The sequence below is a fragment of the Rhinolophus sinicus genome, linkage group LG15, assembly GCF_036562045.2.
Source record: "Rhinolophus sinicus isolate RSC01 linkage group LG15, ASM3656204v1, whole genome shotgun sequence".
Taxonomy (NCBI): Eukaryota; Metazoa; Chordata; class Mammalia; order Chiroptera; family Rhinolophidae; genus Rhinolophus; species Rhinolophus sinicus.
In genome coordinates, this window is record NC_133764.1 from 44108255 (window position 1) to 44251067 (window position 142813).

Sequence of the window (142813 nt, forward strand, 5' to 3'; positions counted from 1 at the left end):
GCTCTTAGACTTTTGGGGGAAATGGGAATAACCATCCAACATTCTGATGGTGCTTTGCAATTTACAAAGCATTTTCACAAAAGACACATTATCTGCATTATGTGGATGAAAAGTCCACCCCAAGGGCAGCCATAATAACTACAATTGTATCTTATCTCCAAAGACCTCAAGACAGACTCCTAGGCCTATCCCAACTACCATTCATTGACTTGGTAAGCATCAGACACCCTGTTAGATGCTTTGCATAAAATGTCATTGATATATCATAATGAGAGAAATGTGATGAATACGACTACTAACGAGGGAAGGACAGAAAGATTGAATTATTTTATCCCAAAGACACAGAAAGGAAGTGGGGTTGCTGGGATTGGGAACCAGATCATTTGAATCCAGTGCCCGTGCTTCTAACCACAGCGTTCACCTGCTTGTTATAATCCCATTAATTTCAGATGAGGCAGCTTGTCTCAGAGGTCAAGTGAATTGTTTTAAGTCCCAGCTGGTGAAGAGGCAGAGCTGGGACTGGAACCCAGGTCTCTTGTGCCAGCTGCTGCTAGGTGCCCTGGGATCACAGACTGATTCAATGGATAAGCCATTGGGCAAGAGAGCAAATGTTTGAAGGTCCCCCTCCCCCACTGACATAAAGGTGAGAGGGGGTTGAGGACAGACCCCATCTTCTATCTCATACCCTCCCCCCGAAAGATGTTTGGCCTATCCCCAAAGCCTTGGTGAGTCAGGCCCGGAGTGATGGGTGTGGTGCCACCCTGAATTTCCTTCCTTTGCCTGAGGCTGTGCCAAAGGAGCCTCTACCCAGATAGCCGCTCAGTGTAGTTAAGTGGGGGACTGAGGTGGTAGTGGGAAGCCCTGGGGTCAGCCTTGTCCTAGCTCTCTTGGTGCCAGTTGGGGGAGGCCCAACATTTGGGTGAGGGCGGGGAGGGGTCCAACAAGGAACTCCTTAACAGGAAAGAGTGCGGAGGGCAGCCTGGGATTTGCTCCATTGTTGGTGAGTTGTAAGACCGTGAAGAACATTCACTTCAGTAAGCTTCCATTTCCACCTCTAGGATGTGAGGAAATAAGATCAGGGTTGAAAGAATAATGACAAATGATACTTTAAACTTGCACAGCACACTTTACAGTTTATAAACCACTGTCACAAACCTCAGCTCATCTGATCCTCAGAACAGTCAAGAGGTGACAAGGTGGCTATCACTAATTATCTATCCCTAGTTTACAGACAGAAAACTGTGGCTCGGAATTTAGGTGACACGCGTAGTTTGCCCTACCTCTAAGTGACTGGGACAAGAGCCCTGCCACCCCTGGAAGCCTAATGATGTGCCCTGGGAGGAGGATCGCTGTCAAAAGCGGGCGGGCCTTGAACGCTCTTCTGGTAGCGGGCGTGGAGTCGCTGACGCCGGGCAGCGGCTAGGGGGCGCTCAGCCCCACCAAGAGTGTCTTGGCGTTAGGACCCAGGAGAAGCCTGATGGCCGCCCGGGGGAAAAACCTGCTGGATTTGCCCAGCCGGCCGTACCACCTACCGGGTCCACCTGTCTGTCTTTACACACTGCAGCCAATCGATGACTTCCACATCCTTATACGCCATCACTCCACGCCCGCGTATCTCCTAGGCCGTCCCGTCGAGCTCCGGGTTGCAGTCGTCCTCGGAGTTGCCTGATCGGAAAATCTCGAGGGCAAGACATTAACCGCCTGACAGCTGGCTACCCTGGTCACCATGGACACATCCAAGGGCCCACGGCGGGTCTCCTTTCATTGGAAGTAGTTCCTGGGTTCTGAGGAGTTTCCCCCTCGGCGGCCCTGAGCTGGCAGTTCTGGCGGTGGCTTCTGGGCCCTGCTGAACGGCGGTCGCATGAAGCTCCTATGAGGCCCCTGTCGCCGGTCGGCGATGTCCGTCTGGATTTGTCGCCGCTGCTGCCGCTGCCGGCTGTGAGCGGGTCTCCGGTCGGGTCGTCCGGGCGTCTCATGGCCGCTAGCAGCTCCCTGGTGCCCGACCGGCTGCGTCTGCCGCTCTGCTTCCTCGGCGTCTTTGTCTGCTATTTCTACTATGGCATCCTACAGGAAAAGATGTGAGCGGATCCCCGGGGTCCGAACGCAGACCTTTCCCTCCCATCCCGCCCCTCACCCCAGTCTGTGGCAGCGTTCGCAGTTCTTACGCCGCTGGCCCCGGTGTTTCCTCTTCCCTCCCAGCACCCCGACATTTTTGCAGCGCGGCTGAGCCTCCCCAGATTTCCAAAACACGAAAGTTGGTCTCAGGATTTAGGGGGACCTAGTGATTTTTCTTCCATCAATTGCTTTTTCCCTGTAGGTTCTAAGGTTCTGGGTTTTACAGGCTGAGACTTATGCCCCCGTGACCTGTACCGATTCCTCTTTGGAACTGCCAGATGCAGACAGCTGGCGCGTTCGCCCTTGGCCTTGCTGCTGTAGTTCAAATCCCTTCTGCTGCCTAGGGTACCTCGTTTCACCATCTAATTGTCTGCGTTTCTTCTAGCTCCATCCTTTACGGATATTCTTGTCCTAGGTAGGCTATGGGATTAGCAGACTGGGATACCCAGTTTCTAAATCCAATAAAATCGACCCCTTTTATAAATGAGCCCAACATCTAGAGAGGAAAGATAACTTCAAAGCTTCCAGTGGCTCTGGACATACTAGATGACACTGAGGGAAATATGCTAATTTCTCCTCTTTCTTTTTCATGCATTTCATTCTCAGAACAAGAGGAAAGTATGGAGAAGGAGCCAAACAGGAGACGTTCACTTTTGCCTTAACTTTGGTCTTCATCCAGTGTGTGATCAATGCTGTGTTTGCCAAGATCTGTGAGTACCTAAACAGTAATCTGTTATGTGGCCCCTCCCCTTGGTACCCTGGGCATCAGGCAGTGATCCAGCCTTAAGGTCTAACTCTCAAGACCCCCACCCCTTTAGCGCTTATACAGCCTCTCTGTTTAGTCTGTACAACTCATGGCTTTAGAACAGGGTAAAACTGTATTTCCTTAAATTAGACCAATTTTTTTTTTTTTAACTGGGTAATATTGAGGAACAGTGTGTTTTTCCAGGACCCATCAGCTCCAAGTCAAGTCGTTGTCCTTCAGTTGTGGAGGGCGCAGCTCACTGGCCCATGTGGGAATCGAACCGGCAACCCTGTTGTTAAGAGCTCGCATTCTAACCAACTGAGCCATCCAGCCGCCCCAAATTAGACCAACTTTTGAATGAGAAATGTGCAGAGTGGGTCTTCTATATTCCAGATCCCCATTGAGAATGCTTAATTTTTTTTCTTTCCCCCTTAGATTTTCCTTTATGTGTCAGTGTCAAGCATGTTTTGAGTTTTCTCTCTGTTTCCTGGAGGGCTAGCAGCAGGACTGGTCCCTTGAACTGAATAAGTCCCCCATCCCTGCCCTGCATGTGGTCTTGTGTTAGGTTTAGATGGGATTAGAGAGTTGAAAAATCTACAAATTTCCCAGTCTAAGAGGACCAGAAACAACTCATGTTTCTCATTTTATTTGATAGACAAGTTCCTTTCACGTGGCTTCAATTTTTGCTCCATCTTAGGCCCACCAGGTTTCTCTTATGTTTTGTTTTTGTTTTTGTTTTTTTGTCTTCTCTCAGTAATCCAGTTTTTTGACACTGCCAGGGTGGATCGTACTCGGAGCTGGCTCTATGCTGCCTGTTCTATTTCCTATCTGGGTGCCATGGTCTCCAGCAACTCAGCACTACAGTTTGTCAACTACCCAACTCAGGTGAAATCTCAGGGTGGGATGAGGGTGGGTTCAGAAGTTGTTTAAAAAGGCCTAAGGATTCTTCCCTCAGGTCTGTGACTTAAATAAAAAGGGAATGTGTTTGAGAAATTCAGAGTGAGAAGAACCATAGGTCTGAAGCTAAGCAGTGGTGGGTTGACCACGATAGGGCTGCTTTCTGAGGCTGCGGCCTCTAGTGCAGGCCCCACACGTACTCATCTTAACACAGCATCTAGCATGGTACCTGGCCTATCACAGATGCTCAGAAATTATTTGCCGAATTTAATTTCAGGTCCTTGGTAAATCCTGCAAGCCAATCCCAGGTAAGCAGAAGAAGATGGTCTCCCATCTTCCATCCTCACTCTTCCTGTAGTAAGCCCCTCTCCTTCTCTGCTAGAGCTCTGTGTCCCTCCAGGCTTTGACATAGCTATCTCCAGGGACTTCCCTCCATCCATTCCCCCAGCCATCTTGTCATCTGTATCATTTCCTGTGGTGTTGGTGTGTATAAGCTGGGAGCTAAAGGCTGACCTAGTCTGCTTTATGGGCTCAGTCATTTTGGTGTCCCATGTGTTTACATTGTCATTAGACACTCTAAGTCCCATTTGGATTGTCAGTTTCTTTCTCTCAACTTTTTACTCTTCCCCACTGTCCCCACCTTTGGCCTATTCCTTCCTGGACCTTTCACTGTGGTTCTCTAGCTTTTCCCTACCTCATACTCTCTGTTCAACTCTGATGCTCAGTCGTCTCTATCGAGGTGCCAGCCTTGCATCCTCCTCTTATCCTTATAGGCCTTCCTTCTCAGACATTCTTTTCTCTCATGAATCTTTTCTTGGCTCCTAGGAGGAGAGTGTTGGGTTCATCAGTGCCTGTGGGTGCCTGACTTTTCCACTCTGTTTCTTCCCTGTAGTCATGCTCCTTGGAGTGACCCTCTTGAAGAAGAAGTATCCAATGGCCAAGTACCTGTGTGTGTTGCTAATTGTGGCTGGAGTGGCCCTTTTCATGTACAAACCCAAGAAAGTAGTTGGGATGGAAGAACACACAGTTGGCTATGGAGAGCTACTCCTGGTACGTGATCCTGGTGGGCAAGGCAGCCTTGTCCAGTAATCTTAACCAAGGAACAACCCTACCCACGCAGGCAAGAGGCCAGTGATATATCTGGAGGGAGGTTGTGGTGCTCCACGCCCCCCATTTCTGGTCTTTGTCTCTTGTAACATGGCCCTGGCTCTGTTAAGACTGTAGTGGGAAGCCTGAAATATTTAACTATAGCTCAGCTCTCCTGAGGAAAGAGTGAGTGAAGCCTGTTTCTAAATTCTGATGTGAGGTCACAGACACCTGAGAGCAAAGAGTGTGGTTTTCTGAGAAACCTAGAAGCCAGAGTCAAAAATACTGCTATAGTAGCTATTGTTTACTAGGTATTTAGGCACTATCCCTAGTGCTTTCTGTGCTGATTGGTTTTTACAACAACCTCATAACATAGATAGTAGTATCTCCATTTTCAGATGAAGAAACTGAAACAAAGGGAGGTTAAGTCACTTGCCCATGGTCACATGGCTGTTAAGTGGCAGAGTTAGGCGCTGACTTTGCCTAGGATTCTCATCGAGGAGCGTGAGCATAGAATCCAGTTTCTGGAGCACTTTCCTCCAAGCCAGGAGGCTAGCGTGCTGGGAGGACATTTCTTTTCTCCAGTTTCAATGGAAGAATGTGTGGCTCACCACAACCTGTTCTGGGCTTCCCGGCCCTGTGTTAGGAAGTGGGAGGCTTCTTGCCCTGTTCTGATTATATTACAAGTATGTGGCTCAAAGAGCCTGTCGTTCTAATGCCTGGGGGGAGGAGGGAGTTTGCATGGTCTCTCCCCATCCTCCCTGCCCTGGCAGCATTTTGTTCTGAGGACTCTGTCTTACGGCAGTGGCTTTCTGAGGCATCTCACAAAGGTGAGAGTCCTCTGTCCTGGGTTAGGGAGGGGCACTGTTGGCCTTCTCACTGCAGGCTGCACCCTTTCTTTCCAGTTACTATCTCTGACCCTGGATGGACTGACGGGCGTTTCCCAGGACCACATGCGGGCTCATTACCAAACAGGTTCCAACCACATGATGTTGAACATTAACCTTTGGTCGACCTTGCTGCTGGGAGCTGGTAAGGAGCAGTTCTGCTGTTCTTTCCATGTATCACCGGAGGGCAGACTGCCCTCATCCGGGTGATTCCTAGCTCAGATGCCAGTTGCTAACTTTGCCCCGGCCAACGGCCTACTTCGGCTCTAAGATGCCTTTATGTCCAAGCCCCTGAGAATCTTCTTGGAGAAACCTTCACCGTCAGGCTCTGCGTGCTTCTCGTTCCTGGCACAATCAAGAGTAGACTGTGCCAGGTATCATGGGAGGACACAGACGTGGAACACAGGGGTACCTTGGGAACTCACCCTCTTCTGAGGGAGGTGAGACATTGATGTGTGGCGTATACTGAATATAGTTTGAAAGTGAATGCATTTGCTTTTAGATAGTGCTTCCTAACCGTTTCCAAACCTGGGCACAGATAGGAAGTATTTTTTGTGTAACGCACTGGAGTTAATGGAAGAGGCTGCCGATGGCCGGAGTGACCAGTGCTTGGGCTGCCGTGAGCTACGGATGTGAGCATCAGTATCTCCACAGCCTCTGAGAATCTCTGCTTTTAATCACTTGTGGCGGAAGGAACTAATTAACTTCCAAGTCTTTCTTGGGAGAGTCTTTCTTTCATCTTTTGATGTTTCTTCCTAGGAATCCTGTTCACCGGGGAGCTCTGGGAGTTCTTGAGCTTTGCTGAAAGGTACCCTGCCATCATCTATAATATCCTGCTCTTTGGCCTGACCAGTGCCCTGGGTCAGGTGAGTGCCTTGACGGGGGATGGTTTGGCTTCCCCAAGAGAGACTGGCCTGGCTGGGAGAAGAGGGGTGGCAAGGTTAGCCCTGGGGTCCTGTTACGGACTATAGACCTTGCGGCACAGACCCAAGAACCAGCCTGACCCTGCCTTTCCTTGTGTCTCTAGACCTTCATCTTCATGACAGTTGTGTATTTCGGTCCCCTGACCTGCTCTATCATCACCACAACTCGAAAGTTCTTCACCATTTTGGCCTCTGTGATCCTCTTCGCCAACCCCATCAGCTCCATGCAGTGGGTGGGCACTGTGCTTGTGTTCTTGGGTAAGTTCCATCAAGGACAGGCATCTCTGGGCTACAAAGAGCTTTATTTTTTTCCCCCCTAACATTTGCTTGTATATTTATGGAATTTATTTAGTTATTTTAGAGAAAATTTAAAAAACGTATTTTAAAAGTATAGTTAGTGTACAATAGCGTATTTGTTTCAGGTGTACAACGTAGTGATTCAGCATTCTTACACCTAATGATGTGGTCACCACAATAAGTCTAGTAACCATCTGTCACCATGCCAAGTTGTTACTGTATTATTGACTATATTCCCTGTGCTGTTCACTACATCTCAGTGGCTTATTTATTTTATAATTGGAAGTTTGTACCTCTTATTCCCCTTCACCATTTTCATCTATCCCCCTACCTGTCCTCTCTCCCCTCTACCAGCTGTCAGTTTATTCTCTGGTTCTGTGAGTTTGTTTTTGTTTTATTTTGTTTGTTTTGTTTTATTTTGTTTTTTAGATTCTACGTATCAGTGAAATCATACAGTATTTGTCTTTCTCTGTCTGACCTATTTCCCTTAGCATAATACCCTCTAAGTCCATCCATGTTGTTGGAAATGGCAAGATTTCATTCTTTTTCATTACTGAGTAATACTCCATTGTGTACACCCACACACCCACATCCACCCACCACATACCACATCTTTATTCACCTACCGATGGACACATAGGTTGCTTCCATATCTTTGCTTTTGTAAATAATCTTGCAGTGAACATAGGGGTGCATATATCTTTTTGAATTAGTGTTTTCATTTTCTTTGGATAAATACCCAGAAGTGAAATTGCTGGGTTATGAGGAAACTTTTAAAGACAAGGAAGCGTCATCTCTAATCCAGCCTTCCTAAGGGGCATCTCATTTTAGTGATGTCCTTCCAGTGACGCAGGTCTCCCCAGACACTGAGCAGGGTAAAACAATGATGCTTATATCCCATTCGTGCTGCTCTGGGTGCCCTGACTGTACTAGCTTAGCACTTGCGACTCTCAAGTTTCAGTCTTGCTGTATATGTAATTACCAGTATCTTGGTGACTTTTTTTATTTGATGCCATTCTCTTTTCTCTGAGGAAGTTTTATAAAACCATGTTTGGGAACTGGTTTTATTTAAAGCCCCAATTTTAGAGAACCAAGAGGCTGACCTTCCCCCCCACCCCCAAATCATTGATAGGTTTCATTTCTCCCCCTAAAGCTATGCCCATTTTCTCCCTTTCCATGTAGGTCTCGGTCTTGATGCCAAGTTTGGGAAAGGAGCCAAGAAGACATCCCACTAGGAAGAAAGAAACTACCTCTACTCCAAGAATATTTAAGTTATTATCTCGTATAGCGACATCTCTTGGGAAAATGAATTCAGTAGGGGTAAAGGACTGGGTTCCAGTCTGTTCCTGTTTCGTTTTTTAAAAGGAAGTAAAATCACATATTCTAAAAAAAAGTACTTGGATTTTTAACAAGACAGAGTTGGCAGTTTCTGTTCTTGATGACCTGGAGCACAGCCTAACACATACAGAGAGAAGGAGAGGGAAGTGACAGAGCTTGATGCTCAAGCCCAAGCTGCTTCCTCTCGGGTGTGGTTAACCTGTGGCTGAGTGGCTCGTTCCTTCAAGAGCCTAAGCATTATAGGGAGGAACTTGAATAGATTGAATAGTTGTGTTTGCGGCCTCTGTTGCCACAGGTGAGGATCTAAATATGCCAGGACAGGTGGAGGTGTTAGAGCCATAGAATGTAAAAATCACTCTCTCATAAAGCCCTGGTGGGCAGTATTTCTAAAAAACTACAGATATATTCTGTCAACAAACTTCTCTTGAGGTTGGGGTAAAATGACCCCAGAGCCTGTGTTTTCACATTTCCTCATTGCCTCTCCTTCAGCCAAAGCTCAAGCAAAAGCGGAGACCCGATGTGTATGTCATGAACAGCTTTGGAAGGCCTGACTCCCTCTCCATCTCTGTGTCTATTCTCAATCCACCTGGTCCCCTTCTGGGGAGGCTGGATTAATCCTTCCTATTCCTCTGCCCCTTTTTCCTGCTAAAGCATTGCGGTCCTCTGCCATCCTGGCTGTGCCAAGGTGTCACCATGGCAGCTTCTGCCTGTTGAAAGGGATGCTGGCAGAAGACATGGTGGCTGAGTCTGGCTCAAAGCTGCTGTCAAGTTTTCTGGGTGGCAATGGGGGGACAAGGCGGAGCATGGAGCAGAGCCACCTGCCCACTGCTGCCTTCGGAGTTGGAAATCGCAATTCTCCAGAGAGCACACTTGACACATGAAAGTGTATTTCCACCAGCTGCAACTTTCACTCCATCTGTTCAGCAGCCCCGGCCCCTCAGCGCTCCAGATGGGTGCCCAGCCTCCTTCCTGAGCCTCTGCCTTGCCACCCCCCGCCCAGCCTTTCAAGCTCAGCTTCGCTCGCACTCGTCTCCCTCTCTAGGGGCCCAGATGTCGCTGCAGCTCTGCCTCTAAAGGCCCCCTCTCATTTGAAACTCCTCCTTGAGAGAAGAGGTTTTATGTACATCTGGCTGAACTTCCTTTCTCCACCCTTTTCCCCAGTCTGTTTTTTTCATCCTGAAGTTTGCATCAATTAGCTCCTTCCCCATTGGACTGATAGTTCTTCCAAACTCTGTTCTGTAGATCGGTCAGATGGTTAGAGCATGTTACCAGGGCTGGGGGCCTACAAGCAATCCCCATCTGGGCCTGTTTTAATAAGAGCCATTTTCTCAGCTATCAGGCCAATCCCCTCCCTCTAACCCCTGCCTTTCCCAACTAGCAGTCTCAGACGTGCCTAATACTAGTCACTAAGAGCAAGACTGAATTTTCAACAGCTCAGCGTGGCTTTCAGGTCATAGTAGAGCAAGCGTGTCATACCAGTGGTATGCTGGGAGCCCAGGTCTGATACATTCATTCAGTCCTCTCTCCATTCACCTGACACTTCCTTCTGTGTGCCACTTAGTGCAAATATGCTGGGAGGTCAAAGTTGAGCAGGACTGGTCCTTACCCTCTAGGGGATTCATAGTCTAATAGGGAGACGGATAACCAAATCATTGCATCTCAGACATGCAGGCATAGCAACAAAGGAAGGTGTCTGGGCAAGGTGAGGCTTGAGCTGGAGAGAGTGTGGGAAGATGAAAGGAGGAGGAAGTGGAGCTTTGGCTCCGCTGCCAAGTGAAGAACGGGGTTTTAAACTGCCTGGCTTCTCCCCATGCTCCTGCCTCCAATCAGAGGAAACTCAGGGGCAGACGACTGGCTCTGCAGTGAGACATCTTTCAGCTGAATTGGAAGATAATTGAAAATGTTGTGTAGCTGCCAGTTTGTCCGGGGCGGCATCCTAACCTATAGGGTCACAGGAACTGAGAGCACCAGGTTAGATGAAAGTAACACTGTTAGGTTATAATAGAGCTGATAAATGTGAAATACCAGGCAAGTTCCAACAAAAGTATTGTTGATCCCTAACCCTGGGCGGCCTAATGCCTTGGGTTTCTCAAGATCAAAAGGACTTTCATGTGCAGTTAATTCTCAGCTATGTGTGGAAGGGAGGGAACGAGCGCATATTTCCCCAAACACTGTTTTTAGTTCAGGGTGTATTGTACTTACGTCTATTTTGGTCGAATCATCAGGTCCACCTCCTTAGCTGTTTGTGCTCAGGCTCGTGGTAAAGCGATTTTTCCATGTCCCGTACAGCTCTTACCCTGGGGTAAGAGAAGTGACCCACAAATGTAATTTGGGGTCAAAGCATGGGGAAGTTATTCTGGAATTAAACATTAGAAGAAAGAAAAAGTATCCATTATTTTTCTAAGGACATAAAGGAGCAGGAATTAAACACTCGCTGTGGCTAATCTTTAAGATATTAGGAATGGATGATACGTATTCTCAAGGCCCTGTGATGCCCTTGTGAAGAGGACTGAGCAAGCGTCTGCACCTTTTAGAAATGAAAAAAACGGAAGGTTGGGTGACCTGTGGGAGGTCCCTGGGTATATCCGTGACAGATTAGCTGGAATTTGAGGTTCCCCGCGTTCTAGCTGCCTTTTGGACTCGGGTCCTCTGAGGGAGAGAAGCAAAGCTCCTCAGGGGGCCCATTGCCTGTGCCATCTGGCCCCACTTGTCAGTGGAACAGTTTGCACATTTTATGAGGGGTGCCGGTCACTTCCGCGGATGCCCTGGCAGAGAAATTGCCCTGGGTCTCTGCGGGATCATTCAGCCCTTCCCACTGAGAACACACCAGCTGTCTTTAGGAGCAGCAATCTCACGTATTCATCGAACTCCTCCTTTCCCAAAGCTATTTAATCCATGACATTACAACACTCCTTACAACACTCCTGGGGAGATCTTGGGCCAGAAACAAGTCTCCCCATATTTGGAATAGGGAGGCTGAAACCCAGCAAAATGCAGCAGCTGAAGGTCACACTGCTCTGGGAGGGCACAACCCCAAAGCGAGTCTCCACTTACCACATGTCAGGTCAGTGCGCTAAGCCAGCGGTTCCCAGCTGTTTGGATTTCCTGGTCCAGTAGAATTTGCAAATAATACGAAGGGTTAACATAGGTATGCTGGCTTTTTTTCCTTTTTTCCCAAGTAAGGACATTTTAAAATCTAATATCACTGTTATGGCTTATAAAAGGCCATTTTAACTCTAAAAATTTTAGAAGCTGTCCTTTTCAGAATAAAGGACACTTCTTCCAAGGAAATTATAGTTGGAAATCATGCCACCATATAGATAATGAGATAACTAATTTTTAATTGCAGAAAACGTCCAACATAAAACATCCTATGTTAACACATGGTTGGGTGTATCATGATTGTTTGTTTGCTACAACTTGGTCAGTTTGGGGGCTGTTTTCCACAATGCGATCCACAGGAGCCGGAATGTCCCATACGCATGCTGACAAGATGGAAAGAACCTGCAATGGAGTTTTCCGTTTAAAACAGTCCAAGAACGTGAAAACAACATCCCCCTGACTTGGACCACTTCTGCCTTCCCTCTGTAGGGCCAGAGCAGGCTGTCAGGATTGGGGGGTTTTCCAGTAAGGGCTGCAGGAGGGAGACTCAGCACCCCTGTTCCAAGATCTACTCCCAGAATGTCCAGACCCTGGTTTTGATCACCCAGCTCAGAGTGTCCAGAATTGATTTTGGAAAGTTTTCACCTTCTGGTGAAAGCCAATTCTGATAGGCACAGTTCTCAGACTGGGAACCAGTGGGGCTACGCCTGTCCTGGCAAGAAGGGTGGGAAGGGATCCAAGAGGGTCTTGGAATGAAGGGTGATTTCAGTCAGCACCTTCAGCTGAGGCGCAAGTCCACGAGGGCTGGTGTGTTTTCTATCTGAATATGCCTGACTCCTTGTTAGTTCTGGGAGAGGTGGAAGAGGAAAGATGTTCAAAGCATTATCAAGGGGAGGGACAGAGTGTTTCCTGCCCACTGTGTCTTGTCATGGTATGTGGTGGGCAGAGATAGCAGAAGCACCGTGTTTCAGCTGAGGTTCTGACACGACACCGTTTTTTCCTACCCAGGATCTGGAACTGCCACATTCAGACCACATCCCTAGAAGGAATGTGTCACTCCTACATGAAGGCTGGGGACTCCCTGACATTTGATGTAAAAGTGGGTGTGCGTATGTATGTATGTATGTATGTATGTGTAATGCCCCAAATGCTCACACATATGTCAAGCTGATAGATTGATTTTTCTGTAAAAAAAGAGTCCACAGCTCTCTTCAGATTTTCAGAGGGGTCCACATACAGAATCCACCATACTCATGGGGCTCATTTAATTAAAAGTGATTTTTCCAAATAGAGTTGTATAACAGAGCACCACAGCAAAATATGAAAAAGCATCACCTCCAGCTCTGCTTAGGTGTAAGGTGGGGTTGAGGTTGCGGAACACCCAAGGGAGACTAACCCACGCCATTTCATTTCTGCTTGTCTCCCAGGCCTCCACACACTATCCAAGACTGTCAGATTTAGCAAATAAAAATATAGGATTCCCAGCTAAATTAGAATTTCAGATAAACAACACAGAATTTTTAGACATGCCTTATACTAAAAATTATTCATGTAATATGTGAGATATACCAAACAATCACGTGTTGTTTATCTGAAATTCAAATGTAGCCAGCGTTCTGTGTTTATCTGTCCATACTGTTTGTGGCATTAGTCATTGTCACACATGTTCTCATGGGCCGCTCTTTTCCTAGGAAAAGGAAAGCCCTCTCAGATACATCGCTACTTGCAATTCTGCGCATAGGGCTTGCAGGTGTTTTTCTGCAGGGCCAAACATTTTATAATTTATTTCCCTCTTGGCCTAAGGCAGGCGCAAGCCCAGACTTAGTCAGCAGGGGGCACCATTTTCTTAAAATAGATCCCCAGTGGAGTTTCAGGGGCCTCAGAAAGGGGAAGAGGAGCATTGAATTGAATTCTATTTGTTGCTTCTTTTATCTGGAGCTCATTTCTCCCCACCCATCACCCTGCCAGACTCATCTCTGTGAAACAAGAATCTGATCCTGTCACTTCATTCCTTAAATCACTTCCAAGGTTCCCTGGGTACCTTTGTAATTCAGCATCAAAAGTGCTTCGGGATCCTACTGGAGTCTGTTTTCCCTACTCAACTGCTGCTGCTTGCACCCTATGTGATCCCACCCACCTCACACTTCCTGCACCCCCATTCACTATGAACGATTAGCAGTTTCCTTGTACACTATTACTGTCAGCACTTTGTGCCCACAGTTTCCTCTACTTGGAATCCCCTTTTCTGCCTGGTGCTTCCAGCAACTCCATTCAACACATCTCACAAGTACGTATTGAGACCAATGGTGTACCAGGCTCTGTGCTGGTCCCTGGAGACACTGTGGAGAAGGTGGCCGGCTACGGTCCTTCCCTTACGCATCTTGTGATGGGGAGATGGGAAAAAAAATAAGGAATCAAGTCAATGAGGTACTTGGACTTAGTTCAAGGGTTAACTCATCTGACTTCCTGGAGCAGAGTTAACGGCCTGGGTCCTCTGGTGGCTTTTCATTTTAAGGGCCCCAAATTCCAACACCTGCACAATCATCGCAGGGCACGTGGATGAATAAAGTGAGTCAGTTGAAGTTAATAGGGAAGAGGGCGGGGTGGAGAGATGGGATGTGTGGCCTGTGACAAACTGAGAGTGTGTGTCCCATCTAAAGGGGACAGTGACTTTTCACCTCCTTCCAATTGTTGCCAGATCTGTTATTTAAAAAAAAAAAGATAGAAATATTGATTTTTACGTGAACTGTCCCGATTTTTAAAAATTCGTTGCCAGCTGCACTAAACAGGCCTACATGTCAAATTTGGCCTATGGCCACCAGCCTGCCTCCTATTAAATGCAACACTATCACTGTCTTGCATCTGATTAGTATTTTTACATATCTGTGTGTATATATATATTTTCTCCCCCAAGACTGTGTCCTTGTGTCTTTAGCACATAGTGACTGGTACATGATAGGTGCCAGTTAAACATCAGTAAGTGAAGGGAGGGAGGAATGAGACAAACTGGGAACAATAATTTATTGGTGGAAGTTCTTATTACTATTGCTTTGGGGGTGGGACAGATGGAACAAGAAAGCCTGAAACAATTTATTTCTGAGCGTTTGTGTGTGTGTGTGTGTGTGTGTGTGTGTGTGTGTGTGCACATGAGTGTGAGTTCCCATGTGAGCAGGTGTGACAGCTGGAAAATGTGTCTAAGAACCACCAGCTCCTTTCTTGGTGGGCTCCCAAGCCATCCCTCCCCATTCTTGGCAGATGAGAGGGAGGAGAAGAACGCAGAGTTCATGGTGGACTCCTGGCTTCCTTCCAGGACCTGTAGTCGCTGGCAAAGAGATCAGAAAGAGCTTATATAGGCTTTTGGCACCAAACTGATACATCCTCAGGGGAAGGTGTCTGGCAGCTGCTGCCACCCACCGCCTACCCGCAAGAGTGCCCACTGCATAGCAAGCAGTTGTGGGGGTCAAAGTAAAATGCTTTCTCTTCTCACTTGTCCAAAGTGAGATCATCAAAATGACTATTCACCCTGCACTGAGGATCAAAACTCCCAAGTTAAAGAGGATGGGGAGGGGTGGCTTAGACTGCCCCTCATAGCCCCCCAGAGACAGAGCAGGACCTTGACCCCTGGAGCAGTCTGCTGACCTCTGCTAATGGGACGCTGTCCCTTTTATCAAGAGAGGACGCTGCCTTGTGTTCACACGGAGCATCCCATGTGCATTCTTGCTGCCCAACGAATAAGGACATATCTTTGGAAAACAGACATCTGAGGCTTAGGAAGAATATTTTGTCTAATTTTTAGGAGAGGTAACTAGATCATTTAGGAATCAGAGGCCTGAAATCTCTTGTGAGGCCTGGAAAATACAGTTTTTTGAATCGGAGAGGGTAGAGGGTATCGGGCAGCCTGAAGTACACTGGAGTCACTCGGTAAGATGGACTATGGAAATTTCTATCCCATGATTCTCTCGCTGCTGAGAGGTATCTTGAAAGCCAAAGCTACCTCCAGCCTCCACGGTGCGTCTTGCTTCCTATCAGGGCTTGGCCAGCCAGAAGCTTTGAAGCAAGGCTTTCCAGGAAGCAATCTCTCCTACAGGCAGTGCTGACTCAACCCAGAATCCAAGCTCTAAGCTTGGTCCCTGTCCCAGAGTCGCCAGCAGAGCCAGAGGTACAGAGGGGGTTGTGATGCTGGGCTGTGAGTGCACTCCTGGGAAGGAGGAATGGGCGGTAGGGTAGGGGTGCACAGACAGTGGGGCATGGACCCTGAATTGTTTAGACTTTTGCTGAAGGAAAGGGGAGGGAGACGCAATAGTGCCCTGAATCCTCCAGTCCCAGCACCCTTGGACAAAATCTATTTTCCCAAATTCCCAGAGGAGGGATGGTGGGAAATTCAGTACCTTGAATCTGGAGTGAGAACATTCTTTGGTATATTCCCTGGCTCTCATTTCTAATCTGTTGCGTGGGGGTGACTGACCATCACTCTGGGGCCTCCACCTGACTCTCCAACACCCTCTTTCCCCAAATTACCCCACTTGGATTGAAGGGAATTCGTGCTCCCTCTCTCCTCTTCACTTTCTCCACAAACTGATTCCTTCTATCTCTGCTGCTGCTTCCTGCTTCCCTCCTGCCGGCCTTTCCTTCCTTGGAGGCTTTGCTGGCATTTTCCTCTCTTCACATTTTCCTCCCTCCAGTTCTGATGGTGAATCCTTTCCCTGGCACCGGCCCTCTACTTGCTCGCCAGCCCTGCTGGGTTACTCTCCTCATTTCTGTCGCTTCTGTCCAATTATTTCTTTGGCCAGGCTCATTGGGAGTCCTCCTTTGGCCACCCTGCCTCCTTCCTTCCTGCTGCTAGCAATGCTGCTATCCACGATTCATATGTATTTGGGGATGGGAGTGAAAGCTGGTTTAAATAAACTGTGAGATGTTTGGCAATCCATTCTGTGTTCTGCTCTGAGGGCCCCAGCAGAGTTAAGAGAATCTTAGGGAAGAGGAACACCATTTCATAGACCATTAAGGGCAGGAGGAGCTAGTTTTAATGAATGTGGGATCAAAAGCTTTTTAGAGTCAGCCAGTCCTTAAAAACAAGGGCCCAGTGATGGGAAGGAATGGAAGCTCTTGCCATAGGGGGAAAGAAACAAAGCTGTGACTCAAAGGCATCACGTAGATGCTTCCTGACGCATCCACGTTCCTGACTTTAATGTCTTTGGTTTGGGAATTAACTTTGAGACTTTTCCAACGCAGATTAAAATAGAGCTTATAAATTCCATCAGAGGCACTTTCCGATAAGGTGGCCTTTTAAGGGCAGACTAGGCTTCCAGCAGAGGGTGTGAGTCAAGGAGCCTCTTGAGCGAGTGTGCAGAGTTCTCACAGGCTGCTGACCAGCCTGCTGACCAGCCTGTGGCCAAACAGTGGCTGCAGGAAGAAGAAGTTACTGGAGGCTTCTGTGCCTAAACTACAGCAACCAAGTTCCTGGAAGGAATGTTTATTTCACTCATTCATCCATGTATTCATCACACAAGCATTTCTCTGAATACTTATTATGTTCTAGGAATGCTGCTTGGTGCTGGAAACACGATAGAGGAAAAGAACAAGCAAATCCTTGCCCCCAAGGAGCTTACCATCTAGTGAGGGACACAGAGGGAAGCAGGCAACCAAGATACAGGGGATAGTGCAGTGGAAGGAGAAATACGGGGAGACATAGATCAGGGTTAGGGGACACGCACGGCTTCCTGAAGGAACAGATGGGTCCACCTGAAGAATCAGTAGAGAATTAACCTGGGGAAAGTGGGGGTGGGGGCAGGGGAAGGTATGGAGAAGACGGTTCTGGGAAGAGGTAACAGCATGCACAAAAAGAAAGAACTTGATTTCCTCAGGGAACTGACAGTAGTTCTGTGTAGGACTGGAAACCATATTGCTAAGCGGAATGGGGAAGGTAAGAGAGCCCCTAGAGACAAAGGCATGAAAGAGCCTTTCACCCCTCGTTAAAGAGTGTGGACCTCCCCTTGAGGTCCATAGAGAGCCATTGAAAGATTGTGTGCAAAGAAATAACTTGAGCAGACTAGCATTTTAGAAAGCTGACTCTGGCTGCAGAGCAGAATGAACTGAAAGGGGGAAGACCAGAGGTTGGGAGGCAAGTGAGGAGGCCTCTGTGATCCAGGGAAGAACTGGGGAAGTGTTAGGAAAAATGGAAGGAAGTAGGCAAAACTGGGAGCTAGCTATGAGACAGAATTGTCTGAACGTGGTGTTGAATTAGAAATGGGCTTGAGGAATCAGGAATAATTCCCAGTTCTCAGGCTGGAGCTACTTGGCGAGACAGAGAACACTGGAGGAGAAGCAAGTTTTAGATCTGCTGACTATTAGTGCCAATGGGATGTCCAGCCAAAGATATCAGGTTGGTAGTTGGGTATATAAGTCTAGAGCTCCAGAGAAGGACGTGGCTCAAGGTAGATTTGGAATAGTCTTTAGCAGATGGACGGCAGTGGAGCCATGACAGTCCATGGGCAATCTCAAGGCAAGTGAGGACAGCGTGAAGAGGACAGGAACTGAAAAGAAGTCAAGGAAAGCCGATATCCATAGGATGGCCGAAGGAAGCAGCCAAAGAGGCAGAAGGAAAACCAGGAGCAACGGTCTTCAGCTGTTGGCCTCCAGCTTTTGTTTTCCCCTTCTCCTGCCAAGAGCGCGCAGACCTTCCTTTGGGGAATTCACTCCTCGGCCCTGTTCTCAATCCTGTGGTCTGGAATCTCGGGGAGAGATGCTGGCTGGCTCTGCCTCACCCTCCTGACCCACCTCCCACAGCCTCCCACTTACTCTCTGTACTCCAGCCGCACTAATTTTCCATGAGTTTCTCAAACACTCCACGCTCTCTGGCCTTAGGATCTTTATCTCTCTGGACTGCTTTCCTTCCTCATCCCCCTTCTCCACACTCTTTGTCTGCTAACCTTCCATTCAGGCTTCCAACCTCTGCTCAAGCCTTCTCTGACATTCCAGACAAGACCAGGGCTTTCTGTTATTCATCCATCCATCCATCCATCCATCCAATACTAAACACCTTCTGTCCATGTGTCAGCACTGTGCTTTGTGCTGAATGCTGGGACATTATGGAGAGCAAAACAACAGGCCCGTATGGAGCTGTCAGTTGAGAAGGGGAGACTGATAGTGAACAAGTAAATACTCAAAACAATTAAAAATTGTTGTTAGTGCTTAAAGGAAGTGAGCAGAGTACCATGATAGACAATAACAGAAGGTGGCTGGTCAGAGAATCTGAAAGAAGAGGCAGAACCAGCCATGTGAAGAGCTAGGGGGAAAGTGTTCCAGGCAGAGGGAACAGCAAATACAAAGTCCTGTGGAGGAAAAGAGATTGATGGGTTTTATCAGCTCTAGAAATTGATAAGATGGCTAGCACAGCTAAACTGAAGATGGAAGAAAGTGACATGAGACGTGGTTGAATATGAGACGCTTGTAGGCAGTGGTACGAAGTTTGGATTTTATTCTTGGTACAGTGAGAAGCCATTCAAACATCTTAAGTAGGGGCAGCATGATGTGACTTAAGTTTTAATTAGATTGCTCTGGGTGCTGAGTGAAGATGGAATTGAGGGCCAAGCAAAGAATTAGGAAGACTAATTAGGACCCTCTCATTATGGTTCTGGCAAAAGAGGATAGTGGCTAAAACTTGAATGGGACTGGGGAGCGGGAGAAAGTGGGTGGATTCAAAGGACACTTTGAAACCAGAACTTAACAGGAATTCCTGAGAGATTAGATGTGAGGTATCAGGGGAAAAGAGGAGGCGAGGATGATGCTTAATTTCTGGAGAATGAGTAGAAAGAGAACCAGGTTGACCTGGCTTGATCTCCGCCAGCCCCCTTTGGCGCCTGCCTTGGAACCCCCGTGGCAAACCTTCAGAAGCCCAGAGCTTGAAAATCAAGTACCTTTTGAAAACCAGTGGGTAGAAGAATATGGTTCCTTCCAGGCTTGAATTTTATTTTTTATTCAAAACTGAAAGCTCTCTGTGAATGGGGACAATATTTCTATTTCTTTTTATTTCTCCTATAGTTACCTTGGTAGAGCTCTGTACCCAGGGAGCATTCAGTAAGTGCTAGTTGACTGTTCACTTTGGCACAGACCTTCTGTAATTGAATTTTAGATTAAATTCCCTTTTTCAAATAGGATTCTAATGTAGAGTAAACTTTCAATTGAAATCAATTCACCTTGATAAAGTAGAACCATGACAAAGGTAATTTAAAATTGTAAAATCCAAAGTGATTTCTAGTATTTGAGTTGAGGCAGAGAAAAAAATGTGTTTATGCTAAACTAATTATCTACATTTAGGTAAGTGTTATTTTAGGGCAAATGCCAACAGGTGGTGGATCAATCCCACTCAGAATAGAACCAAAAATATCACTGAAAATAATTCATAACAGTAACTATAATCTATATTAGTAATATGTTCTTTCCTTCTTTCTTTTTTAGAGATTTTATTGGGGAGGGGGAACAGGACTTTATTGGGGAACAGTGTGTACTTCTGGACTTTTTCCAAGTCAAGTTGTTGTCCTTTCAATCTTAGTTGCGGAGGGCGCAGTTCAGCTCCAGGTCCAGTTGCTGTTGTTAGTTGCAGGGGGCGCAGCCCACCACCCCTTTCGGGAGTCAAACTGGCAACCTTGTGGTTGAGAGCCTGCGCTCCAATCAACTGAGCCATCTGGCACTGGCCCATGTGGAAATTGAACCAGCAGCCTTCAGCGTTAGGAGCACAGAGCTCCAACTGCCTGAGCCACTGGGCCGGCCCCAGTAATGTATTCTTTATTGAAAACAAATATTAATCCTCTAAAACTTACTCTGAAGCAATGACTTCAGGCAACTTTGAGACCTGTTATAAAGATGAATGAATGGAGATGGAGCAGTGTTGTCAGTCCATCTTTTGTCAAGACAAAAATCAAAGAAAAGCCAGACTCAAACTTACCACTTCCTCTCCTCTTTTTCCCACTGTTGCTTCTTCGCTGGCCACTGCACTCTTCAGATATCATGTTTCCTAGCCATTTTTCCAGGTTGAAAACTCAAAACTTCAATATCTATAAGCACATTGATTAAATCCTCAGATACCCACACCATTCCAAACCTTTTGTTTTCAATTAAAGAGGCAAGTAAAGTAGCAGAATGTTTTTTATATGCCAAGCACTTTTGAACAATTGTCATGTCATTCGATGCTGCTTATTCCCTTTTGATGAATGCCCCATTTCACAAATGTGATGGGAGGGTTGGGGTGATCTGCTTCCTATTTGGGGTGAGTCGCTGGCTGTGGATAGCGTCAGTGAGAAGAAGTACTGACTATTACACCGTAGACACCGTGGCAGCAAGACCTTTCTTTGTTGCCCACCATGGAAGTTGGGGCTCAGGATGTGGTCTAGGAACGCCCACAGGGTGCTGTTGCCTGGGTTTGGGTTTGCAGCATGGGGCACAAAGGTGGAAGGAAAATTAGACATCCTTTCCAGTGGCAGCAGCTGTGGCCATGTGTCTGGTGGTGGCACTTTGTGTCAGTGCCCAGCAGTTGGACTTCCGGGCCAGAATGTCCTGCTAAAGAAGATTGTTCTTCCTCCACTAGCTTTTGGTTTTCGGCCAAATTTCCAAGTGTGATTCTTCAGCTCTTGTCAATTCTGGCAGCCAGAAATATTCCTTCAGTAAATTCTAGTTTTGGTTGTTACAGCCAGAGTTGGTGCAGTTTTTGCAACTTCTTTTTGAGTTGCAACCAGAAACCCTGACCAGTCTGTGAGGAAACAGACTCCTCAATTAGAGAGCTTGTTGAGGGACCCCAGCTAGCAAGTAGCAATGTTCTGGCTGAGAAGTCTGTGCTGTTTCCTTGATTTTACGCTTCCCAAAGAATTCTAAAGAAGGGCATAGAGAAAAGGAGTGAGCATGGTGCACAGATTGGAGTGGCGCCTGAAGACCAGCAGGTATATGAACACTTACCCTAAAAATCCACATTCAGTAACATATCCATAAATAAGTGGGGTTTACTCTTAATCAGGGACTGCGCTATGTTCCAATATTATTTCAGTTAATCCTCACAACAATGTGATACAGTGGGCATTTTCTCCACTGTTCAGTTAGAAAAATTGAGGCTTGGAGAGGTTTGTCCAAGTTTGTATTATAGCAAGTGTTAGTGCTGGGTTTGAATTTGAGTCTCCAGACAAGGAGGTTGGATCGCATACCTTAAGCCGCAGCTGCCTCACTGAAATTTAATCAATAAATATTTTTCCACTGCCAATTTTCTAGTTACCCCATCGCAGCCCCAGCCTAACCGCATCAACGTATATTCTTGTTGGTGTGCTTCCTTGTGTGTGGTCTTACACCTGTGTCTCAGGGCGTGTCATCTGTCTCTGTTTCTTTAGACTGGAGACTTGCAGAGTACAGGACCATGTTCCTACTAAGAATCGTCTTGCATATTCATCTCTGATGTCCTGTCTGCAGGCCTCCACCATGGGAGGTCACTGGGCGGGGCGTTAATGGAGCCGCCAACTAAATAACTGTATAGAGAGGAGAAAAGAACTTCATCTTCCAACAGTGCTTACAACCAATGTGGGAGTTTGTACTCATCTTCTGTTCCATCCTGCCTGCCTCCACCTCCCCTACTGCTTCAGGGGAAAACATGGCTTTGCCGACTAGACTGTAAAATACAGCCGAAGATCTTCATTGGCAGAATAAATACCAGGCATCTCAGGGTCTCATTTGGGACAGAGCTCTTGCCCAGACCTGGCTCCTGATGGCCAATGAACACTTTGTCACTTGTGTTTTGGAATGAAGAAAACAAGTTCTGCATGTTCCCTACCATCCCAAGGAGCAGTGCCATTGTAAGCTTGATTGTTGCTGCGTAGATAAAAGCCTCATTAAGCCCCTCCTGAGGAGAGAAAAATTTTATTCTGAGGACAGAGCGAGGGGGTCTTCTTGTTTGTCATGGTTACAACAGAACAGTAAATGGAGGAAATAATTAAATAACTGCACTTCCCCCCCCCCCCAAATCTCCTGAAGAGGCTGGGTGCGTTTTTAATTAGTGCTGCATTTTCAATAAATCTGTATCTGTATGTGGTGCCGATTCTTCCCTGGATAAGCAAAGATAATAATGAGAATCCTGTTTTTCAGTCCCACTAAAGGGATGCCTAGTATATTTAATCATGTTGTAGAAATCCTGGCAGCTTTCTCTGAGCCCAGCCTCTGCTCTAATTACATTTCTAGATTTTAGTAAATTGAAAGGGAAAATGTAGGAACAAAATAATTAAAACCTAAGAGGAAGTGCATATTAAAAAGGAGAAGCTGTTTAAAATTCTTCCACACTGTTTCCAAGGACATCGACAGTCATTTAATCAGATCCATACCAAATCAAAGTCCTTTGTACAGAGGCTGATGGGATCACATCTCAGGTGGGCGGTATGGTTCTCAGTAGAACGGGAGCCTCTTCGCACCAGATTACAGATGGGGAGAGGACTCTTATGTCCTTCTAGATCTCTGGGGATTCAGGGCCGGCCTGGACAAGCTGTGAGCACAGACTCATTAGCCTCGAGGAGTCCCTTCCCAAGTCCCAGGCAGAATCTGACTAAACTGTAATGATTAGCCCAGCTGTGAGGAAGCTAAATTTATGTTGTCCATGCATCCAGTTTCCTCCTCCTGCACCCTTTCCCTACCTCCGTGCTCCAACCTCCACGGAGCACTCCTTTTCTTTCATCTCTGCTGACCTGTGAAATCTGAAGTCAAGACAATAGGAATGAAATAGCCTCCTGACATCACGAGTCAGTTACTAGTAACTGGTTTCTGGGTTACCTGTGGGACACTCCGAATTTTCACAAGGACTGAAAACCTTGCTGGCTTCAGCTAAAGGAATGAATGTTTGTTGATGATAATGTTGAGTGAAATCTGATTGGGAAGTTTCAAGCATTAGCCTACTAGGTGACAAAAGCTCTTTCTGTTTCAAGCAGGGCAGACACAGTAACCACAGCATTGTCGAATTTAGGATCTCCATTTCTTGATCATTTTTACTGAAATTCTGGTTGGGCAAGCTCTAGGAGTTTGGAAGATTTTGTCCATGATTTCTAGGATATTTTAAGCTGTCGGATTATAGGGTCTGCTTGTGTTTTTGAAACTGGAAGACAGCCTGGTGCTGTCAGGGGTTTATTTCCAAACCCCTGTGGCTTTGCCCAGGGGCTCCCAACCTTCCTTGCTGAACACTCACCAGCCACCTGGCGCCAGCATGCATGTGGCCAGAGACAGTGAGCACCGTCTCCTGGAGACAGTCCCACAGCAGCAGGGCTTCCGGAAGTTGTTCCCAAGGCAGAGCCCACACTTTGTCACCCCATGACCCACAGGTTCCTCTTTGGGGTAGAATGCCTCCTCAGGCATTTGTGTGCATGTGTCAAGAGATTATGCCTGCTCCAGATTATTTGGCTTGATTCAATAAGAATAATTGTTAAAGTTTATGTTAAAGAAAAGAATAGTATCAATAATAAATATTATATCACTGACGTTATTATAACGGGAGATAACTTTTTTTTTCTCACAGGGCCAAGATGCTCTGAGACTTATTATTATTTTTTTAACTAAACTCAGGAATTACTAATGGCTCTTGGGAACTAGGATGGGAGGCCAACTGGGGACTCAGGTGTCCAAGGTCACAAATGATCACTGAATCAGCTTCCTTTTAGTTGTCACTTATGCTCACCTCCCTCCCCCAACATAGTACTTGTTATTTTTGTTTCCAAATGTTAAATTTTAAAAGTTACTTAAAAGAATCTCTAGCATTATCATAATGTCCAAAAAACCTTTTACTAACAGAGTTGGTTAGAAAAAACAAGGTAATACACGCAAAAGTCGTTGGCCATCCGTAAACTCCTTGCATACATAAGTTGCTGTGGTTACATGCGAGTATTGTTACTCTGCCCACCCCGACCCTTCCCTCGCTGTGCCTCTATTTGGTCCTCGCACCTCCGAGCAGCCTGTGGCGCTCTGCACGCGATCCCCTCCGCGTTCCCGCCTCTTTCTTCTAAGGCCCCTCCTTCCCCTCAAATCCCCGGGCCCCGTGAGACCCCTTGGGACGCATGCGCGGTAGGAAAAGTAGGCGGAGTCTGAGGACGAAGGAGGAGGGGCAGGAGAACTCAGAGAGGGGAGGGGAGGGGAGTAGAGTAGGCGGAGGCCGCGCGGGGTGGGGCCCGGCGGGTCCGCGCTCTCTGCGTCGACGTGCTGACGCCATGACGCCCCGGCCGGTGTGTGTCGGTGTGTATGTGTGTGTGTGAGTGTGCGCGCTCCGAGTGTGTGTGTATTTGTGTATCGGCGGTCCCGCAGGTCCCGGATGTTGCGGACAGTATGAGGCGAGCGCAGGGGGACGGGAACCAGCAGCTGTCGCCGCCGCTCTCAGGTGAGTGGGGGGAGGAGAGTCGAGGGAGAGGGTTGTCCTGTCGGGGGGGGGGGGGGGCCTCCCTTAAGAGGTGACTGACCCCCCCCACGACTCTTGTGCCCCCCCCACCAGCCACACATATACTCTTTTCTGCCCCATTTCCCACATCCTGGGTTACGTGGCTTGTTAATGCCAGAGCCTCATCAACCGTTCCTTCTTCCAATCCCAAGCATTCAGGAGACACAAACGCGCCCCCTGCCTTCAGCCCCCCCATCATTTTCCCAGCCCCATCCCCCTTGCCAAATAGTGAGCTGTCGCCTGCGGCGAGATGGGTGACTGCGCATGCGCGAGTGTGAACGAGCTAGGGGTGCTTGTTCGCTGCCTTCGGGGCGCATGCGCATCGCCGTGTTGCAGGGACCTGCGGGATAAAGAGCCCCTTGACCACGCGTCTGCCTTCTCCCCAGGCAGTGGGCTAGAATTGCTGCCAGACAGTGAGCCTGTTGCTCCTATCCAACAGGGAGAATTTAAGTTATTTGAGGGCTTTATTGACAACGCACTGTTCGCATCTGGTGTTACCTTAGAGACTCCCAGGCTACAAACTCCTCCCAGAGCTAATGTGCCCCACGCTGACCCTGCGTTTGAAACTGCCACAGCAGCTTCTAGTTCTAGCATTACTTTACTCTCATCGTCATGCTGTACCTTTAATGCAAACATCCCCTAAATTTAGGAGTAGGCACTCCAACCTACTCAGTTACTCTGGCAGGGGATTTTGGTCGAATCTCTGAGGAGGACTAAGTCATAAAAAAGAAAGTAAGGGCGGGTTTTCTTTTTAGCAAAATTCTTAATTATCTTCACCCAACTAGATAAGGTAGAGATAAAGAGCACACAATATAAGGCTTAGAGTAGTAGCTGTAAATCAAGATCAAGGTTCTCTCATTTCCAGCCCTCTTAGTGTGACCTGTTTGCCTCTTGCATTGTAAAAGATCTTCCTTAGCGCTTTTGTTTTAGCTGTACATTATTGATGCTCTGAACATCCCATGCAAACAAAAGCAATCTGAAACTACTGGTGGACGATAACTTACCCAGTGGAGGTTTTAACTTTTAAGTAAGTTTCTTTCACATTTGCAAGTAGTGAACAGCAATTTAAAACAAGGAACTTTGAAGTACAGTAATATTTCAGTGATCTAGGCCCTGGGTTTTTCAGTTGGCAGATTATTCATGGCCCTTTAATTTGCTTCCGTGTTGCCACGCTTTTGCATACTGTGCTGCTTCTTACCTCTGCCATCAGAACAGGGTAAGGAAATGATAAACTCTTAGAAACAGAAGGTATGCTGAGTAGTGTTGAAATGAATAGCTAAATTTGGGGAGAGGGGGACATTTTGTGTGTTTTTCTCTTGTCTTGGCTAATCCTGTCTCCTGTCTGGATAATTGGGAATGGGATACATTAGGCCTTATTTTCTATTCTCTTTCCTTTGTGTCCTTTCTTTGGTATTCTCTTAAGGCTTTTTGGGTTGCCGTTTTTAACTCAAGGACCTTATGTTCTTGGGCCTTAAAGTATATATGTATTTTTTTCACTTCCCCATTTAACTAGTCTTTGCATGGTTCAGCTGTCTTTTGTGGTTTTCTGTTGCCATGGTTACAGTGGAGCTAAGAGATGACACAGGAAGCTAGGAATTTGGGGGGCATATCTCATCCTGTGTCCTGGGAAAGAGCTGAAGACTCATCTGTTTTTTTTCCTTGTGTGAACACTGGGAAGTATAAGTTCCTGAAACAGGCCCACACTTAGAGGGTGAGGGTGGTTGGTGTCTATTTGGTACTTGGGGACTTCTCTTTTTAGAGTTCTTTATAGTAGTTAGTTTGGTACTTGAAGATGTTTAGTGTTGCCTATGTCCAGAATTTCATCAAGTTCTGGTAAAATCTTGGAATTAAAGCTGTTGAGGTAATAAATGTCCATTTGCTTTCTCAGTAGGCTTCCATCATCTAGGATGCTTTGTTTTTATCTGGAAACATTTTGTCTGGTTGAAGCTACTGAAACCTCATTTAAAATTTTTATGGTACCAACGCATGAAATGCTTTTAGGATTAAGATGAATTTCATTAAATAATTCTTACTGGTGCATAGCAGTGTTTTTTTAAAAATAACTTTTTTAAATGGTTAAGACGCACATACATATGAAACACAATTCAAAAAGTACATAGATACAAGAGAATGAAAAATCTTTGTTGCACTGCCCTCCCTATCCATCTAGTTACCCTCCCCAAGGGAAATTTTTGTTTCCTGTATCTTGTTTACCCTTCCAGAGACAGTCAGTGCTTTTACAAGCATATACAACTATATATTCTTTGATGGTTGTGTTTTTATTTGTTGTTTTACACAAATGATGTAAACTTATACCCATTATTCTGCAGTTTTCTTTTTTCATTTAATATATCTTGGCCATCATTTCATACAGTACATAGAGTACCTCTTTCTGAAAGATGGCAGGTATTCCATTGCATAGATGTACCATCATTCATCCAACTTTTATTATTGGATACTTAAGTTGTTTCCAGAGCTGCAGTTAATTCCTTGTATATATTTTTTATGTACGTGGGTGTCTGTTGGGTAAATTCATAGAAGTTTTTAGAGGATATATGCATTTTTAATATTGTTAGATATTGTTAAATTGCTTTCCACAGAGGTTGTATGAATTTATATTCCTGCCAGCAGAGTATGAGACTACCTCTTTCCTCACCAACACTGTGTTGTCAAAAACTTTTGTGCAGTCTTTTATGTAAGATTTTAAACTTCATTATATAGCTTGTTAAGCTTCATTACACCCAGGAGTTGTGGATAAATACCGTCGCTGTTTTGCAGATGTGAGTGGTGGTGGAAGATATTATTCGCCTGAAGAATAATGTCATGAGAATAAAGTCAGATGCCTGGATAACACAGCAAATGCATGACAATGCTAGGCAGACATGTAAAACCTATATTCTAATTTCTTTCTTTAACTATTAGAACTAGTTTTTCTGTATGAAATTCTTTAAGCCCATAAGTGATGTTTTATGATCTCGTTTAATAGCTATGACTCAAAATTGTTTATACAAGTGAACTGCCCTTCTGTTGAGTAATTAAAAAGCTAACTCAGTTAAGGTACTTTACTGAGTACCTACACAGAATATTTTTATTAGTACTTTTTAAACATCTACCAATTGTAGAATACTTCACCATGAGCTGTAAGGAAATAGAAAAGTATTAAAAGATGTCTGTGCCTGAAGGAGCTTACAGTCTTGTTGGAAAAGCAAATCTACTCAATATATGAAATAATCAGAGAACAGTTAGACAACAGAATGGTAAGAGTAATACACTGTCTCTATGCAGAGAGGGCTTTGTAAACTACTACCGAGTTGCCGGACAGTCAGCTCTAATGCGTCTTTTGGAGCAAAAATTAATATAAGACCTGGTTTCATTTTACTATAATATCAGTAATTATTTTACTATAATATATATTATAAGACTAGGTCTTATATTATGTTTTCAGAGAAACATGGTAGTGATTAAGGTTTGGAGAGTTCATTTGGGATGCCTTCCTGGAGGAAGTGTATTTTGCGTCCCCTCCCCCTCCTTTTTTTTTTTTTTTAATGGTTGTTTAAGTGAAAAATTTTAAACGCACAGAAAAATTGAAAGACTAGTACAGTTAATCACTTTTATTCTAGTTATCCCATAGATTCAACAGTTGTTCACATTTTGCTATATTTGCTTTATCAATGTGCATGTGTGTTTATATATATATGTAAATTTTTATTAATATATTACAGACCTCATGACACCTTAATACCTTAAATACATTAGATACATCTTCTTAAAATAAAGATATTGTTTTACTTAATTGTTCTTAAAATATATTGTCAAGGTAAAGCAATTACCAGTAATTTCCTAATACCATCTAATGTCCAGTTCATGTTCAGATTTTCCCAGTTGTCTCGAAGGAGACACCTTTTAGCTATTGGTAATTTTTTCTCCAAAGGTGTCTCTCTAGTCTCTTTTTAAATCTAGAACAATTTATTTAGAAGCCACATGATATTGACTTTTTGAAGAGACTGTGCCATTTGTCTTACAGAATATGTCACATCTGGAATTTTCTGATTGTTTCCTCACAGTTTCATGTAGTTTGTTCCTTTATCCCTGTATTTCCTATAAACTGGCAGTGAAGTTTAAAGGCTTGATTAGATTCAGGTTAAATATTTTTTGATAAGAATACTTCATAGGTGTTGTTCTGTATCTCATACTGTGTCACAATAAGGGAAACATCCTGTCCCACTATTAATGATGCTGAGTGTGATCATTTTTTTAAGATGATAAATACCAGATCTCTCCATTGTGAAGACTTGTTTTTCTCTTTGTAATGACCTTGTTTCCCCGAAAATAAGACCAGGTCTTATATTAATTTTTGCTCCAAAAGATGCATTAGGGCTTAAGTTCGGGGGATGTCATCCTGAAAAATCATGCTAGGGCTTATTTTCCAGTTAGGTCTTATTTTTGGGGAAACACGGTAGCAAGTAATCTGCAAAGTGGCGATACTTTGGCACCACACTGTTTCGCTTCTCCAGCAATCTTTCATCTAATGAGCCTTGCCTGAATCAGTTATTTCTTTGCTTCTTGCAAAATGGTAATTTTCTAATCCTGCCATTTCCCCAATATTCTGTAAAATATTCCCTCGTCAGTTAGGAATAAATTATAATTTCTAACAGAAAGTTCAGGTATATTCTTAATTTTTCCCTTTAACAATTTTCTGAGTAAAGGAGATGGATGGTATAAGAATCAACTCAGGTGGCTGGTTAGCTCAGGTGGTTAGAACTCGATGCTCATAACACCAGGGTTCATTCCCCGCATGTGAGCTGCGCCCTCCACAACTATAGATTGAAACAACTTCTTGACTTGGAACTGACACGTCCTGGAAAAACACACTTAAGATAAATGAAAGTTAAAAAAAAGAATCAACTCTAATGGTGGCAAATGAATTGTTTCTTTTTTCACTCTCTTTGTATTAGTATTATTATAAAGTCATGGATTTTCATTTATTCTGTGTTTTACCAACAATTACAGAGTTTTTTTTAATGCTCAAAATGTCTCATATTTGGCCTGTGGGAGCCCTTTAAGTTTGGTGTATGAGCACTTCCTTGCTCTCTAGTTCAAGGAGTTCCTGACTCAGTATTTTCCTGTCTTGGATGTGGAAGCCTCACCTGTGTGTGTGTATGAGTGTGTGTGTGTGTGTTAGTGTCACATTTTTTTCTTTTTTAATACATTATGTTGTTCATCTCCTTATGGAGCTTCTGGAACCAAATTCTAAAAACTAAAGGTGCCTTTATTTTAACACAATGCATCTAGTGTTTGACTCACTTCTGTGCCACTTGGCATTGCTGGATTCTGGGTCTTACACCTCACAGATTCCTTGTCCTGAATACTCTTTGTGAAAGACAGGTAGTATCTCTGAAGAGAGCATTGCTTCCCTGCCCCCTGCCCCCCTTAATATAAGGTTCGCTGTAAAAGAGATCGGGGAATTTTCTTCTCTCATGAGCAACTGTGCTGTTTTTATGAGATGAAAGGTACACAAAATGAAATTTAGAGACTGAAATTGTTCATAAGCTTTCTGGGAGATGTGGGGTTTTGATTGTTATATAAAAACATATTTGTGTGTATATGCACAAGTATGTCTTTGTCTTTCCTCGATTTTCCTTGTTTACATGCATTTCTCCACACAGTTGGAGTGTTATGTAATATGCTGTAATAGCATATTTTTTTCATTATCACTAGATTTTCATAATAAAAAAGGAGTGAGACAAATTGTTCTTAATTAGGGAAACATTTTAGATAGGCCATTAACTCTAATATCTAGCTGTCTTAACTCAGGGTCTGGAACAGTGCTGAATCCTGTGGATTTCTATCTTGTACTGTAGACTCAGGAGAAATGTCGGTGCGTCCGTGTTTTCTGAAACTCCACCACACTAATGAAGGTTAATGCAAATGAAAGATACAGGGGACCTGCACTGTAAGCTGGTTTTAGTGGCTGGACTAATTCCTGTCTTAGCAGAAAATGTTTTTTCTTAGACTCTCATGATGTAGTGGTATTTTGAGTAATCTCCCTGATTTCAAGTTACTCGAAACCTGAGAATAACAGTATTCTGATATTTATCTGAAATCTTTTTTTTTTTTACCATATTGTCACACTTAATTCCAGAGTTTATAAGGCTAGTGTCAACCTGGTTTCATAAAACAGTACTGGCCCTATATGAAATTCTGGTTGTGTATTCAGGGAAGCACACCTGTTTCTCATGTTTGTTTTCAGGCATGGTGAATCACTTTGAAAGACTATGCTGACACATTTGCTACTAAGATCCAGTAGCTTTACTTTTGTTTTTGGCAAGCTCCCAGTATACGAAAAAAGATTCTAAAGTATAGACTCTTTAGGAAACGCTTGGGCCTTCATTCTTACAATTACGGTCACGTTTTAATAGAATTGGTAGGTGTTGCCTAGCTGCTCTGTGTGGCAAAGCTGGTCAAGCCACTTTGGGAGATGCAGACCTCAGAGTGGGAATTAAACATTCAGACAGTAACTCTTATTTGATGATGAAGACCTTTATTCCTGACTGTTTCTTTCTAAGAAGCTGTTGGCATAAATCTTCCTGCTGTGACACCAGCTTCATCAAACAAAGAAGGGCTTGCAGTAGTTCTCTGAAAGCCTCTAATTCCTCCTATCTATATGCCTGTATTTATTTATTTGTAGGAAAAAATGTGTATGTAACAATTCATCTTCTTAATTTGAGATTTACATAATTCTTGGTATTTAGAAATAAATTCTACTTTCTGTTTCTATGATTTTGACTACTTAGGTATTTCATGTGAGTGGAGCCACACAGTATTTGTCCTTTTGTGTCAGGCTTGTTTCACATAGCATAATATCCTTGACATTCATCCATGGTATAGCATGTATCATAATTGTCTTCCTTTTTAAAGCAAAAGAACATTTCATTGTATGTCTAGACCACATTTTGTTTATTCATCTATTAGTGGACACTTGGGTTGCTTCCACGTTTTGGCTGTTGTGTGCTCTGAACATGGGGATAAACATATATATATATATCTCTTTGAGACCCTGCTTTCAGTTCTTTTGGCTATATATCCAGAAGTGGAATTGCTGAATCATATGGTAATTCTGTTTTTAATTTTTTTGAGGAACTGCCATCCTATTTCCCATAATGGCTGCACCATTTTACATTTCTACCAACAGTGCACAGGATTCCAGTTTCTCTATGTCTTCCCCAATACTTACTATTTTCTGTTTTTTTTTTAATAATAGCCATCCTAATGGGTGTGTTTTATTTTGTTTTTCAAGTTTATTTTATCTTTTATTGAAACAAAGTTTTAAACTTTAGCAGAGTCAGATTTACTATGTTTTTCCTTTGTGGTGTAATTTTTTTTTTTTTTTTTTTTGTCTTAATGAGGGATTTCTCCTCTGTACTGAGGTAATATTATGTCCTATATTTTCTTCTAAAAGCTTTAAAGTTTTGCTTTTCATATATAGGTCTCTTACTCACCTAGAATTTATTTTGATATTTGGCGTGAAGTAGGGATCTAATTTATTTTTTTTCCATAAGGTTAACCTGAAGTCGGGATTTAATATTCTTTCCATAAGGATTAGCCGGTACTTCAGCATCATTTACTTAGTAGCCATGTCTACCTGCTGCGACTTTATAATGCCACTTTTATGTTTTCAAATATATGAAGGTTTGTATCTGTCTTCTCTATCCTGTACCATTAATCTGTTTTTATATCTTGTGCTACTGTGCTGTCTTAATTATCATAGCTTTGTAATAATTGTTCATATCTGGTAGGACAAGTCTCACTAATAACCTTGTTCTTTTTCTGTTTATCAACCTCCCTGAAAAACCCTGTCAGATTGGTATATGTTAATGAAACCATTTGTTGTCTAAAGTGTCCTGATACAATATATAGAATGGCCTTCTCCAAAAAAGAAAAAAATCGAGCCTTGTCTAGTAGCTGATCATTAAGTTTGTCTCTTGTTCTTAATGAGCCTACAATTTCCATTCAGTTTTTAGGTTTTTTTTTATTGATTTTCATTTTTATTTAGGGATACGATCTTTCAAATGGAGGATAACATTATTATTTTTTATCTCAGATAAGGACACAAAATAAAATACTTTTGGTAACGACATTGAGGTTCTTTGGTGTTAAGGCTTTCTTTCTTGATCATAAGGAAAAGAAACCTATTTAAAATAGCTCATATAAAAGATTTATCAAAAGGAAAAAGCTGTCATAGAATCCAAAGAAAGGCTGAACAACCAAGCCTCAGAAAGGGCTGGAACCAAAACAATTCCAAGGACTTTAGCAATAAGAGTTAATGGACTCTGGGGTTCCTACATAAATAGACCTCAGTATCCGTGAGGCTTAATTCAGATTCCTGAGTGATATCTGATTTGGTCAGTTTAGGCTTGATTTCCCTTCGGCCAAATATCTGTCCCAGGTTCAACTGTGGTTGAAGATGGGGGAAGGGAGATTTGGTATAAACAGCAGTGTTGGGGTGGGTGGCACGAGAGCAGTTGTTCTCAAACTGTTTGGTCTCAGGACTCTTTATACTCTTAAAAGTTATTGAGGACCCCAAGGAGCTTTTGTTTATGTGATTTATATCTTGATATTGATCAAATTGGAAATTAAAACAAAACATTTTTTAGAAATACATTTTTTAAGTATTAAAAAAAAATCTATCATGTTAACACAAATAATATATTTTTATGAAAAAGAACTTCTAAAAACAGTGAAAAGAGTGGCTTTTTTTTAAGTAGGTTTTTTTTAGAAGATTTTTCTTATGACTTTGATTTTTTTTTTTTTTAATTCTATTGGGGAATATTGGGGAATGGTGTGTTTCTCCAGGGCCCATCAGCTCCAAGTCTTTGTCCTGCAATCTAGTTGTGGAGGGCGCAGCTCAGCTCCAAGTCCAGTCGCCGTTTTCAATCTTTATTTGCAAGGGGTGCTGCTCACTGGCCATGTGGGAATTGAACCGGCAACCCTGTTGTTCAGAGCTCGCGCTCTAACCAACTGAGTCATCCGGCCGCCCCCAAGAGTGGCATTTTTTTAAAGTTTTGCAAATATCTTAAATACTTGGCTTAATAGAAGACAGCTAGATTCTCATATCTGCTTCTATATTCAATCTGATATGATAGATTGTTTTAATGGAAGTATATGAAGAAAATACGGCCTCAAAAGATATGTAGTTGGAAAAGGGAGGAGTATTTTCAGACAATTGTGTACAGTCTTTTTGGTACTATACCCAAACTTGATAATTGGTAGTTTCTTATAAGTTAAGTTGTAGTGTGGAATCTGAAATCATGTTGATGTAACTGTTAAATTAATCCATTGGTCTGTCTGGCGCTTTGAATGGGTCTTTTACCCATACATGATTTTACAATATCGTGCATGGGTCGTTTGGGAAATACTGCTTCATTGAGTTAAGCAGATCTTCCAAATGACACATTTCATAATGCAATATCAAGAAAACACGTTGGTTAATATCACCACTCGTCTCATGAGAAAAGTCTGTAAGTAGTGGGAATCTGTCAAGCAGTCATAAGATTTCTAAAATTCTAATTTTTGATTAAAAGCTCGGATTTTATCACTGGCAACAAATACTGCCAGTTGTTTTCCTTGAAGTGACAGACTCACTTCATTTTCAAGAAAATGTCAGCTAAATATTCATGTATGAAGAACCGCATTTTGTTCTTTGTTCCAAGTAAAAGTAGTGTTCTGTGAAAAAAGCGGTTCAACTCACAACTCAGATAGTCATAAGTGCTTTTCCTGGAGACAACCTTTGTACTTGAGTGAAGCCTACAGAAGTGCTTTTTGCATACTTCCCATTTCATCACACAGAATATTTAAAAGACCCATCCATACTCAAGGGTTTAGATTTATAAAATCAATAATTTTTATTGCTTCATCAAGAACATTCTTAAGTGAAATTGACTTTTTAAAATCACCAGTACATGGTGGTGAAAGACATATGACTCTAGTACAGTTTGATGCCATTACCTGGATTTATGCTAAGGCATCAGCACTTTTACCCATTATTGATTTTGTACCATCAGTGCAAATGTTAACACAGTGAAAAAGGCAAACAATTTCTTAGTATTATAGAAATAGTTTCGACTTCGTGGACTCCTTGAAAGGGACCTCCAGGAATCCATGAACTACGTGGGAACCACAACCTTATGAGAGGGAGTGGGTAAGGAAACAGAGGTCTGTTACGTGAGGTACAACAAGTGTTTCATGGTAGAATTTTACTGGGTTGCTAGGCTGTTATGTAACGTCACTTACCATGATGTAGAAATGAATGGGATATTTCAGAAGATCATAAAAGTTTCCGATTTCTTGTTGAACAGATATGTTTTTCGCGTAATCATTTTCAGACAGCAGAGTTTAAGGTATTCAGATTTTCAGCCAGATAATCTTTCAAGTATGTGATAATCTTGGGGTAACCCATTTTAGTGAGCTTATAGAATTTATGTCATCATAGTAGCACATTGCAGCTTAACATTATTTTTCAAGCAGTTGAACACATTTAAGAATCAGAGCTCCAAAAATTGCGTTTGGGAAGATCTTGCCTTTTCATAAAAGGCATAGAAGGGAAGGCCATTCCAGCTTTTTTATCTTTTAGTCGTTAAAGCGTCTTTCTAAAGAGAACCCCCCTCCCAACTTAAATGTTTTATGACAAAGAAAGGAGTAATGGAGTTAACTGACTTCATTTCAACCAATATCTATTGAGTGAATATAAACAAAAGGTTTTGTAAAAGTTGGGGGAGGGCTATGTTCTAAAATGAGTGGGGAATTAAACCAGTATTGCATATTTTGGTATTTAAAAGAGGAAGAGATCATTCAGTTGGGGAAGTTGGGGTGGGAGTCAGAACTGTCTTTGTGAAGGTTACTTTTGAGCTGGGTTTTGAAGGGTAGGTATTTTGAAGGCTGGGACTTTGATTGGCAGAGATGGGAAGGGAATTCATGCAGAAGGAATGTCATGAGCAAAAATGTGGAGGTGGGGAAATGCAGTGTTTGTTAGTATTGGGTGTGGACCAGAAATAATGAACAGTGTAGTGTCTCTGAAGCAAAAGATACATGGGACAATGGGAGATGAGACAGGAAAGTAAATTGGTCCAGAACATGGACGATTTTCTACCAAGGGCAGGTCGTTAGGGTTTAATATGGTAAGTGATGGAGAGACTTTGAAAGTTTCTAACTGAAAAAATAACATGATCACAGTGTGCTTTCAGAAAATGTATTTGGTCTCATTCATTTATTAATTCATTCACTGACTGTTTTTTAAATAGTTATTCTGTGCCACTTCAGCCTGAGGAATGGTGTATATAGTGGTGAACCAAGTAGAATATCCCTATTCTCATAGAATTTACAGTCTAGGAAAGGAGCTTCAACAAATAAACACAAATGTAATTATGAATTGCTGTAAATGTTACGAAGGAAAGGAATAAATTACTATTAGGGGAATAATAGAGAAATTAAATTTAGTAGGGGGAATCTGGGAAGGCCTGGCTTGCTGTGGAGTTAAATATTAATTTTCTACCTTATGTTAGTTGCTGTTCTAGGTGCTAGGGATGTAGTTAGGGACCAAAACAAACAAAAATCCCTGCTCTCGTGAAGTGTATAAACAAGACAAATATTGTATGTTAAAAGGTGTTAAGTCCCCAGGAGAAAAATAAAGCTGGAGAAAGAGGTAGGGAGTATTGGGGTGGGTGTGGATGTTGAAATTTTGAGTAGAATGACCAGGGAACATCTCACTAAATATTACAAAGGTAATATTTGAGTAAATCTCTGTAGAAGGTGAAGGAGTGAACCAGAACTCCAGACAGAGGGCATAGCAAGGGCAAAAGTGATGAGGAATGGACGTGCCTGGCAAGTTCAAGGAAGCAGCAAGGAGGCCAGCATAGCTGGAGTTAAGTGAGCAAGGGAGAAAGTCGTATTAATGGAAATGAGGTCGGAGAGGTTAATGGGAGTCCAGTACCTGTAGAGCAATGCTTCTCACCCTTAGCTGCATGTTACAATCACCTGGGAGCTTTTAAAAATCCCGATGCCTGGGCTGCACCTCATACCACTCAAATAAGAATCTTTGCAGGTGGAACTCGGTGGCAGAGGCAATGGAGAGAAGTAGATGGATTTGAGAAGTATGTTAAAGAATCCATTTAATTATAGATTGAATGTGGGAGTTAAGAGAAAGTGTCAAGGATGACTCCAAGGTTTTTGGCTCAAGCAATTGGATGGGTAGAGGTGCCATTTACTAACATGGGAGATAGAGAGAGGAATGGCAGGAGTAGGTGTGGGATTTGGAGGGAAGATCAGAAATCAGGCATTCAGTTTTAGACATGTTAAATTTGAGATGTGAATGAAGCTAAGTATAAATATGTTAAGAAGGCAGATATGAGTGGAGCTTGAAGTCAGAACTTGAGGTAATAAATTTGTGTATTATCTGTGTGTATTGGTGGTCTTAGAAGTATCTAATGACATCACATAGGGTAAATTTGATGGGGAAAGAACTGGTTAGCCTATTTCACTAATCAAGAATTGGTGCTAGTGTGAAGCAGGATAGTGGCAATGGGACTAGAAAAGAAAGAGTGGGTTTGAGATTTGAGAACCTGTGAAGCCTGTATTGGCAGTGGACAGTAGGCAAGGAATGAAAGATAGCTTTGAGACACCAAGCCTGGATGAATGATCTTCTCTTAGCAGGTATAAAATAGGAGGAACTGGTTTGGGGAAAAAGATAGTGTTTGGCTTTGCATGTATTGACATTTAGGAGAGGCTGCGTAGCAGGCAGGCAGTTGCATCTACTATTTCACTGGGTTTTTGAAGAGGAGATGAGGTTTGAAACATAGATCTAGGTTTCATTTATATAACATTGATTCACCATAGGAGTGACAAAATTTATGAAAATAACAACATCCAAAGTCTTTCCATGACCTGGTAGGCCCTCTGAGATACATATGGTCTCTACTTGTTTCTTGTACAGTGTTTTCCATTGTTCACCATGTTCAAGCTGTACCAGCTTTCCTTCTCTTCCAGTATACCCAGCCAGGTCCTCCTTCAGGGCTTTTGCACTTTGTTTTCTCATCTTGACTCTTCCCTTCCTCTTGGAAGACGGGATAGGAATTCAGAGAGAAAAGTTCAGAAGTTGGTATTTGGAAAGTAGAGAAAATTCCAAGAGATCCTTGCTAAGGCATGAGAGTGTGGAAGAGCATCTGAAGTGGAATGGCTGTGGGAGCCATTGAAATTGAAATCCTGTCAACACAAAGACATGGAGTCCCATGGTGGTCTTAGTATACACCCCAGTACTCAAATCTGTTGACCAGAGATGCTAAATCGACTAGTGGTGTTAGGTTGGTGCAAAAGAAATTGCAGTTTAAAAGGTTAAAAATAATTGCAGAAATGCACACTTTTGCACCAACTTAATAGTTCGTCCATTTGGTAGTCCGGTGGTCTGATGATGGGATGGTACTGATGGTGATGGTCGATCTTTGGAATATAACTTGTCTTGATGATGATTTGACTCATTGCCACCTTGCCACCACTTTGGAAACCTACTCTGCATAGGTGAGAAACTTACTTCAGCGAAAGTTATCAGTCAGTTGTTTCAGAAACTTCTTACTTGAGGAAACAACATGAATACAGGGAAGTTAATTGCATATGGACTTTGACACATTCTGTTTCCCCGAAAGTAAGACCTAGCCGTACCATCAGCTCTAATGCGTCTTTTGGAGCAAAAATATAAGACCCAGCCTTATATTGTATTGTATTGTATTATATTACATTACATTATATTATAAAGACCAGGTCTTATAGCAAAATAAGACCGGGTCTTATATTAATTTTTGCTCCAAAAGACACATTAGAGCTGATGGTCCGGCTAGGTCTTACTTTCAGGGAAACACAGTTGTTAGGGACTGCCTCTCTTCATGAGCTAGTGTGTTACTCCTTAAGTGGTGGTGATGGTAGTGAATGAGTAATGCACTATACACACAAATCCTTAAAAACAGTTGTGTGTGATTTCAAAATCTACACTGTATTTTTTTCAGTCAAAAGATTTGATTTTTCTGTAATAAAAAAATGGAAAAATAGAAAAAAAAAGAAAAAGTTAAAATTTCATGTTACTTAAAAATAATCTTTTAAAGTAACTACATAGAATTCTATGGTATAGGTGCATCATATTTTATTTGACCAATTCCCTATTAATGAACTTCCTTTTTCTCCAGTTTTTGCTTATAAATTATGCTGTGATGAACATCCTCGTACATAAATTTTTATGTACTTATCACACTGATTCCATAGGATGGATTCCTGAAGTGGAATTGTTGTAAAGGATATGCAGTGTTCTAAATTTTTCCTAATTACTCCTTAAATATTTTTATAGTTGAAAAGAAATGTAAGCAGCATTAAAGGACATTTTAATAAATGGGAGAAAATAAATTTTATTCTCCTACCAGCTGTTTTGTTTTTTAAGTACCTAGTTCTAGGTGTCACTAGACCTACCAAGAGAATTTTGGGGTAGGGAAAGACATATACACAGAACAGTTACAATTCTGGGCATCCTGTGGTAATTATCAGGTAATGGATTCCAAGTAACATTTGTTAACTATCAAGAGAGTGACAATACCGGGCTTGCCAAAAAGATGTATACACATTTTTAAGCGATGTTATCTATGTATTACTTTTTGAAGTTGAATTGAATTATGGTAGCAATGTGTAATTGCAGAAGTCATGCGTGACTTGTAGCCATCTTTTATTATCAGTATATATGGAGTATTACAATTTTAATACAGTTTTTTTCCTTTCTTAAAATGTGTATACGTTTTTTTGGCACCCTCTGTATGATAGGAATGCAGAGTGAACTGGGTGGTTAGGAAAAACTTTGGGGCAAGGTGGAATTTGACCTGGATCCAGAGGGTAATATTCAGATAAGAAGTAGGAGAACATTCCTGGCTTTCTGAACAAATTTGGGGAAGGCACATGGTTGTATGTATAAGCTGACAAATAGTAGAGTCCAGCTGCTAGACTAATGGGAGAGAAACATTCATGTTGTGGCATAGTGGAGAGGTTTGCAGGGGAGTAAAGTTATAGCCCAGGACTGATTTTATTTTTAGTACACTTGAAGTTGTACAGTATGGATGGATCATGGATCTACGTATAAGATAAAGCAGATACCTAGATATGGCCTAATTTAAGCAAACTAAAAATATTAAAGTTTCTTTTTATAAGAAATGTAGGAGGTTATTTATATAAGTGAATTATTTAAATGATGAACTTCCTGTGGTTCTTACAAGTTCTCTTCACAAGAAAAGTATTTTTTTGTAACTGTGGTGATGGGTGTTAACTAAAGTTATTGTGGTAATCATTTTGCAATATATACGTACATTAAATCGTTATGTTGTACACCTAAAACTAATAGTGTTATATGTCAAATATATCTCAAAATTTTAATAAACTTCCAAATACTGAAATGTTTTTTCTATTATGTAGTTTGACAGACATTTTGCAACTTTTGTGGATATCAGTTTCTTCTATAAAATCAAAGGGGTTAGACAAGATAGTCACTGAAGTGTACTTTCTGGCACTGAGATTGTTACGTAACGTTTCAAGGATACCTTGATTGTTTGAAATAAATTGGCCTACAGTTAGGCTGATACCCACTTCTAGCTCTCCAGGCACAGTAATGCGCCTCCCGATCTGTGGAGTGAAAATCCTCAATTGGATGGTTCTCTCATGGCTTCCGAAGTCTAAATTGATTCACCATTAGAAACTCAGTTGTTCTCATCTTTTATTTTTAAGTGACATTTGGAGATTTTCTTTTGAAAGAATTTTATGGCTAAGATTGAGCCTCAAGAGGATACTGTGATGTTGAGAGGAATTATTATATAATAATAGTCAGTTTTAAATTATCCTTATGTAAATTATCTGTATGAATTCATCTCATGCTGGCTTCCTTTTATTTTTAATTCACTCCCGTGATGTCTTTAATGTATGGCCAGGCTGTGTAAATACATTTATTATTAGTTTAGCCCAGATACAATTTTGGATATAAATCTGTAGGGGAAATTACATAATACGTTACTAAGTAAAATGTTAAGGATTTCTTTTTTACTATCTGTTTTGAATTATTTATACCACTTTTCACCTCCTTTAGTGTGGATAATTGAGAGCTGACTAGTACTTTATGTTAAACTCAGACTTTCCCTTTGAAGTACACAGTCATATTCAAAGTTAGTTAGTGGCGTACTTTAAGTATCTCCCTCCTAGCATCACATTCCTCTCACTATACTATCTTTGACCAAAATGTTGCTTTGTAGAGAGACTGTAAGTTATCATAAGGTGACCAACTAGCTCTACTTACACGCCCTCTCAGGATGCTGCTAACTTGATGGGATCTTCAAGATTCAGGATACATTCCTCAGTTTTGCAAGTAAACTCCGTCTCTTCATTGTCATCAGGGTTGATTGGTCTCATGGAAAAGTGGCTAACCAAGCAACAAGGCGCCGGCAGAGAAAGCAGAATGCCACTTCATTACTGTACAGTGAGGGGTAGTCTGTTTCATGACCTAGAAAACATGTGCCTGCTCTTCCGAACATCAGGGTATTATTAAAAAACTAATAACAGTAGCTAACGTTTACTGAACACTTACTGTGTGTCAGGTACTGCTCTAAGCATTACATGTATTTAATTTAATCTTCACAATAACCTTATGAAGGAGGTATTCTTATCTGTGTTTTACAGGTGAGGAATCTGAGGCACAGAGAAGCTTTTTGATAACTTGTCCTGAAATCATACAACTAGTAACTACTGTGTTGGATGGACTAAGCAGGATATCACTTGGTTAACATGGAATCTTAGCAAAGGGAAGTAAAAATCCTTGAGGTCCTTTAATCTGGATCATGATATATTCACTCATTAGGTTTTCAAACATTTGTTAAGCACTTACTATTTGCTGGGCACTGCCTAGACACCCAGCTTACCAAGGTGAATATAACACAGCTAAGTGAGAGTCTCTCCTGAGACTCTCAGTCCAGTTGGAAAGACATAATTACAACAGCAACAGGTGTACGCACTAAGAGTGAGGAGGAGGAAGCGTTTAATTCTACTTGGAGAGATTGGAGTAGATGTTTTACAAAGATGCAGGAAAGGCATTCTGGGTAGAGGAAACGTTATATGCAAAGATGCCGTGGCACAAGAACAGCGTATTCTGCAGGAATGAATTAAGAAAGTAGTACATTAATTAAGGTGATATTGCACTTTACTAATGTCCTGAACTAATTAAGCTGATGGTTGGTTGTGGGGATCAAGATAAATAGATGGTTTGGGGATGTATTTCTGCAGTAAAATTGACATGACATAGTGATTGATTAAACTGGTGGTGAGATAGTGAGGGAGGGTGGGGAGTTAAGGCTAACACCTGGGTTTCTAGTTTGAGCACTTGGATGAATGGTAGGGTCACTGGAAAAGAGTTTTTTGGGGAAAGATGAGCTTCCATTTTGGACTTGCTGAGTTTGAGATGCCTATGAAATAGCCACGAGATGTCTCATAGCAGGAAGTTGGTTTCTCATAGCAGGAAGTTGGTTTTTGGCATAAAAGAGATAACGCTTGAACATGGTAACTGATGCCATGGGAATTAAAGAAATGTGAGCGATTGTAGTTTGGATTGGTTAGAAGGCAGGAGTAAAAGTAGAGAGGAGCCAGTATTCCTCTATTTTCATTAAATCCTTATTTAAATTTTTATGTCCCGTTTTATCTGTTTTCACTTGGTAGAAATCTTTTGAAATAAGTGCTTTAGATAACTTATTTATGGTGGTTGTCCTAAAATTTATACATAAACTATTTTGTATTTCGAATGTGGTGATGATTATATGTGAATTTTGTCAAAATTCACGGACTGTATAACTTTATGCAAAAGGTAAATTTTACTGTACATAAAAATTGTTGAAAGAGGGCCGGCCCAGTGGCTCAGGCGGTTGAAGCTCCATGCTCCTAACTCCAAAGGCTGCCGGTTCGATTCCCACATGGGCCAGTGGGCTCAACCACAAGGTTGCCAGTTCAATTCCTCGAGTCCCGCAAGGGATGGTGGGCTCCGCCCCCTGCAACTAGAAATGGCAACTGGACCTGGAGCTGAGCTGCGCCCTCCACAACTAAGACTGAAAGGACAACAACTTGACTTGGAAAAAAGTCCTGGAAGTACACACTGTTCCCCAATAAAGTCCTGTTCCCCTTCCCCAATTAAAAAAAAAATTGTTAAATGAAAAAGAAATGTATTTAGAATTTATCCCAGAGTTCTGTGGGTGCTCTTCTCTTGTACTCTTTTAATAGGATCTGGTTAGAACTTTTTATAATGTCAAAACCTCCTTTTAACAAATTTCTCTTAACTTTCTCACCAATTCCTTGACCAAACTCACAAACGAGAAAATTGGTGGATTTAAATTTATATTCTCCTCCTACTCGGTTATCACTATTTGAAGACAGTCAACAAAGGATCTGAAGAGTCTACAAACTGGATAGTGAGCGCTGTACTGACTCCGGTTGTTTTTTTTTCACCAGTAAATTGTGATTGATTTCACTACAGATTATCTGCAGTATTTTTTAAAAATTTTTAAAATTTCTTTTTAAATAAGTTTTCATTTCCTTCAATTATGGTAGGAATTAAAATAAAATTCATAATTTCTTTCTGGAATAGTGAGGACTATAATGTAAAGATATTTTGAATTAGCTCAATTAACATCAGTTGTGAAAGTCAAAGTTTCTAGACATGTGACATTAATAGGGGTGATTGGGCTAATTATAAATAATGTGTCAGCCTCAAGGACATTGGACATCAGTTTTTGGTAATCTTTATGCAGCAGTAGAAAACTAAGACACCTTCATTCTACTGGACTGTGCCTTGACTACTATGCTTTGTGTAGAGTACATACTCATGAAAGACTCATTCAATGAACAAAAACTACTTACTTTTGGAAGTTATTTGCATTACATGATTTTATTGGATTAACTTTGTGGCAAGTATGGGCAGGAACCAATCAGTACGCACTTTGGTTACCAGACTTAACGGCCAATCATGAACCATTATTTTCTTCTATGTCATAGTAGCTGGCCATTTAACACAGCAACCCAACCAAATATTGGTTTAGTTTGTTCTTGATAGTATCTGCAAGCTCAGTGTTAAATGTCTTTAGATTTGATTTTTGGATTAGTTTCAAGTAATCATATTTTCTCTCCTTGATCCATTCCCACTTAATACCAAGTCCAAGAAACAGACTCTTGTGTGTCTTGGAAACAGTGGATTGTATTGAAGGATGTAATTATTTCATCTCAGTGTGAGGCCTGCTTCTTTAATTATGACTGGAATATTTGTTTTTCTTTGATTTATAATTTTTTATTTGAAAATTATAAATAATCTAAAATTTTTGTCTACAAATGTGTGGAATTCAGTCTGGTAGATGGGACATTGAACTTCACTCGGTAGAATTTGCCAGCAACTAGAAGACTTTAATTTTTCTTCAGCTGCAGTCAATCTTAAAGGGCCTATCCAAATCATATGCCTACAGGTAAGGGTTTCTTTATTAGTGTTACAATTTGGGGACATCCCACATGATATTTTGGTAATATCATGGACAGGACCCTTGCCAAGTAACCCATTTATTTGACTTTGTGTCCCATTGGTTCAACTTCCCCGTCCCTTTCCTAGTTGATGCCTTGTTGGATACCTGGAACTGCGTCCTCTGTGTCCAGTGGCTGGTGTTGAGCACCGCTGATCACTTGTGGTGTAGTCAGAACAAGGGCGGAGAAGACCGCCCTCATTTTGAAAGAGATGCTTCTGGCCATCAGCAAAGGACTTGCTGTGTTTGGTTAGTTTCATTGTAGGTGTTTATAAGGTTGGCCTTGATTCTGAGTGCTTCCAACTGATGTTTAAAATTGTGAGGGATTTTGTTTTCTGTTTGTTTGTTTTGTGTGTGATCCCCTGGTAATAGAAGAAACTCGGGACAGTATTGTTAAGGGATTTAGTGTTACGTGTGGTTGGTTTACTTGGGTGAGGAGAGGACAGAATATGTTGGAAATAATCTCATAGTGGGTGTTCCTAAGTTGTATTTTCCTGCTTTTTTAAATAAAATCAGAGGGAGTTTCTGCTGAAAACAAATATACTGCATTAGATATACTGCATTTCCCTGAATCTAAATGAAAAAAATTTTAAAATCATTTTTTAGTGTAAGACCAAAGTATAGTTTTTCCTTTCCCCCCTAAAATATGATAGCGTACTGCCACTGAAGACATAGTAATAAATACTTAAACAGCTGACCTTCAACAACACAGGAGTTGGGGACACTGACCTTGCAGTTGAAAATCCACATGTACTTAACTGCAGTCATCCCTTAGTACCTGCGGAAGATTGGTTCCAGAAACCCATGGGCACATACCAAAATACGCTAATGCTCAAGTTGTTTATATAAAACGGTGTGGAACAATGCACACATTTGGCTCTCTGCGTCCACGGAGCCTGTGGATGTGAAACCTGGGGATACAGAGGGCTGACTGTATATTTATTGAAAAAAATCTGCTTATAAGTGGACCCATGCAGTTCAAAACCATGCTGTTCAAGGGCCAGCTGTAATAGCAAATTATAGGACAGTAAAATGAGAACTTTTATCTATATGTTGTTTTTAGAAACTTATATGCGCACCCCCACACACACACACACACACACCTCAAAGTGGATTGTATGTATAAACTTAATTAAGGTACTTACTGAGTATCTGTTAGGTGCAAAAAGTAATTGTGGTTTTTGCAATTTTTTAACCTTTTAAACCGCAATTACTTTTGCACCCCCTAATACTACATGGTAGGCATTAGCCCAATTATTTAATAAAAACACTTTTAAAATACAGTAAGAGTTACTTCCTGTGTGCTTTATTAACACTTTTATGACCTCTGGAATCATGCATTATCCCAATTAATTTTGGGGTAAAAAACTGAATTAATAGGGACCCCTTGCCAGTGATAAAGATAAGGAACTTAATTGACTTTTTACTATGCTGATAAGCGTCTCTGAGTAAAATTGGCCAGATTATATGTGGAAGAATTGAGCCATACACATTACTAAATCCACATCCTGATCTAAGACAGAATTGGGTCTCCTTGGGATTATAGAATCCGTAATATTAATACAAGTTGTTCACCTACTCTCTTTGTGCTTCCCCTCCAAACCCCCCAAATTTATTTTCTGTCGGTATCTTCATTTACAAACATCTGAAGGAAACAGCAACACTTAAATCTTATAAACAAACAAGTACCACATACCATTTTTTGGCTGGAGTTTGTCCACTTAATTCATAAAAGACATTTCTGGCCTTTTTTTTTTTTTGGTCTAAGTCTCACTGGCAGTTCTGCTTAAAGGTTTGTTTATGTCTCTGTCTTTGGCCATCATGGATGAATAGTATATCGAGAGGGTAGAGATATTCAAAGGTGCGGGGAACCAGGGAATCATGCAAGGAATAAATATTATATATCGTTGGTACAACACTTTGTAGGACAGTTTGGCAATATCTGTCAAAATAAACAATGCACAAGGCTCTTGGGCTTGTTTTCACCTATGTTCAAATATACCTATTTGCTCGTTTGCAGTAGCAAAATACACATCAGGGTACAATAGAATTCTTTGCAACCTTTAGAAAGAATGATGTATATGTGTGCCTCCAGGGAATATGAGAGAGAGAGAGAGAGAGAGAGAGAGAATATGAATGAATTTATTTGCTGGTATATGCCCCATTTTTTTTGTTTCTGAGGCTACAAAAGAAAACGGTTGTCTTTAGAAGAGGGATTTGGGTATCTGGAAGGAAACTTTCAGTTTTCAATTATAGCTTCTATAACTTTTGGATTATTTATTCTGTAGGTGTATTGCTTTTAGTTTTTAAAAAGAGAAGCAGGTATAATTTTAACAATATTTCCAAAGGGGCATAGAACTGTAGCTCTAGACAGGACCTTAGAGATTCTTGGACAGTTGCCCCCATTTTAAAGATGAGAAAACTCAGATTTAGAAAAATATCTGCAAAGCCTGAACTAGAATTCAGGGCCCAAGGACAGCAAAAGCTTATGAATATATTGACTTGTTCTATTCTTATTCTAACAGTTTATTTAACTGATACCCTTTTCTCGTTGTGAAGAATTGATTTTGGAACACCCAATAAAATGACCTTCAAGACAGTTCTTAAAGTCACTACCTCTGGCAGTAAAGACAAGGTGGTTGTACTAACTCTTACCCACATTTTGTAACTTTGGAGACTCAATCCCCTAGAAATGAATTTATTTGTGAGTTCTATAAGTATTTAATATTTGAAGTGAGTTTGTATCTAGAGTCCAAAGCTTCCCTTTTTTATTTGAATACCTGACTATTCCAGATTTTTTACATTGATTTTACTGAGTTTTTGTCCATCTAATATCCAGGGGTGAAGAGATGGAGAAATAATTTTTGTGACTTCTAAGTGGCTTGCTATTTAAAGGCAAACATGGTAGAAAAATTGTTTAAAGGAAGAAAATTTCTATATTGAGGAGACCCTCTCAGTTCTTGATAATATAAACAGTCCTTTTTTTAAACTGTAAGTTGAATCTTTTCCTGGATCTTCAAGGCCGGCAACATTTTCTCTTTTTTCAAACTAAGCAGTGAAATTGGTAGTGGTGAGGCTGGTAGTTAACATGGGACTGGACGTCTGAATTGCATTCAGTGAATATTTTTTATGGTTGATTGACTTTAGGGCTCAAGCAATAGAAACACATTTATTAACGTTAAGATTAGTTGTTGGGCTTAGGATAAAAATCTATCTTTGCTTGTGATTCTACTACTTGTATAGGTGGGGAATACTAGTCTTCCAAAATTTAAATAATCCATAGACCTTTCTCAAAACGGGCACTTACTTGATAATAATTTGATAAGGCTGATAAGATGAATCTTTGCTTTTTGAAGGAAAGGGTTTTCAGGAAATAAAAGAGCCTTTTCACATCTTGAGGATCAGAGGTAAGTCATGTCTGTGAAGTTTTAATCAATAAAAATATGGTTGAATTGAACGGGAGAAAAGGTTATAGAGGTCCAAGAACAAATAGAGTTGCAAATTTATCTTTGTAACCCCACATCCTTAGGGAGGAATCCAGTTTGTATAGCCACTTGAATTCTATTGTGAATGTAGGCTGAGCAATGGAATTGGGTAGTCTGAAAGTTGACTTCATTTGAAGTTACGTAAGGTAAGACCAGAAAGCTAGGTTGGAGGACGTCAGTGTTTTCTTACTTGTTTCCAGTATCCTTTCTGATAACGGAGAGAAGAATTTGGTTGGTCCATTTGGACACTACGTAATGGGTAACCACAGTGCCTCCTCGAGGTCCTTTTCTGCATTCCAAATCATTATTGAATGCAATTCCCTTAATTACAGTTTGATTGTTTTTCACCAGTGCATTATCTTTCATTTACGCATATTAAAATTCTTGAGCCCCGTATCTGCTTTTTCCAACGTAAATATAGGGAGATAGTAGAATAACTTGCGTTCTGGTCTTAGCTCTGCTCCTGGCCTCCTGTGTACTGTATCACGTTGCACAAACCACTGTGCTGCTCTAGGGTTCAATTTTCTGGTCTATAAAACACAGTCATTTGACTGTGTGTTCATTAAGACCTTTTACATCTCTAGAATTATTTTGCTAATTTCTGTATTCTCCAGATGTCTATGAAGCCACCCCTGTGTGCCAGACAAAATACGGGAGGCTCCGGCCAAGCCCCTTGCCCTCAGAGTAGTCGCCTGGTAGCAAAGAACTCCCTTTATTCAGATCACTGAAGTCTTTTACTCCCGAAGAATTAAGTAGTATTAGCAAGTTTGCTTGATTTTTATCACCCTATAAAACATTTGTTAAAATTGTTGATATTATTATTATTTCCATCTCCAAAATGCTCTTATCTCTACCTTTTATTTTTCTGTTTGTAAGCCAACATCCCATCTCAGAAAACAGAGCCCAGAGCCCCAGTCCCATGATGATCAATTGTTTAATTGCTAGAAAGTAAACTGTACTGTAGAGCAAGGCTTTAGTGGTCAGAAAAAGGAGTGATTTCTTTAAGGCAAATAAAAAGTAATAACAGAGTCTAGAAACTTGATATTATAATTTGTAAAAAGAAGCCTACGTGGATATAATAAGAATTTTCAAAGATTAATGATGGCTTTGTGTAAAAATTTTATACTCAAAAGAAAAAAGAAAATTTAAGAGAGTTTCTGTTAGATGCTAAAAAGAAAAAGACTGGGGGCTGCTTCTGACCTTGAACTGGGCATCATGGATCAGCAGAGTCCCCCAGCGATGAGGTGCTGGTTTTCAGCTTTGCAGGACCAGCATGTCTGTATTATAAGTGCACTCAGAAGATGGTCAGGCCACAGACTATAGACAGGGCAGGATTAATTCACATAAAACAAATACATAGACGGTGGGGTGGGACTACTACTTTTGACTGTGGTCAGAGAAGGCATTATTTGAAAAAGAGGTGACTTTTGAGCTAAGACTTAAGTAACAAGAAGCAAGCAATGTAAATATCTAGCAGGATCTTTCAGGCTAAGGGGCGACAGTCAAAGGCCCTGAGATGAAAGCAGGCGTGGCTTATTTATATAATAGAAAGAACACCAGTGTGTTTGGAGTGAAGTTGGTGATGCGGAATAGAGGTAGGTGATGAATTTGGTATAATGGGCCAGCCTATAAGGTCAGGTAAAGACACTGAATTTTATCCTGAGTGTGGTTAAGTGGAAGAGTGACACAATCTGATTTACTTTTTAAAAGTTCCTTGTGGCTACTATGTGGAGAATAGATTGTGCTATAGAGGAAGCTGAGAGATCAATTAGAAGCCAGTTAACACTGGTTTGGGTGAGAAAACTGCACAGAAAGGATAAAATTAGACAGAAATGGGTAAATGTGGACTATATTAAGAAGCAGGACAGCTGACCGGGCTTGCTGATAGATGGGCTATGAAGATAGGTTTCAGGGTTGAACAACTGGGTAGAAGATGGTGCCATTTAGTATTCTAGTCATGTTAGACATTTCAAATGAATATAATTAAGAAATGATAGAAATTGTGCTTTTTAATTCTGTAATCTTGTGGCTAATGGGGGAGAGAGATCTGTAGAGGAAAAGACACTGGTTTCTCAGAAACTCAGACTGAAAAATTACTCTGGCATGTTAGAACAGTAGACATTTTATTTAAAAAAATTAATGATGATTAGGTACTAAAGCATGGAAAGTCATTCTAAAAGTATTAGGACATATGATTTGTTCCCATGGTCCAGTCTTAAAAGTAGACATAAGCCTATCAACGATTCGCCCAGGTCTGCATTAATAATGGCGCTTAGAATTTGTTAGAATGAAAGAGCGTACTTTTCAACAGTTGCCACTTGAAAATGAAATCGGAACTGAAAGCTAAGGACATGAATGTGTCTTTTATCAAATATTTTCCCAATTTTTACATGTTCAATAAAAGACCATACCTGGTCTAGAATCACCTAGTCACAAGAATTATAAAGTAGTGGATTAGGAGTTGGAAGACTTGAGTTCGGAATTCAAACCCCTTAATAGCCTGTGACCATGACAGATCGCAACCTCTGTTCCCTTATTTGTAAAATATTTGCCCTGCATGTGTCACATGAGGAGCTGTTAAAAATCCTCAATAAGATGGTGAATGTCGAAGTACTTTGAAGACTGAAGCACTTGATACTGCTACTGTGAGAGAATGCTTCTGTAACATAAAGCACTTAACACAAAGGACTTGGAAATTTTTTTAAAGAAGACCAAGAGGATGGGAGTGAGGGTGCATGGGTTGTACCTCTACTGTGAATCTTGAGGTTATGGTTCTAGTAGGTTGTAGTTCTCAAATGTACAGACCTATTCTAAGTGGCCTGATTATTCTTAACCCAAGTGCCTTGTGACAAGACTCCAGATACATTTAAATGCTATAAAGAGGATAAAATGTACAAGCAAGTTTGGTTTTGCTCTCTCATTTGGTAGTTAGAACTTTATCCCTAGCCATACTGCCAAAATGAAAGGCAACAAAATATGGTTAGTATTTTTTACTTTATTTTTTTCCCCTTATTTGACCTTTGCTCTGTGGGATTTTGTTTGGTTTACTTGGAAATATCTTTTCCTTAAGCAATGAAAAGTATAAACATGCCAGAGGCTTGCTAGCAGTTGAAAAGCAACTGTTGGGTTACCAAGAGAATGGAAGGAAAAAACCGGGATGGAATAAGTAAAGGAAGAGGGAGGGAAAAACGTATTTGAAAGAGAAAAAGCTTATTAAATCATTTCAAAAAGCCTCAAGTTTTTCTTTCTAAAAAAAAGTACTAAATTTTGAGGTACTAAAATTTCAGGTGATTAAAGAAGGAGGGATTGGTCTGAGAGGGGAATGAGTAAGATTAGGGAAAGATGGAGGATGAGTCTTCAAGTTAGAAGGTAGAACAGAACAGAGGTTCTATAGAGGTTAGGTTAGAAAGGATGGAGAAGGTGCTCTGTGGAAACATGGTTCCTTATGAATATTTACAGTTCTTTTTGAAGATCTGCTGGATTACTATGACTATTATTTTTATTTAAAATAATACTTTCTTACTGAAGTATATGAAATCAGTCTATTTACTCCCTCCCTTTTCGAGTAACCCCAGTGCTCTGTAACTCCCATCAACTGGGAAAAATATTTTACCAAAAAATGCTAGATATTCCATTATTGAGAAGATCGGGACTGAATTCATTGGCTGCGGTGGGGGCCGGGGGAACGGTTGACTCAGATTACATTATTGTCTATTTACAAAATTGCTCTGATGCCGCTTTTTTAAAAAGCTTTTCTAATTTAATTTTCCCTCTCAATTCACTGTTTTTGAAAAGTTAAAAAAAAAAAGCCAAACAGAAATTAGAGATTGTCCTCTTTATTGACTTTTTCAGTTCTTTCTTTCTCCCTCACGCCCCAGAGACAACCTGTTACCATGAATTTAGTGTGCATTCTTTCAGTGCAGCGTGTGTGAAATGTACAAATGTGTGTGTATAAATACATACATAAATTCTGTGGGAGTCACTTTTTTCATTTATTCCTATTTTTCAACATCTGTTCATCTGGATACACATAGATCTAGGTCCCTCGTTTTAGCTGTTTTATTTTTATTTCACTGTTTTACAGTTTTGCCAAACCCCTTTGATGGATATGTAAACTGTTTTCATTTTTTTGCCATTACAGAGAAAACTCTAGTGAACAGAAACCTCATACATATACCTCCCTGTGTTTTTCTCCTCCTCCTCCTCCTTTTTCTTGCTTTGGAGGTTTGATTTTGTTCTAAATACCTTACTTGAATTCTCCCACTTGGTCCACCACTTTGGTATTCACAGTTACCATTTGAGGGAGGGGAAGGGATGAGGAAAATCTTCCACAACTTGGAATGCCAGCCTTTTGCTAGAGCCAGAATCTCTGAAAATTTCTTTTCCTATGGATTATCTTTGGAATCTGATAAATTTGGCAGCCTTTGCATTTTAATATTTTGTGTTTTTGTTGTCTCATATCCAATAGCTGTTTTTCATAAATGTCAGTATCTACTCACCTTTTCCCCTTCTCTCTTCTAAGTTCTCTTTTACTACTTTTAAACTCCTAGAATACTCCCTGCCCGCTAAATGAAGGCCTATTTAGTGCTCTCCAGTTCCTGCAATTCTTGTGTTACCTTGTAAGTTCAGCATAATTCAAACATAGCTGATATTTATGAAAGAGTTTCTTGGCGCGTTTTTAGCCAAATTAAGCATTTCAAAAATATAAGCCTTCAATTCACTTTAGAATAAAATTATTACAAATAAATTTTGTTCGGGGACCATATGTTTTAATGATCAGTGGTTTTCATTTATAATTTTTTTCTAGAGTCCTTAATCCACTATACTTTTAGTCATTATCATGAATCTGAGTATATTTAAAATTTTCATATTCCATGTTTTTTTCCTCTGTAAACATGGGTCCTATTCAGAGCTTTTAGCACTTGGAATGCTGAAGTGTTAAAAGTGAAAACTGTTACTCTTCTCTAATAATACACTCTGCCTGCTGCAAGTATTTAAGTAGGAATTCCTTAACTAGTTTGGGCAGCTACCTCATATATGAATATATATTCATGATATATTCACCTCATGAATATATCAACTATCTTAAAAATTTGAGAAGAATTTATGTGTTACGTATTTTAAAAAACAATTGATAAGACCTTAAAATGGAAATCTTAGTAATGAATATAACTGTAGAAAATCAGATGGCTGTGTATATTCTTTCAGATTTATTATATCTTAGGATATAGTTCAGGTTATAAGTGTTGTGGTGGGAAAGTCAGCTTTGGATCTAGGCTTACTCTGACATTAGCTTGGGTAAAGTAATCTGTCAAAAGTATGTTCTGGCTCTGTGCTCAGAAGTCTCTCATGTCACCCGGTAGCTTTGGTTAGTGAACTGTCTTCCTTCTGCTGTTGTAATCACTAAGTTTGAATAGGGTTCATTGCCAGCACTTTATTACATCAGTCCCATATTTTATGCTGTGGAGAAATATTCCTATTTTAAATCTTTTTTTGGAATACAATTGTTTTTTATGTGGAACATTAACACAATGGGGTTTTGTTTTCCCTTGAACTCTGGAAACTGCTATACAAATTTTTAGTTCCCAAGTCAAAAATTATTTTTTTCTAACTCTAGTTACCTTCTTGGGCTATTTTATCTGGATACATAACAGAAGCCTTAATTGTTTCTGTGGGAACAATACAATGTAAAGAAGTTTCTTCTTGAAATTATATTTTGTTTGCATAATTCTTTCTTTAAAACACCTGTTTTTTCTGACTATAAAAATAAAACATGTTCATTTTTTAAAAACTTAAAAATCACGAAAAGTATAGCTAAAGGAAGCAATCGCTCAGTCTTCCTGCTCCGTCTTGTCAAGTAGTTCCCAGAGTGGTCCCGCCAGTGTGCGCTCGAGCAGCAGGACAGGAGACTGCGCTGCCAGCGTTGGTATTAAGACAGGCACTGCACTTTCTGTCAGGGAAAAGAGAATATAGTTTGTATCAACTTTAATTCCTACCTGTGACTCATTAATGTTAATAAGAACATAAACCTGAAATTGTTAGTAAAACAAACTTTGGTAATAAATTGGACATATATACAGAAGGGAAATACTGTTTTTTGAATGTATGGAGTTACTGTCTAATCTTTCAAGGATGGAAGGCCAAAAGAAACAGATTGATTTAATCATTTCTGGCCTTCCATGTGGCAGACACTGGGTACAGCAGCAGAACAGACAGAGTCTGCCTTCTTACATCCAGATACGCACGGTATGGTAGGTGACTTTATGTGCTATAGAAAAAAATAGTGGAGAAGGAGAATAACTGGGGCTGTAGAGGGAGGGAGGGAGAGGACATTTTGAAGGGTGTCAGGGAAGACCTCACAGAGATAGTGACTATTGCAGAAAGACCAAACAATAGTGAGGGAGTGTGCCCAAGAGAATATCTCAGGGAAGAGTTGTCCAGGTAGAGAAAAGGGCAAGTACAGAGCCCTGAGGCAGGAACAAGTCTATTCTGTCTGAGGAACAACAGCAAAGAAGGGCAGTGTGGCTGGAACATAGTGAGCTCAGGAGGATGTAATTGGAGATGAGGCGGGAGAGGTAATGAGGTCCAGCTTGTGCAGGGCCTGTTCAGCCACTGTAAGGACTTCGGTTTCTATACAGAGTTGAGATGGGAAGTCCTCAGAGGCCTCAAAACTAAAATGATAATACCAAAAAGTACTTGTATCCTGGCTTTGCCTTTTCAGAAACTTCTGTTTATTTCTTGTAATAATTCAGGTACTATTAGCTAATGGATCCTGGTGAATATTCATACATAGACTTAAACGTTTGTGTCAGTAGAAAATTTTCATGAGATACAGATTTTAGGTATTGCATATAAATTCAAAAGGAAATATAGTAGGAGAGATTGTCTATAGGTATTCATTCCTGAGTGGCCCTGATCTATTAACCAAGTTTTCATCCTGAATTCTCTTGGGGAAAAAAAATAATCGAGGGCGTATTCTGTGCAAGACATTGTATTTATCCTTAGACATTGGAGGAAATAAATATGTATTATTTATAATAAGTATTCAATAAGTTTTATACATTCATTGTGTATACAATTTATACATACACACACAATTGACTCTTGAACAACACGAGGTTTAGGGGCACTGACCCCCTATGCAATTGAAAATATGCCTATAACTTTTGACTCCCCCAACACTTAATAGCCTACTGTTGACCAGAAGCCTTACCGAGAACATGAACAGTTGATTAACATATTTTACATGTTATATGTATTGCATACTGTATTTTTACAATAAATTGTAAAATTATATAGCTAGAGATAAGAAAATGTTATTAAGAAAATCATAAAATGCATTTACAGTATTTATTGAAAAAAATCCACGTATAAGTGGACCCATGCAGTTCAAACCTGTGTTGTTCTAAGGTCAACACTCTATTTGGTGATTTTAACGTATGTTTGAATATTTTCACTATGAAATTAACAGAAAGACACAAAACATAACTGTATAAAGACTAATTATAAAAAACAAGTACCTATATAACCTCCAATAAGACCTAGAAATATATCATTTCTAACACCCAGAAGAAGCTGTCTAGTTTGACATTTGTGACAGTCATTACCTTAGCTTTCTTTGTGATTTTGCCACCTAGGATTCATTGCAAACCATTATAGTTTAATTTTGTCTGTTTTTGAACTTTATATAAGTGGAATAATACTGTATGTATTCTTTTGTGTCTTCTTTCAGAACCTAACAGTATGTTTGTAATTTTCATCCATGACCTTATGTAGAACTTGTTTAATTTCATGGCCGTAGAGCATCCCATTCATTATATGAATATCCCGCAATGTATGTAGCCATTCTGCTATTGATGATGTTGTTGGCTGTGGATGAACAATGCTGCTATGAACATTTTTATGTGTGCGGATGGAAATGTGCAGGAGGAGTTTCTCTGAGCCACATTGGGGAGTGGATCTTTAGTTTTATGAGATAATAAACTGTTTTTCCAAAGTGGTTGTACTCATTTGTCCTCCTACCAACAGCATGAGAATATCCCTGTTCCTCCCAGTCCTTCCCAGTATTGTCAGACTCTTCAAATTTTCCTAATCCTTTGGCCCTAAAAATGTTCATTCTAGCAAATTAACTGAGAAACCAAAATCTTAAATTTGAAAAACAATATTAGAGAGTAAAGGACTATAGGTATTGGTTTCTGCTTTAAGAATTACAGTTTTCAGAGCATTTTCATTTGTTAGAGTTCTTTGATATCTTCTGCCACAGGAGTGGTTACTTATGAAGCCTTAAAGGCATTTATCTGTCTCTACCCTTAGAGGGTCCAGGAACCCTGTCTGGTGTTTTTTGTTTGTTTGTTGTTGTTGTTTTTTTTAACTATGTCTCAAAGAATGCGTTGCACAGTTGGTGTTCAGTAAATGTTTGTTAAACGAATTCAACCTGACTTAAATCTGATGAAAACTGTCCTGTTTTAATGTCAGTAGTTTAGGACAGTTTTTGGTGAGGGCTCATCCCATTGCTGATACCGTGTTTCCCCGAAAATAAGACCTAGCCAGACAGTCAGCTCTAATGCATCTTTTGGAGCAAAAATTAATATAAGACCTGGTATTATATTATATTATATTATATTATATTATAACCCGGTCTTATATTAATTTTTGCTCCAAAAGACGCATTAGAGCTGATTGTCCAGCTAGGTCTTATTTTCGGGGAAACATGGTAGTAACCACACTTCATTTACCAAACTAAGAGGAGCATATTTGTACTAGTGTACCCGTTAAAAATAGTGTTTACATTTTCAGGAAAAGATTCTATTTTTTAAACAATTACCCAGGATGTATCCAGTACTTCATTTTCCCACAAATGGACAGATAACACCAGAATTTTCGCCTGCGTTAGACTCTTAGCAGCCTTGCACCCACTCTTATCCCTGTTTCTGGTTTGAGTCACTTTGTAGGATCTGGTAGTAGATTAATAGGATGGTGGTGGTGGTGGTGTTTAGCCAAGATATCTCACCAGGCTTCAACAGGAACCTCAGTGTGGCAGCTGTCAAAACCATAGGAAACGTGGCTTTGTTTGAATGCATTGCTTTGGTGTAGCTGACCCACAGAGCACTTTTTGAAAAGGGTATTTTTGCATAAAAACTTCATAGTAATTCTTTCAAGATTTTGGGAGGTAACTGGCAAAAGTGATCATTCCCCTCTTGTTGACATGGGGTAAGCCACTTATTTCATTTTTGCTGCACTCATAGGCGAATTAGTTTGGATTTTGCTGATTTTAATTACTAAATATTATCTTTTTGAGGATGACTGAAAAATAAAGCATTCAAGACCTGCAGTATAAGAACGGTAATTTTGACTTGTAAATCCTAGCAAATGTATCACCTGCTTTTGTAAGATTTCACCTTTTCAGAATAGCCAATGTATGAGATTCAGAATCTAGTTAAGTCTGATTCTTCATCTCTATTTCCAACAGAGATTTCCTGTTAGACAAGACAAATTAGAGCCTTCCTACTGACTTGACTTGGTGAGTTTTTACATAGTTTTATTTTAAACATAGTTTAAGATAATGAGGGAAAAGGCAGAATGAAATGCATAGAACTATTTACCATGACTTTAAAAATGCGCATCTTGAGTGCAATCTACTGTTTCATTTCAGTGCAAATGGTATGTAAAGTTGAAAGTCATGTAAGGTAAGCATGTAAAGTGGTTTTTTTATTTTAAATAATGAGCATTACAAACTGTGAAAGAAACACTTTTCGTAAATTCCTTCAAAAGTTTTATTCTCAGTATTCTTCCCTGGAGTAAACCAGAGTTACTTATTCCGATCTTCTCTGGTGACTACTGTGTGTAGGATTAGGCTTTATACTGACGATGGAGGGGAGAAAAGATGTTCAGATTTAAATTTTTAATCAACAGTTGATAATATATGATTTTGAGACCTTCGAGTAAGGTTATTTTTCTCTCTAGAAAAGAACTTCAGGGAAATTCAAATAGCAGTTTATACAAGAAGACACGTTAAAGCAAGTCATGGGCTTCATTTTACTCTATAAAAGGAGTTTGATTTTGAACAGATTGCCTTTGTGTATGTAGCTTAGAGCCCATCTTGCTAGGGGTAACTTAAAAAAAATCTTTCTACCATTCTGGCTAGCATCTTAAAACTTTTACTTTGTGGTATGAGGTTCTTGCCTCAAATGCGTGTGTGTGTTTTTACAGTATTTTATTGGGTAAAATAGGTGTTACTGCATTTTAATCTTATAAATTCTGACAAATCATTGGGAGCCAGGAAATTCTGTTAAGACATTCTGTCTAAATTTCCCCTGTTTTGTCTGCCTGTGTGGTTTTACTTTTTCCTTGCATCATGAATTTTGGAATGAACATTTAAACAGAACTTCCTGCCCATCCTTTGTTCCATTTAGTTTAGTTAGAACCTTAACATTAACATATTATAAAAATTGGCTTATTTTTAATAACTTTAGAAGAAAATTTATTTTCTGCAAATATTTGCTGGGCAAGGAGCATGGGTCCATGTAAACAGTCATCAGATTTCTTCAGTTAAGACTATAAAGGAGAAGATTAAACTAACGTATACTTCGATCTCTCATAGTTAGAGAGAGGTCTAGGTGTCTCTTAAAGAAAAGTGTCTCCTGAAAATACTGAATTCTATATTTTAAAAACGTTTTTTTTTAAGCTAGACGGTATTACAGTAGTTAATGCTGCAGAGAATTGGTTGCCTATGTAGAATACCAAGTCCTCTGGAGCAGGTGGTCCTTTTCAGCTTCTAAAAGTTAATGAACTTATTCCAAATTGTATACCTTAAGACCAATTTAGACTTTCTTCTTTGACATGTATTCCTTGGGCCCTTTTTGTAGCCAAATTGTGTTAGCAAGAAATATTTTTAAATGCCTTGACTAAAGTATAGCTGACCAAAGAGAACTGCATGTTGATTTTGGCTTCTGTTCAGGCCAGAGGACCCTGTGGGGTTATGCAACCTCTCCCTATTTGTTTCATAAAATGACTGTTCTGTTTTTCAATTCCTTGCAGATTGGACACGCTTAAATTGTATTACGGCCAAGCCTTTCATCTGTTTACTATTCAGATTTTATAAGGTTCTTCATAGTTCTAGTGGAAGGGAGAGGGTGAAAAACTATAACCTCTCAAACAGCTTTGGGAACATAATTATATATAAATAGAATCTTCTTAGCCATAAGTCAGTTTTTCCCTCTTCTCACTCCTTTTCTCTCCCTCCTTTCTTCCTCCCCCTCTTTTCCTCCTCCTTTTTCTTTTTTAAAATTCTGTTCCAGCTCTTGTTTTACAATAAAATTTTTTAACCTAAGAGAAATCTTTGATAACACGTGGGATGTGTTAAAATCTTCATCTTTTTTAAGTTTGCTCTTTGTGGCCTTAGAGATTTTTCGCTATGCCTTTCAGTGGAATCAATACATTATTATAATTTGTGAAGAGAGAAGTTGCTGATTATTTGGTTCTGCCTATCTAAGTTCATCTCTGAAGGTGTTTTTCCTTTGGAACTGAGATCCACTTTGAAGTGAAATAGCCCCTTTGTAATCAGGTTTGTTTGCTTGTTTGGATCCATGTGGCTCCATTTCAGACATCTCCCAAATGATGGATTTTGAAAGTGATGTGTGGAGAAGCTTAATCTGATGAACCCTGTCTGCCTTTTCTTTTCATTTTTTTTTAAAGCAGTTGGAGGAGTTTCTCTTTTCCCCAGCAGGTGTTCTATAATTAACAAGAGCAGCACGTCCCTTGATGGTGTTGACCCGGGCCTTGTGCAACCTGTGCTTTTTGCAACCGTGGTTTATTCTGCTGTAGCCTCCATACAAGTGGAGATGGACTTTTTCCTCCGATGTTGTTTTGTACATGTGTTTAGTTCAGTAGTCATTTGTGCCTAAATTAAAATGCAAAACCAAAACTCAAAGTTTTTTTAAGGTCTAAGGAGGTGTAATCCTACAAGGCCGTTGAGTGGCATCTGCCCCTTTCCAGGATAGGCCTCTGCATTCGGGGCAGAGCATCCATTACATTCTCCCTGGACATATTTTTTGGGTAGGGAATTACGCTAATAGGTCTATGTCAACAACTCTTACATAATGGATAATTTTCAATGGAAGGGAATGATTGCCCAGCCCTTAACTTAAATTGGCAATAAATTTTTCTGCTCTTTGATGTCTTCTACCTGGAAAAGTTGTACATCCAAAGGGAGAATTATTCTATATTTTTGAGCCGGCTGCTAAGGTCTCCTTGGGGACAAGGACACTTTGTAGTTATTTATAACCCGTAGAAAAGGGCAGTAAGGCGGTAAACAGCCAGCAAACAGTCAGGTTTGGGAGTCAGGAGCAGTTTGTTGGTTATCCCACTGCTTTCTGTGACTTGAGATTCTTTCATGCACCTTCTTGTTCATCTTCATCTTGGCTTTGTCTGGCTGAGCCTTACTAGCCAAGCTAGTCTATAAACCTATCTTATAACACTTTGAGGAGAAGGAAAAATAGCTATTTGTATGTAGGAAAGCATAGCTAATCCTCACAATCAGAGTCCATGCTTGCCTAGGAGGTATCTGTAAACGGGAAAAATCTTAAAGGTATTGACATGCATACATAATACTGTACTCATTTCTGAGTTTTCCTGTATACTACAGTTGTAAGAACAGTTCAGCTCTTAATTAGATAATTATTTGGCTGTGGCAGAAAATAAATTCTACATCTTAGCCTGGTATACAAAAAACTTAGTTATGTATCTAGACAGATTTTAAAGGGGTGTGTGTGTGTGTATTCTCAAACATATATACACACACACGCACATATATATACACACACGTGTATGTGTATATTTAATGTTATTTATCTTTTTTCTGCATGTTAATTTTAAGGGAATCAAACCCTGTGTCACATATGAAAATTGTAGGTCAAACCTAAGTAAATGCTGTGGATCTGCCTCATTTTATCATTATATTTTATTACATAAAAGTTAACTTGAAAAACTGTGCTTGTATTACTGTTGTCTGTGGGTTCAGGACCTTTCCATTTAGCCCTGTAGGCTTCCCTTTTCTCTCAAATTTTCTTGGATTTTTTTTTTTTTTTTTTTAATCAACGAAGAGTGTAGTTTTGGAATGTATTGAATGAATTCTTTAAAATTGGAGTGAGATGAACTGATTGTTTGGTGTCTGTTTGTTTTTTAACCTATTGTTTTAAAAGTATGCCTGGGTTCCTAGAGCTGTTGTTCATTCAGCAACTCCCAATAACATTTTAACTAGAGCTCATTAAGGAAAAATATGACAGTGAGTCTAGTTATTCAACAACAATTTCATTGAACAAATTATTTGTTGAGTGCCTGCTGTACCATTAGGCACAGGGGGATGCTCTTCTGTTATTGAGCTTAACTTCCAGTGGGGAAGACAATCGACAAGTAAAATCAAAACAAGATAATTTCAGATGATGGTAATAAGAAAAAAAATAAAATAGGGTACTGTGGTGAAAAGGACAGGCTAGAATTTGAGGCTGCTTCAGATCGGGTGGTCAGGGAAGACCTCTATGAGGATATTACACTTGATAGGACATCTAAATGACAAGAAGGAGCCAGCTATGAAAAGATTCGAGGGAAGAAAGAGCTCTCCAGGTGGAGGCAAGAGCCTGGTGTGTTCACCAAATAGAAGTACAGGCCTGAGTGACTGAGCATGGTGATTGGAAAGGGTAAGTGTTAGACGAGGTCAGGGAGGTGCGCTGGGGCTTGGCGGGCCTGACAGGAGGTGGATTTTATGTGGGTAGCACTGGAAGCCACGGAAGAGTTCTGTCGTTTCTCATAAGGGGCTGATTTACAAGCCATCTCATAACTTCGAAAAATTAATTGTAAATGCTACTAATTCCTTTTAAAATTTTTGAATTTATTGTTTGAAAAGGTAATATAGTTACATAGTTCAAAATTCAGAAAGTACAAAAGGGAATACAATGGAAATTCTTCTCGACCAAGTACCCAGTTTTTTTCCTTGGAAGTAACCACTGTCCCTAGAGTCTCGTATAGTTTTTCAGATGAATAGATAGATGCATAGATGCAATAGATTAGATAGACAGATTTTGAAACAAGTATTTTTGCCGCTTTAAATAGAGCTTCTTCATTTTTTTTAACAGATGCTTATTGCATTGTCTATCTGTATTATAATTTATTTAATCAATCTGTTGATGGACTTTTGGGTTATTTCCATTCTTTTGTGATTACAAATAATGTCATAGTGAGAAACCTATTATATTTGTTGTATTAAATATATCAGTAGGGTAAATTTCTAGAAGTGGAATTGCTGGAACAAATGGTATATGCATTTCTTATTCATTCTGTTCTTCTTACCCTGGGTAAGTATTTTCAAACATTTTGATCTTTGCCAATTCACTGAGTGAATCAATGTGCAGTTTAATTTGCATTTATCTTATTATGAATGAGAATTGAATGTATTTTCATATATTTAGGAACCATTGGTATTTACATTTCTGTAAACTGTTGGCTGTTCATTGCCCATTTTTCTGTTAGGCTGTTGACTTTTTCCTTCTTGATCTTTAGAATCACTTAATACTAACTCCTCTTAAAGAATTAAAAAAAAAACCAAATACAATGTTATATGTCAGATTATATCTCAATTAAAAAGCAGTCGTCTTTAAATTGTAAATTTTATAAAGCATGAACCTGATAAAAGGCAGAAGAAAAACTCAATCTTTCCTTTGCTGATTGAGGTCTCTCTTTGATTGTTCTTAGTTTCATTTTCAGAAGTATTTCTAAATTTTAAAAAAGTGCATTTAATATTTTGTTAGACTAGATTGTACTGCAAAAGTTTACCCATAACAAATATTCAAGTCATTCAAACTTTGCACCAGAGTAAGTCAGTATGACCTATAATAATCTATCCTTGGGGTAATTAGAAAGACGTTAGGACCTCCTGGGCTGTCTGTGATTGAGGTCACTGTAACAGAAGAAACGCAAACGCTCTTTTTAGGTCACATCAGTTTCTTAAAAATGAGTATTCCCAAGTCTTTCTGTAGTTTCTTCCTCAACCTCTCTTAATTGTCAGCAATCTTTTTGGCATCTTCTGTTTTGGAAAATGCAAACGTCTCTCAGGTTTAAAATAGTTATGACATTGAGATTTTTTTCCTTACTTGGAAACTGTACAAGGCTTTAAACCAAAAGAAGAAAAAAGTGATAGGCTTTTAAAAAGTCCCTAGCAAACCATCCTTTGGCAAGAAGCTATGTTTCTAGCTATCTAGTTTGTGCATGTTTTGTGTATTGTATTGAACCACGTGAAATTGCCGATATTTGACTGCTTTTGGCCTACAGAACAATTACATCATTCAATCTGTTATCTCCACAATGTTTATTCCTGTAATCTTAAGGCTGGTTGATATTAGGCTAATTCATATGTGATATGCTTGTGTTGTTGGTTTTTTTAAAAAAATTCTCTGGATGACTGAATTAGATTGAAATGGAAGAATGCTTATAGAGAATAAAAGAAAGATAAAAAATAACTCTATAAACTATTAGTGTAGCACTTTTCAGAATGTTCTAGCCTAGCTCTGCATATATTGCAGGTTAAACTTTTGCGACATTTCCCTCTGTTGTACAGGGAATTCATCTTCTATCCTGAAAGAATTCTAATTATGTAAGAGTTTAGTTCAGATTACTGATTTGTGTTGTCAAAATGGAAGAAATTATAACCAGTCTTTTTCCCCATGTAGAATGAAGATATATACTTGATATTGGTAGAAAAACTTACTTTTACTAGGGCTGATACTTGAGAGTGCCAGGCTAGGAGTTTTTGGCTTTGTGTGTATTCATCCAAAAGAACAAATTAATGATTTCATTACATTGCAAATCTAATATACTCAGCACTGTTCAAAGGGCTTTTTTAGAAATATGTGAAAGAAACAAACCAGAAAGTTAATAAACTTGAATGTAGCTGGATAAATGTTTCAGTCATCAAAGTATTTTTGCCAAATGTTTTGTTCCAGGCAGGCTGTAGCTAGGTGGTACAGGGGATACAAACAAGAGTAGTTGCAAGTTCCTTTTAAGGAACAAAAGTGTCCATAAGTGTAAAAGAAGGCAGAAAAGAAATACACTGTGTAGGTTTGATCAAAGGCATTATATGTGCATCATAATACCTGCTAGGAAACATTCTGTTAGAGATTGTTGTTAGTTGCTAACTGACGTTACCTTCATTGGAATTTGAGCAGTATTACAATCAACAGAGATATTTTAAAGTACATTTCTTGGTGTGACTCAGAAGAGATGTAACCTCACAGGTCAGGATTTAATAGAGTGAGCAGGAAAATAAATGGTGGTATATGACAGATATGTTCACCCTCAGAGTTGTCAGCGTACGTGGAAGTTTGCTAAGCTTTGGAGAATAAATTTCTCATTAGAGAACTTGAACAGTCTTGTCGTAACTTGTTTGAAGCCAGGAACAATATGGTTTGGTGCTAGTTGTCTCCTATAAAGATTCTCAAACCATGACGTTTCAGATCCTCAAATAGACGTCTTTTCTGACATTGTTTTCCCGCTGGGTATCTGCAGCAGTTGGCATGAAGCGCTGAAGAGTTCATGTAACACCAGGCTACTTTGCGGATGAACACTTTGTCCACGGTACCTGCTATGAGTGAAATTAATTAGACTTGTGCTGTCCTAGTCAATTTCCCGCTCAGCAGGTTGTGTGGTTAGAGCCCTCAGAGTTTAAGGCTTATTCTCCAGTCCTCGGAGCTGCTGGGTTGTACATTTAAAAAAAAAAAAAAATGCAAGAAAGGTGATATTATTTAAAGGAAAAAAAAGGACTTGGCTAAAAAATAAGTGAGAAGCAAAAAAGAAAAAAGATGGCCAAGACCAAAGTAGTATTTTTTTTTTCTGGGTGTAATAATGGACCATGGGTTCAGTAGCAACAATTAAGCCATTAAAATAAACTGTTTTTTTAATTTGTCTTTTTCTTAGACTTAGAGAATTCTTAAATTGTTGTTAAATAAATTTGAAGTATTTTTTTAACTGCAAAATAAATTCAAACCAGTATTTTATGATTGTTAAGTGTAGAGCTGAGCCTGTACTCCACACCTCCAGAGCCAAATTTTATGTTCTTAGCTAATGTGTAAAATTCACATCTTTTTTGCCAACCTGCCCATAAAGTAGGAATTTTGAAATTTCATTCTGGCCCCTGTGGTAACTGGGATTTGTAAAACTGTCTGAGGTGCATTTATTCATTACTAGACAAATAAACGGTTCTGTGAGAATGTGTTTTCCATCAAATGTAAGCCTCCTTTGATCATAGGTGATCAAGTGTAACGTTTGGTCTCTCTTCTTGATGTTATGGAATCATGAATTGCATGAACCAGGGAGGCTCAAATGCCACTGCAGTGCTTCGTTTGCTAGCTAAGTGAAATAGCACATCATGTGTTAACTCCATCTGTGATTACATGGGATGCTTTAGTTGTAAATGTCTGTAGAATAGTGTTTGAAACCAATGGGGACTCTGGTAATACCAGTGGTATTATTACTCTGTGAAGGTGCAACTATATCTTATTAATCCCCCTGCATGATTATTACTTATAGTCAGTGAATGTGTGCAAGTTGAGTGATTTTTTTAAAAATATTCATTTGCACCTCTTTCTAAAATGATTTGAGGCAGTTTCTAAAACTGCTTAACATATAAAAGAGTAATCAGTTGAGGGAATTATAGCAAAGGGAATAACAACATTAAGTAATAAAACTATTATAGAAAGAGCATATGTACCTATATAGACTAAGCATATAAGGCTATAGTTTCAAGAGATGGATCACAAATTTGTCTCAGGGCTTCCTAGTAGCCAAGCAAACAGGGCAACATGATAAGATTCATATTGTCTGTCCATAGCTGAAAACAAACCAGGTATGCAGGAAAAGAAATTTCTCCCTTGGAAATTATAAATCAGACAATGTGTGATATAATGGAACATATCCTTAACATTTTTCCTACAATTAATATATTTAAAAAAATAAAGCAAAACTGTACAAAGAATAATATACACTCAAGTAATTATCATCCCAAACTAACAGACGTTTGTATTGTCATATTTGCCTCAGATCATCCTTATTTTAAAGAAATATGGGAGATCAACTTGAAATGTCTTATATTCTTTTCCCAGTCTCATTCTTCTCCCTTGCTCTCCCATCTTGAATCTGATACATAGCTTGTCAGTGTTCTTTTTTACTTATGCATGCATATGTCTGTAAATATTATATAATTTTAAATTTGCATAAAGTACTACACGTGACATCCCCAAACTTGCTTTTCTGCATTAGCATTGTGTTTGATCTCATCTGCATGGTGCTATAGATCTAGTTAGTTTATTAATTTTAAATCCTGAAATACAGTTTTTCATGATATGCAAATAACCCAGTTTAGTTACTTCTCCTCCTTAACAGATACTCGGTTTGTTTCTAGTTTTTCACTGTTATAAACAGTGCCACATTGTGAACACCACATGCAGTTTCTCTAGGACAAAGGTTCTCAAAATGTGGTTCCCAGGATCTCCTGGGAACTTGTTAGAAATGCAAACTCTCAGGCCCATTCCAAACCTGCCAATCAGAAACTCTGAGGGTGGGGCCAGCAATCTGTTTCTCAGGTGATTCTGATGCTCTCTCAAGTCTGACAACCACTAGCTGGCACAATACTATAGTTAAACGTAGAATTACTAAGTCTTAGTGTACACGGATATTCAACTTCACTAGATATGGCCAAATTCCTATCCAAAATATACTTTTTACTAACTGAGACTGTAAATTAGTATAAATTTACAGCTTCACCAGCGGTGTATGAGAGTTCCCATATCCTCATACATGGTTTGATTCATTTTTTTTTCTTGCTGGTCTGTTAGGTGTAAGATGTTTTAGAGCAATTTTATTTTCTTTTTTGTAAACAATATTTTTATGGGGTAGTTAGCCTTTTTGATTTTGTAGAAACAATTTATATATCAATACATATATTAATAAAATTATTCCTTTGTCATGTGTTGCAAGCTTTTTTTTCAGTTTGTCTTTTGGCTTTGTTTATGGTATTTAAAAATTGAGACCAAATTCACCAATTTTTTGAATGGCTTTTGTGTTTAGAAAGGCCTTGGAGGGGAGAATTTTGAGTTGGATTTGATTTGCTACTGCATCACCTGCTGAGATGTATAGCAGCTATTTGAAAATGGTCGGAGCCTTACGAGAGAGGTCAAAGTTAAAGAGATTTGGGAAATATTTGTATAAAGGCAGAAATTTGACACTGTTGGGATGGATAAAATTGTCATGAAAGAGAATGTAGATTGAAAAAAAAAATGAAGGGAGCAACAGTGGAGGAAGAGAATCCAACAAAAAGTGATTAAAGAATGATCAGGAAACAGGGCAAGAGCAAAGAGAAGATTCTGGAAAACTGAATAGCGATGGCGAGATCTCTAATGCTGCAGAGAAAGGAACACATCTAAGAAAGGGGTAAATGTTGCTGTTCAAGAGAGCAGCTAATAATTGGTTGAGGAATAGAAGCCTACTCTTCATTAGTTTGCACTAGTGTAGGAGAAGATGAGACAGCAGTTAGAGAGGTAGCAAGGTCATTGTCCTTCAGGAGGAGAGTATTTGTGCCCCAAGTGAAGGAGCCAGTGGCAAAGTTGTGTGTGGCATTCACTTCTGCCGTCTCTCTTCAGGCAGCCTTTCCCTGGGTGTACTTTACATGCCCTTTGAGTACATTCATTTGGTAAGGTAACGTAAATATTGTGCAGAGGATTAAAATAGGGTGATATAATTATGAGTAGGAGACTAGATTAGATTAGGTGATCCTCTCTGAGGTTAACATATAAATTTGGGATTGGAATGCTATGGAGCCATTTGAATGATACAGGTAGAGAATTCTAGGCAGGAGACAAAATTTCTAGTCTCTGGAAGGTCAAACAGAAATAGGATGGTATGCCATAAATCTGACAATTAATCTGAAACACACTCTTGCTTCTTGGATCAACCAGGGTGAAGAGAGAATAGCAGTCTTTGTCCCCTGACTTTGGAAATCTCGTGTAACCTTCAAACTGGCGATGTCAAGGGTTCCAAGTCCTCCACCTCCGGCAGAAATGTCGAGTGGCCCTGTAGCTGAGAGCTGGTGCTACACGCAGGTAAGTTCATGTTTGTACCCTGTAAAGCTTGCATCTTTACAGGATTTGGTGGGTGAAAGGAATAAGATTTCTTTCTACATTGGGTTTCCTGCTTTTTCTGGAATGTAACTACCAAATAGCAAATAGATGAGGTACTTGTCAGCTTTCCATTCCTTGGTTCTCCAAGTAGAATCTGAACACCCTAGGCCGGAGTTTTTCTCTGGAGGTTGAAAAGGGGAAATCTTTGAAAGTAGATCAGCATACATCCTTCTTGATGGAAATGGGTTCCTCTGTTGGGCAACTCAAAGGGAAACTAGGTTTGAGATTTACTACCCCAGGTAGTGGCGTCAGCATCTCCATTGTCAAACACAGCTCTGAGCCGCTCATTTTAGGTATGGCTTTATCATCTGCTTTCCAAACCCTGTCCATGTTTTTCTCACTTTCCATTCAGTGTTTCTCAGAAGCTGAGAAAAGTTATGAAAGCAGTTGGTCACTGTGATATTTCTTAAAGTGTGATGAAGGACCAAAGGCGAGAAAAAGCTGAGCCTCCATGCTGGCCAAATGGTGCTGTCTTCTTTGGGGTGTGTGGGGGGTCATGTAGCGAGAGGGAGGGGAAACGATGATCTGAACTTCAGCCTATTTTTCAGGTTGCCCTCGTCCTTTGTAATTACTTCCTGGTTTTCTATCAACAGATCAAGGTAGTGAAATTCTCCTACATGTGGACCATCAATAACTTTAGCTTTTGCCGGGAGGAAATGGGTGAAGTCATTAAAAGTTCAACCTTTTCATCAGGAGCCAATGATAAACTGAAATGGTGAGGAAGAATACATCTAGCTATAAAAATTTTTCTAACAGTCGCCTGTTTTGCTTGGTTTTATGGGAGATTGCCTGGAATGTAAGATCCTCGGAGTCAGGGACTTTGCTTTCTTTTGAATGTATTCCCCAGTGCCTACAACAGTGCCTGGTACACACGGGTGCTCACTGGGTATTGTTGAATTCAGTTAATGAGTATACCAGGGCCCATAAACGCAGGTGTAAATGAGTCAAGAGGGCCAGTGTAAATGATACCCGTGTCTGGTGTACGTGCTGACCTCTTGGCAAACTAGTGAGTGTCTTTCTCCTCAGCTCTAGCTGACTATCGCGGTTTGTGAATAAGGACTGACCATTGCCAGATCTTCTGATTGTTCAAAAAAGCAAGAAATCTAGATTTTAACATACAATCTCTTGACTTTCAAATTGCCTGTTTTTAAACAATAAAGATTTCTTTGCTTGTGTAACTGGAATGTAGGGTGTAGGATGGTTTTCAAGCTTAGTTTGACCCAGCAGCCCAGTGGTTAGATTAAGGACTCCATCTCTCTGCTCCGCCCCGCTCTCCACACTGTTGGACATCTGAAGTCTAATGCCTCTTGTGGTTGAAGGATGATTGCCACTAGTAATGGGGAACCCACTACCACCCAACAGAAGTCTTTGAGCTTGCTCTGAATTAACTGTGTGGCCCAGAATATGTTACCATGTTTCCCCGAAAATAAGACCTGGCCGGACCATCAGTTCTAATGCGTCTTTTGGAGCAAAAATTAATATGCTGACTGGTTAAGGTCTGGGTTTCCTCAGTTAATCCCTGTGGCAAGAGGAATACGATCTGGGAGTGGGGGTCAGTCCCATGCAAACCATGAGTTCTCCTGAGGAGGAGCAGGCAGCTAAGGATACAACCATGTGCTCACTGCAGAGACTAGAACACACGTCTGTGAACCACCAGTTTTGACTTCTGATAACCCCCTGAAGAGTTAAACAGTTTCCATTTAGCATTTATTGGCTGTGTGCATTAGGCATCACACTACTAGGTGCTGAGAGAATGCCTATTCTTAGGCATTGTATTTAAATCCACATCTTTAGCACAATGTTTAGTGATGTAAGTGGCATATGCGCTCCCTAGAGAGGCACTGGATTGGGCCACCTGTTTGAAAGAGGTGCTGTAACACTGGCAAGGCCTAAGGCTACATATGGCCTATGTATCGTATATGGTAGAAGCAATGTCTGAACCACACGCAGTTCAACTAATGACATTTACAACTTAACTCAGTTGAACCTATTCAGTCTGAATTTCGTTTTGATTCATTGGTAATTCTGCATTTCTGAGATTGGCATTTCTGACTATTTAGAAGCCTAGCTTGGAGTTCTACCCAGGGTAATGGGAGTTACCCATTTATCTATGCTTCCTCTATACTGCCTCCTTTACTTTAATCTTAGAATATTATTGCCAGATTAATAAAATATCTGTAAAAGAATAGATACTATTTACATATTTCTCTAGAATACTTCTTCTCTCCCAAGATGATATTATAGAACTCACTGACATTTTTTTTCATGGTTTCGCCAGAGTCCCCACAAAATTAGGGTCTGCCTTTCCTGAAATTGAGGATTAGAATAGACAACTAGGCTGACTTTTAAAATGATTTTAGGGGGAGAAAAGAGTGACTTGGGAGATTATGAGAAAAAAGGCAGAGATATAAGGGGTATGTTGCCAGATTCTAAAATGTTTCTTTGTTTTTCTTATTTACTTTTTAAAAGGTGACTCCGGCTGCTCTAGAAAAGTGATTGCCTCGTACTTATTCTACTGAATCAGAATCTCTTGGTATAGGGCCTGGGTTTGTTTGTTTTTTAAACATCTCCCTCTCTTGCTTCTGATGTTCTAGTTCCCTTGTATTACTTCACGAGCCTATAAACATGGATGCTTTCTACGTATTTGTTTTTTCCTATGTGTTTTGGGCAGGTGTTTGCGAGTAAACCCAAAAGGGCTAGATGAAGAAAGCAAAGATTACCTGTCACTTTACCTGTTACTGGTCAGCTGTCCAAAGAGTGAAGTTCGGGCAAAATTCAAATTCTCCATCCTGAATGCCAAGGGAGAAGAAACCAAAGCTATGGGTAAATGTTCTCTTCTTCGTTTGAGTCTTCATTTGCACCTCCAGCAACTTCTGACAAGCTGTGGATCTGAGCTGGTTTCTTGAGTAACCCTAAATATGGCTTTGTTTTTCTCCCAGAGAGTCAGCGGGCATATAGGTTTGTGCAAGGCAAAGACTGGGGATTCAAAAAATTCATCCGCAGAGATTTTCTCCTGGATGAGGCCAACGGGCTTCTCCCCGATGACAAGCTTACACTCTTCTGTGAGGTGAGTCCTTCTACCCCGCTGTGAGGCGAGCACTGCCCTGGCCTGATGGGTAGTGCTGGACTTAAACGCATATTGGAGCAGGGCTGGGGAGGGAGAAAAACCCCCAGTGGAGTGGTGCTGTGCAAACATTATTGATGTGACTGACTGAAAACGGTGCCATGGTTTCAAGGTTGTTGGGCATGTCAGCTTTCCACTGGCGACTGTTCTTAAAAACGTTTATGCACTGTGTTGGTATGTATGATTTTTGAGTCGCTTGGGTTAGGATTCTGGCTTTTTTTTCATTGCGGGGTTTTTTCAGGTAGCATTTGTAAGGACTGTCACTTCAAGCTGAAGAAAATGGCTAGCAACTAGGTACATATGTTTATTCCTTAAACTTTCTGGCTTCTTCTTGACTATAAAGTCCACATATGTTTGAAAATCAATCACTTATTATTCTCCTTGCTCTTTGAACTATTAGGTTGGTGTAAATGTAATTGCGGTTTTTGCAATTATTTTTAACCTTTTAAACTGCAATTACTTTTGCACCAACCTAATAGATGACTTACCAGGAGTTGAATGTCTCTGGTTTGTCTTGCTAAATGAATTGTGAAATAGGAAGATGAGAACGCTTTTTTCTTGAGCAGAGGTATGTAAAGCTCTCTAACTCATAGTTAGCTGCGAATTATCTGTAGTCAATTAGGCGAGTCCTCTCACCAGCAACCTAAGAGCCTTTCTCCGGTTTACAGGGGAAGCCTTGAAGTAAAATTCCCAAACCGAAAGTGAGTTGGAAAGTGGTTTTTTTAATGAGTATATACCAATAAATCATTTCATGCTATTATCAATACATTTATAAATACTCATAAGTTCACAGTGTAATAATTGAATAAAACCTCCAGTCAACTGAGATGTGTTTCCTATACATTGTGTGGTCAAGGAACCATTTCCTGAGCAGCACCACTTGATGAGAATGACCACTGTTTTCATGAAGAGGGTAGGGTGCAGGCACATTTCCTGACTACCAGTGTGCTGTCAAATAGGCTCGCACTGTGAGTTAATGACAGTTCCAAGGGCATGTCAGCACCTGTGCGGCCAGGAAGGGGGTCCCTTAGGGATCTTGCCCTTTTGTAGAAAAGGCCTGGCCAGCAGTAGCTGGCTGCTTTTCTAAGTCACAGCTCATTGAATATTCCCATAGAATAGTGCCTGGTGGTTAGGAAGTTCTGGAGGTACAGTTTTATTAAAATACCTCACTGAATACATAAAATGCAGTTTGCATAATAGCTACCTTCTCTCCTTTTTAATTGATAAGTAAAAGAAGGACAGACTAATGTGGTGACATCTATATAAATGCATAAATTAGTGCAGTTTTTTTTGGTCTTATGAACTTGACATTTGAATTCCATATAAATTCAACTAGTTACATACTCAGTTGCCCAAGTGAAGAAATGAAAACAGGTGGTTTTGTTTGAGGTTAGGTGTTACCTAAACAGCCCATCAGTTTAATCTTTACCTATCTTAAAAACCTAAATTTCAGAAAAATTTAAAAATAGTGGCAATTCTAATTTCTGTTGGAAATGGAAGCCAATCTTTGAACTGTTCTATGAAGAAAGAGGTATCTCCTCTAAATATTGCGTCTGGTGTTTTAGGCAATGCCATAACCTTTATTGCAGCAATTTTCATGTCCACAGTGGATCCAGCCTTTTCTCATATGCTTCCCCCTCTCCCCTGATCTGCTCCAACCCCTGAATTGACATTCTTGATTTGGAAACCAATTGTTCCGCCCTCACTTGGCAATCTCTCATCCTGTGGTTAAGTCCAAGGCACTCTCTCCCGCTTTGCTTCCCCGTGTGAAATTCTCTTAGGAGAAATCCTGTGGTTAAGTTTAGATTTGCCTTACTGACTTAGAAGGGAAGTGAGATGACGCTTTGGAAATGAGGAGATGTTGAACAGGGAAGCAAGCGTCTGCTGGGTTCTGCTGATGCCATCGGTTTCTTACCATCCGACCAGGTATGCCATCTGTTCCTCTCACACTTCTCTGTTGGCCACAGGTGCTGAGTGTTGCTTCTCATCCTTGGGCCTGTGCCTAGTGAGACTCGTTTCTATTCCAAAGCCCTCGGTGGACTTAGTAGCATTCAGCATTGCAAGACGGTTGCGTGGGAGTGTGTGTTGGATGTGTGGGTTTTAAAAATGTCTGCAGCTCATCTAAGTTCTTAGTGCTTTACGAAGCTAGATCATTCTTTGGTGCAAATTCTATTCCTTTGACTTGTTCCCTTTTATCAATGGAATATTTATAAACAAGTTTATTTAGTTCATATTTATATTTTATTTATTATTGGTTTAGTTAGTTTTTTGTCGTTGTTTTTTCATTCAGAGGCTTCTATGAAGTTGATGTCCACATACAAATTTAGATTATGAATACTCCACTGCTCCATTCCTCACTCAGCCTTTGGCCCAGACACTTCTGTGATGTAATAAGTATAGTTATTTCATGAATTTTTTTTATTTTTATTTTTCTTTTGGATGTTCCCAGAGGCCGCAAAAGGGAATCCTAAGGTGCAAAACTGAGAATCACACATTTGTGTGTTTGGGCTTCATTTCGGTGGCATTACTGTTAATGAATATTTAAATGATAATTAGATTGCAAACTCTAAAAATGCCAAATGGGTGGTCTTGTTTATAATGTGCCACACTGGGTTCACTTTCAATTCTCAGAGATATTTTTGTCTATTAGGCAATCTGGCAGTTCTTCCAAGTTGATATTGCTTAGTTAATGTATTTGGAAGCATTTGCAAAGCATTCCCTGAATCTTCTGTTATCACAATCCTTCGAGTTATGTTAGTTCTGTTTTCTTCACTTCATGTTACTGGGTAGAGAAGCTGTACCTCGGGAGGTCAGGTAATTTTTTCCTAACATTGTGCAGCAAATTAGTGTCTGGGCCATGTCAGCTATTTTCCAGCTCTAGTCTGCTGTACTGCACTAAGTGGGGCTGCTGAATGCCATTCACCCAGGGAAACACGGGCTCGACCAAGTTTTCTTAACGAACAGTATTTATTATATTTTGATACTGAAACAGAGAATCATGAAAGCTTTACTCTTTTAATTTTCTATTTAATAATTTGGACCACAGAAAATCTACATGAAAAGTTTCAGTTTCTGTTGACCCTTCTCTCCATTTATTTATGTTGAAAACAAGTAGTTGTTAGTAATAAAGATGTGTATATCCCACCTTCATTGTATGCCTTTGACGTATAGAAGATCCCAGTGCTTCTTTTTAAATGTTGCATTTAAAGTTGAAATATGAAATACCATAGGTAAGAAGTATGGAATATCTAGGCACTAGTTAACTCTTAAAACATTCCTTTCCTTTCAAACATAGAATATCCTTTCAAAGCCTGGGAATGCGATTTTTGCCAAATTTTAAATATGAGTCCATTCATTTTTTTTCTTTTCATCATTTTATTAGTGGATTATTTGGATGTATTGGTTGAACTGTATGAAAATGCCAATATTTGATTGTTCTTGACCTATAAAAATGGTGATGTAATATGTAACCTTATTATTATAGGTTGTAAAACATGATACTGTAGTAAAAACCTACACCCCAACCCCACAACTTGACCAGTACCTTGCAGGTCACCTGCATATCCTTTAGACTCGTCGTCTCCCCACTCGGGAGGTATTATAAATAGCTATTTTGAATTATATGGTATCATTCCCTTGTTTAGTTGTATGCCTGAACAATATGTTGTTAGGTTTGGTTCATTTCAAGCTTTATAAAAATGCTGTCAGAATGTATGGCTCTTTTCACATTTTGTTTCTAAAATTTATATTGTGAATGTAACTATAGTTCATTCATTTTTAGTGTTCTATAATAGTCTGTTATAGGAATATACAACAGTTTATTCATTCTCTTCTTGAATGACGTTTAGATTATTGCTAGTTTTTTATTAGAAATAGGGCTGCATCTATATAAACAATCTATATGCAGTCTGTTATTTTTTTCTCAATTGTTTTAATTATATAGAAGTTAAATATATTTCCATTGGTTTTATTTTGACTTTCTATGTTTAGATAAAATGTACAATTGGCACAATCTTTAGTCTTTTATGAAATGTTCTTTTTGAAGAAAAGGAATTGACTTTAAGAATGAGGCCCTTTTACAACTTAAAATTTAGAGGGTTATACAGCCTTCCTGAGACATTTTCATGCAGTCATTTATAAGACAGATGACATAAATGTCACAGTCACGTCATCTTCTTAGCTGTAATTCTGAATAAGTCTCCATAGTCAATTTTATAGGCATTAAAATAATCTTTAGTTTTTCGCAGAATGGTTTCATTTTAGCATCATCATTTGCAGAGGAAAACAATTCCTTTCTAAGTTAAAAGTTTGGGCTCTGTAGACTCATTTGTGAATGCCATTTAAAATTTATTTTTAATTAAGCGTATTTAATGTTGGTAAGAGGTGCCAGACATTCAGAGCTCTAGAGACTCCAGGCATCCGTATATCTACAGAACAAGTCTGGCTCAGACAGTAAAGGTACATTCTCCTTCCTGCTCTGTTCCTCTCTGTGTCTAGAGAGAGGAATTGTCCCAGCGAGAGTAGGCACGGTCTTTGGGCCCCACTTATTACCAAGCGTGTATCTAACCAGCAGAGGGTCTACTGGTAACCATAGTTTGAAATTCACCTTATTTCTTGCCAATTTATTTTACCCAGTGTATAAATTGTTATCAAGTGTTAATGACTTTGGGCTCTTTTCAGCCTGGTTTAATTCAAGCTTAGGTACTCAGTGCCAAAAACATTCTCCATTCGGTTCTCTGGCCATCCCAAGAGATTCCTTTCTCTATGAGAAAGTTGGATTTAATTGGTCTTTACCGTTTTTTTGGGGGTGGGTGGGTAATTTAATTCAATCAGCTATATTTTGAGGCTATAACTGGAAACAGGCAACTTCTACTTTTGGTATTAATATATCAAAGAAGTGAGGGTGTTAATGTGAGTGAGTGAGTGAGTGAACAAAATAAGAGGTCTTAATGCAGGACAAGAGAGGCTCTCTGGGGTGGTTTGTCCTGGGTCTCGGGCTATTAAAATAACGTTATAATCGGGCTCTGATAAACGTGCTGCCAATGCTAAGCACATTCATAATTGATTAACTTGGCTGCTGTGTTGCTCAAGACCATAACAGCTTGTTTTAAACAAATGAATAAATTCCTTGACCTGATAGTAAATATCTCACTCACTCCTGCACAGAAGGGACTACGGGTCATTTGGATGGGGCACTAACTTTGCCTCAGGGATTATGACTGCATTTAAAGGATGACTTGCACCGTGAAGGTTAAAGGAAATTTGGGTCGTTTAGGATTGTTCCTGCGCTGTCTTTATCACCTACCTTGTAGGGATAGCAAGAGTAGGGAGCTGATTCTCAAATTTTATGAATTCTGCTTTGATGTTACCATTTCTAACCTAAGATGACGTAGGAGATGAAGCACAGCAGTGGTTATTAGGCAGGAGACTAATCTGAGGGTTACCTTCAGTGTGGTAACTTAGATTTATTTTATAATGTTACATGATTTATAAAGCCTTGTATTTGGTATCCTGACAAGTTTATCTGACTTTCACTGACCCGTCTAGAAGGTACCTTGTTTTTATCTAGGCTGAACTGGTAATTCAGCTGGTTAAAACCTGCTGCTGCTGAAGCCCTAGTGGCAAGTTGCATCTGTCTTTAAGCCTGCTGTCATCATTCGGTTCCAAAACTATAAGTGCATGCCTGGCTGGAACCAGCCATCTTTTATTCATTGTCACAAATGACTGAGTAAGTGTGTAAATGGCATGGGATACCCACCCAGTTGTCACTACCGGAAAGATCTTCCAAGCCCAGTCCTCTCATTAAATTAACATTTGGGAAGAAGTACCAATTATTTACCAAGCCCTATGGAAGCTGCATTTTATTTTCTAGTTCCTGACATAACTAAAATAAGTGAAGTGCTTTTTCCTTCCACTTACTAGATTTTTCTCTCTAGAGAGTTTAATGATAGTTTCTATAGGGGTTCTTTGTATTTAACCATTTGCTTAAGGCAGAATAAGGTAAATATTTGAGATTTAACATTTGTTTCTGTCAGTTTTTTTCCTCCTTGTGGCTTTGCCCAGGTGTTCAGGGCAGGGGAAGTGGAGCCTACTAGAATTTGGAGGGAAGGTGTGTGGGGCTCTCACCCCATTGTCCTGAGGTGGTGTAGAGTAATTATGATTGTGATAGATTGGCAATTATTTGATCCAGAGGATAAAGCTTTGATCTGTGAAGGTGGTTTCAAGAAAGTATGACTAACAGTATCTGAATGCACTGTAGCAATGAGGTAAAAGTCATTTCTCTTCCTGCTGGGAAAAGATTCCTGGAAACAAAAGCTTTGGACTATGTTTCCTTGTCTTTCACAGGTGAGTGTGGTGCAAGATTCCGTCAACATTTCTGGCCAGAATACCATGAATATGGTGAAGGTTCCTGAGTGCCGGTTGGCTGATGAGTTAGGAGGACTGTGGGAGAATTCCCGGTTCACAGACTGTTGTTTGTGTGTTGCTGGCCAGGAATTCCAGGCTCACAAAGCTATTTTAGCAGGTTGGTATTTATTCATGGGTAGCGTTAGTTTGGGTGGAATAAAGAAAAACAGTGGCTGCATAATCACCTTTTGAATAACTTCAACCTTGTGAACTAATGCAAAAAAATTGCAACTAAATATATTTTTATGTTTTGGTGACATTAGTTGTCATAACCAAAAAGGCTACTCTCCATCAAAATGGTATTTCTGTTTTTCCTCTATATAGTGGACTTAAGCCACCATTTTCAAGGAATGGATGATGATATGTATTGACTGCCTTCCCACCTAGAGAGTAAATGCAAAACACTGGTTAAGAGCAGGTATTAGTCCCTAGACAGGGGCTTAGGATGTGACAGAGAAGATTCTGGACTCAGGACTAAACCACCATCTAGCTAAGTCCCCAGCCTTGGGGGGTCGTAGCCCTGTCTTCCATACATAGTGACAAGGAGGATCGTGTCTTGTTCTGATTATAGGCCCTTTGTCTTTAAGACCAGAAAGACTGACACAGAGGAGGAAGTAACAGCAGGACTGGCTTTACCTCACATAAAAGCATAGCAGTCGGCCACAAACTTCTATTCAGGCCATAAGATGTAAGAGGAAGTCGCATGAACCTTCAGGCAATAAATTTCTTACCAAGACCCTCAAGCTCTGTTGTTCTAAAATACACACCTGGCAAAACCTCAATCTGGCTCACTCTAACCATCTTCCTGTTCCCTCCCTCAACTAGATTTTAGTGAGTATTGCTGAAGGAAGTCATTAACTGTTAGGTTAGTCTCCATGCTCAGCTGGGCTCTCCACAAACTCTTTCAGCAATTAGTCAGCTCCCTTTCGTTTTCTCAACAATAGGTACTTCAAACACTTACCACTCTCCTTTAATCTCCAACTCCCAAAAGATGACCTTGCTATTTCTTCCAAGAGAAAATTGAAGCCCTTCTCCTTCAGCTCTTGCCTCTCACCTTACCTGCCTTCTCAGTGGAGGGGGTATTCTTCCCTGTGTCCAAAGCGTCTAGACTGTACTTTCCACTTCTGTTTCATATCCCGTGCTGCCTTCTCAGAAGCGTTACTCTGCCAGTTACACCCTTGTTATCTGGTATCTTCTCTCTCTCTCCTATTGCCTATTTACCCTCAGCCTGTAAACAGACTCAAGCTTCTCCCTCTAGTTTCTCTCTCTCTAGCTCTCTCTTTTTTCAGAGCTAAATTTCTTAAGTTAGCACATTCACTGTCTCTACATTTTTCCTCCCACTTATCCTCAGTTCACCTTTGTGCAGTGAAAGCAGTTTTCCAAAGTTCTATGACCTGCTAGTTCCTAAATTTGAGGGACTCTTTAATTCATGTGTTATTTGCCTTCTTTCTCCTGGTTTTCTGCTACTTCTAATGTGTGGCCTCCCTCTCTACTTATCCATTTAAACATTGGTGTTCCCAAAGGGTCTGCCTCAGTTCTCTTTTCACTCTACTTATTCTCTCTGGGTGATTTTATTTACTCTCGTAGCATCAGCTCTGTCTATCCACTGAAGACCGGCTAAGCATATCACTGCTTTGGGCTCTTCCCTCTTTATTAAAAGCACTAGTCTTTTAGTCTTCAGCTTCTATTCAGTAGCGTTTAGCCCATAACCCTTCTGAGATAAAAACAATGAGAATTAATATCCTTTGGAATAGATTAAAATATTGAAGCTCAGAGGGTTAAGTGATTTGCCCACGATTATGTGGTTAGAAATGGCAGATCTAAAATTGGTCCTTTCTGATATAAACAGGTCAAAGTTCTAGTCGCTTGTTAGCTCAGAGTCCTACTATATATTCCATCTGTTCTTCCTCTCTTAGGTAGAGATTAGTCTCAACTTTCACCAAAATCCCTGATTTATTATTGGGCAACATGATAAAATTTGAGTTCTTTAGCCATTTTTTTACTTTCATGGTTGAAATTAAGTTTACTTATTATTTATATTGTTCATTAGCCTAGAATTGGGCATGACCTACAACACTGTTTCTCAACCTTTTTTCATTATCCCCATCCCTAAGGGAAAAAATTAAATTATCTCTAATGAGAGACATTAAATACTAAGGAATAAGATTTTGTTAGGTAGGGTTGAGTTCTGAAAGGCCAGAAATGATTGTAATAGCTAAGATGTTTTTGCCTCTTGGGTATTGTCATCTCTATTGAGAATGTGTGGCTTGGAGGGACAGACAACCTGCCATAAACACGCACTTCCATGGATGCCATTGAGCCCTGTTCTTGACGTCCTTGCTGTGTGGTCCCTGGAAGTGGGGAAAGTAGGTGTCATTGTTCCAGGAAAAATCTAGGTATTAGGACATTCTACTTAGCTCCCGAAGGGCCTTCCATTTGAACCCCTAAATCTACCCAGAGGTTATCATTGTTATCCAACATAGGTAATTTGGGTAATTTCCTTGAAATATAAATAGTTGAAATGGAGCTAATAAAAAAAAGTTTTGAAAGTTATTTCTTTTTCTATTTCCTATTTATTATAATTATTCACTTATTGGTATAAGAAGAAAGGAATTTCATAATTCTGGTATAATTTGAGGCTAAGACCCTTTCCTATACCAGTGGGACAAGAAAGAAAAAGATCTCTTCTTCATAACAGAAGAACCAAGATATTTTAATGTGATAACCACATCTGTCTGCTTCCCTTTTCACTTTGTAGCTCGTTCTCCAGTTTTTAGTGCCATGTTTGAACATGAAATGGAGGAGAGCAAGAAGGTATGTAACAGGATGAAGATACGTCTTTTTAGCTAGGTGACTAGATTCAGATGATTTTTCCAATTTGGCAGCAGATTTATTTTCCTAATTATTTTTTCTTATTGTGTTACTAAAATGGAGTACAAATTCCCTGAAAGGATACTTTCTGAAAGCAGAAAGAGGTGGTCCAGAAGGATTCTAGGTAAAGTAAACTCACTCTATACCAGGCAGATCATCCCAAGTTTTGAATGAGGATATTAGACACGTGTTTCTACTCAAGAAAAGAAAGGTGCAAAATGAAAGATAATAGTTGTCTTGCTGTTGTATTTCAGAAAACAAAGGTGGTACATATAATGGGAGAAAAGGCTATTTATTTGTAATCAAATAGGGCAAAGAGAAATTTTCCATTCATGTTAGATTTGAAATGATACAAGCTTCTCTCCTCACCAGAGCTTAAAATCATGAAAATTTTTTAGGGATTTTGTTCTGTTGGAATGTTTCTTACTTTTGGTTTTTCTGACATAGAATCGGGTTGAAATCAATGACGTGGAGCCTGAAGTTTTTAAGGAAATGATGTGCTTCATTTACACGGGGAAGGCTCCGAACCTCGACAAAATGGCTGATGATTTGCTGGCAGCTGCTGACAAGGTGAGATAAGAATAGAAAAATAATCACAAGACTAGGAGTTTTGTGACCTCTTCAATTTCATGACTGGGCTTCTATGCTGCATTGTAGGTAAGGTGAGCGTATCTTAGTTTGGCCAGGACAGTCCTGGTTTATACTTGTGTTCCGACACAATTATTGACAGTACCCGTATTATTTTCAGAAGTATCATGCTTTGAATGGTAAATGATATGGTCACTCTACCTATGGAAAAGAAGGATAAGTTTGCCGTTTACCTCTCTTTTCTTCCCCATCTCAAACTTAACCACAGTGACATTAAAGATTCAAATAATACTAACATTTGGATGTGTAAGTTAGCTTTATAATTTACAAAATGTTCTTGAGTTCATTAACTTTTATTTAAACTTTGTCAATAAGAGGATAATCTTTTACCCAGTGTCCTGGTTAGCATTTTTAACTTTCCCCTAAATAGTTACCAAAATAAATCATATTCAACATTATAAGATGATTAATACTTCTGTGGGAAAAAAGAGATACTACTACAGTAAATGTATACTTTGATTGTAAGATACATTTTGACTTGAGAAATGTTAGAGTGTGAAAATAAAAATGTGGATCTTAGAATCAAGGAGATATGATGATTACCTAAAACAACGGGCCAGTGATTCCCAAGATAAGCTTGGGGTAAAGGTTAATGAAGCACTGAGTTTAACCATGTCATGTGGGGTTTTTGTGTGTTGTTTCATTGCAGGATTTCTCAGAACCTTTAAAATGTTAATGTGCACGGTGAGTTTCCTAAAAGGGAATATGAAAGATGGGATTTCTCCAGTTTAGTTAACGCTGGAATCTTTTTCCTCAAGGATCACCCCGGGGATTAGTATTCCCCAAAACACACTTTGGGAAACTGGCTTTCATTGTGTAGATACATCAGAGAGAGCACAGTGACCTGTCCTCCAAGGCCCCATGGTCTGAGAAAACACAATGGTGTGTGTGTGTGTGTGTGTGTGTGTGTGGCACTATTTATCCCGTGGAAGCTTTTGTTGTGTTGGGTGGGTGTTGGGGCAAGGGTGTTAAAAGGGCTTCAACCCAGCCAGCAGTAGACCCTGTGAGAAAGGTGTTCTCTGCTGAAAGTGCCTTCTCTTCCTGTGTCATACTGCAGCACCCGTGTGAGGGCAAAGCTGGCTCTGACCTAAGGGCGCTAGAGCCTTCCTTCCCAGGATTGGCTCGTGAGAATAGTCTCCTTCCACCTCCCTTTGCACCCCTGAGGACAGAGGAAAGTGCCTGTGTTTACAGTGGAGGTTTTATCTTTATTGATCAGCTTTTTGGAGTGTTTGTAGAGGATAAGGCATATAAACCCAATCAATGCTCCTGATGAAAAGGATTGAATACTAGCTGTATCCTTCTTATCACCTTTCAAGACTTCATTAGTACAATTAAGCAATACGAACAGACCATACCCTTCCAGGCTAGCTCAGTTCTGACCAGAGGAAAGTTGCTCTCAGTGGAGACAGTAAGAAAATATATACTGTGAGCTCTGGGGAAGTTGAAGACACAGCCCAGTGCCTGCTTTTTATAAACATGAGTTTATAATGATTCTGCCTCATCTGCCCTCTGATTTTCAATGAAACATTCACTTGTGCTTTTACACATCAAGCATTTATCCCCCTCATCTTCTAGCTCCCATAAGGATGAGTAGTCTCCTTGAAAGACCCACTTTTTAGACAGAAATACTGAGGCTCAGTGGTATATGCTCAGAGTCAGGGTTAGGCATCTGTTTCCTTAGGTTTTCAGTTATGCCCCTCAGCCAGAGACCCTACTGGGAACCTACGGTAAGTGCACAGAGCATGGGGATCAGCCAGCACCGACGTTCCAAGGGTGGTAGTTTCAGTACAGTGTGTTAATTTGTGGTTTTAAAAGATAAAACAATTGAATCATAACAGTGTTTTAAATTTATGAATGAGAAGTAACTGAAGGGTGTGTTTTCAAATTCCATTCAGAATTTCCCATTAGACAGTCTTTGCTCCAAGCTTATTTGAAAACATTTTTACCTTTACCTCCTTGTGAGCTTCAGGCAAACAGAATAAGAAATCTTTCATGGAAGGATCTAAACATCTAGAATTTACCCAAAAGGCTGAAATAGCTTCTTCTGAGTTTCCCCAGTCTCCCGGGGACATGTGTAATTAGACCAAAAACAAAACAAAACACGTTGGCCAGGCCTGGGAGACACAGTTTCAATCTCTTGGGTAAGTACTGCCATTAGGAAGGTTTTTCAGAAGCATAATTAAGAAAAAAAACTTTGTCCCCCAAGGGATAACAATGGCTACTTTTGTCTAATTATGCAGTAGGGATCAGAGCTATTCACAGTAAAAGTCCTTTTAAAAGAATATATTGAAAAAGGATAAGAAGAATATTCTGTGCAGCACTGTATAAAAACTGAACATTTACTCAACCTTTTCCAGCCTTTTAAAACAAAAACCTAATTTCTTGCTTGTCTAGTGTCATTCCTGTTTTCCATGGAAACTGCTTTCCAGTTACTCAAATGTAAGAAATTAAAGCTGCACCAAAACCAATAAAACTCTCTTTTTGCTGCAGGAGATCACAGTGCCAGCAGATATGCCTCCTCACCCAGAATTCATAAAAATACAATTTTCCTAGTTTGATTGCCATGATTCAGCCTGGAGGAGTATCATGTCACTGAGTTTTGAGGCCCTCAAGACAGGCCCTTTATGGAATCTGTGGCTACCCTCCGAGCTAACCATTTTCCTGTGAACTGATTAATTACATTTGATTTTGTGCTTTTTATACCTTCCTCCTCCTTATCCCTGAAGTTCCTTAGTAGTAAGTTCATAACCTATTTGAGAGAAAGGATTACAGTGGCATCAAAACAAATCAACTAGATCAAATGTGCCCAATATTAACCTCGACCTTCATTTCCAGAACATTTATCCTTTTACCTGGAAAATAGGAAGTTTTTAGACTGAAACTGGATCCAGGGTCTCTGTTGCTTTGTTCATCTACCTTGCGAGTCTTAACCTCAACCCCAATAAAATAGGACTCCATTTATCCTTTTCTATTTAAAAGGCGGCCTTTGGTTGACCCTCATTCAGGAACAACTAGTGGCAGAGATGCTGGTGAAAGTCACCACAGGACTCCTTTTCACAGCCTAAGGGGCCAGTCGGGATACCCTGCCAGGCTAGTGACAGTGCTTAAGTAGAAAGGACTGTGCTTCCCCCTCGTCTGGCTCTCACTGAAAGGATTGCAGAAATGTCAAATGGTATATCCCTGGTGACTTGAAGCAGAGTAATGCCTCATGGTAAGGGGAGGTGGTGATGGTTCTAGAAACCCTTGAATCATAGTTGGGGCAGGTACACTGGAGGATGTGGGTCTGCTCCATATGGCCTTGTTTCTAAAAGGTAGACTTTAGAACTGGAATGGCAGCTATGCCAGTGATTTCAGCTGTCTTCATTTCAGCCTTTGGAGTATGGTGATGTTTTATAATTGCAGTAGTAGCCTCATGGTCTCTGCAGTTTTGTTCAGGTATCCAGTTACGTGATGGTACAGCTGCAGAAAACAGCCTCAGTGGCGGCCGGCTCAGAGCTGTTCCTGCTCTGACAGCGGTGCTTCTGTTTTACAGTATGCCCTGGAGCGTTTAAAGGTCATGTGTGAGGATGCCCTCTGCAGTAACCTCTCCGTGGAGAACGCCGCAGAAATTCTCATCCTGGCGGACCTCCACAGCGCTGATCAGCTGAAAACTCAGGCAGTGGATTTCATCAACTAGTGAGTTGGCATCTTCAAAGTTCTTTCAGGATATAGTTGGGATAGCTAGAGAAATAAGAAAGACTTTGAATTAGTGAATAAAATAAACGAGAAGCTTCGTTAACCTTTTAGTAGTAAGTACAGAGTTTTCATCTTTCCCGTCAGCTTGCCTGTGTGGAAGATAGTTTTGCTTTCATGGGTCTAATTTGATTGGTGAGTGAGGTATTTTACTTCCTTGTATTGATCAGAATTAATGAAAATGATAACTTGCTGGCCTGAAAAAGCTGTGTTCCCCAAATGATAGCATCTTTACTTCACATTCACTGGCTTAATGAAAGACACGTAGATCTCTAGGAGAACAGAAGTACGTTTTTTATGAGTGAGTAAAATGTATTTAATGGTCCATTATGGAATGGGGAGAAGAGACAGGATCATCAGTAGATGAAGTTGTTAAATACTGTTTTGAGAAAGAAATGTTCAGTCTAGTAGATCTGCTCCTTCGTCCTAAATGGCAAATAACCTGGCTATATTACTTTCTGAAATAATTCTCAGTGGGGCATGATGGGGAGCAAAAGTTGGGAAAAAACCCAAGGAAGAGAAGCAGGCCTTATAAAGCGCTCACAACAGCAGTTCTGGGGTGAGATGGTCTAAGAAGTTGTCAGGTAGATAAGTGAACATTGTTCAACCCAGAAAATGCCCCCAAACAGGAAATGACATAAGGACGTCCTCTAAGTCAGTCTGTAAGATTGTTTCAAAGCAGTTACTGATTGAGACAAAAGAGGAGGGAAGAGACCACTAAATGTTGGTCCTAGTGAGTGCTCACTCTGTGCTGGACACTTGCTGGGTGCTTTTTAGATGTTAACCATTGGGTGAAGTGTGGTTGTTACTGATAATCAAATAGGCCCCAGGCTATGTTCTGCTCTGTGGTTACAGGACTAGTCAGTGGCAGAGCCAGGTGGAAGCTTAGAGCTCTCTCCTCATTGGCGTCAGCAGTGACTATAAAGAGCGTTGACAGTGGAGAGAAGAGCCTGGGGAACACTTCACCTTTAGTAGTTGACAGTATAGTGGCTCCAAGTCCTGGTCATCAGAGCTTACAACAGCCACAGACTGGTCACCTGTCTGCACATTGTCTAACCAGTGAATTCTCATGCATGTGTTTCTTGCATTGACACCCTGTACAGCAAACTCTGGGGAATGAGGCTGTCTGGGTGGCTATTGAATCCATCTTGCACTCCCTCCTTCGATAACGCATCTCTGCATTTCTCCTAGTCACGCTTCGGACGTGTTGGAGACGTCGGGGTGGAAGTCAATGGTGGTGTCACATCCCCACTTGGTGGCTGAGGCGTACCGCTCTCTGGCTTCAGCACAGTGCCCTTTTCTGGGACCCCCACGTAAGCGCCTGAAGCAGTCCTAAGATCCTGCCCGTCGTAAGACTCCGTTTATTTTCCAGAAGCAGCAGCCACTGTTGCTGCCACTGACTACCAGGTAGACAGCGCAATCTGTGGAGCTTTTACTCTGCTGTGGGGGGAAAAGACTGCATCATGGCCCAGACTTTTAAAACAGCACTAAATGAACTTGGGGGGACTGGGGGGAGGGAAGGGCCGGGGACTCGGGGCTGTTCAACCTAATGAAAACCCTGTTGCTGCGTCACTGTGTTCCCTTTGGCCTGGCAGAGTTTGATCCTCTGGGGATTCAGTTTAGGCTCTGGCCCTGAGGACATCCCAGCAGTGGTACTTCGGAGAAACCTGTCTGCATCTGACTGAGCAGAACAAATCGTCAGGTGCCTGGAGCAAAAAGGAAAAAAGAAAAAAAAGGACATTTAGTTTTAAGAGAAGGGAAAAGGAAAGAAGAAAGGATTTTTGCAGAATTTCTCAAAAATCGTTTTGTGGATTCTAGTAGTATTTATGTTGAGAGAAGTTTCAGTCCATCAACTGTGCTAAAACTTGGATATTTGTGAAAACTCCTCACCACCATACAAGTATCAGAAGAGCTCTCTTGTTGTTAGCACTTACTGTTTGCAAGAACAGAATATATCCTTTTATCCCTTTATGAAAAATGACAAGTGAAGGCGAAAAGGGAAGGATGTTATTTGATCTGGAAGATGAGTGTTCTGATATGGCTTTTGCAAAAAATCTTTATTGGTGTTGAAAACTGGAAAAAAATAATTCACCCAGAATTCATACCGTCTCGACAAGAACTATGGTTCTCTGTTTTTAGATATTGTGGAAAATGTTTTTTGGCATTTTTCTCTGATTTTATTTCTCCTCCCTTCCCCCTTTTCTAAAAAAAAACAAAACAAAACAAAACAAAAAGAAGAGAAAAGAAAGGAAATTTTATTATTAATGCTGTATGAAAAAAACCCCAGCCCCGATTGCTCAGCTGTTCGTACCTGACTTGTCGCCTGCATAGGAGCCAGTCCTGTTCCTTCCAATTCGCCCCTCTTCCTACAGGGGAGAACTTCCAAATGTTAATTTTTTTTTCTTTTTGAAAATATAAATAATGACTATTTTGTACTGTGTGGTATCTTTGGTCTTTTGTTTCGTTCACCTGGCTTGTCTTTTGGGTCAGAGTTCCTTAAGGGATTTTGAAGGCCTAGTTCAACCCTCCAGGTTGCAGAGATAATGTTTGCAGTGGCTAAGCGGTGGGGATTTACTGCGTCTCCCTGATCTCGTTTCCTTTGTGAGCTACCAGCTGCCAGTCTGTCCTCCTTGAGCATCTCACAGTCTGCATCCTACTGAGGGGTCAGGCTCATACCTCTGCCACGGCAGGTAATGGAAGTGGGCTTTCTGCACCCTACACATGTTAAGCCCTACTCTTAATCTCCCTTCTCCTAGTGAAATATAAAAAGATCCAGGGGCTATAACGTGATTAAATAAAGGGAAATGATTATGCCTGACTGGTTCTGTCACTGACTTGATGTGTTTTCAGAAAAGGTAGTGTCTGAATTCCCTGTGAGCTCACAAGAGTGCCCTGGGGCTCCTGTGCCTTCCTCATGACAGTGTTGAACAGGACAGTGGGACACACTGGAAAATGCAGTGGCCATCTGGCCAAGGTATGTGTTGTTTGACCTTCAATGGAGACTCCATGTATTTCCCTTCAGTGACTTTAGCCTTTGCAAATATTCCAGTTTTCACTTAGCTTGCCAGTTTTCATTTATCTAGAATGGAGTAGAAAAGATCTATTATCAATAGAACCAAAGACAGGATTTGCTTATTAAAAACTACTCCATTGCACTTCTCAGTTTCCCCTTAATGTCACCTGTGTGAGGAAGTGCCCAGTTCTCCGTGTTCTGGCTGCTGTCCCTGTGCCTCTTCTGTCCGTCCTCACTTTCTAGATCAGCACCCAGCTCCAGGGATCAGGGCCTCACAGAGTCTCCTGTGCCCCTGTTGTCTCTCACGTAACTGTATTTGCTTAGCAGTACTGTTTTCAGCGAACCTTTCGTGCACAGTATCTCATTTAAACTTCCCAACAACTTGATGAGTTGGGCAGGACAAGTGATAAATAGCATCTTCACATTTTATAGATGAGAGAAGCTCAAACCCAGAGCAGTCAAGTGGCATGCCTAGGATCACACAGCTGTTGAGTGACAGTTCTTCTAATGTAGCACCCTGAAAAGATTTGTGAGTAACTGCAGGAAGGTCCTTTTCTGAAATGTTTAGGTATGAAATCTGAGGTAAAGCCTCCTTCCTGTGGGAATAGCAAGAGCCAAGCTCTGGAAAGCTGCCTCTGGCTTGCTCTTCAGAGGTTCCCGGAGGACAAAACAGGCTTCAGATTTGCTTTCTTCCTCAGTCACAGGAAGCTGTGGGTTAGGGGCTGATGGGTTCGGGGAATATGTCCTCAGGAGGGTAGCAATCCTGGCACTAAGCTTCTGGCAGGACGAAGATCTCTTCTGGGATTTTCCAGTATTTATGGAATTTCCAATGTGGGCTTTACAATGGGTACAAAGCTGTTAGAATTTCAGGTACAGGTAAAGCTACTCAGTGCTTCTGTCGTTATTTCTGGACGTGTTTGTTTTTGTTTAAATGATACAGTTGAAGCCATCTGGTTGTGACAACATCAGAGCCCCAGCATACTGTTCATAAACCTCCCACTGCCACCACCCCCTCCCTTAACTCCCCCACATCTGAAATTTAATTCACGTTAACTCCACAATCTGTGGCATGTGCTGTCACTGCAGAGATGTCCGTGCCAGTGGAGCAGTTGGAGATTTCAATTCCACAAGGATATGGCTTATTTATCAAAACAATATTTCAGGCAAGTAGTTTCACAGAATCTTTGAAGTTGCTGTTTCAGGTTCAAATAGAGTATCTGGTGTCACTCCCCAACTCTCCTCCTCCCCAATTATCAGCCCCCCTGTATTTGGCCATCATGGAGAATTTTTCCCATTCCCTATGTGGAGATTAAACCTCTCTGTGTTGTTATTAGGAATCTCAAACACCTTTATGGGTTTTAACAATTTAGGTAAGAGATGCCTCTCTTACTGCTGGTAAGCCTACTGACCTTTTATGTCTTTTAAAGAGATTCCACTTTTTAAAAAAAAACTCCAGCAAGGGACATCAAGATCTTTTCTTAGTCCAAAAGATCTCTGGCTTGACCACCACTCTGTGTGTTTATTTATAAATCTGGTTTAAACCTATTGTGGCTTCTCCATATTGTGTGAGCCTGTGCAGATGAAAGGAAACAGCTTGTATGTTTATGAACAGACAGAACAACAAACAGAGGGGGAGTTGAAACTGACTGTTGCTTTGTTCTGGCTCTTCTACTCCTATAAAAGAACAACTAATTCCCCTAACAGGACCGTATTGGATCCTTCGGTTTATCTTTGTCAAAGACAAATTATTGGCTGGAGCCCAATCTTATTTTCCACAACTAATTATCTTTTTAATCAGCCTGGGTCCCCTGTGTTTCCTTTGTCTCATGACTTTTCACTGAACTCTGCCCTGCATCATTTAAATTCATTTCGAATGCTTTGCTGACTAATCTAACATTCAGGTGAGTACCGTTGGACTGCTCTTTTTGTATGTGTATGCACAAGCTGGGTGTGTTTTTCCCCTTTGAATTTCAGAGGTGATTGCGCCGCGTTGGGCCTTTGACCTACGAGGTGGACACCTCATGGAGATAGTAAGCGAGAAAGCAAATGTAGGACCATCAGTATTGGGGATAATGAGCTACAAGAACCAGAAGCGTTGACCTCCTGGTGGGAGTGGAAACTTGAATGTTGTTGACTGATGGGATCTTAGTGCCGCTCCGCCATTATCCGCTCCCCCTCCATAAATCCTGTCACGCTGGAGTGGGAAGTGGCATCTGGAATACTGTTTGATTCTGATTCCTGCAACTCTAGGAAGAAAAAGAGGTGTGTTAGACTTGAGGGAATTCAATACAAGCAACAGAAATGATTAAGGAGTTACAGGGGGTCGACTTGAGGGGAGAAACTGTGAAGATAAAGCATGCGTAACTCAAACATAGGAATGTAGCAGCAGGCCCCACGGTTTACAGATCTCACAGGAGTTTTGAACACTTGCTCGCTTGTCCTGTGCAGCACCCATTCATCCCGGTTGTGTAGCTTGGGAAGGTTGTAATCTAACTTCTTCAAGGTCGTTCAGCCTGGCTTTGAGCCAAGAAACAACAGAAGGCAAAGGCATAGCCTTGGGGCTTGGGCCCAAGGACCAAAAAGAAAGCCAAAATCCAAGACTTTGCCTGGCAGTAAAGAGGACACACCTGCTCCTAACGCTCAGCTGAAGTGAGGAGAGCTTCAGCCCCCCAAGACTCTTAAAGGTGAGCTCTTAAAGTGAAGGAAAAAGGGGGTCCCAACATAGTTCACCTTCCTTTCCTGTCTGAGAAAGCAGGCATCCAGAGAAGTGAGATGACATGCTCAAGGTTACAGAGATGAAAACTCAGGCCACTGACTCAACAAACAATGGCTGAGTACGTATTAGATTGGTGCAAAAGTAATTGCGGTTTAAAAGGTTAAAAATAATTGCAAAATCCACAATTACTTTTGCACCAACTTAATAGAAGGTGCCAAACATTGTGCGAGGCTAGGATCCAGGTAGAAGGTAGGATTTCTGCTCATTAATCTAATTCAGTTTAATGGAAGAGGCAGGGGCATGGTATTGAGGATGGAAAAGAAGCTACTGAATTTAGCCGTGGTTACCTTAGAGCAGTTTCTGTCAAATGGTGGAGGCAGAAGCCAAAACCGACGAGAAGGTGAGTAAACAGAGTGAGTATAAGCTGCTTTCCAGAAGTTTGGTGGGGAGAGAGGAAGGGACTCTCTCCCACCCACTTGTAAGAAGTTATGTCTCAATTTAGTCAACACATTTATTTTTGTCTAGAAGTCATGGTGTACAGGTTGTTCCATAAAATTACAGACACTTTCATAACTGGTATTTGTAGTAAAAGTCATGTTTGTAGAATAATTACTGCTTTAAATTGAGAACGAAAACAATCACCTCAACACACAATTTTAAGAATGATTTCCTAAAGACAAACAGGTTTCTGTACTTTCTCTACTTACCCATCTTCCAGGTAGAAGTTTGCTTCACATTTACTGTAAACCCTTAAAATGTTTTCATGAGCCAGTGGCTTGGTTCACTGGTGTGCTGCTAAAGGTATAACATTCAGTTCCCCAAAATGTAAGCCCTGATTGGTAGCATTTGCCAGTTTCCATGGTGCAAATACTTCCACCGAGGCCCATTTCAAACTCCCAAGGTGACTTTACTGAGTGCAGAGTGGAAAAGGGATGGACAGCTCACCATTATCCAGTGTTTCCACCATACAGATGAATAGATGCATATAACCTCAAGAGTACAGATAATAAACTGTAAAATAGGAAGAGATGAATTCTGAGTATTTATTAACTTTGCTGTTAATTGTATGTTAATACAATTTAATTTTTAATTGGCCATTCAACAACCAGCTCTTAAAATTCCCCCAAATTTAACAGTTAGAAAGCCAGTGTGAACCAGCTCCAGCACACCACTGGTGTGGTTTCAAGTTTTTCCTCCAACATCTGTGCACCTTATTATTTCCTGTTATCCCACAACCCTTTAAAATGCACTTACCGGGGGAGGAGGGTTCACACAGTGTAAGGGATATAAATGATAAACGTCTAAGTTTTGCTTTGTCTTGTGCACCTGACACTAATAAAAAAATAAATAAATAAAAATAAATAAAATGCACTTACCTAGTTTAATGGTAAAGTACTGCCTTTTTACCCTGTTTCCCCGAAAATAAAACCTAGCTGGACAATCAGTTCTAATGCGTTTTTTGGGGCAAAAATTAATATAAGACCCGGTCTTATTTTACTACAGCATTAATTTTATATTAATTTTTGCTCCAAAAGACGCATTAGAGCTGATGGTTTGGCTCGGTCTTACTTTCGGGGAAACAGTAGAATCTATAGATACATTGACATTGACACATGAACCAATAGTCATGTTACACATTTTAATCTTTCTGGTTAAATAAACATTTTTTTTTCTATCTTTTACCAGTGTTGGAAGTGTGTATTTTATTGAAACATTATTGAAAAATAGGTATATCCCCTGACACATTAGCCAGTATAATTCTGTCATTCCTGGGTGTTGTGGTCTCCGAAGTGGATCCTTCCTGCCTCCATTACTTACGTCTCACAAAAGTTAAAGAGGAATAAAAAAGGGGGGGTGTTTGAGAGTGGTTAGCATACCAGTAGGCAATCCTTAGGGTCATGTGCCCACCAGAGTTTTAATAACTGCCTTGGTTTGACCTCTTAAGAATGAATTTTTAGAGTCCTTTGTTTTCTTTGCTAGTAATTCATTTGTACATTTGCTATATGATGTGCCGGGGACTGAGCTAGTTTCTAAGGATAAACTGAGTAGAACTGTTCCCTGCCCTCATTGGAACTTGGTGTCTAATGGGGAGAGAGTGTCCTTAGTAATACCACCAATACATAGTGCCACACCATGGTGAGTGCGCTGAAGGAAACGTATAGAGCACGGTGAGAGCCTGGGAGTGGGGAATTCGGGATCCAGAAAGGCTTCCCGAAGAAAGCAGCTTTGGAAGTAAGAGCTGAAAGATGAGGAGCTGTCAACTTGGTAATGTTGGAGAGGCACATTCCTCACAGAAGAAATCGCATACATTAAGCCCGGAAGTCAGGAGGGAGCTTGGCGTGTTCTCGGACCCCATGTTCTCGGACCCCAGAGAAGACTGAGTAGCTGGAGTGCAGAGAGGCGCGAATGCAAGTTAGGAGCCAGTCCGGCAGGCCCTTCACAGGTCACACTTAGAACTTAGCAGCTCTGACACTAAGAACAGTGGGGAAATCCTTGAGTTTTAAGCAAGAGAGGGCTGGCAAGAGTTTTGTTTTAATCTTTGGCTAGGGTATAGAAAAGTTAAAGTTGGTAGTAGGGGTGGAGGTGGCAGAGCTGGAGAATAGAATATTTGAGAGACTTAGGGGGCAAATTTGGCAGAACTTGATGATGGATTGGCTAGAGTAAGGATGAAGAGGTGACTAGGATGGATTCACCAAAATGGAGACCAGTAGGAATATAAACAGGCTTGAGGGAAATTAGATCATTACTTTTATTTTACTTGATGATGAGATGTTTTGAGAAATCCAAATAGAGGTGTTACGTGATCTGTTGAATTGTTGAGTCTAGACTTCAAAGTAGAGGTTGAGACTGGAGAGCAGGTCCCAGGGAGGGACTGGCTTATAGGTGTAATTGAAGCCCTGGCATGTGCTGGGTCACTGAGGAGAAGTCGAATGAGGAGAGAAGGGGGCCTGGGACTAAACCTTAAGGAATTCTTCTATTTAAAGGCCGGTAAAGGATGATAAGCCACAAAGGAGAAGTGATAGCCAAAGATAGGAAGAAAATATGTAAGTGAAGAGAACCAATACAAAATTGTTAAAAGTGTCAAATGCTGTAGAATAAGAGCATTTTTAAATGCCCATTGGAGCAAGCAACATGGAAGTTATTCGTGACCTTAGCCGGAGTCATTTCAGGAAAGAAACCCAGGTCAGGGGAAGGTGAGGAATGGGTGGGAGGTGAGGAACGAGACGGGGAGTCACAGGCAAGCCTCCGAGGTATGGCTGTGAAGGGAAGGACAAAGTTCTGGCAGTAACTCGAGGAGGGAAATGAGTAGAGGGAGGTGTTTTATTTTTTTCCCATAGAATGAAAGTGATGTGAGTCTGATGTAAAGCTGATGGGAAGGGCCCAATAGAAAGGAAGCCGTGAAAGCTCCAAAGTTCAGTAGAGAATTGATAATCTGTGCCATGAGGTTCTGAGAGTGCTAGGAGGAGAAGGGGAGGGTGGGCCTAGGGACAAAGAGGAGGGACACGCTCTCTGGGTATGAGGAGAGTCGCAGAAACAAGAGGGTTTGTCTGATAGTGGGAAGTTGAGCAAGTTTGCATCTGGTGACGTGTATAAAAACATAAGTAGGAAATAATGTCAATGGCTGAGAATTCCTGGAAAGGATGGGGGTGGGGGAGGAGTGATCTGAATGGTTTATTGGGAGGAGTTGTTAGCGCAGGCTGTACTGAGGGTCCAGCCCAAGTTGGGTTTGCAGAGTACAGCATCTGGAGTCCATCTGGCTCTGGACTCCTGCTGCCCTCATGATCCTGGCCAAAGTACTTGGCCTGTGTAGGCCTTAGTTTTCTCACCTGTGAAATGGGTATGTCTCTAGAGTTCTCCTGGGAAATTAATGAGAAAATACATGTCAAGACCTTAACGTAGTGACTGCCATTGAACAAGGGCTCCAGAAAGGTGAGCTGCTGCTGTTAGTGCTATTAATTCTGGTTGGTTCTAACCTAAGCCATGTGTAGACTTTTGAGTCCATTTCCTTTTAGGATTTCTTGGAATGGAATCTAAATCTGCAATGAGACACTGAATGGGCACCTTTGGGAGTGTGGGGGTCTTCTGCAGCAGGATACCTGTGGAGAAAGAATCCTGTGAACTCTGAGGCTTTCACCTGCTGTGACGTACGGAGGAGGGGACGTCCACAGAGGTCTCAGAAAGAGTGAGTCTGCTGCTAATCTCCTAGTCACCTGGAACAGCTCGGTCATCACTATCATCGTTATCATCCCTGGAAGCTAAGCGTGCTTGACACTAGGCATTCCAAAGAGAGAGGTAAGAGGCAGGGCGGAAGCTTGTAGGTGTGAGAATCGGGCTCAGGAGAGGATGGAAGTAACTTGGGGACCCAGGAGCCATGTTTCTTGAGCTGTAGCTACCTTGGAGGGGGCAGGGAAAATGGATGATGCATACCTACTAAATCAAGCCCGTCTTTTCTACATAATTTTTCTTCAGCTTCTTTTTTCCTTCCTTTTCTGCCCCTGTCCTTCCCTCCTCCTGGAGCATGGAAACTTCCATTTATTTCTTCCCTGTTTTCCTAGACATTTTTCTCCCTCATCTCCAGTCCCGCTCACTAGAGTGACATCTTGAGCCAGATCCTGCTGCATTAAAAAAAACAAAAAACAAAAAAAGAAAAAACTGCCTACAACGAGCCCTCCAGTGCTGATCTCCACTGAGATGGCAGATGGCAGGGCCTGACAGCGGTAGCAGGCCCCCTCCAATCCCAGGCCTGGGAGCTGCCAAGACTGGTAAATGGGGCATTTAGATACATTTCCACTCTCTTGTATCCCTCACGTACCCCCAATGTTCCCAAAGCAGCATCATTCTCATGTATTGTAGCGCTGCCCAGCAGGGTTTAACTACCTGTGCCTCGCCTTTTCTCCCTGTCCCTGTGAAAGATGCCCGTGATAGACGTTGAATTCAGAGTTCATCTGTGAGTCAAGAATTATTGGCAGGACCCTGTGTGTGCTCCATGCACTTGGCCTTCCTCAGAGTGTGGTAGAAATGGGTCATGCAAGGCCCAGTCCTCAGGGACTTGCTCTCGGGTACAGTCCAAGCCGAGCACATTTCACACATCCAGTTCCCAGGAGTGCCAGCAACGGACCACAGCCATCCAGGCTGAAGAGAAACTGGTCTGTCAGGGAGGTGACCTGAAGGTGGGGCAGAGAGAGAAATTAGTGTGTGGGTGGGGGCTGGGGCTGTGGGGCCAGGACTGGGGCTGTGGGGCCTTGGGCAGGCCGCCTCAGCCTGGGAGTGTGCATGGCTGGCTGGTCTGGCTGTTTAACTGTGTGCTTCTAATGAAAAGATCCTTTGGCCACCTGCGTTACCCAAGCCCTGGGTTACGTTTATGTGTAGTGGTCCCAGGGGTGAGTCCACAGATGAACATTCTCAGTGTGCCACAGGGGCCTCCCGAGTGCAGAAGTGAGATTCTGGGCCCCAGGAATGCAACCAACGACCCTGTTTCTTGGCCAGAATCAAGGAAAACAAACGTGGATTCCTTTGTAGAAGTGTCATCTTTTGCAGACACGACAGACTTTCCTACAGCAGGGAATGAGTGCCCGTGGCCATTCTCCCTCCTGCCCACCCAGGCATGGCCAGGACCAGGAGGGCTGGATGTGGGACTGTACTCAGAACGGCTCGCCTCCAGCACTGCCTCTGTGCCAAACACAGCTCCAGCTGCTTTACACATTCCAACTCCCAAGAGCCCCCTGACAGCTAAAGATCATCCTCAGTTTACAGATGGGGAAACTGAGACATAAAGGTGTCCAATCACAATTAGGAAGTGGTAGAGCAAGGATATGAATCCAGGCAACCTGGCTTCGGAATCCGTGTTCACTACACAGCCCATCCTGAGAAGAAAGAGAAAGCAGCTCTCTCCCTTCCCAGGAGGCTCTGGGATGCCCGTGAGCCCCAGCAGGGCTGTGGTTGCTGGATGGCAATAGCCCTACCCTGACATGATGCCACCATTCCCAGAGCCAATTCGCTCCTCACAATAACCGTGTGAGGAGGTGGGGGAAGGACGGCCTTCCAAGCTGCCGTCCATCGGGGCCTATCGGGAATGATCCCTGGTGGAGAGGGTGGTATGCAGAACACCTGGGTTCAGGTAGCACACTCAATACACCTCACAGGAAGGACTGCCTGCCTCTGGGGAACCTCCAGGCCAACTGCACTGGGGCACATAGCCCCTGCCCTCACAGTCTCCAATCTGAGGGGGAGACAGTGCCTGTGTCCAGTGTCTTGTTAGTCAAGGGGGGCATCCACATTTCCTGCTGTGACAGTCCCCAAGTTGGCAGGTATATACCACTCCAGACTCAACTTGAGTCGGAGATAGAAGCAGGCTCTTTAAAGAGGGCTGTGGATATTAGGGGATCGCAGAGGAAGCAAGATGGGTAGAAGTTAAGGCTGGATGCTGGGGGAGAGGAATGGGTGGCAAGGGGGAGCAAAAAGGCCTGGAGACGGGGGGGGGGGGGGGGGGAGTTCAACAGAGCCGACTACAGAGCCTCCTGACTTCAGTTTCCGAGGGAGAACCTTTGGGTGAGGTGTGGTGGGGCCCAATGGTTCCTATTCTTCCCCCTGAGTTTCTCCTTCCTCTTGGGGATTCTTGCTTCAACTCGAGCTACTGACATCACATTGGCCCATCACAAAGGAAATAGTACATTTCCTTTAAGGCTATGGCTCAAATATGAGCTGAAATCTGGCACCGTGGAGACCAGCTGGAACTTCTAGAGGCTTTATTAAACAATATTTGTTGAATGAATAAGTACTAAGGGAGAACAGAAGGGTATTAACCTATGATGTCCACGAGGCTTAAAAATAGCCCAGCTCACGGAGTCTGGGTTTCAAAATCTGGCCCTGCCAAGGCTTGGCAGACTCGGGCCTGGCCTGGGCTCCTTCTTCTGCCTTCAGAGGGGGAGTGGGGGGAGGGAAGCCAGTTGAGGCCTAGCACCAAAGGGTGGGGGATGTCCATACTAGTCCCCAGGAAACCACATGGCCCCTCTGTAGCCCACCTAATCACTTCCTTTCATCCCTGCTCTCCAGGGGGATGACCCCTTGAGGAAAGACCCTGTTTGCAAGAGCATGGCTTTCCTTTGGTGGGTGCAGAGGTAACCCTTTTTCTTAAGCCAGGCTAATTCAGGAGGAATCAGAACCATGCCTGTTCCTACCCAGAGTGTCCTGGGCAGGACTGGGGTCTCAGGTGAGCTCAGACCTGAGTTTAAGCGGTCTGGGCAGGTCTCAGTGTAAGCACAAAACCAACGCTGACAGCTTCAGGCTCAAAGCCTGGTCCTCTGCTCCCAAAGGCCTGGTTTGCCTCACTCCCCTGCTTGGCTGTCGACCAAGCCAGAAGCACGGACCGCACTTGCTCTTCGGTGTACTTTGTGCCCACCTGGGTGGGAGAAACACCTCACAACCCTGGGTTCCCTGAGTGATGAAAGGGCAGCCACTACTCTGCCCTATCAACCATTCCCCTCCCATCACAGGCCCCCTTCTGCGTTGGACTTCCAAAGCTGTGTTGTTGCAGGTAATTAAAGGGTTTTAATTAAATTAGGATCCCATCTGGCTGGGATCAGTCAGGCCCTTAACGAGGATTGTGTGTCACCAATATCAGAATACGGATGGGGACTCAGATATGTGGGGGCTGAATGTGGGGACTAGAGGCCTTTCAGATGGGGGTAGAGAATCCCTCAGCCCCTCAGGGGCTCCCTGCCATGCAGCAGCAACTTGTTCCACCTCCCAAAATGGAGGCTACATGCGCCAATGCCAGAGAGGGGGCAGAGGACCAGAGCTTTCCCAAGTTCATTACTGTCTGAGTCTATAAAATCTGTGAAGTGTGGCAAGATATATGAGTGAGCACTGTCTCGTTTCTGCAGGTGAGGAAACAGGTCCACAGAAGTGACGTGCTCAAAGACATCCACTGACTTCACTGCTAGAAATGGAGACCAAATAAGATAGAAACTTGGTTTTTCTCTCACACAGAAGGCTAAAGGTAGGCAGCCTAGGGCTGCTATGATATTTCTATCCCACAAATTTTTCAGGGACCAAGACATCTTCCAGTCATTGCTCTGCTACTTCTAGGCTACGGTTCTTATCCTCATGGCCTACGATTGGGCAGCTAGAGTGCCAGCAATCACATATTGCAGGCAGGAGAATGGAAGATGGAACAAAGAAGAAGGGCCAAAAGACGTGTATTAACTGTCTTGAGATTTCTGGAAGTTGCTAAATAATCCTTTGGCTTACGTGTCACTGCCCAGATCTTAGTCACAGGGCCACATCTTGGTGCAAGGGAGGCAGATAAATGTATTTCAGGCAGCCATGTGCCCAGCTAAAAACTGAGGATGCCATTAATATGGAGGAAAGGGAAATGGGTATTATGGGACAATGAGCATCCTCTGCCACGTGCATTGTGGGGCAGAACCAGGACAGGAACCCAGGTCTCCTCTGTCCAGCCTCGCCCTTTCACCCAGCACCCCAAAAGCAAGGCTGATGTTAACATCACCCCATCTCCAAAAACAAAGAGGAGAAAGTAACATTCGTTGAGCAGCTCATTTAATTTTCCCAATAATGCTCCAAGGGAGGTAGATCCCTTGCTTTTTTATATAAGGAGGGTCTGGGGAGATTATGTCATTTGTCTAAGCCACCCAATTAACAAATTACAGACCCAGGATTGGGGCCCAGATAAATCTTCCCACAACTCATGTTGCCAGTTCATTGGCAGCCTCTGTGGTTCAGGACGTGCCAGCTTGTCCTTTGGGACCATGTAGCCAGGTGGCCCTGAGATGATGGACGGGGAGACGTTGAACTAGGCATCCTTCACTTGGACGGTTATCAGGTCAGGCTTTGAGCTCGGCAGGCCAACAGGAAAGAGAGTCCCCTGTGGGACCAGAAGCCAGCCCTCAACAGCTGAGTGCCAGGTGATGGCAGCAGCTGCCACTCGCATAATCACCAAATGCCACCCTCGCCCGATTGTGACTCCACCTGGTGGAGCTGGTGGTGTCTCTCCTTGTCTGTCACCCCAGCCCCCAGTTCTCCTGGCAGTACCGCAGGACTCAAGAGTCTTTGGAAGTAACATTTCTCTCTCCCACTCCCAGCCATGACACTGGATCCCTTCCCAACACAGAGCAACTGGTTCTTGTGTCTCCCCCAACCCCCTACACATATCCACTTGATAATCCAGGTCCTTGGTCACCCCACAACCCTCAGCTGCCTCCACCCCCCATTCACCCCCTTCTCCCAGCTTCCCTCCCCACACACCACCTCATGCATCTCTGAGCAATGGGCCTTTCCACCGGAGTCTGCCACATGCAAGGTCACCAGAATTCCTGCCAAGGAGGGGGAAGGAGGTGACTCAGTTCCCACTTGATCATCCCAGGAGAGGAGCATGAGGGGGGAGGGAGGAGCATTAGGGGGGAGAGAGGAGAATGAGGGGGGAGGGAGGAGAGAGGAAGGAGAAGGGACTTAACCATTCGCTTTTGCCTTAAGCTGCATCAAGAGGAAGACTCAGCCTTGCTGCCAGTTGACTAACGTGTATTCCTTCGGACTAGCTTCACAGACTGCTGAGAAGATTCACCCCATTAGGGATGGGAATGCTGAGGGCCGACAGTGTCTGTGCCAAGACTGAAGGACAGACGTGCTCTCCAGGTGTTCTGATGCTCAGAAAAGAACAAGCCCCCCTCCCATGTCCATATGCAGTTCTTGCCCTCAGGGAGACTCCAGTCTGATGAGGGAGGCACAGACCTTGGCTTCAGTCTGATGGAGGTACAGACCCTGGCCCTAGGGGCTCCCCAGTCTGATGGGGAGATACCAGGCTGTGCCCTCAAAGAGCCCCCAGTCTGGTAGGCTTGTCCCAGAGGCTCCGCTCAGATGGAGGAGACGAGGCCTTGCCTGGGGCAGCCCCCAGCTAGGTTGAATGGCTGGAGGAGCAGGAGCATGGGACCAGCAGCCCAGTCACTGAAGGGCAGTGTTGAGGGCAGCCAAAGAGTTGGGGTGCAGGCAGGACCTAGAGCTTCTCTCTGGGAAGACAAGCTCCTTCCCAAGGAATCTGTTCTTCTGTGAGTATTTGAATGGCAAGAGGGTTAGGTCTGAGCACTTTGCAATGATTGGGGGTCCATCTCCCAGGGGGATAGCATAGACATTGCTCCCCAAGGGGGTAGAGGTTGGTGCCTTTGTAGCCAGAGGCAGTTAGATGAACCCCTTACCCTTGTGAGGACGAAGGGCGTGCAGGAAGTATTGTGATGGCGAAAATAGTAGGGCCCAGAGGCAATTCCAAAAGAATTGGGATTTGGGAGGAAATCTGGTAGCAAGATCCTAGCTGAGAAGAGCAGCCAGGTGATGGGGAAGGCAAAAAAGAAGGATGAGGCAGCAGAGTGTGTGTGCGGGTGAAATGAAGTTATTAAAATGAACCCACCCCCTGCGCAGGCAGAACTGTGTGCCAGGCAGGCCGGCCCTCCAGCTGTCAGCAGCATCTGGCTCTCCACAGGAGGAGAGGAGCCAGAGGGGGTGGGTCAGAGTGTCCCCAGGTCCTACTGATAGTTCAGCCAGGCCAGACGGAGGAGGGGCCCAGGTCTACCATCCTACCCCTCTTACTCCAGTGCCCACAGGGCTGTGTGTTTGGGGGCGGCTCCTGGCTGGTGTCCAGTGGGTGGGCATTTGCAGGTGGGACAAAAACCAGATTCCAGCAATCCCAAAACCACACAGCAGGGCCCAAGCCCCTGGGCCTCTCTGAACTCTATGCACTGTCCCCAGGATGGGAAGGGAGAGAGTGGCATGGAGGAGTGGGCAGTGTCTCAAGGCTCTGCTCAGGAGAGGTGGCCCCAGAAAGCATGGTGCAGGGGAAGGAAGCTGGGCAAAGGAGTGTGAGCTTCTGGGCCACTTCATAGAACAAGGAGTCTTCAAGGGCCTCACCCAGCTCTGCTCTGCACTGTGAGGGGGACGGGTCCATGCTGAGCTCTGGTGGGCAGGGAAAACAGGCTGGGGGTGGCGAGACCATCATCCCCTCGTGCTAGGACTCTCTTCACTTGGCTACATGGCAAAAAGGACCCAGGGAACCTCAGTGCTGCCTTCCCAAGACAGCAGACCTAAAATGACCTCCAGACAGGGCACCATGATCTTGGCAGTGGAGGCCCAGCTTTCCCCTCCTCGAGCCCCGGAGGGCCCAGGCAACTCCCAGACGAGGTGCCCCCAACAGCCATCTGTTCTGAGGCCCTCCTACTGGCTGGGGCATGGGAATGGCTGCTTTCAGGACCCCTTCTATCTCCACTCCACCCTGGCCTGTTCCTTTACTAGCAGGTGATCAGATTGAAAGCCCAATACCCCTGATTCTAGGAAAGGCTCCTTCCCAGGGGACTTCCCCAGGACAAGCAGACAGATGGAAGTCACAGGTGGGAGAGAGCATCAGAAGTGTCTCCTCCCCCGTTCGCTTTTGCCTTAAGCTTAATCCAGGAAGGTCACCCGAACGGTCCTCACAGTGTGGGCCCTGAGCCAGGAGCACTGGCGGTGTCTACCTGGGCCCTGGTTAGAAAGGCAAATTCTTAGGCCCCACCCAGACCTACTCTGGGATGGGCCCCAGAAACCTGTGTTTTAACAAACCTTGGTGGTTCAGAGGGCTGCTCACATTCGAGAACCCATGGGCTGAGCCAGCCCCTCATTTTATAGAGAAGGAATGGAAAGAACCCCAGAGAGAGTGGACTTGGGCGAGGCCACAGAGCGAAATACTAGCAGAGCTAGGACCCCCGCTGGGCCCACCCAGATGACAATCCATGGAGTCAATAGGGAAGAAAACACCCTTCTATGGCCCATCCTACCTACCAGCTCTCTCTCCCGCAGCTGCTTTTGCAGCGCCAAGCAGGGTGTTCACCCGGCCTTCCCAACAGCTGGGAAGGGGGTTGGGGAGGGAGCCCTGATGCCTCCAGTGAGCATCAGCTCCCACAGCTGTTTGAACCTTGCAGCTCTGCTCTCCAGAAAATGTCCAGCCATCATCTGTGAAATGCTGGCTGGATCACGGGGCGCCTGGGGCCCTTGTTCCCAACAACTCAGAATCCAATGCCCCGGGAATGCTTTATTCCTTGCTCCAAGAACAAGATGCTGTGCACAGAAGTCGACAATCGGGTAATTTCACAAGACCTCCCTCCCCCCACCCAACCCACAAACAGACACCACAGCACAGGTTCAGCACACCCTCCATAGTCTGGGCTCCCCCAGCCCCACAGCCCAAGAGGGGAGGCAACATCTCCATCTAGGGGAGCCCCAGTCTGACAGGCAAGACTGACTATTGAAGCATGGCTTGCTGGACAAGGACGCTCCCAGAGGAGCCAGCAGGGGTTGGGGTGGAGGAGGGACGCACAGCGCACAGGCGGGCTTCCACCTGTGGCCTTGCTGCTGGGAGAACCACGATCACCGTCTGTCTCAGCTTAAGGAAGGGTGTCCCATCAGCATGGGGACGGGTGGGGGATCCATGGCAGGACAGGGAGTCTGGGAAAGGGGTGGCCTGGCTGGGGCACATGGTCTATTTGTCAAGACATTGAAGACTCCAAGGTCACCACTTCAAGCCAAGCTGGGTCCACAGTCCAGGTCAAAGGGCTCAGGGCTGCCCACTGAGCGGGGCTAGAGGGTTCCTGCTGCCTCGGCCCCCAGTGCTGGCTCTCAGGAGGCCCCCTCTCAGCTACCCGTCATTGCCTACTTGGTGTCCACACTGAGGAGACAGCCCCTCCTTGTTCCTGTCCTGTCAGGATGGCAGGGAGAGAGCCAAGGTTTTAGTCCTCTCCATGACTTTATTGGGGCCACACTGGTCTGTCTGCCTCAGGGGCCTCCTTGGACGCAGCATCTGCCTGTCTCTCAGTGGGGACGCCCTGTGAGGGTGCACAGAACCCACTCCCCCAGCGCCTGTCCTAGTCGCTCCACCACTGCAGGTTGGGGCCAGCACTTGGGACCCCTTCCCCGCCACCGGAGACTTGGCCCCAGCCCCACTTGGCACCTCCTCTCCACCTGACTCCCTGCCTGAGGCCCCTCCCCTTCCCTGCCCAGTGTCCCGACAGATGACCTCCTGTGTGGGCAGGCCCATCCTTCCAGCCCCGGCCCGGCCTCCGTGGCCTGCCCAGGGTCAGCCGGAGGGGTAGTAGGGAGTACCGCTGTGGTAGTTGTAATCTGGGCACACCTTCTGGACCAGCCTGTAGTCCGTGCTGTAGAAGGCAATGTAGACACAGACAACTTTGAAGGGCTGGGAGCAGCTCCAGGTGGCTGAGCTCTGAGCGTGGTCTCGGGAGCAGGTCTTGGCTGGGTCGTGGGTGCACAGCGAGGTCCGGCGGCCCCGTTCCACCTTCTCCCACTCCATTCGGCAGTTGAAGATTTTGGAGGCCTTGGCTTCAATGAAGATCTGCTGCTCCTGGTGGAACTCGACGGCTTTACTGGGGGGCACAAGGCTGATGGAGATGTTGCCCTGGCCCGTGGCATTGTGCCGGAAGTGGACGCTGAAGGTCCCGTTGCCGTGGTCCACGATCTTCCCCGTGACAAGCAGGTTCAGGGCAACCGTCTTGATGTTGGAGTAGAAGTCGCCCCAGCCAAAGATTTTCTTCACCTTGGCCGAAGGTGGAGGGCTGTGGTTTGGGCGATTGGGGGGCTGCCCAAGGATGCCCCATGCCTCTCCAGGTGGAGCCAACAACCCTAGGAGAGTAGAATTGGCCACGGGGCGGGCCTTGGGTGAGATGTGGCTCCGCTTCCGAGGCATCCGGGGTCGGGGCTGGCTCTCGTGGTCGTCATGCTCAGGGTCCTCTGAGCCAGGAGGCCCATCATCCTGGCCACAGATGACCTGTGGAGGGAGTGGGGAGGAGAGTGAGAGTCCTGTCCCCAGAGGACCCAGGAATTCTGGTCCATTGCTTGTCACCATCAGCATCATTTCTCTCCCTCTTCCACTGCCTAGGGGTTGAGGGGCTCCTACACACTGCCAATTATGCTGAGGCTTGGGGGTACACTGTGCTTGTGTCATGGTCCCATCTCATGTTCTGACACTCAGGTCACACCCACTGTCTTGCCTCTGGCCACTATTTAAAGTCTAAAAGGATAGTCACGAATTCTCTCTAGTGGACCATGGTTCCAGAGTACATGGTCCCTGCTCTTAGGGAGCCCCGTCTATGGGGGAGGCCTGGCTCCTGATCCTCAGAAAGCCCCTGTCTGATGGCAGAAGCATATCCCTGTGCTGAGATAGCCCCTAGACATAAGATAGGTAGAGTCCCTGCCTCCCTGAAATTCCAAGCTGGTAGGGGAAGCACAGTTACTGCCTTCAAAGAGTCCCAAGTCAGGTAGGGGAGCTCCATCCCTCTGCTGTGAAAGCCCCCAGTTTGATGGAGAGGTACAGCCTCTGTCTATTGGGACTTGCCAGTCTGCCGGATGAGACACTATCCTACCCTAGGACAGTTTCAACCTCAGAGGCAACGAGAACCAACAGATAATGGAATAAGAAAATGGAGCCCAGTGACATTCTGTCTCAAGTACATATTCAGTTTAGTTTTTGGCAGCAGGAGTAGGGGGAGACTTGGAGTGAATTCCACACCCAGGATGACCAAAGGAGTAGAAAGCCAAACACTCCCCCCAGGGAGCACTGAGGATGACATGCCAGCACATTACTTGCACTATGAGGTAGGAGGCGTTCTTATTATTCCCATTTCACAGATGAGGACACCAGCACTCAGAGGTTACGTCACTACAAGGCTGTCACATAGGGTCAGCCCTCCCACTCCACTGCACACTTCCGGTCTCACAGACCAGATGTGTCCTTTTATAGGAGTTTTATCCAAGCCCCATTGCCACCCTGGATCTCCTGTAAGACTGCCAAGGCTCTGCTGGCTCAGCTCTGGCAAGAAGCGACACCTGGGGAGGCTTCCTAGCAGCGCTGTGGGGAGGGCCAGAAGGACAGCCTGACTGAGCTCAAACACGGGACAGCTCTGGAGGGCATCAGGGAGCAGACAAGGTTTCAGAAGGGCAGCCGCCTGGTGTATGTCTGCTCAGCTTTTGATGAGAGCACTCGCCTGATGGTTGTCTATGATACCAGAACCAGGGGCACTGGCTCACAGCTGGGCATCACCTAGATTTGCTGGCGTCCCGGGGTGAGGATGGGGGCTGCCTGAGGGCTGGGCTTTGGAGAGCTTTAAAGGGGTTTAAGGTCTTGCCCCCTGTTCTGGCCCTGGCCATGCCTGTGGATGTGTGCAGTGGCCCTGCTTGCCAGGCCCCAGGGGTGGGGTAGAAGGACAGCAGGAGGGGCCGCTCCTGGGGGCTGGGCTAAAGGCTGCAGACCTGTGTGCACTTGGCCCTGTGGGTCACAGCTGCATGGCTGGAGGATGGGGAGGAGGGCTGCAGCTGGGATATGAGAAGGGAAGCGTTCTTTCACACAGTGAGTGGCAAAGGGCAGGTGGCAAAGGGGATTATTGTTGTGAGGAAAGGATCCCATCCAAATGTGGGGCTGAAGATGAGCGTGGAGGGCCGCGAACGGCCGGCGCTGGGTCGGAGGGGAGTTAAGCCCTAGGCTGGGGCCTGGGGTGGGGTTCCCAGCGTCCTGGGCTGGCGTGCGGCCGAGAGCGAGGGCACGGGGAGCGGGCTCTGGGCGCCTGGCTCAGCTGCCGCGAGCGCCCGGGGCGGGAGCCGCCTGCCCAGGTCCTGTGGGGCTCGGGCTGCGCGCGGCCGGGAGAGGAGAGGAAAACAACAGGCGGGGAGGAGGCCCGCCGGAGGGAGCGGGAGCGAGGGACGCGGGGTCCGCCCCCCGCCAGGACCGGCTCCCAGCGCTGAGGGACCTGCAGCCCGGGGACGTCTGGGTCCCCGAGGTCAGGAAAACGTCTTCTTTACTGCACCCTCACGCCCCCCAACCTGGCCGGTCACCAGCTCCACAAACCACTACCCCCCCACTCCCCCCTCCGCGCGTCCAGGGAGCTGGGAAGGGGTCCACCCTTCGTGACCTGGCTGCCAGCCTTCTCCCCAGAGCTGGTCGCACCTCCAGCCACCAACGGCCGAGTGGGTGGGCCAGCCAAACACCGGCTCTCCGCCCCTATTAACCCTTTCTCTACTGTCTCCGGCCTCGGACCCGCCCTCTCCCCTAGTCTCCAGGCGTCCCCTCTATCCCGGGGATGTTGGGGGGAAGGGAGAAAGTTTCTGGGCTCCGAAGCTTCCCGCGCTCTCCCCCAGTCCCCCGAGCCCCCGCCCCCCGAGCAGCTCCCCGCGCGCGGACGCTCACCAGATAGAGGCTGCCCTGCACTAGGAACACGAAACAGCAGCGAGTCAGTTGCATCTTCCTTTGCTCTCGTGCCCCTTTCTCTCCTCTGTTCCTCTCGGGGTCCCAGGCCCCTGCCTCACCCCTGCTCTTTCAGGCGCGCTGTCCCATGCTCCAGTCGCCGGCGACTCGCGGCCCTCGCTTTTGCCAGCCACCCGGGACGGACCCCGCCCCCTTCGGTCCAGCTGTGCAGCCGCCGCCCCTTTCCCCTGGTCCAGCTGCGCGCGGCGCGGCCCTTTCTCGAGGTCCCAGATGTGCACCCCGAGCTCCTCGAGGGGTCCCAGTTGCGTGGTGGCTCTGCCGCTCCAGATCTGCGCTCAGCGCTCCCCTCGGTTACAGCGGCGCCGCTCTCGCCCAGATGTGCTGGGGACCAGCGCGCGCGCCCGTCGCTGGTGCTAATTCCCCAGACCAGACGGCCCCTCCCGCCCCGTCGCGGCGCGCCCCCTGGCGGACGCCCCTGGCCGCGCCGTGCTCGGCCGCGGCTCCCCGCGAAGCACCCGCCAGACTGGAGCGCTCCTGGCGTCCAGTCGGCTCCCGCTTCCTCATCCCTCCCACAGGCGGCGGCGGCAGCGGCGGTGGCAGGTACGGTGAGCCCAACCGGTACCTCCGGAGTTAACTCCTCCCCTGCCGGCCCGCAGCCCGGGGACCCAAGACAAAGGGGGCAGGACGCGGGGGTGGAGTAACTCTTGGCGAGGCTGGGAAAGAATGGTGGCCCGGAGGTAGGGACCCTACCTTCCCTACCCCTCTGGCAGGGCGCTAGCTCCTGCTGCCCTACCCTCAACCCCAGGAGTCCTGGAATTTGGAAAGATCATTTTTTCCAAACCCATTCCAACAGCCAAAAAAGAACGCCTTCCTTCTTGCAGGCTCTGCCCACAGTGGAAACTCGACTTTCAGACTGCAAGACTTGCTTTTGTGCTGAGGGAAGTCCTTCTGGGTGTCTAGCCTGTACTCCTTTTGTCATAATGTCAGTTCCTTTCCTCTTCTACTTTACTCAGAGGGGCTGGGATAACTGTCTTCTTACCGGCCCTCCCCCCACACACACACGTCTCAGTCCAGTCAATGTGACAAGGAACTTTTGGCTAAAGCCCTGGGCTGAAAAGGCCACTAAGGGCCAGGCTAGATTCTGGGGCTGAGGTCAGGGGTAAGCCTCCTGAGAAGGTGGGGAGTGAGGTGGGAAAGGCCCCTGTGGAGGCTGTCGGCCATTCTTCACTCCTTACCCATTCTGTGACTGAGGGAGTCATCAGACTAGGCAGAGGGGCTCCTCCTATTCAATAGGGGCCCTGGTTATCTCTGGTCTCGGCAAACTTCCAGGGCAAGGAGGAAGAACAGGACCTTGATAAGAGGTTCCCAAGTGGGACTGATCCCCTACTCCTAACCCCCCACACACTAATTTCCACATTTCCTTCCTGGAATTTAGGGCCCCTTAAGCCCTTAGAAAAAGCAAAGGTCAGGCCCTAGCACCCTTTAGAGGCTGTGAGGATGAGGAGGTATCCCTGCATTTGGAGTGGCCCCAGCCCGGGCCGGACCTCTGGGATCCATTGGGGTGGATACTCTGCTCTGTGGCCCTCTAGGCCCAGCTTGGTCTCTGGCTGCAGCCCCCAGCAGGCACCCAGCCTCCTCCCCCACCATCTGCCAGGCGGGTGCGTGGAGAATGCAGATGAATCTTAATACCAGCCTGGGCCAAGTGCAATGAGGGAGACAGCTTCCGCAGAACCCAGACAGCATCGCAGAGCCCCCTGCATTGCCCAGGCACCTTGGGGATACCAGGTACAGCAGCCCTTCTCCAGGGGTGGTCAGGGGTATGCATGTCTAGTCACAGACCGCAAAACCCGAGGGAGGAAGGAACAGATAAATGCTTGTCTGGCCTTGAAGCCTCTGGTCCAGCTGGGAGGAAGAAGCTGTCGGCCTGAGCGTGGGCAGCTGGCTCCGGAGCTCAGCTAGGCAGAGGCATAGCTAGGCTCACTCCTTGTCCAGTTCCAGAAGGTCCTGGCCCCAGGAGAGCAGTGTGGCCCAGCAGAAAGAGCACAGTTTTGCAGGCCAGACAGCCCTGGATTCCACTCCAGGCCAGGCTGTGTGACCTTGGGCAGGTTGCTTTGGTTCTCTGATGCCAGTTTCATGATCTGTTGTTGCAAGAACTAAATGAGACAAAATGTATAAACAAAGCGCAGGCACAATGGCTGGCAGGCAGCCGTGGGAGTGCAATAAAGGGAAGTTCTCGCCTTTCCACTTCCCACACATTTGCTTTGGCTGTGCCTCCTGCCAGGCTTACCCTCACCACCCTCTCGGCCATTCCTGGCTCTCACTTCCTTCAAGTTTCCCCTCTGCATTCATCCATCAACCACTAACCGAGCCTGTCCTCAGTGGCAGGCACCAGGCCAGGGGCTGGGATACAGAGATGAATGGGACACCATCCCTGCCCTCAAGGATCTCGCTGGCTAGTGCAGAACTGAGACATGGAAATCAATGAGTATAACTCAGTGTGGTGAGTGGAATGAAAGATTCCTGTACCAGGCATTATGGATGCACCAAGGATGGTGGGGACAGGAGCAGCGGGGGTCAGGGATGGCTTCGAGGAGGAGGTGATGCCCCAGTTGTGAGGAAGAGTCAGCCAGGCAAGGGCTATTTCTGGCAGGGGCACTAAGTAGTCCAAAGTCTGGAGGCTAGAATCGGAAGCGGTTTGCCGGCTTGCGGTTCCTGGAGCACAGAGGGGAGGGGAGGAAGCTAGAGCTGAAGACTGGGACCAGCTGATGGAGGGTCTTATGTGTCATGTCAAAAGGTTAGGGCCTCTGTTTATGAGGATCCTTTGAAGGGCTTTAGGGGGCAAATTATAGTCAGATTTGCATTTTAGAAAGCTTTTGGAGAATTCACTGGAAAGAGGAGAGACTAGAGGGAGGGAACCTGTTAGGAGATAAGTGCAATCATCTTGGATGAGAGAGAAGGAGAGACTAAAGACATCTTTAGGAGGCAAAATAATCAGGGTCTGGTTGTTGCTGAGATGACGGAGGAAGGAGAAGGGAGTTGATATGATACTCAAGTTTCTGGCTGGGGCAATAGGAGCGATGCTTGCTGAGGTGGGCACCACCAGTGGGGGGAGGAAGGTGGGTTCTGGGGCGGAAGGGTCAGCTTTGGTCATGTCAAGTCTGGGTGCTCTTGGCCACCCCCGGGACAGAAGAAAGTCTAGCCTGGGGTGCTGGAGGTGTGGTGTACAAGGAGAGCAAGGGGCTTGGTGAGGGGAGCCCTGGGAACCCTGGCATTTAAGGGATGGGCAGAGGAAGAACAGCCCTCAAAAGGACCCCGGGCAGGAACAGGCAACGAGAGACAAGGAGGGAAGATGGCTGATCCTGGAAACAGCAGGAATGGTGGGGCTCTCCCACGTGAGTGTACCAAACAGCGGGGGGTTATTGTACACACAGATTCTAGGGTCCCACCCCGCGAGCCTTAGGCAGTAGATGGGAGCCTAAGGACCACGTATTTTTATAAGCCCCTGCCTCTATCCCAAACGAGAGCAATGGAGGTGGCCTCTGGACTTCACTTTGATGAACTCTGACATGTGGGGAGAGTCAGGAAAGAAGGGGTGAACAGCAGCTCAAAAGAGCAGAGTAGCCTTGAACGGTAGAGATGGAACAGAGACCCCTGTTTGGCCGAGATGCCCCCAGCGAGCGTATCCAACCTCGGTTCCTGCAGCTGCTCCCAGGGTGGGAAGGCCGCACAGCTGTGCTGGAGGTAACCCCAGGTATGTCTGCCATTCAGCCTTAACTCTGTGTGTCCCCCACCATTCCCTGCACACAGCAGATGCTCAATGAAGGGGCAGGACTCAATGCACTAGTATCACCCCTCAGCCCCCAGCCTCGCCGACGCCCACTTGCATCCTGGATGTGGGATGACTGGGCATGTGCTTAGCATCTCTGATGCTTTCACCTGTTTCTGTCTCCTTCTTGGAAGAATCCCTCCCCTCCCCCCTGCCTCTCCAGCGCTACAGGAAAGAAAACAACACAGTAGGCACCTGATCAGTGCTTATTAAATGAATGGAAAATGGGGTTCCCGAAGGTTTGAAAGGCAGAGAGTGGATGCCCTTGAGCCAGCTGGAGCAGAGAGGTCTAGGGGCAGAGGCCGAGGACATCATCATTAATCATTCATGTTTACCTGGCAATGTGCAATTTTAAAGTGTTATCGTAAAGTACTATGTGTGTGTGTGTGGGGGAGGGGTAGCAGAGTTCAGAGGGAAACCCTAATTCAATTGAGGGGGCCGCAGACAAGTCCCAGAAAATTTAGTCTTGTGATATGTGGATCACCCCAGGTGGGAGGGGAAGAAAAGAACCTTCCAGGCAGAGGAAGCAACTCATGCAAAGACCAGAGATGAAAGCAAGCCTGGGAATGGGGTTCTGATGAAGACGAGATGAAAGAATCATTTGTTCCTCAAATAGTTATCGGGTGTCTACTTTTATGTCAGGTCCTGGGCTGGGTGTGGGTGGGGGTACAGCTGTGACTGAAGAGGCTGCAGTCCTTATTTGCATGGAGGATTTGGGCTATGGGAGAGCAGGGATTAAGTAGCTAAGCACAAGGAAACACAAGCTCTGAGATGTTGGCAAGTGGTATGAAAGAGGAACGTCAAGTTTTGAGCCAGAGAAATTAAGGAGGGGTCCCGATTTACGTGGAAGGGGTCAGGGAAAACTCTGCAAGATGCGATCCTTCAGCTGGAAGCGTCTAAGGAGGCCTCAGCCAGACATAAAGCTGGGGGAGGGCCTTCCCGGCAAAGGGAACACACTAAGACTCTGAAACTATGAAGAGTTTCCTGCTTTGGAGAAGCTGAAGGAAGTGAGTGAAGTGAAGGATGAGGGAGTGAGACAGAGATGGAGAGGTGGGTGGGGAATGGATCTAGGGCTTTATGGATCTAGTTAAGATGTGGGGTTTCATCCTGTGATGAAGGTGTTTTTGTTCTTTTTATTTCAAGTTTTAAACGGGTCAGATTTGCACTTTAGAAGGATCTTGGAAAGATCACTGATTGCCGTGTGGAAGGTAGATTTGAAAGGATGGGTGAAACGGGAGGCTGGAGGTGATGGAGGCCTGAATTTGGGTAGAAACCATCAGGATGGGAGGAGGCAATGGCCTTGAAGGACGTTTGAGGGGTGCAATGGGGAATAGTTAGACTGCAGGACATGGGGCTGAGGAGTCAAAGATGACCTGCAGTTTTCTGACCTGAAGACACAGGACAAACAGGGGGACGTTTGCAGGGGGACGCAGCACCCTGTCCTGGACAGGTGGAGCGTACAGGGTGCAGGTACAGAGCTGAATAGCCAGGGGCAGAGTGGAGATCCAAGTAGAGGGATAAGACTGGGAGGTGTATGAGCCTCCAGAATCATCAGAGGTGAGAAGGTGAAGAGCTTGCAAAGGACAGAGCAGAGCAAAGGTGCAAGTTGAAGTTGAGGCTGCCAGGGCCAGTCATGTAGAAAGAAGTGAGGGGAGAGAGGGGGCACCAGGCAGGGGAGGGGCAAGCCAACCAGGGAAGCTGCCTACTAACACCCCAAACTGCGTGTTTGTCTCTGCTCCTACCTCTCACAGGACACCAGCCAGGATGGACCTTCTGCCTGTAAAGGCTCCCACCTATCTCTCCTAGAGTGGGAAGGGCAAGGAGCCCTGGATTAGGAGTCTAGCTCTGAGATCTGCTTTCAGCGTCATCTTGGGTGAATCTCTCATCTTATTCGGGCCTCAGCTTCCCTGTCTGTAAAGGGGTATTATACTGCCCAGCTCATGGGGGTGAGGACGTTCTGAGCTAGGGCATCGAGCTGTCTACTGGGCACACAGTATCCCCTGATCTTTTGTCTGAATTGAGCTGGTGGGAAGCGCGTTGTAAACAGTGACGCACTGAGAAAAAGGAGTCTGGCCATGCTCCTTCCTGCTACATCTCAGGTTGCTTCGCAGGTGAGAAGCAAGAATGAGAAAACAGGGCCTGCACTGGGGCCCTAGACTGCAGGGCACCTGGTGGGGAGCCGACACCTGGCAGGGAGCCAACACCTGGCACCAGGTCACCTGTCCGCCACCTGTCGGCTGGACCCAGGTCGCTGTGGTTAAAGCCAATTCCCGCAGGATGGAGAGGCGCGCGGGCGTGGCGCGTCAGAGGCGAGTGGGGTCAGCGCGCCACCTGGTGGGCACCTGGGGAGCCTCCTGTGGGTGCTTTGCCCTAGCGAGGAAGGCGGGGCGGAGCCTGCCACGGCGCACGGTCCCCAAGAGCTTCCTGGCGCTCAGACCATCTCCGCTCGCCTGGCGCTGAGGTGCTTAATAAAGATTCCTCAAAACAACGAATGGCTCTGCAGCCAGATCGCCTGGGTCTTCGTAATCCTGGATTTGCCACTGTGTCTTGAGCCAATTATTTCACCTTTCTAAGCCTGTTTCTTCTTGGGGATAATAACAGCATCCCGGTAGAAGGTTTTGAGAACAGCGTCAGGCACATAGTAAGTGTTCAGTAAATGCTGGCTATTGTTATATTCTCATTCAGTTAGCCATTCAACCACAGATTTTCAAATGCCAGGAGCTTGCAGGGAGGCAGCTCTGTAGTGCAAACAGCCTCGACTGGGAGGGGGAGGGGAGGTTCCTGCAAATTGGGATTCGGAAACGCAGCCTCCGGTTCTTTATTTGTGTAATGGGTCAATTTAACATCTTTAGTGAGACGTTCCGCTTTCTTTTCACAAAAGGGGCGCAGGGTGGGCACTCCAGGGGCCTCAAGCTCTCCTGCACCCCTGACCCTCGGGTTTGCCTCGTGAAACCCGGCCACGCCGTCCCGAATTCAGGGAAGTGCACCCCTCTGGACCCCCGATGTACGTTGGGGCCGGAGCACCAAGTAGCAGCCACCTCCAGAGGTCAAGGCTTCCATTCCGGAGCGTCTCAGACGGTCCACCCGCACAGGGCTGGCTGCCGGAGCGCTTCCGCTCTGGTCGCGGCGTCCTTGCTGCGCTTTTCATTTCCAGGCTGGTAGTGACCCCTGGTGGCGGAGGAAAGGACAACCGCGGCCTCCACTCCGCAAGGAACTCCTTCCTACGGAGCTCTTTTCAGTGGGCAACGCTGGGTGGGGACGGGGGTGGGAGTGGGGGTGAAGGACGGGAGTAGACACTGTCCAGGGGCTGGGAAGGAGAAGGGATTCCCAGAGCAGCCCTGACCTGGGCTTCTGTTAGAGAGATGGAATCTAGGATCTTCCATCCAAATCAGATCAGAGATGGGGTGGGGGTGGGGGTGGGGGTGGGGGTGGGGGTGGGGGTGGGGGTGGGGGTGGGGGTGGGGGTGGGGGTGGGGTGGGAGTCAAGGCCCACTGAGAAAGAGGGAGGGTTGAGATGTAGCCAGATGACACACCAAGAAGTTCAGGAGGAAGACCTCCCTAGTTTTCTCCTTCCACCCAATTTGGGGTCATCACTGTTCCCCTTTGGTACCCCAGGCCCCCAAGATTTCAGTGGGGTGATGTACATGGGGAGAAATGAGCCTGGGAATGGCCACAGCCTGAAAGGGTCCTCAGTTCTGGAGGCTTCCAGGAGGGGTTAGTTGCAGCCACCAGGGCCTAGCAGAAGACTTGGAGAAGTAGCAGGAAGGACGCCAGCTGGAAGTACTTTTCTGACCCCTGTTCTGCTTGCACCACCATGGAAGTGTGGCTGCCCACACCCACTTCATGCACACTAAGCACCCACCCGCTCCAGGACCTTGCGGGCTCATGGGGACCTGACCTCAGCTCAAGGGCATAAACCTACTTATTCCTGAACGCCAGGCCTGAAGTCAGCCATCTCTGGACATGGGATTCCATGGACGCTACCAACTCAGGATATACAAAATCATACTCAACACACACCCACAGACCTGTGGCCTCCTGTGTTCTCCACTTCACAAAGAGCCCCCTGCCCCCATTAGAATCTTGGTGCCAGCCTCGCCTCTTTTCTTTCTCCCCAATACCCAGGTGCATCTCCTCCATCCCACTGCAGGCTTGCAGGCTTCAGGACTCCATCCTTGCTCACTGGGGCCACAGCAGCCCCAGCCTCGTCTCTTCCAGCTTCCCTTACTCACCCTACAGCCAGAAGGAGACTACTTTCTAAGATGCGATCTAGATGGTAGCCCTCTCCTGTTCCAAATCCCTGGAAGAATTCCATGGCCCCAAACTTTCCAAGGCCTATTGATAGCACTCACTAAATGTTAGCTGAATTCTCTCATTTAATCGCACAACCCAACAAGATAGGCTCTATTATTGCCACATGTTACACATGAGATAAAGTGACTTCCCCAAGGATCCACAGCTAATACTCTGCAGAGCTGAGATTGGAACCTACAAGGCCTGGCTTCCACAGCCCATGCTTTTACCCACTGCACCAGTGTGTCCTAAAGTGAGGGATTTGTTGTGTTGGCTGGGAGAGTCTTTTCTTTTCTTTTTTAATATTACAGAAAATTTAAATTTTCATAGATACGTGTTTCTTTTAAGGCTTTTCTATTTTATTTATAGCAAGGGATACTGGTTTCCCATTGACGGGAGTGACACGCATCCCTTTAAGTTGAATTTATTTCAGGAAAAAAAGTAGCTAAGTATATGGTAGCACAGGTGGAATGTGGATATGGAAAAATGAATGTTGGCATACTCCTTGCAACATACTGCTTCTCAGGAGAAAGTTCAAAGTCTTTAGCATGCTTATGGGTGTTCTGGCCCTGCTTACGTCACCAGCCTGTCTCTCACTTTCCCTTCCCTACCCTCACCCCTTTGCTGTGGCCTCTGAAACCTTTGCAGCTCCCCCGGCACACCAGGCTTTGCCTTGTCTCTGTGCCTTTGTACATGCTATGCCCTCCACCCTACCTCCCCTTCCTTCTCTGCTGTCTGGCAAACACCTGCTCGCCATTGGTGACTTCCCCGAGCTCAGGCATCATTTCCTTCTTGATGCTTTTCTGAAATGGGACCTCTCCCACCATTGTACCCCCAGAGTCACCTGGCCTCACAACATTATTGCACTTTGTTCTCCCCTCTTCTCTCCCTAGAAGACAGGGACAGTCTTCTCTGGTCCAGCATCCGACACTCAGAAGGAGCTCAATAAATGTGTGTGCCATGAATGAATTCCATGGGGGGGCCGGTGGGGGAAAGGCCATGTCCAGCTGGGAGGAATGGGGTGGGTGGTTACAGCCTTCAAGGAGAAAGTGGGTGAGGACTTTTGAGTTGGATGTTGATGACAGTATGGAGAACTGGGGAAGATGGTGTCCTGGAAGCAGATACAAGGATTTACAGGGAATTTAGTATCTGTCAAGGGTAAATGTCAATTTAAGGGGAAATTCTATTTATTTAGTAAATAATTGCTGCCATCTTGGTGATTCATCTGGAAGAAAATAAAGCCAAATCCTCCCCTCCTACCTGACACCACCTACAAAACAGATCCCAGACAGATTAAACATTTTAAGTGACAAATAAAAACTAAAAATATTAGAAGGAAATTTAGAAGAATAATTCTTTAACCTTGAGGGGTCAGGAAATCCAGAAGCCATAAAAAAGAGAAAAAGAAAGATTTGGTTATGGTAAAAAAAACCACTATCTTTTAAAAGATTTTTATTAAAAATATACCTAACATATAATATCATATTTGTTTCAGGGGTACACTGTAGTTATTCAAGATTTATACACCTAAAGAAGTTATCACCATGGTAAGTCCAGCAACCATCTGACACAGTACCACGCTATCACAATAGTATTGACTGTATTCCCTATGCTGTATATTACATCCCCATGATTTATTTGTCTTATACCTAGAAATTTGAACCTCACTTTCTCCCCTCTTTAAATTTTTCAATTACAGTTGACATTCAACATTATTTTATATTAATTTCAGGTGTACAACATAGTGTTAGACCTTTATATAATTTAAGAAGTGATCCCCTGACTAGTCTAGTATCCACCTGTCACTATAGTTGTTACCATATCATTGACTATATTCCCTATGCTTTATTTACATTCCCATTTCTATATTGTAACTACCAATTTATACTTCTTAATCCTTTCATCTTTTTCACCCTGTCCACAAACCCCCTCCCAGCACACTAACAAGTTTAGTACCCATCTGACACCTACATAGTTATTACAATATTATTGACTATATTCCTGATGCTGTACCCTACATCCCCATGGCTACTTTGTAAAAACCAATTTGTACTTCTTAACCCCTTTTTTTACCCACAGCCCAAACTCCCCTCCCATCTGCCACTCATCAAAATGTTTTCTGTATCTATGAATTTGTTTGTTTTGTTTGTTTATTTTGTTCTTTAGATTATACATGTAAGCGAAATCACATTGTATCTTTCTCTGTCTGACATGCCACTCAGCACAGTACCTTCCAGGTCCATCCATGCCGCCGCAGATGGCAAGAACCCATTCCCTTCTACGGTTAAGCAATATTCCAGTGTATATATGTGCCACCTCCTCTTTATCCATTTTTCCATCGATGGACACCTAGGCTTCCTCCACATCTTGGCCATTGTAAACCATGCTGCAGTGAACATATGGATAGACATGTCCCCTTGAAGTAGTGTTTTGGGTTTCTTTGGATAAATACCCAGAAGTGGGATTACTGGGTCCTTCTTTGTCTCTCATTATAGCCTTTGTTTTAAAGTCTATTTTGTCTGGTATAAGTGTTGCTACCCCAGCTTTTTTGTTGTTGTTTCCATTTTCATGAAATATCTTTTTCCATCCCTTTACTTTCCGTCTGTGTGTGTCTTTCAATCTGAAATGAGTCTCTTATAGGCAGCATATGTAAGAGTTTTGTTTTCTTATCCATTTTCTTATCCATTTATGTCTTTTGATTGGAGCATTTAATCCATTTACATTGAAAGTAATTGTTGATAGATATGCAACTATTGCCACTTTATTATTTATAATTTTGAATTTTTCCCCATCTTAAAGAAGTCCCTCTAACATTCCTTGTAATACTGGTTTGGTGGTGATGAACTCCTTTAGCTTTTTATATGTCCTTCGATTTTAAATGATAGCCTTGCTGGATATAGTAGTCTTGGTTGTAGATTCTTGCTTTTCATCACGTTGAATATTTTCTGCCAATCTCTTCCGGCCTGCAAAGTTTCTTTTGAGAAATCAGCTGACAGTCTTATGGGGGCTCCCTTATAAGTTACTAGCTGCCTTTCTCTTGCTGCTTTTAAAATTCTCTCTTTGTCTTTAACCTTTGCCACTTTAATTATAATGTGTCTTGATGTGGGCTTATTTGGGTCCATCCTTTTGGGACTCTCAGCACTTCCTGGACTTGTATGTCTATTTCCTTCACCAGGTTAGGAAATGTTTCAGTCATTATTTCTTCAAATAGGTTCTCAATCCCTTGCTCTCTCTCTTCTCCCTCTGGTACCCCTATGATGCAAATGTTGTTATGCTTGATGTTGTCCCAGAGGCCCCCTTAAACTATCCTCATTAAAATTTTTTTTTTCTTTTGCTGTTCCAATTGGGTGTTTTCTGTTACCTTGTCTTCCAAATTGCTAATTCGATCCTCTGCTTCATCTAGTCTGCTGGTGATTCCTTCTAGTGCATTCTTCATTTCAGTTATTGTATTCTTCACTGCTGACTGGTTCTTTTTTATGGTTTCTATGTCCTTTTTTATGCTTACTATTTCTTTGTTGAAGTTCTCACTAAGTTCCTTGAGCATCCTTATAACCATTGCTTTAAACTCTGTATCTGGTAGGTTGCTTGCTTCCATTTTGTTTAATGCTTTTTCTGGGGTTTCCTTCTGTTCTTTCATTTGGGACACATTTCTTTGTTTCCCCAGTTCGGCTGTCTCTCTGTGTTTGTTTCTGTGTATGAGGTAGATCTGCTATGTCTCCCAGTCTTGGCCAGGTAGCCTTATTGTAGTAGGTTCCCTGAGGGGCCCTGGCACAGTCTCCCTGGTCACCTGCTCTAGGTGCTGCAGGAGTATCCCTTGTGTGGGTTGTGGATGTCCTCCTGTTATAGTTGAGCCTTGATTGCTGTTGGCACATCAGTGGGTGGTATTGACACTCAGGCTGATTGGCTGTGGCGTCTGGACACATCCACAGCTTATGGGCTGCTGTGCAGGGGGCTTACCCTACTGAGTGGGATTCATCCCAGTGGGCTCTGGTGCCCATTGAGATCACCCTTTGTGTATGCCACTTATGGGGCTAATCGGGTGGTGTTCTGCTGTATTCTGAAGCCAACCTCCAAGTATGTTTGTTCTGGGCCTCTTGCGATGGGCTCCAGTGCAGGCCCAGGCCACCCACTGCCTGTGACTGGCTGGGGGCTACCTGGTAGGAGCTACAAAGTGATCCACAGGTATTCCCTGCCTGTGCTAAACCTGGAGGTGTGTGGGGGAGAGGCCATGCTGAGAACCAGGACGTCTGCCACCAGAACCGGGCCTGGGATAGCTCCACAAAAAGCTAGGACACCCCAAGGCCTGCTGCCACCTGCCAGCTCTCTTAAGGTTCAGCCACTGGTAGAGCTTCGTTCGGTACACAAGTTGGATGAGGCAAGGTCTCAGGTAGTCACTGGAGTGGGAAGAGTTGTGTTCACCAGGTTAATGTAGATTCTGGTTTGGTGCCAGTGCTGAGCCTGGAATGACTCAGCAAAAGTCTCAGTGCACACTGAGGCCAATTGCTACCCACTTGGGTCCTGCCAGGCTTGGACAATTTCCCAAGAAAGAGTGCAGGGTGAGCGGGGCTGGCTGCTTTTGAGAAAGTGCCTCCTGCATTGGGTGAGTTGGGTGGGGCGGGGTCCCAGTGAAATTCATCAGTCAATCAGATTCAGATTTGGCCGGAAGTGTAGGGGGAGGGCTTAACACAGGAAAGATGGCCTCCGCCTGCTAGCAGCATGGAAGAAGGACGCCTCACAGGGTAAATAACAACTGTCCTCCAGACCTCGCTCCAAGCCACACACCTCAGTCTGCCCACCCCCGCCCGTATGCCTCTGATGCTCCCTGAGTCACTGTGAGTCACTGTCCCTTCGCTGGAGCCCAAGGTGAGTGCCTGAGAGCGAGTGAATCTGTGTGCGGGCTGTTTAAGAGGACGTCTAGGGTTCCCACCGCCTTCTGTCCCACCTGGCTCGTCAGAATACCCAGTGTTTTTCACAGCCAGATATTGTGAGGGCTTCTCTTTCTGGCACTAGTACTCCAGGCTGGGGAGTCTGGTGCAAGGCTAAGGTCCCTCGCTTCTCTGAGGGTACCTCTGTGGCTGAGATATCGCTCCTGATTCTCAGGCGCCATATGGAGGTTTGGGACCCATTCCATGTCTCCGCCCCTCGACGTGGCTTCTTTTTTGTGTTTTTAGTTATAGGACTTCTGTTTGGCTAGACTTCAGATGGTTCTCCAGGTTGATTGTTCTGTAATTTAGTTGCAATTTTGATGTGTTCATGGAAGAACGCAGGTACAGTATTTTTCTACTCCGCCATCTTGGATCTCACCTGAAAAATAGTATTTTTAACTGATGTAAAACTGATGTAAATTTCCATAAGTAAAATTAAAAGAGCAAAAATAGACTGAAAAAAATATTTGCAACACGTATAACAAAGGGTTAATATCCTTCCTATGAAAAAATATTTATAAGCCAATAAGAAAAAGACAAAAATAAAGAATGTGCAGAAGTATAGAAAGCAGTTGACAGAACATATGTATGAAAAGAGAGTCAGCCTCAGTAGGAGTCAGGGAAATACAAATTAAAAGAACAATGAGATGTGTATTTTTTTAATCAATAGACTTTATTTTTTAGAACAGCTTTAGACATACAGAAAAAATTGAGCGGATAGTACATAGAATTCGCACAGACTGCTTCCCCATACACAGTTTCCCCAACTATTAACAATGTACATTAGTATGGTACTTTTGTTACAATTAGAGAACCAATATTGATATGTTATTGTTAACTAAAGCCCATAGTTTATTAGGATGTTCTTAGTTCTTACCTCAAGTCCTTTTTCTATCCCAGGGTCCCATGTAGGTCCTCATTTAGTCTCTTTAGGCTCCTCTTGGCTGTGACCTTTTCTCAGACTTGTCTTGTTTTTGATGACTTTGACATTTTGAGAAGTATTGGTCAGGTATTTTATAGAATATCCTCTACTGGAAACTGTCTAATGTTTTTCTCATTCATTTTTGGGAAGATAACTATAGAGATTAAATTCTACCTTTATCGCATCATATCAAGGGTACATACTATCAACATAATTTATTATGTTGATGTTGACTTTGATCACCCAGCTGTAGTAGCATTTGTGAGGTTTCTTCACTGTAAAATTACCCCCCCCCCCGCCTCCCAGTCTGCCCCATACTGTACTCTTTAGTTAGGCCTGTAGTTACGGAGTGGGGGGTTGTGTGTCCTCTCCTTAGGATGAAGTACCTACATCATTTATTCTGCACAGGAGATTTGTCTCTTCTCTCCCTGTTAATTTGTTCAGTCATTTACATATTTAAATCAGTATGGACTCCTGGATATTTATTTTAGGCTTTGGGTTATAATCCAATCTACTTTATTTATTTTGTCCCTCAAATTGTTGTGATGTATGTTTTACCCATTGGATTAGAAAAATTAAAAGATAAACGATCCAGGGCTGAGGCAGCTGTGGGCAGCTGGCCAGAGAGTGAACTGCTGCCCCTCGAGTTGGAGCTGCATGTGCAGTAAAGGAAAAAGACCACGAGCAGAGCAATGTGTATTGTCTGAGCCCATTTTTATATAAAAAGGTATATCTCTATCTATCTATCTATCTATATCTTTAGCTGTCTCCCAGCAGCCATACTGACCCACCTTTAAGTCATTTTCCACCCAGTGGACACCTGAGGCGTCCTTGTGTGACCACTCCCTGCTCTCAGTGGCTTTCTGGTGCCCTTAGAATGACATTCAAACCCCTCACAGTCGCCAAAGTGCCCTCGACTGGGCCTCAACTCAAATGTCCCTAAGCAGAGAGCCCTTTCTTGGCGAGTCCACCGAAAGCAGGCTGTCCTTGCCCAGGCCTCATCACGCCTAGCCCATCACCCCATCATTTTCCCCCCCGAAAATTCATCACTATTTGAAATCTTATTCACTATTGCCCCCCCCCCACTAGAATGTAAGCCCCATGAGGGTAACTGGCACCATGGCTGTTGTCTTATTTGCCCCAGTAGACCAGGCTGAGCACAGGGCCTGACACGTGGCGGGTCTCAGAACTTCTTACCTGTTGAGTGAATTGCCTTAGAGAAATATAAAGAAAAACAACACTCCTTCAGCCACATTAGTTACTTCAGAGGTGTGGGGCTGGAAGGGGAGAGAGGAGATTATCAACTTTTTCTTTAGCTACCTCTGGTTTGTTTAAGCTGTTACAAAGAACTATGTTTGTTAATTTAAAAAAGAAAAGAAAGAAATTATAGTTTTCATTTCCTAGAGAAAAGAAAAAAGCAGAAGGTTTCATGTGGGAAATTGGTGTGTGTGTGAGTACAGGTAGTCTCCTGAGGCTGGTGGATTGGGGTGTGCTGAAAAGGCTTGGGGGTATGGGGGGGAGAGGGGTTGGTGGGGAGACAGAGAGGTTCTAGAATTCTTGTAGGAGGGGTCTGGGTGGAAGGGGTGGGAAGGAGAGGTCCAGCTGGGAGACCTGTCTGGAGTAGGCTGGATGTAGGTTGATTTGAGGCAATTGATGGGGAGCATAGCTGGTGGGGTGACTGTGGAATCCTGGTCCATCCCATGGCTCCACTGCTGGGAGTTAGTCGACTCCCTGGTCCAATCCGTGGCCCCTGCTGCTTTGGAGCTAGTCATCTCCCTTCTCTTGGCTTCAGTTTTCCCAGCCATAAAAATAGGGATTGACCCAGGAGTTCCCAAGGTTCTCTCAGCTCGGATGTCCGCTTCCATGGGCGCTGACTCCTGCGACCCTAGGGAACTTGGTCGGGCCAGTTCTGCAGGCAGCCCCATCCCTCCACCGGTGATGGAGCTTTGAACAGGTGGAGTCCGCCTCCGGCCAACAGAGGGCGTTGCGGCACCGCCGCACCAGGCCGGGCTCAGCGCGTTCATGAGGGGTTCACCGCAGCCGAGGTCCTGGGCGTCCACCGCTTCCGTCCCTGTCTACCGGGTTCTTCTCTCTACAGCCCGGTCACTCCAGCGTGTCCTCAGGACCTGAGTGTCCGCTTCTCTGGGTCTGGGCTGAAGAGGGCAGGCAGGATCTGGAGACTGAAGGAGCTCAAGAAGTCATTCCTTCCGTGCCCTTGCCTCTAATCTCTGCCTCCCCTCTCCCTCCCAGCAGTCCATCTCCGGCAGGCGCAGCCCCGGACATCTGTGGGCAGGATCAGCCCCGAGCCACAGGCCTCTCACTCCCGTCTCACTTCATCTCACCCCAAGAAAGTTCCTCCTTCCCTATTTCATGCCTCATTGGCTCTGCCATCCCAGGCCTGGCAGGCTCTTGGGTGTGTCTGGTCTCAGGATCAGAGGACGCTCTGCAGCCTCTCAGATGCTAAGTTTGTCCTTTCTGTGGTTTTGGCCATCCAGGCCACCCTCCCTGGAGCTGACTGGGCACATGGGTGGGACCGGGCCCCCAACAGGAAATTGAGGACTCTGGCTGCCTGTTGGCCAAGCCCGTAGCAGGGCCAGGGAAAGAGGGCTCCCACTAATTCTGGGAGCTGGGCATGCCCAGACTTTCTGTGTGATGCGGAGGAATCACTCTCTGGCCTGGCTATTGCCCAGTTGTCACAGGGGAATCCCAGGTGTCCCTGCCTCCTTGACCTTCAGCTGCTCCAGGGCTCTCCCCAATAGGAAGACAGGTTCCCATTAGGCTGTTGGCCCAGAGTATGTAGTGGGCAGATGGTGTGCATGAGGCCTGGCCAGTGAGGCTGCAGGGAAACATATTCCAGGGCAAGCTTCCCGGGAGAAGTAAGTGTCCGGCACTCACTGTCTGAGTGTGAAGTGGGGAGAGCGTCTCCAGCCAGGTGCCCTGGGCTGGGATGCTGAATGGATATGTGGGGAGTGGCTGAATGACCAGCATCCTGGGCCACTGAACAAAGACCCCATTCCCCAGGCCTGCACCCCGTCTCCCTCTCCCCATGTGGAATCCAGTTCTCAGGGTGGTACCGATGAACCTCAGTCAGCTGCGAGGATTGATTGGGCCAATAGGCATTGGCTTTTCAGGGTGTCCCACCCTGTCGTCGATTGCTGAGCTCAGATGGAACATAGGCCTAAGTGTGACAGAAGCATAGTGAGGGGTGTGGCCATGCTCAGACGAGCTATGTCAGGAAGTCCTGGGCCAGACGTTTATCAATATGCCTAGAACTGTCACACCCTGACCCATGGGTAAAGTCTGCCAAACCCAGGTTCAGATCTGGGTTCTGACATTTGCTCAATGTGTGACCTCAGCACGGAGCTCCTAACTATTCTGAGCCTCACTTTGCCCACCTGTAAAATTGGGTAACAGTATCTGCAACAACACAAGGTTGTTGTAAGAATTAAAGATAGAGTATGTTATAATAACTATAATAGCAAACACTGTAATAGACAGGAGCTCTTCGAAGTACATTACATGAATTCGTTTCATCCTCACTATAAGCATAGGAGGTCTGTCACATTGTTATCCCCATTTTGTAGACAGAGACATTGTTCTCAAAGAACTTGCAGTCCAGCGGGGAGACAGAGAAGTGAGCAAAAATCCTTTGAGCCAAATTAGTCTGTACCGTTCAGTGAAATGAGAATTCCGGCCATAAATGTTCAAGCTCTAATTGGGTCCTCATAACCTCCCGTGGTGAGACCATGTTACCGACAGGGAAACTGAGGCCCTGAGAGGCTGCAACACCAAAAGGGTGGAGGCAGCATAGTCTGCTTCTGGTGCCCATGCTCTTCTCCCCAAATAAGTACAAATGTAATGTAAACCAAAGTGCTTTGCTATATAATTACAGTTTTCAGAAAAGTACCCTGGCCCCTTCTTACAAATCGATGATCATGGCCCCCAACCCCCTATTCACCCCCTGTCTAGACATTCAGGGCCAACCCTGCCTTTGCACCCAGCTGCTCTGCCTCTGGAAGTGTAGAGCGAGGAGCGAGGACTTCTGCCTGATAAGACTAGACAAGGATTCAGCCTGGAGGTGACCTTTGAGGTGGAACTTGAAGGCTGTGTAGGAGAGTGCTGGGTAGACAGGGAGGGAAGCCCGCTCAGGAAGAAGGAACAGCATGAACGGCAAAGAGGTATGAGTGTCTTTAGTGGAGGAAGGCAGGGAAATGTTCTTGGTGGGGAGCAGGGTGAATAAAGTGAGAAGGCAGGGTCACCCAAGGAAGCTGTGTTTGGGAATTAACAAAAGCAGGAGGCCTGGAGGGAAGCATCTGAGATAAGAGAAAATGCAGGGTGGAGCCATATTTCAGTGGAGACCAAGCTCTGACTAAAAGACTGCTGCGCTGACCGTGGTGTCCCAGGGACCCACTGATGGTAAAGCCACCAAAAATAGCCCTGAGAGAGTAAATGAGGAAGACCTCTGCCAGTCCTGCCCATGTGGGGGTCTGGGTGGGATCTGCTGCTTCAGGCCCTTCACTGGCAGCCAGCAAAAATTCAGAGTCCTAGTCCTGTAATTTTCTTACGCATGTGCCCAAGTGCAGGTGTTTGTAGGAACCAGGACTCTGAGTGTGTGTGTGTGTGTGTGTGTGTGTGTGTGTGTGTGTGTGACTGTCCCTTAGGAGGCATCTGGATCAAGGAGGGATGGAGAGAAGGAAGCCCCTGGAAAAGGCTCAGCATCCTGTGAGATCAGAATTCCAGGGTTGCTTAGAAATGGCCAACCAGGAGGCATGTGCAAATCAGATGTAAGTGATATGCAAATGAGCAGGCTGCTTCTTCCTGGCTTGGGCCAGGGCCCCAGGAGTCCTCCTGGAGCCCTGGGGGCAGGAGGAGTGGAAAGTGAGACTCTGGGAGTGCTGGGAACAGAGCTCTTTGACGCCTTGGTCCTTCCCAGCTTAGGGCTTCAAACCCCATGAGAAACCCCATGGCCACAGAGGCTTCCAGGAGCCACCTGGCCTAATTCCCAGCTGTGGGTACAGTGGGGAGGGAGAAGGGTGAGAGAGCTGCAGGAGCTGCATTTGGGAGCTCCCAGACCCTCCGCGGAGAATGGATGTCACAGTGACAGCTGGCCTGGCCTGCATTCACTGGTCAGGCGCAGTTGTTCGGGCGCCAGGGCAAGGGATCAAGGGCAGACAGAAGGCCTGGAGGTAGGTGTGCAGGGCCGCTGGGGCTTCCTCTAGTGCTCAGAGCACAGACTGATGGGATGGAGCTGGGGAAGCCTCCCACAGCCCTCCCATCCCCTCCTTGCGTGCAGGGAGGGCTGAGCACCCAGCATGACTTCATGGGGCTGAGATGGGGCCCAGGCTCCCCACTCTGCAGGGGTCAGCATCCTGACTCATGCACATGTGCTGCCCTCACAGTGTACACACCTGTACCTCATAGCCTTGCAGACTCTGCATAGCCTCAGCGTGGAGCGTGCTCACCAGCACCAAGGACCATGCACCTGGCACACCCAACCCCCAGGCCTGGCACCCGGACCAGGACAACTGTCCAGATGTGCATATGGCCTCCAGCAGGGCTTCCACCCACCCACCCACCCCTCTTCCTTACTCCTGTGCTTCTGTCTACGACAGGCCAGGGGCAGGGATACATGATTTCCTTACTCTCACAAGCCCCCGACATACTGTTGGACATGCTATCTCTGCTTCCCTGATCCAGTTTCAGATTCACAGGCAGTTGGGGTTCCAGCTACCAGAGATGGGGTTGGGGGTTTGCCTGACTCCTGGGTCATTTCTCCACCTGACAGGTCTTTTCCCTGAGGCAGGGCCTGTGACTCCTTCATTCTGTTAGGGCCCCTGAACACAGCTGTGTGCCCCCTATTAGATTACAGCAGGGGTGTCAAAACTGTGGACCACAGGCCAACTGTGGTCCACAATCCATTGTTAATTGGCCCGCAGCAAATTCCAAAAATGTATTTAGTTTACTTAAATAAACCAGGTGAGGTAATACGTACTTCACCTCCAGTGAGTGGCCCGGCTGTTTGTGTATTTTACTGCATATGGCCCTTGGTGAAAAACGTTGAAAAAAGTTTGGACACCCCTGGACTAGAGCTTTCTGTGGTCATCAGTTCCTGTCCCACAGTCAGGAGCTTCCGGAAGGCAGGGCTGTATCTGCCCCATCAGACATACTGCCACGCCCCTCCGAGCCAGCAGGAGGTTCTGAACAGTCCTTGCGGTGAGGGGTGTGGGGTGAGTGGACAAACAGCTTTGCCCCATGACTAAGCTAAAGGTCAAAAGTCAAACCTGATGAGTGCTGGGAAGGGAAATGCAGCCTGCCTAGGATGAAGTCCCCATGCTGGCTACACGAGTGACAGGTATTTCCCGAGGTTGCCTTGGCCACGGGTCTCTTCTGCTGTCCAGTCAGATGGAGCCCTGGAAAGCAGTGACACAGGGCCTGTCCAAGGGCTCATTTCCTCCCAGGAAGTCCTTCTTAGTGTCACCCTCGAATCTCTTGTGCTGTGACATTTCCTCTCATTTGGCTTCATGGGACTCTCACATGAGGTAACTCCCGACCTTTCAGTTTTCCAAGATATATTGTCTCTGTTGGAATGAAAAGAAAAGGTGAGGGCCAGAAGGGATTGCAAGACCATCCCAGGCCCATCACCTCATGAAAAGTAGGCCAGTAAAATGGAAGAGCCTTGCCCACGGCCTCTAGGAATTGAGAGCAGAGGCTGGGGGTCCTCTCTCCCAGCTCTTTTTCCCAGACCTTCCTTGTTCTAGCAACCTCTCCCGGGTCTTCTTCCAAACCCGGTCCTTCCTTCAGGCCCCTCCTGAGGATGAGTGTGGACCTTCAGCCTCTGCCCAGCACCCATCTAGCCCCATGCAGCAGTCACCCCCTGACCCCAGCAGCTGAGTGAGCCCACAGCTGGGGGAAAGCAGGCCATTAGGGCTAGAGCTGGGGGGAGGGCGGGAAGTGGGCAGTAGGTGGTGAGGGCAAGGAAAGGCCATGTGTGGGAGCTGGTCCTCCCTTGGCCCAGCCACACCCCTGAGGTGCATCTGAGAAAGCGCAGGTGACCCTGCTGCTCCCAGGAGCAGTGGGCTCAGTTCAGGAAATGGCGGGTAGCTGATGAGTATTTCAGGATGACACACTCCCCTTTGTTCCTGGCCTCTCAGGAATGTGGGAGCAGGCAGGCGCCTGGTGGCCGGACAGGAAACAAACCCTCTCTTAGGGAGCCTCCAGCCTCCTGGAGAAAACATTGCCCTGGCCACAAGCATCTCCAGCGTGAAGAGGAGACAGGCCCCTGCCCTCAGGGAGCTCAGGTCTAAGGCAGATAGCTCGGCCCACTTCCATAACTCATAAGCCATCTCTCCCAGTGTGGTTTGTTTAATGTCTGTTTTTCCCTCTGGCTGGCATCTCTGTGAGACCCATTCTCTGGCTTGTTCAGAGCTGTCTCTCGCACCCAGCACAACGCCTGGCCCCTGGCTGTGGAGATGTGTTGAATTGCATGGTGCGGGGAGACTCATAGTCCAGCTCCCAAGGAGAACCCAGTTCTTCTCCCCTCTGCAGGTCCAGTCAGTCACAAGCAGCTGCTGGTTTGCCTCCCAAACACAGACTTGGCTCCTGCCTGGGCTCCTGCTTCCACCCCGGCCTCTCAACCCCTGCCCTGGGGCCAGCGCTTCCCATCTCTTTTCCTCAATGCAACAGTGTGGTCCTCCCCAAACCCACATCTGAACAGTCACTTCTGGACCCCAAGCTTCCGTGGCTCCCCAGCACCCCAGGAGAATGTTCCAACTCCCTGTCCCAACTCCTCTTACAGGTGGTCTCAAAGGGCTTCCCTACTCATTCCAGCCTCAAACATTCTCTCCAGTAGCCCCGCGCCTCTCTTCCCCCTCTGCCTGCCTGCAGATGAAGGCTGCCTGTGCTCTGCGGGTCCTGTGTGTCTCTGAGCACTTGTCAGCCTGTGAGGTCTTAGGTGCAGGGCCTGGTGACTGCTTGCCTTTCAGTCTCTGCGCACCAGGACAGACGAGAGAGCACAGCCCTTCCCACGCTGCCTCCAACGCCTGAGTTCCTTCCTGTCACCTGTCACAGCCTGGGATGATCTCCCTTGCTGATTGCTCACATGTTCAGTGTCCGCAGGGGCCACTAGAGGGTGAGTTCAAGATGGCTCAGACATTGTCTCTACCTGGAGCTGCTTGGCACTGCGACTGTCAGGATAGCTGGTAGCCGTGGCTGAGCAGTTACTGTGTGCCCACACCAGTCTAGGGGCCGTGCACGTATTACCTCCTTTCCTCCTCTGAGCCTGGGTGAGGCAGCTCCTACACTTGCTGACGTCTTAGAAATGGGTTCACAGTAACTTGTCCAGGGACGCAAGGTTAGTGGGTGAGGGGCTGAGACGGGACCCCAGGCTTCACCTGCTGTGCTGTGCTGCCTCCAGAGTAAGGCAACACTTGTGGGACACAAAGGTGGAGCCTCCTCCAGACCTTGCCACCACCATTTCTCCTGCTCCTGCCATTCCTAGACCCATTTCCTGTTTCTCTGCTTGGAAGATGAGGGGGAATTGGAGATCAGAGGGGGGCAGTCAGCAGCTGCGATGCAGATGCCCAGAGCAGTGACCAAGTGAGAAAGTGGGAACAAGGTCAGACAACAGAAAGAACTTTCAGACCCTGGCTCCTTGGGGACAAGACCTGTGTCTTATTTCTGCAACAATGAATGAATGAATGAATGAATGAATGAACCTATTCCCTGGGGAGCAAGGAAAGACTCTCCTTGTCCAGCCAGAAGAGTTTACTGGGATAGTTGAGGAGCGGGGACATCTGGCTAGAGGGCAAGGAAATGGCGGGGGTAAGTACATGGGAAACTTCTTGGAGCTATGCTGGGAGAGAAGGGGTTAAGCCTCCCACCCCCGTGGCCAGCCCGCTGGCTCAGGCCTCTGACCAGTGTATGCTTTGGCTCAGGGAGTCCGCTGTTTGTCTGAGGTGTCCCCTCTTTGCCCTCCTTCCCATAGCTATTGGCAGGCCACTGTCCCACAAGCAGGATGGCCAGCTGTGCAACTGTCTGGTGCTATGTCTGGGTCAATGCGGTTGAAAAATCTGGGCCTGGGTGTGCAGAGGGGTGAAGGCCCCAGGGACCTCTCAGGACTTGGGGACACATGGTTGTGCCCGGCTGGCTGGCTGTGGGTCTCCGTGCCTGGGCAGGAAGGTCGGTGATCAGGTGCTTTTCTTTCACAGTGTGTGAAGGCAGAGGAGTGTGCTCATTCGAGCTGGGCACACAGGAGTACGTGTGTGTGGCCCTTGCTTGAATTAGGTCGAGAATAAGTGCAGGGAGGCTGATTTTAGACTGAATCTGCATTTTCGAGAGCAGGCAAGGAGCTCCCCTGTTCTTTCTCTTTTCACTTCTGGGCTGTGATACACCGGCCACTACCAGGCCTGCCCCCACCCCACTCGGCCTCTGTAGACTCGCCAAAGTAGGTCAGAGCCCCATAATACCCTATTTTTTCTTTCTAGCTCATATTCCAAATGTAATTGATGATTTGGTGAATGTCTGTGTTCCTGACTTGTCTCTAAAATCCCTGAGGTCCCCTCTCTGCTGATTCAATATTGCATTCCCAGCGCCAAACTCAATGTCTGGCTTGTAGTGGGAGCTCAATACAGAGAAGGAGACGGGGCTCTCAGGAGGGGTCCCTGACAGGATATCACCACAGAAGTCCGTGTTCACTGCTCCCTCAGCTCGCCCTTCTCTGCTTTCTAGTCAACAGCCATATCACTCCCCAAGTTCACTGCCGTTAAGCTGTCCCTTCACCAGAACAGCTCTTTCCCCTGCCTAGCCCCACCTTGGTTGTCTCCTGAAATCCCAGCATAGCCAGCTCAGAGTATCTCTCCTCTGACAAGCTTTCCTGGACTCCCTGAAAGGTCTAAAGTACCTGCTTTAGGGTTGGCCTCCCCGTTGAGGACGGGAGTCCCAGCGGCCAGGGTCAAGGCCTCACCAACCCGTATATTCCCAGCATGCCTTGTGCACATTCAGCAGCTGTTTTGAGTGGAGGTCGAAGAAAGAAAGGGCCCACACCTGGCCCTTCCCTGGGCTATCGGCAGGCTCCCTGTTTCACAGTCCAGAGACAGCTGAAGTCTGCGGGAGGAGGCAGTGATGTAGCAAAGCCCCGCTGTGGCTGGGGTGGCAGAGGCGCACTAAGGTGACCCCCAGTGAGTCACACCCTCGTATAATCCCCTCCCCTTGGGAATGGGCAGAACCTGTGACTTCTAGCCAAGGGAATATGACAGAGGTAAAGGGGTCTTGAAGATGTAATTAAGGCTCCAAATCAGTTGATTTCGACTTACCAAAAGTTAAATGATTCCGTTGGGCCTGACTCATCAAATAAAATCTCTTAAAAGGGGGATTGAGGCCCTTCCTGAGGTCGTGAGGTCCTCTTACTGAGCTCGAGAAGTAACCTGTCCTGTAGTGAGAGGGCTGGGGAGCGGGCCACGTGGCAAGGAACTGTGGGCAGCCTCCCGGAGCTGAGCGCAGCCCCCGCTGGCAGCCAGCAAGAAAACCAGACGCTCAGTCCTGTAGCTGCAGGCACTCAATACAGTCAATACGTGTGTGAGCTCAGGAGAGGACCCTGAACTCACGAAGCAATGCAACCTGGCTGACACTTCCCACAGCCCAGTGAGACCCTGAACAGAAGCCAGCCATAAAGCTGGACCCAGACGCTGACCCGTGCAAACTATGAGATAAAAAATGCGTGTTGTTTTAAGTGACTCAATTTATGGTAATTTGTTACTGGGCAACCGATGTGAGTGGACTTAAGAACAACCAGCCTTGAGAGCAACGCTGTGGGGAGGGTCATGGGGTGTGAGAGGACCCTGGATAACAGGAGGCTGCATTCAGGCCTCGTGTGACCACACCGGGGGGCTTACCCTGCCCGGGCCCTGCACGTCTCCACCTCCAGACCAGGCCTAGCCGCCCAGGGCCTTGGCCTGTGAGCCAATGTGGAATCCAGCTGGTCTCAGTGGGTGACTTGGGGGAACATGGTTTGAGGGTTGTAGTCTCTGGGTGTCCTTGAATTCAGACCAAAATTGGGATAACTGTATCCCAAACACCGCCCCCGCCCCAACCCTAACACCAACTGTAAGGCCCCAAATTACCATAGAGGCAGGTGAAACACGGATTCTGCCCCCTCACAATCCCCCTCCAGATCCCAGGCGCCCGCCTGTGGCCCAGACAGCCCTGAACAGACAGCTGCTGCTCCCCTCGGCTCTTCTCCTGTTGTTGGGACCAGGCAGGCTGCAGGCGAAGAGTTCACAGCTTCCATGGACGGCTGGCAGCTGGGGCTCCAGATGTGGGGGAGCTCAGAGCCTGGGGATAGTGTTACACCCAAGTGGCCAGTCTGCTTTCCCAGGAGAGATGGGGCTGTTGAGGGGTGTCTGGGATTGGAGAATCCGGGGGAGCCATTTCCTACTCCACACTCCCCGCCAGCTCTGCTCCTAGGCCTCTGTGTCCTGGATATGGATAACTTGGAATCAGCTAAAAGCAGAGCTTGGTGAGTGGACCTGGGTCTCCAACCAATAGGAGTGCAAACTGCCACCCACTTTGGGTCTTTCCTGTCCCCGAAGAGAACCTGACCCAGATGTCCTAAGACCTTGCCGGAAGCCTCCAGCCAGAGCAGCTGGTGAGAGAAGCCTGACCCCCTCTCCAAACCCTTCCTTTTGTCCACAGTGAATACACCAGGATTTGGTTTCTCCACTGACACTCCCACCCCCAGCCCAGCCTCTGGCCCAGGGCTCCCATCCATCCTGTCTCAGGCTGCTCCTCCCCAGGTGCAGACAAAGAAGGCAGCTCAGGTTCCCTTGTCGGGGCGCCTGCCCTTTGATCTGCCCCCTCCTCCTGCCTGGGGGTCCTGGGGTGCCCGGGGAAAGCTGTCCAGGGACGGGCACCCAAAGATAAGATCTGCGATGGGAGGGAGCCCAGGGGACAAGGGACTTTCAAAGGGCGGTGACAGCCTCCCGCCCCGCTCACCTCTGCCTGCTTACCTGGGCTCCTGGTCTGCCCGGCTGCTAATGTTCCCTCCGGTCCTTGATTCCCCATCGGGCCCTGCTTGGGACATTCTTGGAGCACTGATATTATCAGGCTCTCCACCTTCGCAGCAACACTTTGGGGCAATGCCCATGGCATGGAGCAGTGCCTATCAAAATGGGACCCCAGACAACCTGCAGCAACAGAATCACCTGGGGTTCAGAGGCCCATCCCCAGCCCAGCCCTGCTGAATCTGAATCTCAAGGGGGGCTGGGCGACTGCACATGCAGCAAGTTGCCAGGTTGACACCACGGGGCCCCCCACTCCCCATCCCTAGAATATGCGGGCGCACAGTAATGCGTCTACCACCAACTGCCTCCTGGCCCCCAGCCCTCAGCAGTACGTGGGCCCTTGTGGGAGCTCTGGATTCCTGTGAGGCTTCCGGGCTGAGCTTCTCACAACACAGGGGCTCCATGTAGCCTCCTGGAGGGAGCAGCCCCTCTGGGCCCAGGGAAATCCAGTTCTGCCCTCCCTTCTGCTCCTCCTGGGGGCTGAGCCTCAGGCTGTGCCCCTTGGCCTGAGCCCCGTGCTAACCCTTCCCAGCCCCCCCCATCCTTGCCAGCAGTTCACAATTTGCACTCCAGGGTCAGACAGAGTGGGTTCAGCCTTGGCTCCACCAAGCACTGGCTTGTGCTGTGGGGTGACTCCCTGGGCCTCTCTGCTTCCCACCCCTCTTCGATCTGCTCTTCTCTCCCTCTAGCCATGTGATTTTTCTCTCCCCTAAATTCATTTTCTTCTTCTTTTCTATTTTCTGCCCACATGTCCCCAAACATCCCCTGTCCTGCAGTCACCCCCTCCATACCCCGCACACTTCACTCTGCCCACGCGTTCTTGCCTTCCGGTGCCCTGGCAGAGTCACCTTAGACTCAGCGAGGAGACATGTGGGGCAGGGAAAGCAGCCAGAAGTCTTCATTAACGGCAGGAGTTAAAGCTGGAAAAGACTTTAAAATCCTTTAGTTGCAGTTTCTGCTCAGGTTGGAATAACAGGAACTACATTTTCCCTCTCAAAACAGTGAAAAATAACCACACGGAATATGTGAAACAAGATATCAAGGCACTGGGCATCAGGCCATGAGGGGCAGCAATCCCTGAGAGATAGGAAACAAGGAGCTGGGCTCTAAACTTCCCCAGCTTCCTGTCTGGCAAGGGATTTCAAACTGTGCCAGGAGGAGACAGACTGAAGCAGAGCCTGGGGGGCTCCCAGGGAGCAGGAGTGGAAGTCAGAGTTTCAATGTCAAAATGATCAACTTGTGCGCTTTATGTTGTGCAGTTTATTATATGGATTAGGTTGGTGCAAAAGTCATTGCAATTTTTGCAATTATTTTTAACCTTTTAACTTTTGCACCAACCCAATAAATTATACCTCAACATATTAAGAAAACCTTAAAACTCAAAAAAATCCTCTGTTAAAATTTCTAAGTAAAACAACTTATTGAAACATTTGTTATTTTTAAGTAGGTAATATATGTATGCATATGGTTAAAAAAATTAAATAGCCTAGAACATGATCAACGTGAAAAACTTCTCCCTGTCTCACCTGGAGTCCTGCTCCCCAGAAAAACTTTGAACCAGTTTTAGATATGATGGTGATTGTCTTCTTGTCTCTAATTTTTATACTGTTATTTAAAAATATTTCATTCACTTCTCTTCCTTGACCTGTCAACGTCAGACATTCTCAATGGATTGCCTTTGAGGATTGACAAGGATTTGGCTCTCAATCTCCCAATTACTCTTCTCCCAAATGTGGCTACACGCCACTGTTCTCAGACCCTCCACTCCGCATCCCTGCAACATCAAACATTACCTGTCAGGATTATGTCTGTGCCTTGTTTAGCCCACTGTGAATGGTATCTCCTGATTCTCCACTTTGGCGGTAAGGACACCGGTCCCCACCTCTCTTCTCTTCCTTCCACTCCTCGGCTCCTGGGAGCTATACTTTTGACATCAAGTCATTGGCATTTACCTTCTAGGCTATAACCACAGACAAATCTTCTGTGATTTGTCTAAAGGTTGATCCTTGCAAAAACAACAAACAATAACAACAAACAGCACTTGGCTATGTAAATATTGTTCCCTGCAGAGCCCAGTGGTGCTCTATGATACAGTGTGACTGTGACAACCCTCATCATTTCAGGGATTGGGAAACGGAAATCAGAGAGGTTCAGTGTTTTGTTGTAGGTCACACAGCTAGTGAGGGATAATAATGAAACCACCTTTTCAGTTTTCAGGAACCCGGCTTCTAAACCCTCAGTTACTCTGGAGGGAGGGAGACCAAGGTAGTGGCCATCTGATTTGCAGTTAGCAGTTGGGGTGAATCGGAATCAGTGATCACCAAGATTCTAAGCCTGCACAGGTGAAAGGGTCATCAATTAAGAACAGAGTACTAACAAACAATCTGCAAAGGCCGATAATTACTAAAGAAATTAATTCAATAATTCATCACATTTCAAAACAGAAAGCATCAGGCCCAGATAGGTCACTGGTGAATTTCACCAAAATTTAAGAAAGAAATTATAGCAGTCCTCTATAATCTCTTCCAGAGACAGAAGCTGAAGTAATACTTTCTAACTCATTCTACAAGACCAGCATTACCCTGATACCAAAACTAGACAAAGACATTACAAGAAAAGAAAACCACAGACCAATATCTCTCATGAGCATAGACACAAAATCCTCAATAAAATATTAGCAAATTGAATTCCACAATGTTTAAAAAGAATTATGCACCATGACCAACTGGGATTTATCCCAGTACGCAGAGCTGGTTCAGTATTTGAAACTCCGTTAATGTAATCTAGCATATCAACAGGCTAAAGAAGAAAAATCACATGACTATATCAATAGGTACAGAAAAAGCACCTGACAAAATTCAACACCCATTCATGATTTAAAACAAAACAAAAAAACAAACAAACAACTATCAGTAAATTAGAAATAGAGGCAGAAGGCCATTAATTTGATAAAGAATATCTACAATAAAACTATAGCTAACATCATACTTAATGGTGAGAAACTCAAAGCTTCCCCCTAAGATCAGGAACAAGGCAAGGCTGCCCCTCTCACCACTGCTTTTCAGCATCGTACTAGACGTCCTAGTTCATGCAGTAGCAAGAGAAGAAATAAAAAGTATTGAGAAAGAAGAAATCAAGTGTCTTTGTTCACAGATGACATGGTCGTCTAAATAGAAAATCTGAAAGAATCGACAAAAAAAGCCTCCTGGAACTAATAAGTGACTATAGCAAGGTTGCAGGATTCAAGGTTAATATACAAAAGGCAGTCACTTTCCTACAGACCAGCAACGAACAAGTGGAATTTGAAATTAAAAACACTTTAATTTACTATTTACATTAGCATCCCCTCAAATGAAATACTTAGCTATAAATCTAGCAAAATATGTATAAGATCTATATGAGGAAAACCACAAAACTTATAAAAGATATCAAAAGAGAACTGAATAAATGGAGAAATCGTTCATGTTCATGACGAGGAAGACTGAATTTTGACAAGATCTCAATTCTTCCCAATTTGATCGATAGATTCAAAGTAATGCCAATCAAAATGCCAACAAGTTATTTTGTGGAAACCAACAACCTGATTCTAAAGTTTCTATAGAGAGGTAAAAGACCCAGAATAACCCGCTCAATATTGAAGGAGAAAAACAAAGTTGGAAGACTGATACTACTCTTCGAGACTTCCTATAAAACTATGGTAATCAAAACAGTGTGTTATTCGAAAAAGAACAGTCCTATAGATCAAGGAATAGAACAGAGAGCCCAGAAACAGAGACGTGTATATACAGTCAACTGATCTTTGACAAAGGAGCAAAGGTAATACAATGGAGAAAAGATAATTTTTTCAACAAATGGTGCTGGAACAACTGGACATCCATGTGCAAAAAAATGAATTCAGACAGACTTGACATCCTTCACAAAAATTAACTGAAAGGGGCTCATAAATGTAAAATGCAAAACCATAGAACTCCTGGAAGATAACGTAGGAGAAAACCTAATTGACCTTGGGTATGGCCATGACTTTTTAGACATAATACCAAAGGCACAATTAGAGAAAGAAATCATTGATAAGCTTGACTTCACTAGATTTAAAACTTCTGCTCTGTGAAAGATAATGTCAAGAGAATGAGAAGACAAACCCCTGACTGGGAGAAAATATTTGCAATAGACATATCTGATAAAGGACTTACCCAAAATATACAAAGAACTCTTAAAATTCAACAATAAGAAAAGGAACGACTGGATTAAAAAATGGACAAAAGATCTTGAGACACCTCACCAAAGCAGATAGCACAGATGGCCAGTAAGCATACGTAAAGATGTTCAACATCATGTGTTCTTAGGGAATTGCAAGTTAAAACAACGAGATAGCACTACAATATTAGAATGGCCAAGTTCTAAAGCACTGATACGGCAAATGCAGGGAATCCTGTGGAGCAAAAGGAACTCGCGTTCATTGCTGGTGGGGACGCAAAATGGCACAGCCACTTTGGAAGACAGTTTGACAGTTTTTCACTAAACTAAACATACTCTTAACATACGACCCAGCAGTTGTATTTACCTAAGTGAACTGAAAACTTATATCCACACAAAAACCTGCACATGGATGTTTATAGCAGCTTTATTCATAATTATCAAAAACTTGGAAGCAACCATGATATCCTTCAGTAGGTGAATGGATAAACTGTAGTATAATCCATACAATGGAATATTATTCAGCACTAAAAAGAAATGAGCTATCAAGCCATGAAAAGACATGGGGGAATCCTAAATACATATTACTAGGTGAAAGAAGTGAATCTGAAAAAGTTACATACTGTATGATTCCAACCATATGATATTCTGGAAAAGGCAAAATTATGGAGTCAATAAAAGGATCAGTGGTTACCAGAGAGTGGGGAATGGGAGGGGAAAATAGGAAGACCACAGAGAAATTTTAGGGCAGTGAGACTATTCTGTGTGATACTGTAATGGTGGATACGTGTCATTATATATTTGTCCAAATTCATAGAATGTGCAACACTAAAATGAACCCTAATGCAAATATGGACTTTAGGTGATAATGGTGTGTCAATGGAGGTTCAATGGTAACACATGTGCCACTGGGGTGCAGGATGTACATAGTGGGGGGACGATGTGTGTTGGAGGAACAGAAACAGAGGGTCTAGGGGAACCCCTCAATATTGCTGGAAACCTAAAACTGCTCTACAAAATAAAGTTTATTAATTAACAGCAACAACAAAAAGAATAGAACACTGAGAGAGGAACTTTTGTTGTTGTTTGTTTTGGGAGAAGTAGTGAAGATAAAGAATGAATTCTTGTATCTTGAGCACGTTGAGTTTGAGATGTTGGTAGCACATGCAAACGGCAGTATCTAACAGGCAACCAGAACAGCAGGTCTGAGGAGAAGTGGTGCTGAAGTAACAGACTTGGGCGCCATTTAATGTGGGATGGGGGCCACTGTGGCACTGGGTCCTGTGACCCAGGAAGACAGCGGGGCCTAGAGAGAATAAAGGGCCCAGAGGGGACCCAGAAGCTCTGGGCCTGAGGCAGTGGGCAAAGGAGTTGGTGCAGAGACAGTTCAGTGCCCTGGCAGCTCTGGGAGGACAGTGTTTCGGTTTCTGGGAGGGTATGTCCCGCAGAGCAGCAGGCACAGGAAGCCTGGGAGTGCGGAGGTGGATCCCACCAGGAGGGAGGCCAGCTTGGGCAGGAGAAGGGTAGGGGGTTGGAGGAGAGCAGGGTGCTGTTGGTTGAGGGCAGGAGGAAGGAGGGGTGAACCTCTTTTACCAAAAATATGGAGTTTGGCAGGAAAGGTGAGAGGATAAGAGATTTGAGAGGGTGTGGGGGGGCTCAGAGGTGTTTATAGGATGAGGAAAGTGGGAGAGTGTTTATAGACTGAGGGGCCATAGTCCTCAGACAGGATCCAGAGCACAGGTGGAGGAATAGGGACTTTTTCACGGGTTGTTTCAATTTATTGTAGAAAAAGTGTTACACCATTTAAAAAAATTTTTTTGGAAACACCCATAATTCTACCTCTCACCTTGTTCAATGATTCTGTTTTCCTCTGATGTCAAGAAGTTTTTCCTGGCAGGGAGAGGAAGGGGATCCAAGGAGGTCCTTTCCTAAGACCTCCTCCTTCCCGGGGGTGAGGAGACGAGGGGCTGGCCTCTGAGGACTCCCCCAGCCCCGAGGGGGTTTAATATTGAATCCATCAGACATGAGTGAAAACACTGTGCCACCCACAGCCCAACCCACCTCCCTCACCGGCTCCTGGCGCCTGTCCCCACCCCTCCTGCTCTCTTCCCTGGGCTACCCCTTCCCAGGGCATCACCCTGAGCCCCACTTGTGTAGAGGGTGGGAAGGGCAGCGGTGCTAGTGTGGGCCTAGGCGGTAATTGAATCCAGGGGCCTTGAGACAGGCCAATGGCTTTTCCCGGCCTAATTAGAGGGATTTTTTTTTTTTTTTAAACCCAGGAAACAAATCCATATGGTCTGCGATTGTTTCTCAGGCTCTTGAAGTCGTAAATGTCGTGGGCTTTTTAGCACCAGAGGATTGGGACGGGGGAGGGCCCACAGGCTTAGGTTTCTCCACTAGAGCCTAGTCTAGGGTCTGAGGATTCCAGGGGTCCTGCGTGGGGGCGTAGGGGGGGAGCGCCACCCCCCCATTCAGCCATCTCAGCTCCCTCTGCGAGTCCTGGCAGGTGGTCTTCACCCCCGGCCATGCAAGCCTCCCCTTCTACCCCAGGCCTTTCTCTGGCCAAAAGCCCTCCCCTCAACCCAGCCATTCTTCCCTGCCTGTCCTGTCCAGGCATGTCACCTGCCCTCTCCTCCCCTCCTACTCCCTGCACCGATGCCCACTGCCCTTTGTCTCTTGGCTGTCCTCCAAGTATGACCTGCTTCCACCCTCAGACTGGGAGCTGACCAGAGACAAAAATCATGTCTTCCCCAATAGTCTGAGAGCTTCTTAACAGTTGCTCCGAGCAATTTTTATCTGCTGTAAGTAGCAGAAGACACTGAGGTTAGACCTAAGGCAGGCTGAAGGGAGAGTACAGAGCTTTGCTATTTATTCAGGGATGGCTCAGAGTGCGAGAAAGTCTGGAAGCTGGGAGCCAGACCCCTGAGTTGCGGTCAGCGTGCATCACTGGCCACCTCGTTGCACCCCAGGCCTTGGGGCCTCCCCGCTGGGACAGGGCAGCAGAAGAAGGTGGAGAAGTAGGGCTTTGTTGCAAAATAGGAGAACACCTCCTTTGGTCAGTGGCGAGTGACCTTCCTCAGGTCCTTCTAAGCTAGGAGGTCACTTTGGGAGACCTGGGAGTGTGTGAGTGGGGAGCAAGGAGCCTGCTTTCTGCTCCTGAATCCTCCAGAATTTGCTGAGCTTTGGGAATTTAAGTGCAGAGAATATCTTGCCCTTGAGCTCCCCCATCTCCAGGGGGTTGTGGGAAGAGGCCAGGGTTTTTGGAGGCCAGGGTCTGTGCCTCCATGGTGTGACTTTGGGAACGTCATATACCTCTCTGAGCCTCAATTTCCTCAATGGGACGTACAATGGGATGATTGTATACTAATAGTTGTTCATCAGACACAGCGCTGGGTGTAGGGGATTAATTAGTAAGAGCCAGTCCCTTGTTCTCAAGGAGCTTACAGTTCAGGTGAAATGAAGATGGGACTTTACTAAAAATCTAAAAGGGGGTTGGAGTGCAGATGGTGTATACGGGGAGAACAGTCCAGAAAGCAGACCGTGCCCGATGTGTTAGTCTCCAGCCCAGGGTCAGCTGCAGCCAAGGTCAGCCATTGTCCTCGACGTTACTTCTCCCCACCCCACAGCCTTCCTCCAGCTCCTGCCTAGGAGCCCAGGCTATGTCTGTCTCACAATTGGTGTCTGTGGGTGGCTTCTCTCTCAATATTGTCAGCCAAGAATTGGGGAAGGCATGAGCTGCTGGCCTGGATGGTGTCAGAAGGACAACGTGAATGGCTTTGCCAACGTGTGTCAAGTTGGATTAAGTCACAGGGCTGGCCCCTGTTAATATGCTTCTCTCTCTTCGCGCTCCCGCTCTCGTTATCTTTTTATCCAAGGACTGCTGGGTAACAGGGTCTCCTTGGTTAGCAGTGCTCCGTCCTCACTGGACGGTGTGAAGGCTCCGTGTGGAATTGGGCCCACACAGGTTGCAGAATGATAGCCTAGACTCACTCCACGGAAAAGGAATGCAGTCAGCATTCCACGAGCTTTTGAGCACCTATGTGCACAAAGTACTGGGGTACAGTGGGGATGGAGAAGGCCGCAGAGATGAATCAGCTTCTCATTTAATAACAGGTATAAAGCAAGGACCCAAAATGGAACAGAGTCCTTTCTATGTAAAGTGCTGAGAAGATCCTAGGGGAAATACGAGAGGCAGATCCTGAAGGGCTCCCAGGAGGAGCTGGGAAAGGGATGAGGCAGCAGGTAGGCCCAGGGAGAGGGCCTCACGGCAACAGGTGCAGCAGTGAAGGCCCGGGTGGGAAGTGTGGCTGCAGGGTGGAGTTTCTCTGGGGCCTGTAATGCCAGGACGAGGATGATGGCCCAGGCTGGTGCTAGATCTCACCTCATATACAGTAGTTTTCAGTTTTACTGCACATCTCCAAGAGAGCTGCTATTTCTTCCCATTTTACAGTCGAGGAACAAAGGCTCAATGACGATATGTGCCTGCCTTGCCCAGGATCCCAGAGCTAGGAAGTGTCAAAGCCAGGGTTTAACCCAGGCTGACGTGACTCTGAAGCTCACATCCTTTCCACTTGTGTCCTTGGGTGATGGGGCCGAAATAACCAGCCGCAAAAGTGGGAGCAGAGCTCTGGCAGGTGGGCCTTGAAGCCTCATTTTAGGGACTGGGGAGGACCCAACAGAGCCCAGGGTGGGGAGGGTGTGGGGTGTCTTGAAAGAGCACACTTGTCTGAATCCCAGAATGAGGTGTCAGGCCCTGAGGGATCTCATGGACAGGCAAAGTGCTGGGCAGTCGGGGATGGGCAGAGGGGTCCAGGCTAGATCTCCCGAGGGTGAGCTTCTGCCCCCTCCGCCAGGCCTGGTCTATGTGGCTCTATGCCAGGCTCTCCGTGGCGCCAGCCTCCTGCAGCCTGGGTAGGGGGCTGGGAGCAGAGGGGAGGGGATGCTAGTGGCGGCACCAAGGTTAAGACACCAGGCTCTGAACGGGGATCCCCTTTCTTCTTTCCCTTGTGGGTCCCAGCTGTCCCTGCCACTCTTTGCAGGAGGGGGTAGGGGATTTTGGAAGGGAAATGAGCCTTTGGAAATACCCAGATGAGGTCAGCTTATCTTCAACCTCTATCCCCTGTCTGAATTCCAATTCCCACCCCAGGCTCCCTGCCTCCCCAGATCAGCCCCTTGCCCCCACCTTCATCTCCACTCCAATCTCACTACAACCACTTCCACCCTCAGTCCCTGGGCAGCAGAGTCGTCCTAGCTCACACGGGGGAAGAACAGGAGGTGAGGGTGCTAGGGGACAGACATGGCTCCCAGGTGGGTTCTGCACTTACTATCAGGTGGCTTTAGGCAAATCTCTGGGCGTTAGTTGTCTCATCTATAAAGTGGGTCCAATAATACCTCTGTTGCAGGATTTATGAGACAGTCATGTGAAATTACAGCTGTGAAAGTGCTTTATAAAGTTTAAAATGTCATTTGTATCATTAAGCAGTGTCTTCAGAGGCCCCAGTTAACAGGCGCTGTGTTGCTTGATTCACCCACTTAAGTGGCTCAGGTTAGGCCCTATCCCCTAGGGTCCCCTAGGGTCTCCAGGGCCTCTCCCCCACCTCGAGTCTAAACTTGGGGCCCAGAGTCCAGGGAATCAGACTATGGCTCCCACTGATACCCCCTCCCGTCCCCCTATCCTCGCTGCAGGCCTTAAGGGCACATCCCCCA

General features: G+C 44.5%; 3 protein-coding genes and 1 long non-coding RNA gene across 5 annotated transcripts; 3 read left to right on the plus strand and 1 right to left on the minus strand.

The window, feature by feature from the left end:
• The first annotated feature begins 1620 nt into the window (after positions 1 to 1620).
• On the plus strand, positions 1621 to 8364 carry SLC35B1 (solute carrier family 35 member B1). Its single transcript, XM_019740599.2, has 9 exons — positions 1621 to 2078; positions 2722 to 2825; positions 3615 to 3745; positions 4035 to 4065; positions 4650 to 4807; positions 5749 to 5875; positions 6490 to 6596; positions 6758 to 6911; positions 8133 to 8364. The coding sequence occupies exons 1-9, from the start codon at positions 1873 to 1875 to the stop codon at positions 8183 to 8185; spliced, it is 1071 nt and encodes a 356-aa protein (XP_019596158.1). The 5' UTR covers positions 1621 to 1872; the 3' UTR covers positions 8186 to 8364.
• A 16176-nt stretch (positions 8365 to 24540) lies between these two features.
• On the plus strand, positions 24541 to 87354 carry SPOP (speckle type BTB/POZ protein). Of its 2 annotated transcripts, XM_019740625.2 has the most exons (11): positions 24541 to 24771; positions 57390 to 57440; positions 67918 to 68061; positions 68733 to 68854; positions 70811 to 70962; positions 71079 to 71206; positions 77609 to 77786; positions 80427 to 80482; positions 80987 to 81109; positions 84720 to 84862; positions 86111 to 87354. In XM_019740625.2, exons 3-11 carry the CDS (start codon positions 67984 to 67986, stop codon positions 86253 to 86255), a joined length of 1125 nt encoding a protein of 374 aa, XP_019596184.1. In that variant the 5' UTR covers positions 24541 to 24771; positions 57390 to 57440; positions 67918 to 67983; the 3' UTR covers positions 86256 to 87354. The 2 variants fall into 2 exon arrangements, with proteins under 2 accessions (XP_019596184.1, XP_019596185.1); XM_019740626.2 differs by lacking the exon at positions 57390 to 57440 and having other exon boundaries at positions 24599 to 24771.
• A 15348-nt stretch (positions 87355 to 102702) lies between these two features.
• On the minus strand, positions 102703 to 107441 carry NXPH3 (neurexophilin 3). The gene is made up of 2 exons (XM_019740565.2): positions 106874 to 107441; positions 102703 to 104461 (listed from the first exon to the last, which is right to left on the minus strand). Exons 1-2 carry the CDS (start codon positions 106925 to 106927, stop codon positions 103757 to 103759), a joined length of 759 nt encoding a protein of 252 aa, XP_019596124.1. The 5' UTR covers positions 106928 to 107441; the 3' UTR covers positions 102703 to 103756.
• A 1275-nt stretch (positions 107442 to 108716) lies between these two features.
• On the plus strand, positions 108717 to 113184 carry LOC141568888 (uncharacterized). The gene is made up of 3 exons (XR_012492180.1): positions 108717 to 109391; positions 112469 to 112590; positions 112829 to 113184. It is a non-coding gene; the product is annotated as an uncharacterized LOC141568888 (long non-coding RNA).
• Positions 113185 to 142813: the final 29629 nt, after the last annotated feature.

Bases quoted from the DNA above. Each gene is read 5' to 3' on its own strand.
- SLC35B1 (XM_019740599.2), top strand. From the start codon at position 1,873: ATGAGGCCCCTGTCGCCGGTCGGCGATGTCCGTCTGGATTTGTCGCCG. The intron at 5,876-6,489 runs GTAAGGAGCAGT...GTTTCTTCCTAG, and splicing joins GACCTTGCTGCTGGGAGCTG to GAATCCTGTTCACCGGGGAG. The intron at 6,912-8,132 runs GTAAGTTCCATC...CTTTCCATGTAG, and splicing joins CACTGTGCTTGTGTTCTTGG to GTCTCGGTCTTGATGCCAAG.
- SPOP (XM_019740625.2), top strand. From the start codon at position 67,984: ATGTCAAGGGTTCCAAGTCCTCCACCTCCGGCAGAAATGTCGAGTGGC. The intron at 68,855-70,810 runs GTGAGGAAGAAT...TGTTTTGGGCAG, and splicing joins GCCAATGATAAACTGAAATG to GTGTTTGCGAGTAAACCCAA. The intron at 77,787-80,426 runs GTTGGTATTTAT...TTCACTTTGTAG, and splicing joins TCACAAAGCTATTTTAGCAG to CTCGTTCTCCAGTTTTTAGT.
- NXPH3 (XM_019740565.2), bottom strand. From the start codon at position 106,927: ATGCAACTGACTCGCTGCTGTTTCGTGTTCCTAGTGCAGGGCAGCCTC. The intron at 104,462-106,873 runs GTGAGCGTCCGC...CTCCCTCCACAG, and splicing joins TGCAGGGCAGCCTCTATCTG to GTCATCTGTGGCCAGGATGA.